The sequence below is a fragment of the Dromaius novaehollandiae genome, chromosome 9 (genome assembly GCF_036370855.1).
Source record: "Dromaius novaehollandiae isolate bDroNov1 chromosome 9, bDroNov1.hap1, whole genome shotgun sequence".
NCBI classification, from domain to species: domain Eukaryota; kingdom Metazoa; phylum Chordata; class Aves; order Casuariiformes; family Dromaiidae; genus Dromaius; species Dromaius novaehollandiae.
The window spans coordinates 32,862,897-33,002,734 of NC_088106.1; the positions used below are offsets into that span (position 1 = coordinate 32,862,897).

Below are 139,838 nucleotides of genomic sequence, written 5' to 3' on the forward strand. Positions count from 1 at the left end.
CAAAGAGTGGGATGTGACCTGTGGTTCCCCACTCCCATTATCAGCTGTACTGTGGTGTTGACAAATTGCTAGCCAGCCCAGCGAGGCCAAGACACAGGGACCAGCCCAGGATCCTTGTGCAGATCTTCAGGGCACACTTTTGTCCTGGATTTCCCTGGATTTTCCTTCGCCACAGCTCTGCAGCAGAGCCTAGTCTAGAGAGAGTTGTGGGATGCTGTGCAGGGCATGCATCCCTCTCCCAACCACAACATGAGTTGGTGGCCTGCTTACCGTTGCCAAATTGACAGTCCTCCTCAAAGGGACATCTGTATTATTTCCTCCCACCTTTGTATTTACTTGTCCAAGAGGGAATGCCTGGTCTCAACAGTAAGACCCAGAAGATGAGATTTTTAAGCATCTAAAAAGAAAAGCTGGCTTCCAGAGCTGGTTCTGGAGGTGCTCAGACCATCCTCTCCCCTGCAAGCCCTGGAGCAGTGTGTAGTAGAGCCATCTTTAGCTTGGGAAAGGATAGCAGGGCAGCCTGGCTAGCCCAGACCTCACCCTGGCTGCAAAACTCCTTTGCAGAACCAGAATTTGGAAGGCTCAACCAAGGCGCCTGCCCCAGAGCGCTGGGCTGAGCTGCAGAGGGGGAGCCCAGACCCCAGCTGAGTGCCAGCTCGGGCACCCAGGCTTGCTCAAGGACCCAGGAGGGTTTTGCAGTAGTCTATGAGCTCCCAGATGCCAGAGGTTGCTGCCCTCTCTCACCATCCTGGAGGAGTTAGAAGATGCCCGCGCTTCTGGAGAGTAAAGACCTGGATGTAGAATGGGTACCAGCCCCCAAAAAAGGAGAGCCAAAAATAATGCTGGCCTCAGCCTGCAAGCATGCAAAGTCTGGACTTAGGGAGGGCTTCCAAACACCAACAGGCAGAGAGCTAAACTCGCTCCTTGTTTCTCCCTGCTGTGGGGGTGAACCTGGAAGTGCATGGCATGCTAACAAACCAGCAACTCCTGCCACGGCTGCTAACATCTGAGAGCAAAATATTGCCTCTCCCCCCCCCCCCGCCCCGCCCCAACCCCCAAGACAAAAGGCATCGTGGACATACTCGGCATGCACTGCCTAGGGCCCAGCCCAAGGAAGGCTACCCTGACCTTCTCTCCTTGGGGTATGGGTTACTAAGGTCACAAGTGGTGCCAATGCTGCCAGTGGCGAAAGCCACCAGCCCAGCACATGGAGCCAAAGCTGAGGGCTGAGGAAAAATCAGGAATGCCCCTTGGAAGGGCTGTGCTGCGGTCACCACTGCAGAGGACCACTGTTGGGGAAGGGAAGGTGCCCTTGTGGCTCCCTCCAGCTTGCTCCCTAGTCAGGCTGTACTGGGGACTGCAGAGCGGGCGTTAGCTGTGTCCCTGTGACACTGAGGGCTCACATCAGGGTGTGAGCTCTCACCATGTGCATTTCCTTCAGGGACAGCAGTAATCCCAAGGGATCAGCAGTCCCTGACCGAGGAGGCCTTGGGGCACACCTCCCATTCATCTAGGCAACTTAGACCTGCTCAGGGCAGTTTCCATCTCTGCGCTCTTGTGCGTGGCTGTGTGCCTGGTAACCGCAGGTTGTGTACTTTGCTCTCCTGCTCTTATCTTCCTCTGCACAAACCAGTAGGTTTTATGAACAACCGTAAAGTGCAGATAGGAAGGCCTCAGCGGGAAATGGATAAAGTTGTCTAGCAACAAGGTCAGTCCAGCCCGGGGATGGGGGAGACTCAGTGGGGCTCTGCTTGGGTCGGCGCTCACTGGGCAAAGCTGTGCAGCCTCTCCTGGTCCCTTCTGCTGCCCTCCTTTCTCCTGTGCATTTCCGTAGGGCAAGAGATGAGCGCGTGCTGTTAGAAGCTCAGAGCTGGGCCATAAGGCCACGGGAGGAGGGCAGCTGGGCGCAGCAGGTATCCATGCATTCTACTCTTGCATGGAAATGGAGTGGCCTTTGGGACACCAGGTAGTTTGCTAGTGGTGCCTGCTCCTGAGAAACCAGCTTCTGACAGAAAAGGTGGGATTGAATGGGACATTTACTCGCATTTTTATCAGGAGCTTTGCTGAACGCTAAAGGTTTCATGGAAAATGCAAAGGCACTCACCCAGTCCCGCTCAGTTTGAGGTGTCCTCCTCCGTCCCACAGCCGGTGCTGGCAAACTGCGGTGCGCTCCTTGCCCTCCTTTCCGCCACCATGGTGGCTAACACGGGTTATAGAGCCAGCCAGGCCCCGGCTGGCTTCTTGCAGAGTGCGTTTCCCTTGTGTTTCATTGCCCCCTTTGTGTGACCCTCTGCAGCGGGCTCCCCCCACTGCTGGGTCACGGGGCTTTCCCACAGCAGCAATCGTCAGCGACCAGGAAAAAACCCTGAGTCAGCAGCAGTAGCTGGAGCAGCGACGCAGGGCAACAAAGGCACCATTATCAGCAAGGGCTGGAGCTGGAATCGGCAGGGCCCCAGGTGCCCGGGGCCTCCCACTTGCAGACTGGTCTTGCTCAGGCCCGCAGGGAGGTGGTGCAAGGACAGCAGCACCCATGGAGGACGCGCTGCTCCTGCCTCAGTTTCACTCCTAACTTCCCGCAAGGCACGGGAGGAGAGGCACACTTTGCAGGCTAGGAGAAATCTGGTTCAAAGGAGACTCACACTTTGCTTTTTTCTTTCTCCTCCCAGCTCCTGCTGCAGCAATCCAAAATCATGCATTTGGAAAATATCTCTTAATGCAGGACAGGACTGGAAACTGGAATATTAGAGGGATGGGAATCAAAGGGACCAGGAAGTGGGAAAAGATAAAAAAGGATAAGGGCTTTGGCCTACGTAAGTCAAGGAGAAGTTTGTGACAAGCCACCAGTATTCAGACTCTGACCGTCACAGAAACCCATTCAACTTGGGTATGTGGGGTGGGGGCAGCTGATTTGAGATACATTGAGGCAAGAGAATACCTAGGGCTTGCAACCTGCTGTGGTTATAGCAAAAGTTTGTCAGCAACCGGGCTTTTAAGGCTCACCAAAAATCTGGTGAATAGTGCTAAAAATAAAAGAGCACAACAGATAGACCTCTCTGGTCAGGCCCAAACTGCAGGTGAGTGGAGAGTGTTTGCTTGCTGTGAGACAGAGGTCTTGGCAGCCGTGGGAACCAGAAACCATCTGCAGCACAACAGCAGGTCACCCACGCCCGCTCTTCTACACACTGCTGCTGGAGACCCTCTCTGCTTGTCAATGCAAACACAGGCATGGCTACATGAGCACAGGGAGATTTATCTTGTCAGCCCCTGAGGACACTAAAGGGCTTTAATTGCTGAGACCAGCCTCTCCCCGGGACTTCCACCCATGCATCCTCTGCCCATGGCCCCAGAACCCCGCTGTAGCTCAGACTTTGCCTGAGCTTTGCTGGAGGTGTGCCTATCTCCAACCCTGTCCCCTGGCCATTGGGTGGGGGGGGGTTCCCATCCCATAACTACATCCACCTCAGCCCTGACTCTCTACCTCACCTTGTCTGATGGTTGTGCGGCTGTTACGTGGGTGCTGCCTGTATTGGTGTAACTCTCGGCTTCTGGAGCATCCTCCCCATGGAAAGCAGCCTGTGCAGCTCTCTGATATTTATCTCCCTGCTCTCAAGGACAATAATAAGTACAAAAGTCACAACAATACATCAGGCAGGAGGAAAGTAGGAGACAAATGGGAACATGGTCAACCTCATCATCGTAGGTGGAGTAAAGTTTCCATTGTCAGCATAAAATGAATTAAAATCCTTCCTGAGGGTGAAGATAAGCATACAGTTTAGATATTCAATGATGTTATGGCCACATTATATTTAATTCCCAATGTAAACCTAGGTAAAGGACTTAAAGTTCATGCAGCAACTCGTAGACTAAAAGCCGCAAGGCAAAAACCCAGCAGCCTTGGGATGTGTACATAGGCAGTCCATGTGAATGGCAGGTTGGCAGCTGCATGGGGAAGGCCCTCGAGACTACAGAATTTAAAGCACCTGTGGTAGTAGGGAATGTTACAAGGGACCTCAGATTGCCAGCTTCTTCTCTGCCCTAGCTAGTTAAAAATTTCTCTTAAGCCTGTTAAATTTTAGCTATGGTTGTTGCATTAGAAACCCATGTGGTATCATTAATCTCTACATCGTTACTGTTTTATGTTACATGGCCTTGCCACTATGCAGATCAGAGCACAGCTGGAGATCAGGTGAGCGTTGCACTGAATGAGGCCAACCCTGGTCTCAGCTGGGACTGAAAAATGGTCTCTCATGCTCCCAGTAAGCACATGCCCAGCCATCAGTGCTCCCCTTCCCTTACCTAACTGGTGCCATTCGTTATTGCTGTCCGTTGTAGGAAGGTTTGACTTTGGTAGCAACCTCAGCTGGTCTGTTTGGTCCCACTGGGGATAAAACCCACTGATGGTCATGATGTCCTGGCTCCACTGACTTTGGTGGAGGGCTTGCCTGACTGTCCGCTCGATTCAAACATAGCCAGGTAAAATCCCAGCTCTATTTTTGATCCCTCAAAATGTGTTAGTCCTGCTGCTCTCTGCAGAGTACTAGGAGTGCATTTCAGGCTGTCTAACTTGCAGCCCCCTTCAAATTCTACTGCATGACTCATTCCTTCTCATTTTCTAGGCTGAACTGCTGAAAGGCTGTTTTGCCCCAGAGGCGGCTGTGTTTCAGCTGTAAGTGAAGTGAAATCTGGTTCATTTACCAGAATCAAAGTATACGAGTAGTCCATTGGTTTGCAAATTCATGTAAGATAACTTTGAACATGTTACTAGTAAGCAGTTAGTTATGCTGTTGCTACACAAAAAATATACCAAAGAATGCAAAGCTGTGCAGTGAGCAGCTGCTGAGCACTTGGGCGAGCACAGGAGTTCCCTGGGAAAAAAGAAGCCCTCCTCCTGTCTCTCTCACCCCTGCTGCTGCTCCATCCATCACAAAGAAGGGAATATTTGTTAAACTGAAAAATACTGTACCATTCTTATGAAAAGTGCATTGAAAACTGGCGATGGGCATTTCCGCTGTGGAAAACTATGCCCAAGGCTGCTCACCACCTTGTCCAAAAAGATGCCTACTATAGGTCCAGTGGCAGTAATTAATGGCTGTGACATCAAAACGAGGTCACCAGTGGAGACAGTTTGCCAATTCATCAGTGGCATTGCTGTTCTTCTGAGGAACCTGCCCATCATCGTTGCACCAGTGGGAAGCTTATGTATGAGCAAAAATGTTCCAGGCGGGTTTAATTACCTCTTTCAATAGTGAGGATATACCTTAAATGAGCAGCGTCCCTGCCTCCATCAACCCACTCTCCTAATCAGTGTTTGAGATTTTTGCCACAGGAACAGTAAAGACCTGAAGAAGCCCCTGCTGGCCAGGGACGCTGAGCAAGAACTTGGGATCTGGGGGAAGGGGGTTGGTCTGGGAGATGAAAGGAATGAATGTGAAGCTGTGAAAGTCTCACGGTGTGGCTGAGTCTTGGTTATGGCCCATAACCCTTGGCTAGGGTCTCTGCATGCACGAGGAATGTAGTTTCCAAGGCCAGAGTTTCCAAAACAGCAATGGAGCAGGCTGTACAGAGACATGGATGAAATTAAAAGTATCTGATTTGTTATAATTAATCACAAAATTCAGTCTGCCTCACACTCTGAATCATTTTGTTCTTAAACCACTTTCATCATCCGCCAACCCTGAGGTACCTGCAAGTTGAAATATAGGGGTTACTAATTGTTCTTTATGACTGTAATAGTGCTGTTTTCTTTTTATCCTGCCAAACAGAATCAGAGGGAGAGAGATGAGGACAGTTTTTATCTTTCCAGCAAAATGATGCCAGACTTTGAAAGCCGAGAAAGACTAAACATGCCGAAGGCATGCACAGCGGGGAGCACTAAAATGTGACAACAACCATCGATGCTGGCAGCCCCGGATGGCAGCTGTGGGAGTGGAAGAGGGAAGAAAAGGAGAAGGAGGGGGAAACCAAGGGATGTGGAATATTTTATAATGATTAAATTGAGAAAACTCGCCTGTGTTGCCTTTGACCATTCACAGACGGAAGCTACACAGGATTATATGGTGTCATCAGGGTGACGATTTTCTGCGCTAACATAAGACCAAGGCAATTATGAAGTAACAGCAATGTCCAGCAGCCCGGGGGTGGGTGGACCAGGATAAGGACAGCCTGTCTTTGCCATGTGGTCCTCTCCCCACCTAGCACTGACAGTAGAGAGCCCAGGGGAGAGGCACACACAACGCCCGGGGGGACCTTCACCTCCTGAGAGCAAGGAGAAACGACAGAACTGGCCCTCCTGAGCAAAGCAGAGCACCGAACCATCCCAAACAACATGAAGGTCCCCCCCACCTCATGACACACATGGGAGGAAATAAGTAACAGGGAAGTTTCGCGTTCTCCACAGGGAACGTGCGCTCCAGGCTGCTTCTGGGCAGACTGCCCTGCTTTGGAGCAGCCCTCTTGCAGCGCTGCAAAGGTGTAACCCAGTGCAGTGGGCACATGCAGCTGGTCCCTGAGGCTACCCGCAGGCTGCTCAAAGCAAGGCAAGCTGTTCAACGTCTTGGTGTGTTGCCCAGCACTGTTATGATGAGGCCAAAGGCAGAAACTTCTGGCATCCAGCTGAAGAGTGAAACACCTTTGTCCCCCAGCGTCGTATAGCTACTGGTTAGACATTGCAGCTGAAGCGCAAAGCACTCTTCGAATACAGATGCTGGCGGACTGGAATCCTAATTTCTCTCTCACGTGATTGTCCCTTCCGGTCTGCATTCCCTCTTCATTTTCTTTTGCTCTCATTTCCTCCCACTCTCCCTCACTTTTGTCTTCCAAAAAGCAGAAAAATGACTTGTTCTAGTGAGCTGTAACAAGCCTGGAAGTAATCACTACTGTTAAATGGGGTCGAATGCAAAACAAAATGATTAATGATTAAGAGGCAGGAAACTTTAACCCATTTTGAAAAACTGCTGGTGTTCAGAAGGCCTGCTCCTCTGCTTGTGACAGCAGTGTCACGCCTGGGAAAGCGAAGGAGGAATCAAACAGGAGGCAGCCGATACAGGATCTTTGGCTCAAGTCATTTTGGGACCTGCAACACTGAACCAGCTTAGCGAAGGGGTCATGACAGTGGGCTGTACACTCAGTGTTGGAGAAGGTGAACACCTCAACTTTTTATTGTGCTCCAGAAGGGCAGAAGGAAAAAGAGGAATAGGCCACACCTACGCAGTGAAAGGGGCAGCATGTTCAAAGAAATAAAAGGATTTTTTTTTTTTTTTCACTGCACAAAAACTGAAGTGTGGACATGATTGAAGTTAAAAGTCTAAACAGGTCTAAAAGAGATGAGGCTGCACCTGAAGAGAAGTACTTTGGCAAGTGTTATTTTGGAAGGTGGGTTCATGCCTGGTTTGGAAAATCCCTAAGCCTGTGAGACCTGGAAGGACAACAGGTATCACTATACATTCTCCCTGGTCTTCGATTTTTTCCCTCGTCACCTGCTACTCTCACAGACACTGTAACGTGCTGGAGGGGCTTTCGTCTGATACAGCATGGCAGTTCCTGTGCTCCTGTCTTCTTAGTAGGTGGCATATTTGCTTCTTGGGTGGGCATGAGGAATGATGCATGCAACACTGCAGGCAGGTAAACAAGTCCAAAGAGACTTTGTCTTAGGGCAAATGAACAGAACTGGCTTCCTCGGGGTTGGAAAATTGGACAAAGCCTTGTGGTGGCAAGTAAGTAAGAGGAGACAGACCTATACAGGGATGCACAGTCAGTAACAAAGTAGTGATGATCTTGTGCTTATATCTACCAAGATTTATCAGCAGAAGTGAGAGGGTAGACATGTGGTGACTCTTCAGTGTTTGTGATATGTTTGATCTTGAATGCTTTTGCCATAAATAAATGGCACTGCTGTGAAAACCAACTGATCACTTCCTTGCTTCCATACTCCAAGAAGAGATCAAACCTGTGGGTGATAAACTAGATGATGCCAGAGGCATCAGTAAGGAACTGCAAAAGGATTTTGTCCTTTAAATCTTTGTCGTGGAGGAGAGGGGCATGTTCCCAGCTCAGGAGGATCGTTGCTGAAGGGCACACTCCTTAGCATATTGAGAAGAGGTATGGGTTTCAGATATAATTAACCCCAAACAGTGACAGTGACTGCCAAATTAGGGCTATAGAAGACTGTCTTAAATCCAAGCCTTTGCACAAAGATTCACAGATTGGACTCATAGAGGCTCAATCATTCTGTCCACACACCGCTCCTCTGTGTCCTGCTTGCCACACTCAGTGCCGCTGGGCTGCTCTGCCATTGCAGGAAGGAGATTCCCATGTGGCTAAGGAAACCCCAGAACAACCTTACCGTCACTCTCGTGTGCAAGAGTCCTGCTGGTCAGCTTAGCACTACACAAACATTGGCAACACAAACAACTGCAGACTGATGGGAAACCGCAGTGTGCTCTAGTTATGGCTTGGTGATGATTTGTTTTCTCAGAAACTGTTCCAAAACAAGGGAAAGACTAGTTACTTCCCCTTTTCATGTGGATGCTGAAGAGCATAAAAATAGGACATATAGTGAAGCTCTGGCATAACCATTTTCTGGTAGGCTGTCAGAGACCTGTTGTCTAAGTCTTGGTTGAGGTTATAACTGAGGATATTTGCAGCCTCTGACTGGAAAGGCATGAGAGCTTTGTCCTCAACACGAGTCTTCTCTACTGGCCTCTGATCTGAGAGACAGGTCTCCATGAGTTCCTTCTGTCTTGCTCGCAAGAGATTCACCTCCTTTTCCAGTTCGTCTAGTCCCATGGTCTCCTGAATTCTCTTCCAGAAGCTCTGGTTGAAGTGCAGGTAGAGTTTCCAGTCAAGTGAGCACCACACTTTAACCCTCTCCTTGCTTTAGGAGTCAAGGTCTGCACAGTGTCCTCACTTCTGGAATTGAGCTTGAAGTAAACCACATCATCTAGATCCCAGCATAAAGTGTGTTTCAAGAGGATCCTGGACTCATCAAAGTAGTCTGCTATCAAGACCAGGTGGAAGTTCTGTTCAAGCTTCTCCAAGACCGCCTGGATGTAGCTTTCATTATCTTCTGCATTGTTGTTACAGCCAAAGTCAAACCACATGTTATTCTTGGCATAAATGTTTTCTTTGTAATTACCCTTATGGTAATAGTCCATTGGCGATGCCAAATACTCATTCACATCCCTTGATGTTCTGAAGGCAGGGGCAGCATCCTTGTAATAGACATAGGAAGATTCCAGCTGGGAAACTGGGTTCCTTGGGATGGAAAAGTAGAAGGTGTTCTGTGCCATCACTTTTTTGCACCTGTTTGTAGGGGGAAAGAAGAGGAGATGTGAGTCTGGAGACACTGCTTATTCAACAAGGTTTCTCAACAGGAGAACTCGGGAGCCACAGATCTTACCTCCAAATGGTTAAACCGTAGGTGGTTGCACATGATATTGTAGTTTTGTCCTATGGTTTGAAATTCCTCTACAAATCTGGTCATGAAGGTCTCTGGATAGCCCAGGTGGACAAGCTGGTCAGCTGGGAGGGCTATGGTGAGGTTATGCTTCTCTGTGAACTGGAACAGGATGTTCAAGATGGTGCTGCTGGTAGTCTTGTGTGTCTTGAGGAACATGATATTAGTCTTAACACAACAGGGCGTGAGAGAGGTCACCAACTCTGCAGAGCTCCTCCAGAATCTGCATGAACATGACACATGGGGAAAACAATCTCAGCGGTCCTATAACCCTTCTCTTACATCTGGCAATGCTGTTTTTATCCTGGCTCAGCTAACCAAACCACCTCTTCTTTTTCTCACTGTGGTAAGGTTTCAGGAGTCAAACCCAAGCATGCTTTCCTTCTGATATTGCACTTGCAGCTGGTGCAAGCTACCAAACCAAGCAAGCTCCATCCCTTAGCTCCAGATGTCAGACAGTCTTCTGCTTCCACTGGTCCTCACTTACCAGGCAGAGGAGGAAGGGCTCAAAGGTGTCAACTTGATCTCCTTTTCCATTTCTGTATGGCAGATTTTGCTCAGAAGAGCTACACTTTGGGTAATTCAATCATTTACTTGCATGCCAAAATATGGATCTAGGACCTAATTTTGGGCTGCTGCCCTTTTAATGTTAGCCTAAATCTCATGAGAGTTAAATGAAGTGTCACAGGTCAGATTCTTGCTTCCCAGCATAGATGAAGTCATGTAACCAGTTGCACTTGCTGCTGCTGAACTTATGGCAGAATGCTTTTATTCACATGGAAGAATCCAGACAGGAAGACAAGTCTCAGGCAAATGTTGAAAAAAAGGAGATATTTGATATGCCTGGAAAGAAAGTAGATTTTCAGTGAATCTTATCTAGTAGAAGATAATCCTTTCCCCAGACAAGACACACCAAATTTTGCATGCTGTCCTCAGGGCTTTATCACCAGGATCATTGTTTCTTCTTGATACCAGCCAGCTTTGGCTCCCCCAGCTGTGTTAGTAACTCTGGTGCTTTTAATTTTGGCCTTCCCCAACAAACAAGCTATGTCAAACAGAGCCAGCTAAACACTTCAGCTAGCCTTCCACTCAGTTCCTCTGCCTCTAATTTTGCTTTGCCTTTTGGTTTCTGGGGCTTTAGAGGTTCAGCATTTCATGTTTTCAAGCTTTTCTCAGCAGCTGCCAAGAGCTAGAAAATTACCACTTAATAGGGGTTATAGGGACTTCCTTAATAAAAAATCCCAGCTCCTCCTATGGTTTAACCATTTGGAGGTAAGATCCATGGCTCCTGAGTTCTGTCGAGAAACTTCGTTGGATAGTACCTCCAGAATATGAAGATCTAAAAGAAACACTGAACTGAAATTTTTCGACATAAAAGAAACTGTCTAAAAACTCAGCAGAACTGGCAACATACTAATTACACCCTGCTTTCCAAACCAGAGGACTGCTTTCCCTCTGCGACCACATGCACACCTTTACCTCAGTGACAGCTTCTCCTCCCGTCCCAGGCACTTATGCTCAGCCTTACCCATGCCTCCCTCAAGCTTTCATCAGGTTGTGTCACCTTGGTCGGACTTTAAATTGTCTAAGCTCAGAGATGGTGGTCTGGACCAAGCACCTTATCTACTCATGGCCACTGTTTTACTTGAAGAATGAAAAAGGGTGAGAGAAACCCTTTGATCTGACCCTAGTTAGACACCCACATTATCAATTCATTCTGGCTGGCATACTTATAGGATATTTCAAAAGGTTGGTGTCATTTGCTGAGCAACTACCCACCAAAAGGAGCTTTTCACCAGCAGACTTGAGCTGACTTCTCTTACATTAAAGGTTTTTTAACTCAGTGTGAACTCCATACTTTGAGCTGTGTTTTCCAAAATGCAGTGGAACTGCCTTGGCTTTAAGTTGTTCTGAGTAGAAACATTCTCATTTGCAGAACGGGACAACCATAATCCTGTTTCCTGCTCTTCCCTGTGAACGAAGCCAGCACCTCAGCGCGCATGAGGCTCAGCTGGCATCACAGTGACTGCTGGTAGGAAGTCTGAGAGTCAGGTAATAAACTCTCATTAGTTGCAAAATTTGGATAATATGCACACATAACCGGTGGATAAAAGGCAATACTGAATATCTGCCTTCTTCCTGGAATGCTGTTCATCATAGGGAAGCCGTCCATCATGGACCCACAGCAAAAATGGGGTGTTCTCAGCCATGAAAGACCTGAAAGACCCAAGTTACGCCATAGAATATAGAGATATTTGACTGCTGGATTTTTTAATACATGTGAATTCTGTGGTTTCTGCCTTAGATTCTTCAATCAAATATGTGAGTATACATGAATGTAAAATTTGTATAAGCTGTCTTCTATTGTAGTTGAGAAATAGGAATACCTGAATGGAGAAGCTACCAGAGCTGAACAGGTCACTGTTAGGTTTCTGTGCATGTGGGATCTGGTAGCAAGTGCCAGGCTAGACTAGCCAGAGAGTAGGCTGAGAGGACTGGGAGCTGGGCCCTGGAGACACCAAAGGTCTGGGAACCAAATGCTGGAGTGACTGAGGGTCTGGGAAATGGCTACCAAAGATATGGAGGGTCTGAGAGAGGCCGACAGTCTGGGAGCTGGGTGCTGGGGAGACCACCTCAAGAAGGGGTTTCCCTTGAGCACTGAGCCTTAGAAAGCAGGTGGGCTCTTTGTGCTGTCTCTGCTTATGTAGGTGCCTGTAAAGGCACTGTCCTTCTGTCTGTGCTAGTCTGTGTGTGTGTGTGTGTGTGTGTGTGTGTGTGTGCGTGCGTGTGCGTGCAGGCGTGTGTGTGTGTGCGCGCGGGCGTGTGTGTGTGCACCTGCACATGCATACTGGGAATTTGTGCTCAGCCTCGCTGTTGGCTGGTCTTCAAGGAAGGAGCAGTCGCTCATCCTGGCAGACGCAGGAGGGGAGGAATACTCCGGGCCCTTCAGCCCCTGGACTTGGCCACCCTTCGCAGGAGCGCAGGGAGTATCACAGCCTTCAGCATACCTTCCCAGCCTGCACACGGGGTTTCACCCGCTAGTCTGCATTCACTGTCTTGGCACATTCCTGTAAAAGCCAGTATGGAACTAAAAGACCATTCCTTTTGCAATACACTTACTGCTGTCACAGGACTGCAAGTCTCTAACCAAGCCATTTCTAAAAATGAGTAAGTGTGTTGGGCCAATAAACACCATTTACAATGCTGGGCCAAAATAATTCCATCCTTTAGTCCCTTATCTAAGAGCTCATTTGCTCTCTTTCCTATTGATCATCTTGAGCACAAATGTTGCAGATGAGTAGAGCAAATATCTGGCATTACAGAAGACACACCTGATCTTGCATATGCTCACTGGCGAAACATTATGAACAGTTAAAGCCATAAGTAAGCAGAGTGATTTCACAACTGGCAGGCGTATCAGTGGGAATGTATGGAGCATGATGCACAGAATTCCTGCTGCAGTATTTTCTTCCTTCATAGCATGACAGCAAGGAAGCTTTTCAGCTGGAGTACACAAAAGCCTACCGTAACTGAGAGCAGGAGAGTACATTCAGAGCACCCTTTGCCAGTGAGCCACTAGCTACTTTATAATTTTTGTTTACTTTTATTTACTTTAGATTTTTGCTCCATTGTACAGTCTTCTTCAAAGAAGGTTCGAGAGATAAAACCAGAATATGATCTTTGAATAGATCTAACCATACACAGTGTGAACCTGCTCTGGAATTCCTTCGAGGTACCCCTTGTGAGCTGATCGGACCCTTTAAAGACAAATTCTTCCAGGAAGTCTGAAAACTGTCAGGGCTGTCAGCATGACTGTCACCAGAGGTTCAGCTCTTCTTTCTGAGCTAAACCATGACATCTTCCAGGAAGGAAGAAAATGAAAAAAACTCCGAGGCAATGTAACACTGGATGGCACTGAAAACCGCAGCTCAGGTTATAAATGTCCTTTTGATAAAATGGTAGCACTGAGGATATGCTGCTATGGCTGCTTTAAGGTTTAGGACAAGATTTTTGTTTATTTGGATTAAACTGAAAATCAACAGTCCTTGGAGGATCTGCATCAATGTAACATGGTTCTTTCAAATTAAAAGACCTGGAATACAGCAAGAAACACTCGTGGTGAAGTTAATCTCTACCCCAGAGCAAACTGTAACTAATTCCATAGGTTATTAATCACTTATACAGGTTACCTCAGCTATCTAAATTCAGCCTTTCTACAAACACATTTTTAACTCTTTATCCATAATGTTTCCCTCCCTATGCCCTTGCCTTGAAGTGCACTCAAGGTTTTTCATGTTGTCCTGCTGCTGTGAGCTAGAAAATATCTCCTTTGCAAAGCAACTCAAATGCTCCTCTCCTTTATGGGCTTCTTCGGCAGTCAGTGTGTAGGTGTGTCTACGTCCAGCATCCCGTCTCTTCTGTGAACGTCCAGGACAGGTGAGAACAAATGGAATCGCTGGGTGTTCACGGCGGGGGTGGAAGTTAGTAAGCCATGAGACGATCTGCCTTAGAAGGCAGGTTTTGCAACAGTTTTTCAGGGAAATAAGGAGGTAGCAGGACCCTTAGTGGGAAAGCCCCCTTCTCTTGAGAACACACACACAGCATAAAGCCATGGATGAGGACACACAAGCACACATGCACATAATCATGTTGTGCTCAGCTGCTGGAGGGAGGCACGGGGGGGATTGTAGCCCCACGTGGGGCAGGATGACTGCCTGGGGAGTGGAAGGAGGCATCATATGGCTCTTCTGCTTTCATCTGCATGTCACCCTGCAGAGTGCCGTACACTCTCACACCACTTGGTGCTGTGGCCAATGCCTATTGCACTGTACCTCCGATTCTTGCTTGGTGATTTAGGACTGTTAATTTTCTACTAGACATTGTGGCAGCAAAATGGGAATAAGTGTTCACCTATCAGAAGTTCCTCTTCATTTTAAGAAGTGCCACTGGCTCAGAAACTCCTAGTCACAAGGCATTTAGGCTTCAGACACTTACTTTCCCAGTGAAAACCCAATTACTGTAACTGGAGGTGAGGAGCTTAAATACTTTGCTGTATCTAGGCCTTTGAGGGGAAAACTCCCGCCCTTAAAGGAGGTGAGTGTCATTTTATGGTTTGTCTATGAAGTGACTCTCTGGTGTCATTAATGGTCCTTATAACTTACATTACACAGGAGTCTGATGTTCTACCAAGGCTCCTGTACACCAGTACTTGACAAACTGGGTCTCAGGCTATGAATCCCCCTGGGAGATCAGGACTTACCCTGCAGGTCTAGGGGGAAAAGTAATCTTCCCCCACCCTATGTTGGGCTAATATCCTTGCTGCCTCACTGGGGAAGGCAGAACCTGAAGGAGCTGGGCAGCCTCCAGCTGCTTCTGCACATCTGGGTGGGGAGCAATTCCAGGATATTTCGTGGCAGGAATGGGTCTTGTGATGCCTCGTGCTGCTGCAATTATTCTGTTCACCTGCTGCCTTATCCTGGCACCATCTCCTGGCGCAGAGGGATCTTTGCAAGATGGCAAGGAAGGGAGGGAGGAAGAAAGCGTGAACAGGGGCTGGGCCGTGCCTGGGAGCAGGCAGAAGCTTCGCAATGTCACTCATCAGCAATGAAGACTCTGCCTGACTCACATACACATACTGTGCTGCAACCTCCCAGGCCCTAAGCACAGCAGAGGAATTTACAGTCAGGGCATATAGTCAAAATGTTCCTAATTTGGGCAATACAACGCTTACCAATGTCTCACAGGCTGGCATATGGCATTAAACAGATGCTTTTGGTCTTTTATGCCTATACTGCTCCCATGCAACACTATCAGATATGGTCCCCTTCCTCACTCCCGCTGCGACCTTTCCAGTCCTTGGATGCTGGAAGCGTGCCAGCCTGTCACACTAACAGGCAATGCAGTACTGGGCATTCTGGTATCCTTCACCTAAGTTATTAAAGTGCCCAGATATACTGCATTTCTTTCCTCTTTTAATAACAGTTTCCTTGCCACAGGTTCAGTGCTTAATAAGGTTCAGCGTTGAGCAAGGTACAATGTTGCTTTCCCTAAGTTTCTTAGCAGAATGTGACACAAAGCGTCATTTTAAGAACTTCTAGGGTTACTCCTGGCATAGTGTCAGCTGCTACTGGCAGCCTGGCAGAAGGGTCATGTTCAATAGAGGTCTTGCTTCTGTTACGTTATACATGTCAGCTGTGTGATTTCTTTGTTCGGAGGCTGGTAGAGTCCATGAACACATTTTTTACACATTTAAAGTTCAGGTTTGGTTACTCAGAAAAATGTGGCGCCGTGCAGAAATACTTGGCTTATTCCTGAGCTCGCTTGCTCTGAGACTAGGAGCGGGGAAGAGCTGGCCCAGTTACCTGGGGCAGGATGCCTCCACTGCCCATGCCCACCCGGTGAGGGGGAATTCAAGTGCTTCCTCACGGTGCCGTATCAACACCACTTCAAGGTGTTGAGCATACGCAGACACTTTGTGTTATTCCGATATTTAAGTCCACACCAGAAAAAATAGAATTTTGGACAAGAAATTCCTACAACAATGATTCACTATATAAAACAAATACACACCACACTCATCCTGTCCCTCTCTCCTTCTTCAGACAAAAATGAACCAATATTTGAAAGCATCATTTAAAACCTTAAGTGGAAATGTAATACTGGTAAGTTCCGAGAAAGATATTATAATTCAATCGTATGATAACTCCTCCCTTCTGTTTCCTCCGGAAAAATTGCTGTCCTGTTCAGGTGAGACTCAGTGAACTTTACATTCAACTCACAGATCTCAGCATGCAGTGGAGATGGCTACGTTTGACTGGGCCAGAATTCCTCTTGCCACAGTATAAGGTTATCTGACAGCTCTGAGTCTCTCCCGAGCTCTTGCTCTCGCTGGTGCCAGTGTAGCCACTGGCAGGGCTCATCAGCACTATTGCTCTTCTTCTCATTAAGAGCTGGTCAGGTTCTTCTCCTCTGTCCCTGATGCTTCATTCGCACACCCTGAGTGAGAAAATGCCTCCTCTGATCAGTGTTGCTTCACCAGGAAATCCGAGCAAACTGTAATGGGAAAGAGAATGGGAATATCCACACACACTATCATGGAAACAAATAGGACACACTACATGTCTAAACCGTGTTTCCTTAGCTGAAGCTCTAAAGAAAAAAGGTGGCTCTCAGCACACTGGCCGGGGCCTTAAGAGACCCATATGCAAGATTTGTCCTGGCCTGGCCATCAGATAGGTGCCACACAGGCAAGTGTGGGACTCAGGATGGTGCAGCCCGTAGAGAAGGGGTTTGCTCTGGGATGCTCCCCAAGAGCTAAGGAACCGTGGGTGTACCACGGCCGGAGTCACCACACTGTAGAGTTGCCGTAGCCTAGCGGCACACCCTCCAACGACCTCATGATTGCTGGACAAACCAAGTCGGCAAAGGGGAAGCGATACCACAGACTCACAGCGAAAGCATCTAGGTACTGTGGAATGTACCGTGGACGACCTGTTGACAGGCATACTGTTCTCCAGTGAGCACTGGGCTACCTGTTGAGTATGCATACTGTTACCAGCTGTGCACTGCATTATCTGTTGATACACATACTGTTCTTGACTGAGGCCATACAGCTGTTGTGTAACCATGGTCTGGCATTGTTTGATTGGATAATGAACTAAGCCCAGGAAGGATAAAAGAAAGTAAGCCACACACCTCCTGTGTGGACTGGGAAGCACTGTCAACTGGCCTGTGGACCTGACAACCCACCCATCAGCAGGGACACCCGTGATGTCAACTGCCAGGGAGAACATGAATTATCCCTGCACAGCTGGAGCACGGTGAGAACAATCCAGGGAAAACTGTTACTGGAAGAGTGGCACCTTAAGGACAAGGAAAGGGCGAGAACAGTCATTATACTGTGCATCTGTGGTTTCACTGTAGGGCTTTGATATATTCCTAGTTGTGTTGTAGTTTTAGATTTGTTATATTTGTAGTTTGCAGATTGTTTGGTGTCCAATAAACTCCTATACTTGACAAACTATTTCTCTTGAGCTCAGCATGACTAATCCTGGAATTGGAAAGAATCCTGGTAGCCCCTTTAGCGGTGCATCACACCAGCATCTCTTCAAACCAGTCACTTGGATGCAGATACAAGGAAGCCTCAGAAGCCAATGTGGGATTCAAGATCAAAGCTGCAAACTCAGCTGCTGCCCAGCCCGAAGGCAACTGAAGTCCATCACTGTCTCTATTTTTGACCTGGACCATCAGGTGACCTGGATGTCTTCTTTCCACCTCTTCAGGGACCTCCACTACATCCCCTGCAAAAAGCTGATCTACTAATCATTCTGAAAGTCCATCAACCAGAGACACAAGGAAAGGACAGGTGCTGTTCACTTTTAGGATATAGTGGGAAGAGGAACTGCCATTCTATACAATGGGGCAATTGTTGGCACATAGCTCAGGAGGAGCAGATACTATCTTTACTCTTTCCTCAGCTGGGGATGGATTCAAACTCCACCTCTTGCGCCCTCAGAAGGGACCATGCTGCATAATCTGACAGAAACACTTTCCACCAGCTCTACTGAACCTGGTCCAGTGGAAAGACGGAACGTAAGATCAACAACGATGATGACCGGCTCTCACCTAGGGCTCTTGCCTGGGGCAGGGGAGAGCTGGCTTCCAGCCTTCACTCCAAGATCATCTAGTGACAAATTTGCACAGCATGCATAAACACCTCTTGAAGGAGCTGGAGACTTCCCAAGGAAAGCAGGACTTTTAGGGGGAACACAGAACAGGTAGGTATCTGAAGGGAAATCTTGAATAGCCAGATGAAGAGAGAATAGATTCCTATTTGTTACCAATCAGGCCAAATCCTAGGGGTGGGGGAGCACAAACTTGGATTGTCAGGAAACTGTGCTGTGCCTGGTCAGGATGAAAAGAGCTAAGGAAGCCAAAAGCTAGCGTAGTATGCCCAAGATCTTGGCTTCTCAATATAGGACACTAAAGGATCTGATAGCCAGGGCATTACAGGATTCCACCCACATCTCCTAGGGCAAAGGAACCTGATTTGCCAAAGGATTTCAGCAAAACTAGATTTCTGCTTATAGTCTCTAGGCCACTAGAAGAGGCACATCAGACCAGGGAGTTTCAGTTTTGATCAGTATATAATTCCTACTTACAGTCAGGACACAACAAATGAAAATCAACTGTTATATCCCACAGAAAATGAAAGCCTGGCTTTTTTTTTTTTTTGAAGTAAGTGTTGTGTGTTATTACTTTTTTTTTAAACACAGGATCAAAACCCACCTTCATTACAGCTCTAAAAATAATGTTAAGAGGCTTCAAAACGTGAAGAGATCTTTATTTGTAGAAAGGTACTTCTGAAAGACAGCATTACGTGGTCTTATAAATTAATAGTTCAAAGATATCCACAATAACATAAGCAATCAAAATCAAAACTCCTGATGCATAAAGTTTCTACTGCGCTTCTGATTCTCTGTTAGGTTTAAATATGTTTGTCTTGAAATAGAAGATTACAGCTGCATTGCACTTTAGGTTAAGCAACAGAATACATTACCATGGCCAAATATACACATGGCACAACCTGTACAGCCCTTGCCTTGCATGGCCAGTTCATATGTCATGCCACTTTTGACTTCTGCCTGTTGGTGTAATGGTGTGAACAGTACCTGTCAGGTAGCTAACAGTTCTCTTAATTACCCCTCAAGGCCCATTACTGCTATATGATATCAAGCACTATTCCTATCGCTTGCCTATTCCCACTCGTAATGCTACAATACAATCTTCATCATCAAAATTTAAGGGAAGGCTAAGACCAACATCCAGGAGCTGGAAATACCTGTCCATAAGATGAGTACATAAAAGTTAAATTGGTGGAGGATCTCAGGAACAGAATCCTGCTGTAAGGACATATGCATCTGGCTGGATAGCCCTGACCTGCTCTGCTCCCAAAACAAAACTGAAAAAATCCTCTTCAGATCTCTGTGGACTCAGATTTATAAAACTTTTTATGTTGGTGTGTGACAGTCACATTCATTAAAAAAAAAAAAAAACACTGTAGTGCACTTATAGTAATAGGGCAAGAGTACGTAGAGTGGGATCTCAAATGCTAACAGAAACAAAAGGCCTGCCTTGGCATTAGCAGGTCAGATGCTGTAAAGACGCCTCAAACACTGCACATTAGCAAGGGCACTGCTGCTGTCAGCTAGCTCTGACTCCAGTCATGTGCCATAAACCTTGATATTGCCTTGCCTACCTCTCCCAAATACACTGGTGAGCAGCAGGGTGGTAAGTAGCTCTAGGTTTAGGATCAGGGACCCTACTGCCGTAATTCTGCTGGTAATACCAGACAAAGGCAACATAAAACCCAAAAGGTCCCTTGCTCCCCAAAAGTAATGCTTGCTACTAAGCCTCTTTTGCCAGAAGAATGCCATATGCAGAGGGGAAGGGTGAAAGGATAAGAGAAAAGGAAGGAGAGTCCCCTGAATTTAATCTTCTATTTTTCAAACTCAGCTACACTCCCAAATCTAATACCCAAGTCTGCAGGCTGCAATAAACTACAGATTCCAAGCTGTGAAGTTTTATGTTGGCCCTTCTGCCTGAACACTACATAATTACATATTACATGACTATTATATAGACAACAGAGAAGGTCAAAGACATGCTATAGGCTGCTCCCATCTTCCCCTCACCTCTTGGATGCAGAACGTATGTAGCAATGAAACTGAAAAGAAAGAGAAACAATAATCACCAGAGCCTGAGAGATGTAAGGACTCTTCAAGGACTCTTCTACTGCCTGGATGGAGGCAGAAACCAACTCTAAACATCAGGTGAGAGGTAAGACTTTAAAAGAAGTCTGTACGCTTAGTTTGAGTGTTCGGATTAAACAGAAAACCCACACAGTCAAAAACATGAATGCACTCTTCTTTTGAAAGAGCAGACACCATGTTTCTTTACTTGTTTCATTACCCTAAAGAAATAAGCCAAGGAGCATTTCATGTGCTTGTTTGATCCATCGATTTGACTGTGGCTGAGCTAGAGATGCAGTCATCATGTGATGGTATCTGCTCAGCTCTCAGAACGTGTTGTTCTCAGGAATTGGAAGGCAGTGTCTTATATGGATTGAGAATCCCTTTGGGGTCTAACATGGCTTTGAAACGCTGCATTAGAAAGACTGCTTCCTTGGGTTTGCTGTACTGAATGAAGCACTTTTTCTTGAAACCCAATCCGTGCTCTGCACTGATACTGCCATTGCATCTTGCAGTCCACTCATACACAAATGGTTCAATGGCATCCAGCAGGGAATGGCTGTAGGATTCCGCTGTGACGTTCAAGTGCAAGTTTCCATCTCCTGGAAGAAAACATTGAGTTTTTCTCACGGACCTGTCTCTGCAAAGGCCCTGCAATGGAGATTCATTACTGGCTCAGCCATGCACTCAAACAACAGTGCCTTTGTTAGGCTCCAAATTGTGTGTAGAAGGACTATGAACTGTCCTTCTACAAACACCAGGCTTCTTCTGTGCACAAATAATTCAAATAGAATCTTTGTTTTTGCATTCATTCAGTACAATCTTTGAGGAAGTCCTCTAAGTTAAGCAATTTTCAAACTCTTCTTTTTGTCATTTTAAAACTCAAACAACTGTGTTGCATTAATTATTTTTTTGGCACTGAGATGGCATGCCAAGATTCCCCCAACAGTATTTCATGATGACAATTAGATTTTAACATAGCCCTGCATTACTTCGTTATGCTTGTGCAATCTTCTAAATGCACTTTGGCACTGGGTCAACAGAAACCCTTTTGCTGCTTGTGCTAAATGGTCTTTGATTAACCACACAGTTACTGGGTATTCAGAAGATAAAACACACAAAGGTAAACATAACTTATTCATTTTCACTCTGGTACCTCTTCCTGTTTCCCAGCAAACTCTCACAGTACATGGCCTAACTCAATATCAAGAGCTACATTTGAAAACCAGTAACAAAGGCAACCTTTATTATGCAATCCCCTCTGTGTCTTTCAAATCACCTCAAACAAAGAATGCTGAAGAGTGTTCTGCTTTTATTAGCAGAAAAGCTCTGCTAAACAACTAATTTACCTGTCCAATTTACCTGGAGCATGTAAAATCCAACTAGCTTCAAAGCACGCTGACAAATGTACAAGCCTTTCTTTGAATTATTTGTATCACTTTCTTTGAGGAGCTAATGGCTCAGACATAATTGATTTCAAATCTACTTACTTTAGACAGGAAAGTGTTTAACCAAATGTGTCTATGTACATTAATTAAATTTATGTACAATTAAATAACCTACAGACTTGATCAGGAAGTACAGAGCAAAAAGATACTAATGACCAATTCAATTACTGACTAGTAGTCATGCCATCTAATCACACTTGCCACACATATGTGAAATACTGTCTGAAAGCAATCAAATTCAAAACATGAAGATCCTTGTGCACTCTCCTCCTTTGATAATTCTTAGCTAACAAATGCTATTTAGTCTCTGCCTCTCAGAAATCTAAAAAAACTCTCCAAAGCTATTAGACAGTTGCACGGCAAGTACACCTGGACCACAAGGGAGAAATCAGCTCCTCTCCCAGAATCTGCACTTACCCAGATGGCCATAGCCCACCACATTTTTGGCAGACTGGCCCAGCCGAGCCCTGGTGTCAGTCACGAGATCATACAGCTTCCCCACGGGGAGTGAGATGTCGTATTTGTAAACATAACCGTCATGAGTGAGGGCCTCCGTGATCCTCTCCCGCAGGCTCCAGAGCATCTGCGGAATTGAAGATCAAAGAAATACAAATGAACCAGGTACTTCTCAGGTTCCATGCCACAAGGGGCAAAAAGTTCCTCTTTTAGGGGAAAAGAGTCTTGATTCTTGGCATGTAACATCAACTCCTGATATCCCTTTGCCTCTTGAAAGTGTGTAATAACATTTGTTCAGCAACATCTACAGTGAAGTGCTACACCAACTCTCTAAGCTTTACAGTACCCAAGAGAGAAAGAACATGAGTCATGTGTGCGGGCAGATACTCTCTCCAAACTAGTTCTGAGTTTCCCAAGAAGCAGGGATATCCCTCCTCTATTAACCTGCAAGGGTCGGTTTGGGAACCAGTGCTGGCAGAAGCACAGGCCACTGTAAAAGACCCATGTTCTTTGGGCAGACGCAAATCACTGTTCTCCTAACTGAGACACTACACATGACAACCTGAGTGCTTATAATGAATTGTCTGTCTCATTCCCTGAGATTGCAGTCTTGGCTGCAACGCACCATCACTCTGGCTTACAGAACTTTGTTGTTCATTCCTGGCCTCACTGACAACTCCTTCCTGACCTATGGTGGCTTCTGGTTTCCGTAGCTTTCAGGGGGTTTAGGTCCTGTTCCAAAAATTCCCCAGAGATATCATTCGCTATTCTCATGTTTTCAAAACAGAAAATATTCACTGAAACACCAAATACTTAGGTCTTCTGCTAAGAGTGGGCAGTGGGAAGCATTCTCCATAAACATACTTACTCAATGTGCCAAATACGCTATCATGTCACTCAGGGACATTTACACCAAATATCAAACAAATACCAAAATTCCCTTTTAAAAATACAAATCCAAGCAGAGAATCATTCCAAATAGATTTGAGTATGGGGAAATGACGACTTGCCTTGATTTTCTTTTCATCTGTTGCCACAGTTCCATCAGTGACCAAACCAGAAGTCATAACTTGTTCTAGGAAGTTGTTCAGTTTTTCTTCATCGTGGGTCGAATTGGAGCCCGAAGTTTCAATTAAAACATAAAAAGGGCTCTCTGAAAACCAGGGAGAACAAAATGAGTAGATGCTCTGTGGTAAAAGCACAGGGATTTAGTACAGGTTTGGGAGCTTCAGCCAAGCCTGGCACATTTAATGGGGGGGCTCCACTGCCCAGATTTCTGGTGCTGAAAAAGAGCTGAGCTCGAATTGAAATCTTTTATGGGTAGGTCACTTACAAATTCTGTCCTCTATCTAACCATTACTCTTTAAAAAAACTAGTATTTTTATGGGTGGTAGTAGTAGAAGTAAAGGTGGTCCTAGTAGAAGTAAAAAGTCATGTCACTGAAGACTTCTATCAGATGTGTTTGGGATAGAATACCGGGTACAAAAATTGTGAGGGATGCACACACACTCATTGACATATATATAAAATTAGGCTAAAAACCCAAAGAAATACAATGCCTCTTTCTACAGCAGAAATTACACTATCTGTGCCTTTTACCCAGACAGAGGGTACCGGTTACCTGTTACTGGACTGGAGAGCTTAAGGTGTCTCTTGACCAGTTCCATGCACTTATCATCCATGAACTCATATGCAGATAAGACCTCTCCCAGCATGGCTCTGCAGGTTGTAAATGTTTTCAGAACCTGAGTGAAACTCTGACACCCTTGAGACAGACCACAAAGAGAAATCAGGAACAAAAAAACACCCCCAGAAAAACTTTTAATAAGTTTTAAAAAAGCCTGTCAGGCTTCAAATCATCTTTCTCATCTCTAACAAATGTAAATGACAACCCTACCTGGGTTTAAATCAACAGTTCCTGTAATGGTTTAGTTTCACTTGGTTTTGAAGGTATCAGAGCAGAACAGCAGGAGCATATAGCAACTGGTCTTTGCTGTGGCAAAATCTCTAAGATTGTACCAGTTTGTACCAAAACGTCTGCCCCATCCCCAGTTCTCAGCACAGGCAAGAAGACAACCGAAGAGGAGCTTGAATGTCAGATAGTAAGAGTCTAGAATAATTCTGGTGTCCACTGCACATATCCCACAGGTTTATCAGGGCTCAGAGTACCCTCACCTCCTAGGAGTTTAGCTCTCTGCACTCAAGGCCACCTCTCTGATAAGAGCAAGGTGTTTGAGCAGCCCCAGCTAACCTGGGTACTTTTCAGGAAAAAGCTGGAAGAAGTCTCAGTGGAGGTTCCCTGCCAAGGCTTTGCTAAAAAGCCTCAGCAGGGGTTCTCTGACTTTCGCTCAGGAGCAGCTTTTAAGCAGCTGCACTGCAACCATGCCTGTGCCTGGCCATGTACCCCACTGAGCTGCTCTCTGACCTGCAGACTTGACTTCCCAGCCCTGCCCTGTCACTATGGTCTTGCCTAGTGATCACTGGACCGAGGCTGCCCCTGCTTACTGTCACTGGATGTGCCCTGCTCACCTCCGCTGGGTACTGTGGGACAGGGCCCTCACTGGTGATGGCACTGCCTTTGCCTGCCTGTTTGTCCTGCTAAGCTCCTGGCTCTCCTTCGCTGTGGAGCAGCCTGCCCTTGCAGGTATTTTATACATTTGTACCACAGACATAAAATACCTACACAAGTATTTTAACAGACAGCACAGTACTAATTCTCAGAAACAGACTCATGCTTATCATGAGACCAGTGCTTTCTTCTCTCTGTTTCTACTCCCTTCACAATCTCTGATTTCAGGTGTGAAATTATTAATAGCAGCTCATAAGGCAGCCTCTTTTCTTGCTACAGACCCCAAATCAGCTCTTGTTTTCCTGATAGTATCAACATAATTACTACTGTGTAGCAACACATGGCTGGGGAGCAAGTCTACCGAGGCGCCTACCTAGGAATGCCAGATTCACAGCCTTAGGTTTCTGAGGACAGAGTATGGAGACAGCAGTGATAATTCCCAAGGTTCCCTCAGATCCAATAAAAAGCTGCTTCAAGTCATAGCCAGTGTTATCCTTGCGCAGAGATGCCAAGCAGTCCAGAACCGAGCCATCAGCCAGCACCTGCAAGAGAACAAGGAGACTCAAGCAAAACACCTATGCAGAAAGCTGCTGTGATGAGCTTGTCTGACATACTAAGCTGATGAAAACCTGCTGCTAGCCTCCTTGTGCTGAGGAATGTTACACCAGCGACTGCCTGTTCCTACACTCTCTTCATCTCTCCCCCATCCCCAAATCTCTCCACTCCTCCTCCCCTGTCCTTCCCCAAACTTGTCTCCTTTTTGTTCAGAGGTGCTGTTTGCATACATCCTGAAAGAACAATAACAGAAAATTGAGTTTACACAACTTTTCTTACCAACCACTGCTGACAAGATCAACCATTCTTGGAAGCCCTAACTCCAGTCATTCAATGGAAACAAAGAGCACTTTTGAAACAGTGAATGTAGTTAACTGGAGTGAAGCAAGTCCTCCACCACTTGAGCCCTTAAAAATCAGGACTGAATGCCTCTAAGATATGTCATTATTTAAGGCTGCTTTTAAGCTAGAGGGACTAATGTGAGAGACAAAAATTCCCCCTTTTGAGCCTACACAGTAAAACACCAAACGTGGCTTTTGTTGCCTAGCCAACTTATTTTCTATTTGCTCTCTGCTCCCAGTCCTAGAAATCTTTTAGATTCACCAGCCCCAGTCTTTACACACAGAGGCACAGGCCTTGTAGGGCTGACCAGGCTGAAGAACACTTCACGGGCCACAAAAAGCTGTGGTAATATGGAATAATTCTAAGAGAAAGCCAACAAGCAAACAAACCCAAAGTAGGCTTGTCTGTTAAATGCTGAGTGTTTAACAAATGCATCTTGGCAGGTCTGAAATTCTGAGCGAGAAGCCACTACAAGAGGACTGTAGGATGGATTTTTCTTAGCAGAGCACTCCAGAGATCCACCACTTCACAGATGAATCAACCTCATCCAGGTAACCTGTGATCACCAAATCTCTCCCCACCTTCTTCTCATTTCTCTGGATAAGAAAACCATCTAATATCACTTGTATCAGTAAGGACAGAGCTGGAAGCTGTGGTATAACTAAAAGATGCTACATTGATGAATACACTTGTTGACACTCCTCAAAAGAGCCAACAGTTAAAAGTGGGATCCTGGAGAGGATCTTGTCTGCATAATGGATAGCTGAGGGCTAGAGCAGTGAAAATGGGATAACAGGGAGAGGTCAGACGCAAACGGGAACTGCGAGGTACTCGCCTTACCACTTCCAGTCCTAGCACTGTCCCTCGGAGAGAGCCATATCTCAAGAGCCGTAAGCCTCCGGCATTTGTGGCCACATTACCACCAATGTGACAGCTACCTTTTGCTCCCAAGTCAAGTGGCATGATAAAGCCCTTCTCCTCCAGGTACTGGTTCAGGTTCTCTAAGATGCAGCCAGCTTGGCACACAAGGATTCCTGAAACATGAACATACTGTTGTAACTTGATGCCCAAAAAGGTGACTCCTAAAGAGTCAGAATAGTACAATCATTTGCAACCACTTGCTCTTCCTCCAAAGCTTTCTGGGGCTCAACTTAAACCCAGAAGAACTCTGTGTATGCCATAGGGCTTTGTCCTGCTCTTCCTTAAGCCTATGGGAGCTTGGCCATTGACTTAACATCTGGTCATTTAGAGCCTTGGACATGTAAAACACTGACATTAAGTATATCTCTGCCCATAATTCTCCCCCTGTCAATGTTTTAAGGACCAAAATACTCAAACAAGCCTGGTTTCTCACTTTCCAAATTCAAAAAACCTATAAACTTTCCCCATCCCTCTCTTCCCTCTGCCAGAGCAAAGTTATCGTGTGCCTCCTTCACCACTGTCATTCTGTTCAACCTGTTGGTTTCTCATTTGGATTTGTAAAAGAACAGAATGCACATGGGTATTTCTCTTCTCTCTTTCTTCCTCTCTCTGCCATCAGATGGATTTTTAGACATGCTGCTGTTACCACCTAAGAGTACATCAGTAGCAGAAATCTGGATTTAACAAATCTCTGATGCCCACTACGATGCTGCCGGGCTGAACCTTGCTGATGATGCAGTTATCGACTCCCAGAAGGAAGGCTGGGTTAGAGCAAGAGCCTTCTTTCTGTGAATAACATGTCTGTGATATTTACCAGACACCTTGTCAAAGCTGATGATCTGGCTCATGAGAACCGTGGAGAGAATGATCTCGTCGAAGACAGGAACACTGCCCCCAACAAGGCCTGTGTTACCTCCTTGTGGGTTTACGGCCAAGTTCCTCTCACAGCAGTACCTGGAAGGGAATAGGTTTCCCAAAGTATTATGCTTCTCAGGACCATGCCCTAGTCTATCAGAAGAGTTTCACCCCCTTGCATATTGCCAGTTCTACCACGCAATTTCTGCCTGAAAAATCACAGCTCACTCCGTTTATAAATTAGCTATTCATGTAGCAACTTGACTTCTTCAATGGGGTCTGACAGATCTGCAGTCATTTAAGACATTATTGCCTTCCCCAGTCCCTCTTCAAGAAATTAATGCCCTACAGTAACAAAGCATGTGCATCTATGCCTTAACTGCTCCATCTGTCAGCCTGCCATATCGGTGCAAAGTGCCATCCATCAAATCCTCTCTGAACTCGCAGAAGTTCTTGTACAATTGGTTACACAAAGCTGTACTGCACCAGCAAGTTTTTCAGAAGTCCTGAGATTTACTGTACTCTGTATTTCTGTTGTAACAGAGCTCGGACCAGGTTCACGCAGCTTTTAACTCTTTAGCCAAATGGTGATCTTGTCTCCTGATGCTCAGCTAGACCTGGTCTCACACCCCTGAATTAGAGAAGTGTTATTACTGATTTAGTGGACTAAAAGATCAGCTCCTCAAACTGCCTGATGCTGGCATCAGGCCCAACATCTCTACAGCAGGATATATATATTTTTTCATTTCTCCTAATCTTCTTTCCCTTCCTCAGATGGAGCATTCCTGAATCCTTCAACACAACCGCTCCCATTGAGCACTGGTACAGTGCCTAATTTTGTCAGTTTAGTAGAGCAGAAAAGTTTTTAATGCTAAAACCACTCTCTTATCTCTCCCTCTCTCTCATGTCTTTCCCTCATTCCAAGTATCCTCGAGAACTTTTGAATCTTCTAATCAAAGCCAGCAACACAAACTTAGAAAGTCTGCTGCTGTCCCTTTAGCCTTTGCAAGGATGTCTGGCCAGGAAACAAGAATTTCGTTTGGTAAAACAAGTGAAAGTTCAGCCTTTGTTTCTGCCTGGTACTGACATGACACAATCACCTCAGAACAGCCAGTGGGCTAGGAGGAGCACTGGGCCTAGGAGATACAAGGCACAGGTTCAAGTCCCTTTCTGCATTGAAAAGTGTCAGCTCCTTCTGTGGAAACATGTCTAGTTAGGAAACCATCATTTTAGCACAGTTTCTTAAGGAAACTATGCAGTCACCCAACTTGCTTATGTATTTATCCAACAGTCTCTTATCAAACAGCTGATGAATCTACCGGCTAAAGTCAACCACCATTAAAGCACCCTAGAAGCCTCAAAAACATATGATTTCTATGATGGTTCTGCACAAAATAGATCAAAAACAGGGTACAAACAGATCCAAAGACCATGTGTTTGCTCTTCTTCTCACAGCAGTAAAGAGGCAGGGTGGTTTTTGTCCCTTCTGACAGTAAAAAGACAGTGATCGATAAGCATGTAGGTACCGCTGAGCCACCAGCAAGCGCACACTTCTGGACTAACAGCAGCACACAGCGTCTCCTGTTCAGTGAGCAGGCGGAACAAAAGGTATGCAAGGAAACAGTGAGGAATCTAAGGGACTGTGGGGGGAATATGGAATATAAAGGTCAGAATATAGAGTTAAAGTCACTGAAGTTCAACCACAGGACATACAGTAAAGAAGAGGGCAGCTTCAGTAGTTCCTGTGCTCATGGCAATCAGTTGTCTGAGTATCTGAAAGTTTCCTTCGCCTGGCTGATCCTCCCAAATTAGACCAAAGTTTGTTCACTCCAAAGCCCAGATAAAAAAGGTGCATATTACCTGAGAACCTGAGATACCTCTGCTGCTGTCTGTGGCTTCAACAACAGCTTACTACAGCCTGCAATGAAAGCAAGGGACTCTCAAGACAAGTTGTAGGCTGTATAGAAATCAGAAAGAGAAAGGTGGCAACGCATTACATCTGAAGTAACAACACTCACAGAATCACAGAACGGTTGAGGTTGAAAGGGACCTTTAGTGGTCATCTAGTCCATCCTGCCTGCTCAAGCAGACTCACCTAGGGCAGGCTGCCCAGCTCCCTATGCAGATGGCTTCTGAACAGCTCCAAGGATGGAGACTCCACAACCTCTGCAGGCAACCTGCTCCAGTGCTCTGCCACCCTCACAGGAAAAAAGTTTTTCCTCATGTTCAAATGGAGCTGCCTGTGTTTCAGTTTGTGCCTGTTGCCTCTTGTCCTGTCACCGGGCACCACTGAAAACAGTCTGGCCCCATCATCTTTATACCCTCCCTTCAGATATTTAAAAGCATTCATAAGATCCCCGCTCAGTCTTCTCTTCTTCAGGGTCAACAATCCCAGCTCTCTTCAGTCTTTCCTCATATGAGAGATGCTCCAGTCCCTTAATCGTCTTAGCAGCCCTTCGCTGCACTTGCTCCAGTAGCTCCATATCTGCCTTATACTGGGGACCCCAGAACTGGACACAGCACTATGAGCTAGAGTTACCTTAGTCTTTTCCTTTCAAACAAACAAACATTTTCAATAGTGAGCTTTCTCTTAAACCACTGTAAAAACTCTGCATGTGGACACAGACTTCATTTCCAGTGGAGGAAGTTGTTTTATGTTCTTATGAAATTTTTGACAAAAACAAGAGAAAAAACAGACACTTGTTTCTGAGGTTCAGTCAAAAATTCAGAAACTGCTAACAGAACTCCTTCGTGTCAGGCAAAACCTAATGAGGCAGCTAACTGGATTCAGATTTTCTTTGATGAAAGTCTGAAAATTTCCAGAAACTAGGAACTTCTCACAGAAGTATCTTCTATGAGGAAAAAATACTCTGAATAAATTTTGATCCACTCTAATAACTAACTGACTTAGCAGGATCTGTAAAGAGTTGCTCTGCTACAAACAGGGAGAAGATTTTTGTTGGCAGACTTTCTATTCTGGTGGGCTAATGGGGGCAGTGAAGAGGTTTTGCCAAAATTAAACAAACAAGTTCACTTACCTCGGACTGATTTAAGCCAGTCCACATTAAATGGTTTCAATTCTTCTGGATTTGTGATGACTCTCCCAGGCATTATGCGCTCAAAGAAAGCTATGTCATCATTGGAAACATGGGAGAAGGGCAGGCGCTGCACGTTGTAACGCTCACTGGTCAGCATGACCTCCTGGAGGCTGAGGGAGGCTGGATGGAGAGCCCTCCTGCTCTGAGGACTCACGCCCCATGGCATCAACACTGGTTTCTTCTGCTTAAGTGTCCGCTTAAGGGCAGGAGCTGTGCTCCACTGTACCACGGTCCTCCTATGAAAGTTCATCAGCCACCTTGGCTGAGTCCAGTGACTCCAAACAGCATGATGACAGACCACAGAGGAAAGCACCATGGTGGCCTTAAAATGCAAGCACAAGGCTAGCTCTCCTGCGAGTTCTTCTTGCTCCCCAGGCAGCAGAGCGCAGTTGCCTGCTCTTGGGGTTTCCCCTTACTTGAGTCAACCCACACGTAGTTTAGGCAGTCTCCCCAGTTGTAAGATTCCAGAAACAGGGCTTGTTAGATGCAAAAACCCCAGGAACGGCCACCTGGCCGGGCAGTACGGACCTAGGGGAAGCAACACCTGTCCTAAGCCAAGCCCAACAAGGACGCCCTTTGGAGCTTAAGCAGTGCCCTCCCGACACTCTGCTTGGAGGGCTGCCGGCCGCGGGGGCCCACAGCCCGAAGGCCGCCCCCGGGCACCCCACGCAGCCGCTGGGTGACAAACCCCCAGTGCTGGGCCTGAGGCACCTCCCGGCGCCGCGAGGGCACGGGCCGAGGGGAGCCACCGGGGAGCCCCGCTGCCAGGCGCTCGGCCGACGGGCAGCTCTCTCCCGCCGCTCCGGGCGGCGCGCTGCCCCGAAGCGGGCCGGTGACGAGCCCACGGCGAGCTCGGCCGCGACGGCCGTTACCGAGGGGGGCCCTGGCCACCGCCGGATTTAAAGACGCCGCCGCCGTGCTGCGCCGTCCGCCGCCGCCTCCTCCCCGCGGGACCCCCTCCCCCGCACGCGCGGCCCCGTAGCTGCGCGCATGCGCCCGCCGGCCGCAGGGCAGCAGCGCACCCTGGCAGCAGGAGGCCGCCGCCGCCGTCCCGGGCCCCGCCGCCCGCCGCTGCCGGGAAGCGGCGACCCCAGAGAACGTGCCCACGTACACCTTCGTTCCCAAAAATATTTTATTTATAACAATATATCCATTATCTGTGGCATGATCCAAAAATACAGATATACATTTTTACTTTTTTCTTTTTTAATAAAAAGATTTATATTCTCTTCCATTTACAAAGGGAACATAGATCTAATTCCTTTAAAAAATAAAACAATCAGGTTAAAAGTTGTTTCACGTCCAGTTTGGATGAATTGCAATAAAGCTGAACACCACAAAAATATTTAGGTGTCTTGACAATCTTTAGTGGAACATTCCTTTACATATCACAGTCTTGTTCATCCTTCTCCATAAAAATATATTTAACACTGTACATTCAAAATTCAGGAGAAAGATTTCAATGCTTTAGTGACCAAAAATGAAGGCCATTGGTATTTCCACTTAAAATAGAGCCAAAAATCTCTAAACCCAAATGTAAATGGCCAACAAACGCTCTCGAGCCTGTGACAACTGGTAGAGCCTCCGTGCTGATATGTCCTGAATAGGAGTTTATTGCTCATATCAGTTCAGATGGCCTGACATATCTGAGACGTTATGCTGCGAAGAAGAGTATGTTTTTACCTCACACTGTTTCTGATACCCAGGAAAGTATCCTTAAGGACTGCTGCTAACTTCCAGGGTGTTAGTTATTTTTGTTTTTTTTTCCTCTTTGCTGGTTAAAATGGAAAACATCTGTTCTGAGCCACAAAAAGAACTGCTGACAAAATATATTTTGCTGTCCTGACTGACCATCTTTTCTGAGTTTAGGGCAGTCGGCTTTGCACTTATTCATCCATAGCTGCCAATTTCCACAACAGTGTGTTTCCAGCAACACCTCCAAAGAGGTGCAATATAATTTTGAGATCGATTTAAATCGAACGCTTTAAATCCAATGCTTAACCACTATTATTAAAGCCCTCAAAAAAAAAAGTTGTATAGAGGATCATTGGATGGAAGGGGAAAATAAAATCTGAAACAGCATCAACACTAGTCTTCAGGACACAGTGACACTCCTACATTAATCCAGTGTAACAGGTTAATGAGGTACAGGTCTTACTCACTGGTTACTGAATTAAAAGCTGGTTCATGAGGTATCATGATTCCTTTCATACACAGGCAGAAGGAAAAAGAGGGCCGACTGTATTTCTAAGTTCAGGTTTGTGTGACTGTGCTTTTTCTTCCCCTTCTCAACAGCAATCGCCTTTAATTTGTGTGTGTGCTTTTGGTACGCTTTTACAATGATAACAATGACAAATGAACATAATCTTGTAAACATAACTATGGAAACTTCATATACAACATGTGGAGTGATGCAACATAATGAAGACATGTACAACATCACACTTTAAATGAAAGGACCCGGGAGACAATTTTTTCCTATAGCAGATACAATAGTCCAGAACATGTTCACAGAAAACCTGTATCAGTAGCAAAAGTTTTCTTTTATGACAGTTCTGATATACCTGCAGCATCTACAAAGTACGACAAACCAAAAGCAAGAAAGGAAAATTGGCAAGAGCTGTGTTCTACTTTCTTTCACATGAAGGTAGCTAACAGAAAAAAAAAAAAAACCTTTTGTTCTGGAAGCCGGTTCTGAAATCCGACTAGAAGTGTTTTTCTTCTATATTCTTTACTCGGATTGTTTTTAAAGCAGAACAAAAGCTTATCTGGAAACCTCTTAATGCCTTTCCAACAGTCTATATCAAGAGTTCCTGCACAATGGCAAGCAAACTAGTGCACAGCCTAGCACAGAGCTGCCACGAACACTTATCACGGGTCACAGACATCAAAGTTCATGAACCCTGGTCTATACTGCTGCAGACTACTTTTTTTTTCCCTGGCAGAAAACCTTTCCCCACAACATCTCCTTCTGCTGTAGGCAGCAAAGCTCCAGAATACAGGATATACAAAGGTGAGTGTCATCTTTGGTCTTCCCTCAACTCCTGCATCCACTATAACTCAAAAGAAGGAAAAAAAGAGAAAGACTTATTTTTGTATTCCTGATTTCCCTCTCTTCCTTTCACTGCCGCGAGTGACACTGTGATGATAGCAAGGATTCACATTTACAAACTGAAAAGCAGCTTAAAATAGTCAAGAACAGGCAAATGTGCCTCCACCAGAAAAGACAAGTCATTTTAAAACATTCCTGGTGAGTGACCTTCTTTTTTAATAGGAGTGGTTCATAGCAAATGCTATTTAAAAAAAAGAAAAAAAAAACAACTACCACCACATTGCCTCCCTTTCAGCCTTGCTGCACCATCAGAAGAATCTATGCATCTTCCTTTAATAGTCTTCTGTTAAAACTTGTTTCCTGATTTACTGAGGTGCAACACAGGCATACACAAGTAACAAAAACCAAAAAACCAAAAAGAAAAGAAAAAAAAACAGGCCTTCATCTTATGTTATGAATAAATCAGACCCTCTATCTCTATAACAATACTCTTGTTTTCATCTTCACAGTAACAAACTTAAAAAGACTTCCAGAGAAATAGGAAACAGACAGGACAGATCAGTCACTCTCTCCCTTTCTCTCTCTCTCCTACTGCCACTAAGAAGCACTACAGGACAATTCCTTTGATATTTTTAATGTTTTCCCACAGAAGAGAAAAGCCTTTTATGGAAGGAGGTAAAAACTCAAATGGCTTGCTCCTGTTCATTTAATGTGATTGGGCATGATCAAGTCAAGTAATGGCAGTGCAAAGTTAGATGGAAGTGACTCCCAAAAGAATTCTTTCTAGTGTGCACGCACACACACGTACACACAGAAACACATTCCCCCCATGCCTTCTCAAAACTAAACACAGTACTTGGCTTTGAGAAAATGGACACTGGAAATAGTTAACCAACTTTCTTGTTCCTTTCAATACTACCAAACTGCACAACAAATGGACTTCATGCCTGAAAAACAGCATAATTCTTGCGTGCAGGCAACAGTTACAGAAAAGTCCTCCTTCCCCATCACGCTAAGCTCCAGGCCGACACTATTTTGATGATAGTGATGGACCACACTGAAGATACAGCTGTCTCATTCCCCTGCAGTGCCTTATGTGGTTTCACAGACTCCTATAAAACTAGTAAAAGTTACAGCTACAGGCTGCCCTAGCACTTCATAGTAACACAGATTTCAGTGCTGTGCAAGTGTAACATAAATAAAATCACTGTGGCAAATTCCCTCCCTCCCAAAGTCCTTATGAAAGAACAGGAATTACAACTGGCCACTAGACAATTAAATATCAGATCAGAACAAGAAGGAGGGTAGGTTAAAGAAAATCAAGGATAATATTGCAACATGAAGGAAAGAATACGTTAAACTCTTCTTGCCTCAGAGGATGTATTCTCTGTACTCCTTACTTCTTTTTCTTTCTCTCCTGAACACAACGTGGACAAAACCTACAGAAAGAATATGGCAGTAATTAGTCCTGGAGTTAAAAACACTTAGCCCAAAAGCTCTTTTTATTATTTGGAATTGGGTAGGGGCAAGGATTAGAAGTGGCCAATTAACTAATTGCAACAGTTTTCATAACATGCAAGAAGACTGGGCAAACAGGAACTGGATTGTAGCAATCAGCAACTCAGCAGCTTTAGTTATTCAAATTGAAGTGGGTGGCATTTTAAGTGCAAGACAAAACCTTTACCCAGAACTTCTGTCCTTTAAAAAGAAAAAAAAAGAAAGAAAGAAAGTATAGAACAAGCCTATGATTCTTTCCAAGATGAACACATACAGAAGTGTAGCCTGAAGAGTTTTTGAACTTCACTGGGGGGGGGGAGAGGGGGATGGGTCTTCTCAATTTTAACCAAAGCTGCAACTACGCAGCAATACAGCAAGTAAGAGATGTCATGCATACACATCTACACAAGTATCGGCTCAAAAACTGCCTCGTTTATCATGAAATCTTGCATATGCCTGAGTCTTTGTTTTCCTCCTGTTGCAACCTATAGTATCTAAAGATTCCTGCGGGAGTACCCTTTAGGAAGGAGAAATTTCCCCTCCTACCTTTATCTTCACACAAACACAACCCCATACCCTACAGGACGCAAACCATCTGATAACAAGAGCAAAGAGGTTTTAATAGTTATTGTGATTCTTGTCAATGGAAACTTTAGCCTGGGTGGGGTGAGGGGGGAAAGCCGTAGGTCCTACTTACCATTTCCCTTTTGGTTTGGTGGTGAGGTCCACACAAGCAAAGTGGAACCATTCAATTGGGCACTGCAGAACAGGGGAGGGGGGACAAAGAAGAGATGCTTAGTGTTTTGCAAATTTTACACTCATTTTGGATAATTTAATTGAGCAAGTACCCCCCTCAGATTTCACAGCTCTGTGATGCTGCAAACATCTTTTGAAAAGATACAGAGTGCATTTTGAAAATAAAACAGTGTGAAGTACTTACATCTGGGTTGTCACAGCCAATCATTTCTCCATATGACACCTGGTGACACAAGCAGTAGGTAGGTTCATTGGGATCCACTGGCATGTCTAAGACATCTGAGGGATGCACCGACAGGATGGTATCAGCAAACTCAGATCTGCAGACAAGGATAGGTTGAGGAAAAAAACAGTTCTTCTTAACAAGATTTAAATCCCACTTAGAAAATTATTTTTAAACAGTATCCTCACTAGAACATATTTACCACATTTTAGAATTTAGGTTACTTATCACATACTATCCAAACCTACTTTATAATTTCAATTAATAATGAAACATAAAATATGATCTTTACTAGTAGAGGATGAAGAGAATGTTAGTATATAATGCTATCTACAAATCAAAGTTAACATACACATCACTTCTGTTTGTGGACAGACAAATCTGATTTTTTTTTTCCAGTTTTAACTTGTTTTTTCTTCTTATACTTTTTTTACTCAGGTATGAGTGAAGCCCGTTCCTCTGACAGAGGTGTATGAAGTTAACATGTCAGTAATGCTCAATGGTAACAATTTTTCTTTCTTTCCTCTTCATTTAGCCAACTGAAAGTATTAGTGAGGAGGGTCACCTTAATATAAAACTTGTGACAGAGAGGGGACATACTTTCTTGCTTGCTTCAGAAAACTGAATTAGATTAAGACTATTTAGGACATGCTTATTTAAAAACAACCCCCCAAATTCTCCAAGATTTCTAGGATAACAATACAATGTCAATATTTCTGGGTGGGACTCCCCCCTCATTTTTTTCCTTCCCATCAAGATGGCAGGCAACCATTAAAGCTATTTTCTCCCAGCTTGCCAACAGCATCTTGGAGACTCTGGTCTTGCCCTTCCAGACACAGGGCATTCCCAGTATGCTAAGTTTCCATGTGCCAAGCAAGGAGTTAATTAAACAAAGCTGACTTGCATTAGGAAGATACTAACAAAATGGAGTAAGACCAGAAGAGCAGTTGCCATCCATACAGGAAAGTCTTATCTAGAATAACATGAGCTTGGCTCAACATTTCATGCATTTTCCACAAAGTCATCAGAGCTGTGATTGTTCATTTCTTACCCTGCTTTGAGTTTCTTTTTCTTTGGTGTATCCTCTTCAGATATTCGTCTGCCTCGACCCCGAGAGCCTCTTTTGTCTTTCTGACTTCGTCCTTCTACAAAGGACAAAAAAAGCATCATTTCAACTTACGTGAATGCCAGAAACACTCCTAGGTGTTTTCCTCTTGATGCTTTAAAATTGCTTTAAAATTCCTCTTTCATATGTAACTGAATATGAATGTTGATTCTGAAATGTACATATATTTTATGCTATAAACATACTGAGTTAAGAAACAGTATGACGAAGTGCCAAATTATTTTGTCTGCAGTTTTGACAATTAGATCATCGCAGTACAATGTTAGCTCATATAGTCCACATAGATAACATTATATTTGAACACTGTAATAAACACTTTTCAAACCTAAGTATGTAAGTAAATCTTAGCAATAACGAGCTAAAGTAACTTTTTGTCCACAGACATCCCTGATCTCACCCCTTATTTCATAATTCAAAGACATAAAACTGCGCTGCTGTTATTCATATTTAAATTTCGCCTTAATCATGTATTCCCAGTACACATTACAGAAATTGCTACCTTCCTTTAACTTTTCATTTTTCCTGCTGTTCTCAGCTTGATTAATACTAAAATTCTGGTAAAAGAAGGAAAACTTATGTTGTTTTAATAAAGTAAATCTCCTCTCCTCTAAAAGATTTTAGAATTTATTCAAAAGTAGGTCACACTTGAAATAGAGCAGTTGAACATCAATTCGATTTTTGTCAGAATAATGCCCCCTTTGCCAGTAGCTTCCTTACAAGCAGTGATGAGTAGCACATGGGTCACATCAGGATACTCTGACAAAGGGAGACAGCAGGCTAGGTTCCAGTACTAGACATTTTTTCTCCCTCTGTTTGTTCATGTAGGGTGCCCAGTGCAACACTGTAAACCTTGTAGAGCCTTAAAAAAAAAAAAAAAGAGTACACAACACAGGCTCCAGAAATGATAGCCTACTTTATACCTTAGCCTTTCTAGTTAGATGTGCTCAGTGCTGGAAAAGGCTATCAAACAAATAAAATTTACACACTTTTCAGGCCTCGTGCTCCTGAGTTTTCAAAATCACTGACTTCCAGTTTATCTTTCAGATCTGCTTCAAACCGTGCCAAGTCTGCATCCAGCCGGCGGATATGCTTATCTACCTGTGCAGAAAAGGAAACCACAAACTGAAAGAAGAAAACCCTCCAAAACACACACACACAGACACACACACACACACAGAGGAAGGTCTAGTAACTCTTATCTGCATTAACAGGAATATAATACTTCAGGGCAATGGACAAAAGGGGTACCACACTGGAAAAGCAGAAATGGTATACACCAAGGAATTAGGCTGGAGAAAGGGGGGAGGGGGGGAAGCAGGGGAGGGAAGGGGAGAAGGCAGCGGAAAACCCAATACCAATACAGGCAGAGAGAAATGCAGGAGGAGGGGGGAGGTGGCAGAAAGGAGAATTAAAGCAACCCCAACTATTAGTTTGCAGAGCAAAACAAGAAGACAAAAGATACTAACAAAAAAATTTTGTTTTCTCCCTGAGCAACTTTCAAAGTGTATTATCAACTAATATCCATGAATATATTGAGCAGATGAGTCAATATTGTCTCTATTATTTGACTGATACACTGTTTCATGAAATTTAATAATAAATACAGCCTTCTGCTGACTACCTCCAATATCATGGCACATTCGTAAAATACATGTTAAAAAAATACCTTGTAATATTGCAGTTACACTAGTGTAACTTACAGAATACAGATGTAACCAAGGTATTTTTTTAAAGGAATAAAAGAAGAAATGCTGCTACAATACCTCAAGTTAGTGGTTATCTAGGAAGCTGTTCAATCCTGTAACATAATTTGTTTTTCTGCAGTATTCTGCCGACAGCAAAAAGTATTGCAACTGCTGCAGGTATTGCTTTTATTCACAACCCAAATCATCTCTGGTAGCTAGATAAAACATACTAAGTGTCAGTCAAAAGGATTCTACTCTCTCCTTGAATTGTGTCCATGGGATAAAATACACCAAGATAAGAACTACCTAAAGGGCATCAGAACAGACATAGGAGCAGATGTGGAAAGCTGTATCTTCAGAAACGAGAAAAATTTTTCCCACTAGGTCCATGGAGGAAAGTTTAGCATCCAATACGCAACTCGAACAGTGGAACTGACAGTTCTCCATCCTTTAGTCACCCAGAAACCAAAGTAATTGAAAAGATTTGCCACAAATCCTCCACAAGGTAGTTTTGAAGTTGACTTCAAGAGTTTTGGTCATAACACAACCAGTCCTACTTAAACTCTTGGGTGAAAGGAGAGCTGCTGGGGAAGAGGAGGTTGGGTATAGTTGCTGGCATTATTACACAGCAGATGAGTAAGCAATCTAAAAGCCACCAATCAATCTAGAAGCGCTCATTTAACCCTTCACCATAACAGAAGCATACTTGACACAAAACCTGGTAATACAAGAGGAAAACTGAAGGCTTTTTTTTTTTTTTGAGAGGGCAAGAGTAATAAAAATAAGCTTCAGAACTAATACTTTGTTTCAGTAAGATATTTAACCCAAATATAAATATGTACAGGAAAAGAAAAACATGCTGTGGAAGTGTCTTCTAAGTCTGTTAGCAGCTCTGTTCCAGAATATGTTGTCATTTTTACAAAAATGTCACTGGTCATGCAACTCTGGCACACAAGGTTTAAGTTCTCACCATCTCATAGGTCTGCATGGCCAGTTGTACTTTATCATCGCTGTACTCTTTACACTTGCTGTAAGCACTCTGAATTTTCTTCAGGTGTTCTACTCGCTCCTCAGGCAACATGTTCTTCACCGATTCGATGTATTCTGCTGCAAGACTGTCAATTTCTGCCTTCTTATCTGAAAGGCAGACACAGTATATGCACTTAAGAAATCTGTCCTCCAGAGTAAGTATTTTTTCCTTCTACTTCTCTATAGTATTTAGAAGGCCCCCTCCGACAGTATCTAGGCTTCTCCTGAACCTTTAACATATTTACTTTTTTTTTTAATGAAAATAAAGATATTCACTCTTTAACACCTGCAGTATAATTCTGTTCTCTCTAGTATTTTATAGTTCATTAAGAGGAGGTGCTCACAACTACCAGTGTCCTAAGACCAGAAACTGAACGGATGGGTTCACCAACTTCAACCTCTCTTCTCGTACATGGGACATGATGTCATTTACCTTTCTGTGTTAACAGTTCAAATTTTCAAATTGATAATCTTTAACACACATTCCTACACCCACACAAACCTAAAAAAAATGGTCTTGCAAGACAAACAACAATCTACAACTCAGTAGATATGGAAATATATGCAGGTCTTTAGCCATGAGGACATCGGAGAAGTAATCACTTGGGTATGGGGATCACATTTATGCACAGCCACTACAATAAAATAAGAAGCCAAGACGACCCTAGAATTATGAGCACAGACGTCACAAAAATAAAACAAACGCAGCATACTGCTAAAGTGAAGAAAAGGGGATGGGGCAAATCCCCACAGGGCTCTGTCATTCAGGTGAATGCTCTTTACTCAGACTTCAAGCTTACTGAAATACCTGAACACACCTTCTGTTCTCTGATCCAATTCACGCATCAGCTGGAAGTTCCTTTGCAGTTCACAAGGAAGGTTTTCAATGCCTGAAACATAAAAGACCAATTCTACAGACTGTTCTCCTCAATGTGAGTCATTGTTCCTTTGAAATGCAACATGCTTAAGCATCAGCTCAAACCACACAATACAGAAGAGCTAGAAACATCCCGGTGCCCGACTCGGCTGTTAGCTTAGTTAGCCACAGCTATGATAAACATCCACATTCATAGAGATACAGAAGCACTATGCACCCCCCCCCACCCCCGTTCTTGAATAAGAATGGTAACTGAGAATAAAGTCTTGGCAACAAAAGACCTTGGCGTTCCTACACCTGGATGTATGTTTAACTTTACACGCAGCAAACTGTCTAGTTTTATCAACAGAGCTTAGGATGCACATAAGTATGGATGCAAAACTGCACGGGACCAATGCTTAGCCCAGTAACATAGCTATTTTGCCTGACTTTCTGGTAACTTCGATACACATAGCGTGAAAGGACATTTCAAACTCAGAACTGAGATCTTCAAGAAGGACCTCATCTTTGCTGCCTTTTATGCTTCGTTTCTCATGCTGCAATGGCTGGAAGTAAATACTGAACAGCCGAAATTCCTACCATCTTCAGATGGAGACCTTGTAAGCATTCAGCGCTTTTAGAAGTCAGAATGAAGACGAACACCTTTAATGGAGCCATTAACACCGAAGGCTACACTCGGACACCCGCTTTAGCGCCCCCAAAGAACGCCTAGGACTCGTGAGGAAGTCCAGGCAAGGGCCGGCGGGGGCCGCAAGGCCCACCCGCGCCCGGCGGCGGGCCGGACAGACACATGCCCTTCCCTAGCAGCCCCTCAGCGAGGAGGACGGGGAAGCGGCCTGGCGAATCCCTCACACGGCCCCAGTGCGGGCCGCGGAGCCGGCAGCAGAGGCGGCAGCAGCCGGCCACGGCCCGCTCCAGGGCGGCGGGCGCCCTATGATGACGCACGAGAGGACCAGCGCCGATGACGCCGCGACGGCGGCAGCCCCACCCCGCCTGGCCCCAGCCCGTGGCGCAGTTGCAATTCCCGCGCCGCCGCCGCGCGCGCCGCGCCCCCGCACAGCGCCCCCTCCCTCGCAGGCGCCGGCGCCAACCGCCGCTCCGGCCGCCGGCTGCGGCCCGCGCTCTCCGCCCCGCCCCGCGGCTCGCCGCCGTCCCGCCGCCGCCGCGGCTTCCCCGCGCTGCGCGCTCACTGTCTAGGTAGTGCTCCAGGTACATGGCGGTCGCCATCTTGCGACCCGCGCCCCGCCGCCCCCGCAGCGCCGCTTCCACCCGTCTCCCGGGCCCGCATGACAAGGGCCGCGGCCCCGGCCTCGTTCCATATTCATATACCGCCTGCCGTGGATTGGCCACCGGGGACGCGCCTGCTGCATATTCATGAGGGGCGGGGCGGAGCAACGGCGGCCGCGGAGGGGGAGGGGCGGCGCGCAGGTCGCCTCAGGCGGCGGCGGCGGCGGCGGCGGCGCTGCGGGCGCTCAGGCAAATGCCTCGCCGATTCAGCAAGGACATCCCGAGTGGATCGTCCCTGCCGGGAGATTTAGGCAACTGCCTTTCGGCGGAGTTACAAGAGCACTTAATTCAAAGGGGAGAAGATGGCTGCATCCAGTGAACCGGTCACCAGCTTGTAAGCATTTGCTCGCCTGAGTCTGATTTCAGAGCCTGAGGTGGCATCTTCGCGTTTTACAGCCTGGAATGAGTTGTCCCTCTATAAATAGTCCCGCATGCTTTCCACGTTTTTGCTTCATGCTCCCCGCTGCAGCAAGAACTTCCTCAGCCTAGCTCTAGCTTTGTGAAAACTCTCCTTTGCCATTTCACACCTGCCACCTCTTTGTTTGGTACCTCTCGGTTCTTGTATGAGAAGAGGCAGCGAACTGTTACTCTGCTCCGCAGGACTCATTTTGTGGACCTCCTTGCATCTCCCGCTGGTTACGTCCTCACCAGGCTGAAGGGCTGCAGCCTGTTCAGCCATTCCCCAGGGAAGCAGCCCCGTTCCTCATCGCTGTTGTTGCCATTCCGCATGTTTCTTTCTCCAGGGCCGCTATGTTTTCCAAGCGTGGGACTGGAAGCACACCAGATCTGCTTGATTTTTTGACTGCTGCTTAGCACTGATGATGCCAATGACAACGAAATCTTGTTCCTAAGTAGTAAGTCATTTCAGGGTCTGGCATTATAAATTCTTTTTATTCCCTCCCCAGCACATATTTCTTTACATTTACCTACGATGAATGTCACTTGCTATTTCCTTACCCAGTCACCCAGTGACGCTGTGTCCACCTGCAGTTTTTGAAGACAGCACTGCTTTATTAAACTTAGTTTCACCAACAAACACCAGGCCTGTATTATTGCTTTATTTTTTCCAAATCATAAGCAAACAGTACCGCTCCTCCCGAGACCCCTTTGGTGACTTCTCTCCCATCGTGACTTCTCTCCCATCGTTTCCGTGTCCCCTTTCCTGCCTGCCTTTCACGAGTTCCTTCTCACTGTGGAAATGCTCCTCCTTTCCCCAGATGGCCACGGGTCTTTTGGCGCAGAGCACGGCCAAGAAACGTTGTTTTGGCGACCGAAGCAGAGCGCATCCCCTAGGCTAACTGCCGTCCGGGGGGGCTGAAGGCGACGCCTTCCCACGTCCCCCGGGCCGCACGACACGACACGCGCCGCGCTCGCGCCGCTGCTGCGCCACCTCTGTGTCCCCCCGCCGCCTAGAGCGGCGCCCGCCCCAGCGGCGGCGCGTGGCGCTCGCCCTGTGATTGGCCGGGCGCGGCCGGAAGGGCGGGGCGGGGAGGCTCGGTGGCGGGCGCTATGGCGGGCAGGCGCGGGGCGCTCATCGTGCTGGAAGGGATGGACCGCGCCGGCAAGAGCACGCAGGGCCGCCGGCTGGTGGAGGCGCTGCGGGCGGCCGGCCACCGCGCCGACCTCCTCTGCTTCCCGGGTACGGGGGTCCCGCCCCGCCTGGGGGCGGGTGTCCCGGGGAGGGCCCCGCGCTGCCCCGGGCCGCGGCGCCCGTGGCTGGTCCCCGCGGTCTCCTGCTGCCCTCGTCTCGGGGGGGGGGGGGCGCGGTGCGAGCCCCTCCGCCGGATCCCCCCGCCGCGGTCCGGCGCAGGCGGGCAGGCGCCCCTCTGTGAGAGGTGCTCGGAAGGGGGTGGTGGTAGCTCTTTCCCACTCTCTTCATTGCAGAGAGAACAACCGAGATTGGGCGGCTCATCAGCTCGTACCTAGAGAAGGAGAAGAACCTGGAGGATCACGCAGTTCACCTGCTTTTCTCTGCTAACCGTTGGGAACACGTGTAAAGATAATCCCTGTCAAGTTGTAAAACAAAAGTGCATGGTTTTGAATCCTGGGGTTAATTCAGTGGGTTAATGTGTGGGAGTACGATTGTATTTAGCAAGGGGGATACGGCTTGAAGCAAAGCGGCTTTTTCTCATGTCTTGAGGACTCTTAGCCCCTCTTACAGCTTTCAAACTGTTATTCTTAGATCAAATCCTGCAGTTTGTTTTCTGAAATCATTAGGTGTGGTATTTCTGTGCCTATTATACTGGGGAGTTGAGGAGCTGAGATCATATCAGCCTAGGTTGCGAATATACTGTTCTTCTCTTCATTTTCTGAAGTTTGTATAAGTGATAGAATGGTTAAGGAATTTTGGTGTGGATCCAGAAATATGCTCACACTTTCCCTCTTGCTAAATGCTGTGTTCAGCTGTAAATGGCTACTTTGGCCATATGGATGGTGGAGTCAAGTTCATTGGATATGCTCCTGGTCACAGAGCTCTCTTAAATACTGCTGATTACAGAAAATGATGCTGTTAATCATGTATCCCCAGTGTCCACCTGGGATTAGCAGCCACCTTCTAGGTGTCCAAGGGGAGAGGGCAAACTGCAGCATCAGTGAGGCTGGGTACAGACTTCAATACAATGTACTGCTATTCCAGCTTGGGAGGTGCTACTCATATGCATGAGAGCTTTAGCCAAACTAAGTTTTCACATGTGTGGTTAGTAACATTGGTGACAGCTGTTGTTTGTGGCTAGGAAGTTACATTGCAAAGTGTTTTTTTCACTTTTAAAAAAAGCTTTGCTGATCTTGCTGTAGTGGCAGTGCCAAGCAAACTGGGAACACGTAAGGCAGGTGAGTGAGTTGTAATTAGAAATTTCCCTGCGTTAGATAAAGGACACTTCTCTGACAGAAGCAGTGTGTCACAAATCTACTGTGCCACATAAAGAGGAGGACTGAACTATTCCTTTCTGAATTTAGTTTGTGATCCCACCTGTAAGTTGGGTAGCTGGATAGAGCAGTGCCCTGCATAGGTGCATCCTGAACTTGGGTGTCTTGAAAGGGTATTGACTTAACGTCTGTGAGAAGACAGAACAGAAATAGCAATTTTTCCATGATCATCAGCAGCTGCCCTTTTTGCCAGAGAAAGAGAAGTCCTATGCATTCCCTTTGGGCTAAGAGGCATATTGCACCTTTGATTTAGAGAAGGGGGCTTTAAAGGAAAAAGTAGGTGGTGGAACTTAAAGGAGAAAAGTTGTTTCAGGTGCCTGATGAATTACTGTGTAACCTGGTACAGCTAATGATCACTGCTTATGATGAAGTATGTTAAAGTGCCAACCTGATGAGCTGTCTTTTAGATGAACTCCCTTCATCTACAAAGGAGTGTAACTTTTCTTTTTCTCCTCGCTTGTGGTTTTTAGGCCATTGATGAAAGACAAATTACATCAAGGAATCACGCTTGTGGTAGACAGATATGCCTTTTCTGGAGTGGCCTTCACAAGTGCCAAGCAGGTGAGTGAGAAATACAGCAGGCACTGCCCCTCTACATTGACGGACACAGCTCCACTTTGAGGCCTCGTGTAAAAGTTGACTTGCATGGCCAGGCTCTTTCTGTGGGGAGATATGGACTGAAACTGAGAGATTGGAGGTTCAGTGTAGGTATTAACATAGCCTGTTTGCCTGTGTCCACCCCCTTCCCAAGAAAAAGTAGAGAAACTAGGTTAAACAAATTACTCTTTGCAAATCTGGATAGACTCCTGGCTGTTAAGAAGTGGCCTTATTTGGCTCTGGAGAATGATTAGGCAGAGGTAGATTTATTTGAAATTCTCGATACTTGCTCTGGCAAATAGGATGCAGTTTGAGAATTGACTGCTAGCCCATAAATTTGCAAAGAATCATAGAACCATGTATGTCAGAAGGGACTTCTAGAGGTTGTCTAGTCCAACTTCCTGCTCAGAGGAAGTCCAACATAGAACAAGCTGCTCAGAGCCATGCCCAGTCGAGGTTTGAATATCTCCAGGGATGGAGATACACAACCTCTTTGGGCCCTTCGTCCAGTGTTTGCTTACCCTCATCATAAAAAATATTTTCCTTATTTAGTCAGAATTTCTCATGTACCCATTTGTGCCCATTGCTTCTCATCCTGTTTCTGTTCACCTCTGAGACAAGTCAATAGACAGTCTTCTCTACAGCTTCGTGTTGGATCATTGTACACAGCAGTAAGATCCCCCTGAGCTTTCTCTTCTCCCTGCCGAACAAACCCAGCTTCCTCAGCCTCCCCCTGGGGTCCATCCCCTGACCATCTTGGTGTACCCCCCGCCCCCCCCGGGCTTACTCCAGTCTTTCTTGTTCTGCGGAACCCTGAACTGGACACAGTGCTCCAGCTGTGGTCTCCTAAGTGCTGAACAGAGGGGAAGGATCACTTCCCTTGTCCTGCTGGCTACACTCTTTCTTACTAATACAGCCAGAATATGGTTGGCCTTTGCTGCCAGGGCACACTACTGATTCATGGTCAACTTGTCCACCAGGACTCCCAGGTCCTTTTCTGCAAAGCTGCTTTCCAGCTGGTTGGCCCTGAGCATGTACTGGTGCATGGGGTTATTCTTCCCCAGGGGCAGGTATCTGTATTTGCCTTTGTTGAATTTCATGAGGTCACTGCCTTTCCATTTCTCCAGCTTGTCCAGGTTCCTCTAAGTAGCAGCCCTTCCTTCCAATGTATTGACCACTGTCCCCAATTTGGTATCATCCACAAACTTGCTGAGGAAATACAATATTCCATCATTCAGGTCATTAATAAAGATGTTGAGCAGTATTAGCCCCCAGTACTCATCCTTGGTGGATACTACTAGTAACAAGCTATCAGTTGGACTTTGTATTGCTGATCACCACACTTTGAGTCCAGCAGTCCTGCTAGTTTTCCCCCAGTTTTACTGTCCACTCACCTAGTTTGTATCTTACCAATTTTGCTATTGGATATCTTGCTAAAGTCAAAGTATACAGTCATTTTGCTGTAGAAGGTAATCAGATTGGTCAGTCAGAGGTTGCCCATGATAAATCCCTGCTGGCTGTTCCCAGTCGTCATCTTGTCCTTCATGTGCTTGGACATAGCTTTCAAGATTTGTTCCATAACCTTCCCAGGAGCTGATGTTAGGCTGACCAGTTTGTTGTTCCCTGGATCCTCCTCCTTAAAGATGAGTGTGGTATTTGTCTTCTGCAAAATCTTCAGAAACTTCCTTTGATCACCCCAGCCTTTCAAGGATGATAGAGAGTGCCTTGCAATGACCTCAGCCAGGTCCCTCAACATGTGTGGATGCATCCTATCTGGTCCTATAGACTTGTATACGTCCAGATGGCTTAAGTGCTTCCCTAAATGTATCTTCCTTTACTCTGAGTACTGCTTCACTCCTACCCACTCTACTACTAGGTTTGAGGATCTGGCTGGCTGCAGGGGCAAACCTTATTGGTGAAAATCTAGGCAAAACAAGCACTGAGTACTTCGGCTTTTTCCATGTCCCTTGGCACTAGGTCCCCTGCCCCACTGAACAGTGGATCCACATTTTCTCTAGCCTTTCTTTTGCTGCCAGTGTACTTACAGAAGTACACACTTTTTGTTCTTCATGTTTCTCGCTACTTCCATCTCCAGCTGAAAACTTCTTCCCTGCACACCCAATTAATGTCTCTGTATTTCTTCTGGGTAGCTCATGCCTGTTTGTACCTTCTCTGTGCTTCCTTTCTGCATTTGGGCTCAGTCAGGAGTTTGTTTTTCATCCCTGATGGCCTTCTCTCTTGCTTATTTTGCTTTCTGCACATGGAAATGGCCTGTTTGTGTGCTCTGAGGAAGCTGTCCTTGAAGATCAACCAGCTTCCAGGGCCCCTTTGCCCTCCAAGGCAGTTTCCCAGGAGATCCTGCCAAACACAGCCCTAAATAAACAGAAATCTGCTTTTCTGAAGTCCAGAGTTGCAGTTCTATTTGTCTTGTTCAGTTCTCTCCAGATTTTAAACTCTACAGTCTCATGATCACTGCAGACAAGGCTGCCCTGACCTTCATATCTTTGACCAATTCTTCCTTGTTTGTGAGTAATAAGTCCAGCAGGGCATCTCCCCTCGCTGGCTCATCAGTCACTTGCGTCAAAGATTTGCCTTCAGCATGCTCTGGAAAACTGGATTGCTTGTGCCCAGCAGATATCCACTTGTGCTGGGGCTTTAGGCCGCAGCACACTTGGTCAAGGTTGCCCATGAGTACCAGGGCCTGCAATTGTGATGCTTCTTCCAGTGGCCTACCTAAGGCTTCATTGACTTCCTCTCCTTTGATTGGGTGGTCTGTAGCAGGTCCTATCACATCGCCCACATTAGTTTGTTCTTATAACCTTAATCTCCCAATCGTGTTGCCCCCCCCCCCCCCCCCCCCCCAATTCCAAGGCAAAGCTTTCTGTCCTCCAGCCACTCCTTTGCAAACAGCACAACTCCCCTTCCTTCTCACCTTCCAGTCTGTCTTTCCTGAGCAACCTGTATCGATCCATTGTAGCTCTGCAGTCTGGCAGGCTATCCCGCCTCCTCTCTGTAACCTCAATGAGATCGCGGCTCTGCAACTGTGTGTGGACTTGTAATTCTTCCTGTTTGTTTCCTGCGCTGTGCATGTTTGTGTATTTGGGATAGGCCCCCCATTGTGCCTCTTTCCCAATAGCTTCCCCTATCTTACTATCTCCTGGACGCTTCCTCCCAGCCTCCCTCTTTCACTTCTCTTCAGATCATAACCTTTTCCTGATTATACCTAGTTTAAAGCTACCTTCACTAGCTTAATAAGCCTGTTTGCATAAGTACTCTTGCCCCACTTTGTCAGATATATCGCATCCATGCTGAGTACGCCCTAGCTCTTGAAAGAGGGTCCTGTGATCACAGAAGCCAAAGCCCTGCCTGTGACAGCAGCCACACAGCCCAGTGTTTGCCGACTGCCTGCCTGCATTCATTCCTGTCTAAGTCTATTCCCCTGGCAGGAATGATTGAGGAGATCCTGGCAGCCAGTGCCCTGTATTGCCCCCAGAGCCCTGCAGTCACTTGATGTATTTAAGATTACCCTGACAGTGTATCACTGGTGTTCATGTGGATAAGCAACACGGAGTAATACAGAGTCAGACAAGCCTGAGCAGTCAGTCTGCAACATTCTGGATCTGTGTGCCCTGGTAGAAGCCTTAATTTTTCAACAAGATCCAAAAGCTGTAAAGCTTTGTCTTTAGTATCTGGGCTGAAAATCTTGGGTAGACTTAGAAAGTGTAGGCTAGGTATTTATAAAGGAGTCTCCAAGGGCCCCAGAAGATCCATAATCCACACTAAAACTGCATGGTATTTCTGTATGGGAGCAGCTTTCTTTTGGACTGATTTGGTTGGGCTTTGTAACAGCTGCACGGAGACTTGAAAACGTTACTCAGTATTTAAGAGCTGACGGCCTCTGTAGCAGAGGTGTTAAAGTCATTAGTGCTCCTTGACTTCAGTGAATATGAGAGGTACAGAGCACCTATGAAAATCTATCCCCCCAAAATTATTAGGATTAAATTTCCAGATGAAAAAGAGATATCCCAGTTTATCACTTTGTAGGTCTATGCTGACTTAGTGATTTGGCCTGCATCTCTTCTGGTTGTTCTTCCCCTGACCTTGCATTCTAGCTACCTTGTTTCTTTCTTTCATTCTCATTTATTTCTTTAACCTCAAACTTAGTTCTCTTTGGGACAGAACTTCTGCCTGGACTGGTGCAAACAACCTGATGTTGGACTCCCAAAGCCAGATTTGATTCTGTTTCTTGAGTTAAGCCCAGAGGAAGCAGCAGTGCGAGGGAACTTCGGGAATGAACGTTATGAGAACAGCTCCTTCCAAAAGAAAGTTCTACAGTCCTTCTATCATCTGATGAAAGACAAGACATTAAACTGGAAGGTGAGGAAATAACCCCAAAGGGGTGTTTGATGGGCCCTGTTGGGGGGGAGGAGGTTCCGCGCTGCCCCCCCCCCCCCCCCCCACTCCCTCAAAAGCTTTCTGGAAATAGTTTTCTTTCTTAAAAACAAACTGACAAACCTAGAAAAAAAGCAGTGAGACACGCATCCGCTCTTCCCTGCCTTGGTTTCCTTGGAATCCTGGAGCATCTGCCATGGACTCTGGAAACTTACCAGGTTTTGAGGGCCCTCCTGCAGCTTGGGGCTCCCTTACTGCCAGTCACCTTCCTTCTCATGTGGCCAGCTTCCATCAACATTTGCTGGCTAAATATGCCAAAAGTCTCTCCAGATATGTTACGTGTTCTTCCACACTCCTGCATCACTTTTCCTTCTTGTTCATCCCTCAGAGCTATTTGCAAAGGGCTGTACAATTGGCAGAATTATCCCTGAAGAGGAAGTATTCCCCATCTATCTTGTGTGTAGATCACCTGATTGAGGCTTTTCTAGCCTGGGCATCCTCTTTACCATTTCCATTGCCTTGTCAGTACTCAGTCATGAGATATGGGCAGCATCTTCTGTTTGCTCTGTAGTTTCATGCAGACATAAAAGGGGGTACCTGCCTCAGGTTATGGCTAAGTTACTAGTCACTGAAGGCTGGAGATGGACATAGATTTGCCAAACGATCACATTGCATAAGGCAAACGTAATTCTTCACAGTCTGCTTCAGGTAAACATGGTTCTGTAATATAAAAGAGTTTTTATGTACTGTCAGAACTTGAAGAATCTAAATGTATGACAGTCATCAAGCTAGGAGATGTCATACTTCTATTCCAGTAAAAGTTATGCTGGGAAACTGCATTTCCTACATCAAAATGACTAGAAAAATAGGCTGTCAAAAAACATGTACCATAGCTCAAAAACCAGACTGATTTAATAAAAACAAACATGCTATCACATGAGAAAATATGAAATTTATGCATAGTCTGCAAAACCTTCCCCCCCACCCCGATATTCCAACAGTGGAACACATTTCTCTTATTACCTGTCATCTGTTATTTCTCTTGTTTCCTATCCATTACTTGAAAGGAATTCCCATTCATGTCTGTTTAAAAAATACCCCAAATTGAACAACTATCAGATGACCAAGAAAATGATTAAATAGGTAAAAAGTGTCCCTGAAGAGGCACTGAAATCCAGTTTCAGTACACAGTAAAGGTATAGTTAGTGTTCCTGGCTATTTCCCCTTTGATATCAGGTAAGAATAATGGCCAACAGACATTGGCAGAGAACTGTTTGGTCCAAGACATGAAACACAGTTCAGTACCATCAATTACAAAACTAAACCAAGAGATCAGCAGTCTGCTTGAGGATGTTGTGTGAGTACAAAGCAAAGCTGGGATCATTGGTTAAGCTGTAATGGAAAGGCTACCATTTAACCATGAAGTGTATTTATAGCATCTCCTCACAGCCTGCTGCTTCTTATCAGTGTCATGTGGTCCAGTACTGCATAGGTCATTGACAAATGTGCACCTGTTCAAATCTTTTCATTAAATCCTTTCTTCACCTGGGTCACTCCTAAATAATCTTAAAGCCATGGAAACAAATGTTACTCTTCGCAGTTGTTGTCAATTTGCAGTGATATATACCTGCAATTCCAGAGTGACAAGTTTTGTTGTCAAAAACAATTATTTTACCTGATATTGTGAAAACCATCACTATTTAGAATTTCTCCTGATAAATACAAGCTCATTGGAATTTAACTTTGATGGCAGGCCTCTTTGCTTGACTGCTCTTCTATTGCCTCGTGGTTTCTGTAAAGGTGAAAAGCAGCCTGTTGCCTGAGAAGGAGGGTACATAAAATGATTTGGTATATGTGACCCAAGTTCCCTCAACCATACAGTAGCAATGCTACTATTCTTAAATGTCAGGCTTAAATCACCATGTTCTGAGAGCTGTAGTCAGTGAACCAAAACAGCATAGCACTATCACCTTTACTGACTTCAGCTTGCAGGGTTTAAAAAAAGGACACCCCCCCACCCCCCCCCCCAAATCTACAGCTGGAAAAAGGTTCTTAAATTTGTGGATGAGGTTTACACTGAAGAACCATTGATGGATCAATACACTGAAGTTTCAATGGGACTACAGTGCTGGGTTAAGAATGTTTATCTGACTTTAGGTCACGTACCTCAAAAACTGTCAGAAAACTACATACAGCAGCAGCAGTTTCTTCTGTTTCCCTTCATTTGGCTCCAGATTGACTTGTTAAATGTCTGTTGTTAAATAAAATAGGTTTTCCAATTCTACAGTAGAAATAGTGCACAAGAGGTGTAATTAGCTCCTGTCATTGCTGGTGAACAGTAACAATGTTGAACAAAGCTGGGAGCAGAAGTAAGAGCAAGGTAGATTTTTCTCATTTAGTGCTGGAAATGAGGAATGTGTTTCTAATTTTTTTTTTTTTTTGTCTTGGAAACAGACAATGGATGCTTCAAAGAGCATAGAAGACTTGCACATAGAAATTAAGTCTGTTGCAGAGAAAACCATGAAGGACATTCAGAATAAACCTCTAGGAGAACTCTGGAAATGAAACTTGATACAGGCTATTATCTTCTATACCTAAGGGAAAACTCACCTTCTGCATCTTCCATGGTAGGATGACTTCCCTGCATCACCTCCCAGTAACTACAGTGCAGATCACTTATATTCTCGTGTGTCCCATATGATGCTAGAGTCCTTGTGGTTTTATCTGATTCTCCTCTCCCTTCTGCATTGTCCCTTCTGTATTTGTAAATGCGCATGTTATCTTTCCTCATGAAAACCTCCCTACCTCAGGTAGGGTCTCTTCTGTTCTCAGCAGTGCTCAGTGCTGTAGTGCAGATAAGGGTACTGAGTCCAAAGCTCTTCCTGGGACATGCATAGCAGCAACAGGTGGGGAACAACTTTCTTGTACATGACATTTCAGAAAACTACAATGTTTTTGATTATTCTGCCTCTTTAATGTAATGTATACCCTGTGCTGAAACCAGTTTATAGAGAACTTGCTAATAAATTATTTTTTTTAAATGTTTTGTACAGTAGCAAAAGTGCATTTTTGAATATGATCCTTATTCTAGAAGGATATATGGGAGGTGAAGGTGCAGTGGTTCAGGCACTAAATTCAGGGAGAGTTATGTTTGCTAAAACTGTGGAATGAGCAGAACAGAGATGAATTCATCTCCAAGTCTGTTCCCCAGATCTTCAGTGAGAAAGATAAAGAGATTGAGTTGCTGTTAGCAAGAACAAAATACTAAATAGGAGTCTGAAATAAATACATTAGCTCATGACAAGACCAATTCAAAGGGTGAGTTCTACCCAACTTACTTTAGACTGGTGAAGTTACTCATGTGGCCAAGATCAGAGAAATAGTCAGCAGTGACACCTACATAGACTAAAAGTGCAATTTAAACAGCCCAAAAGAGGCTGCCAAACAAGAGCACCTACGCAGTCTGACCTTGCCTAACTTTCTCAGGCTGTACCATTCTGATTACTACACAAAGGTGATGCTTCTAGGATAGTCTGGGTTGTTACAATAAAGCTCTGATTTATAAAATTAAAATGGTGATAAGAGTTTGGCACTTGATTATATTAATAATTCTTTTAAGTCTTCATCAATAAAAATGCAATAATTTGGAAAAAAATAAATAGAACCAATTGCAAGGCATATTGATATGGAGATGACCAACAGAGTTAATTACCTGCAGGATACTTAGCTCTCACTTTCTAGCAATATGGACTGGACTGCTCTCTAAGCTGGCCCCGACAGAAACTAAAGCCTGCTCTAACTTAGAGAGGCTGACTGAATTCTTCCACCATTGGGAGAGGAAGGTAAACGCCTAAAACAAAATTGTTAATGCAAATATCAGCTGAAATAGTGTAAGCGCCTGCCTTCACTCTGCATCTGTGCAGTAGCAGGAACACTTTTGAAGGAGAGGAACACCTTTAACACACTGAATATGGCCCTTGGTTTCAATTCCAGCAGTTCTATAAGATTCAGAGAAGTTATTTAATTCATCTTAGCTTTAGGTTCCTGACTATAAAAAGAGAGTAATACCTGTTAAAGGTATAAGAAAGTGCAAGTAAGCTAAGTTTAGCTCTATTATCAGGGTCATGTTAACACTCAGGTAAGTGCTATCTACTGAGCTGTCCTTATACTAAGGACCTCACAATGAACATATGAACATGAAATAACTATGTCCTTTCTTGGCTGAATGCTGACTGGCAGCAGCTTGTACAAATCAAGAGGGAGAGATGTGTCAAGGATGACTAGGCCTCAACAAAAAGTACCTGCTAATGGCAACAGAGGAGTTACAGCCTTCTGGTTGAAGTGCTCTATACTGGTGTCACATGGCAAAATGGGACAGGCAGGTGCTGAGCTGACTACAGATTTATTTTTGTAAAGTTGCTGCTGCAGAGCTTGTGTTTAAAAGGCTACCTAGAAATTACAGAAACAGACTCCATGAAAAGCTGTCAGTTAAATAGCTAAACAGAGGCCATACAATCTTGAGGGAAGTTTCACCAACTGAAACCCAATCTGAACTTCTCTGCCTCTGCTTGGCTTTCCCCCTGCTACCCTCATATACATGCATAGCAGAGACTCACCAAAAAAGCATGTCCTGCCTTGGAGAAACCGAAGTGCTGCTCAGAAGCAGGGAGATGCTGAGCTGCTCAATAGGCGCTGTCCTTCACTATTATTGTATTGCTCCCTGTTCATTCAGGTAACTTTTAAGTATTCAACTAGCAGAACTGCACTAGAGAAGCAGTGTTTCCTCTCTGCCAACCCAAGATTTTTTGACATCATGAGGAAGCACCGCTAAGTAAATCCTCTGAGCAAACCTCTGAGCACCGCTAAGCAAACACTCTATCCAGAGCAGGCATCCCATATATTCTTCTGCACCCCCTGTGGCAATCTTGCTGAAAACAGGCTTTGGATGCACAGAACATGTTGCCATGCCAAGGACAAGCCTGAGGGTGTTCACCTTCTTGGGTGAGGAACATCAACTTTGTTACCACCAACTGCAATCGCCAGCAACCAGCCTGGATTCTGTCAGATGCACCAAAGAGAAGATAAAGTTATTGTACGCAATTCAACTTTTGCTCCCATCTGCCTTCATTGCCCTAAAAGGATAAAAATAGCTGAGCTGCAATTGTTTTAAGAGTATTCCAAACTGCACTGCAGGGTTACCAGATACTGTCCCCCTCCCACCTTTGATTAATGTGCAAGAACATTGGGAAAGACAAAAGATTTTAGATCCATTTATTCAGATACAAATTGAAAGCGGATGAATGGAGCACAGCCCCACCTCCTCTGCTGCCTCCTCCCCTAACTACAAGAGAGGAGAGAAGCAGTCCAAGCAGCAAGTAATAATTTAGTGACAGAAGCATTGCGGTTTCAAGTTCAAACCTTTGCTTTTTGATGGCATAGGGACAATTAAGAGCATCAGTAGGTCAGTCACGGAGAAATGGGTCATTTCTAGCCAGTTGTCACTACCTTTGGTCACAAAAGCATCAACTGGCAGGTTCTGATCCTAGATGTACAAAACAAAGCTTTGTAAACAGAATGCAGCCTGCAGCATGCACTAAGGAAACTACTTCAGCAACTCTGTTCAGTTTGCATTAAGATAACTCTCCTCCACAGTTAATCTTTATCTGAATTCTGTTTATGCAGATAAGGACCACAGGCAGACCTGTTATCTTAAAGTAGCTAAAATTTCCAGTATAAGTGTGTTGGACCTTTTCATGGCATTCTGTCTTTGCTGACCTCTTTGGGATGATTACTTGAAATGAATTTCTCCAGACTAGTTCCTAGAGTACATTTGTGCACACGCTGTGAGGAGGATGAATCTCCAGAAGAGCAAACGAAAAGGTACTAACGCAGCTATGGGGCCTAATGAACCTTCAGGCCCTTTTCTCATTTGGAAAGGGAGTATCTAACAGGAAGAGCTGGAGAAACTGCTGAACATACCACAGAGGATACTTCGAGAATTTTATAGCCCACACTTTTGGTACCAGCCGGATTAATTCACTAGACTCCCATGCCAGCACACTGGGGCACAGGCACAAGCAGTCCCATGACTGGTAGATTCTTAGCTGTCCTGTTCTGCCCTCTCCCTTCTGTGGACTATTTTTTTTTCCATGGCTATAGAATCCAGTTCTCTGCTCAAAGCAGCTTCCATGAAGACAATTTCTGTAGAGATTAATCTGTCACAGAATCATAATATTTTATTAACTCACTGAGCGAGAACACACATTTTCTGTTTTCTTCCCCTTCTTCTTGCTGCTATTTAAACTGAGGTTATGATGTTCCTCCCCAGTTGGATGAATATGCTCCAAACTTTCCCAGACAGCCTTTTGCTTATTGAATTGCCAGCCATCTATCTCATAAGTTACCCCAACTGCCTTTTGATAGGATGTGAGCAGGAAAGGAGTACAGCACCTGCAAGGAAGTGCTATTATGCAAAGCATAATGAGGAATTTTACTGTAGGAAACATGGCCATCCACACTCTGAGGGCTTCATAGATGTCTGCCTGTGATGTGCGTCTACTGTTAATATACATCGTTAGGTGCAGTCCAAGTTGGCCACTGAGAAGCCACTAAAGGAATTAAATGTACATTTCACCTGCTAAATGAGGGGTGGCTATTTAAGCTTCACAGGGGAGTCCCCATGTAAGGATTTAGCTCTCTAAGGGTTTCTGCTGCTCCCCCAGAAGGCCAGCTGACCTGCTTTTGTAACAAATAGGCTTTGAACTCCTAGGCACCACTGCATCCACTTCCAGCAAGTGCTGAGAAATCCTGACTCCAGCCAGTAGGGCTCTAACACCCACTTGGTTCTTCATCCCAACGCAGACAATGCACACTCCATTGAGAGGCTGCACAGAATGCCAGGATGGACAAGAGGCAGGGATGGCAGCAAGCGCCTATGAAAACTGGTAGCCTGAGGCTCTCGAAGGAGCTTCCCTCCCCCCCTCTTCCCCGCACATAACACAAATTTGCAGAGTCAGTTTCCTGTTTGCTTTCAAAGGGATAAGATTTCGAAGTCTTCATCTTCTGAGTCAAAGAACCTTTCCAATCTGTCGGCATCGGAGGAGTCTGCAAGAGAAAAAGAGAGCACCACCTCCATGGAACATACTGGCTGCTTTGCATCGTAATAATACCAGCAGCTGGATGACAGCAGGACTGGAGTCACAGGCCTGCATGTGCAAGAGGCACCATGACACACCTGAGCGAAAGCTCTGAGGGGGGATGAGAACTGGCACGTGTCAGTAGCTAGGACAATGCAGTGGAGAGAATTACGTGGTGCACAATAGATACACCAGGTTTCACAGATCCTGGCACAACCCTAGTGCAGTGCAACTTTCTGTTGTGACTGTTCTTTGTACAGTTCTTCCTGTGCAGCAGCTCTGTATCAGAAGAATACAGTTCTGCCTGAAGAGGCTTAGATGGGAGAACTTGCTCAGGTGTGGATTAATATCCACTAAGACTCACAGCCCAATTAAGTCATATGGGAACATTTATTTTTCCATGTACTAGAATGTGTGGCTCATTTTCTGCTATAGTTGCTTTTGATCCAAAGAGAGCAAAAGTAATTGCACAACTTGCCAGAGGCTGTCACTCAGCTGAAACCAACTGTTCTATCATAGAAGACATTTGCCAGTTACCCCAAGAACTGATTATAGTATACTCATATGAGCATTGTTTTGCCTCATTGCACCCTGTTCCCTTTTCTGCTTTTCTTTGTCACTCACGTCCCCTCCCAAAAGCAATTGATACATTCCATTTTGCAAGGGAGGGGATCATATTTGCTCCCTCACTTCCATTCTTCCAACTCCATGGTGAAGAGGAGCACACACCTACAGGGGAAGCAGCTTTACCATAGGGGAAATTCAGGTGAGAGGGTAGGGGCAAGGCTGGGAAGTAAAGAAATCTCTATTAGCTCAGGCTTCAAGAAAGCATGCATTAGATTTGGTAAGAAACAGCCAGCCAAAAACTAAACTGCAATAGTTGATTGTTGGGAACAGAGGAACACAAGGCTACAAACCCCTCCATGCATTTTGTAACAAACTGTTTAATCCTGTGATGGTGTGCACGAATGCACAATCAAACAGGAGTGCTCATGGGTGCTGGCAGTGCAACTTCCAGAGATGCTTCTCAGAGGAGTTGCCCCCTTCACCTAAGTAAAATAGAGGAGTTCCCAACCAATCGGGGAAAATGAGAACAAGGGACTGGACATTCACGAGAGTGGGAACATCATTAATCCCTCTAGCGAGAGCTAGGATGGTAAGAGAAACAGAATGGCCATAATAGATGGGAGAGAGCCTACAACCTAAAGCAGGGGGAGGGAAGTAAAAGACAAGTAGCCCATTACGAAAACATTTTTAAAAGGGAAAAAAGGCAGCAATTAGGAATAATTTAATAAAGACAAGGATCAATAGACAGTTTAAGGGAATTGAATACTCCTGGAGGAAGGGGCAGAGTGAGATAAGAAAGGCTTTGAAAGATCATGCTAAGAGAGACAAGGAGATAAAGAGAAATAGCAAGGAAGGACTGAGTGCAAGACACAAGTGACAGGACACAAACAATGCCTGGTGATAGGGGAAGTTTATCCACACATACTCACTCCACTCAGCAGAAGCTGTAAATGGCTCTTTATCTCCTGCAATGTTCATGCCCATTATTAACACAATAAACTGAGCCTAACAGCAGAGATACTGCCCAGCACTTGTTCTTTTTTACATCATCAGGGCTAAGCACTGGTAGTGGCACATGCAAGAGGAAGGAATCCCTCACACTGGAACTAAATTTGACCAGCACTGTCTTTAACTGTTTCCAGTACCCAGAAGCTCAATGGTTCTCAGCCTTTTCAATGGACCCTTACAATTTTTCCAATTATTCCTTTAGAAATCATAGGTTCATATTACTGTAACGGCTTGTGAATTTGCTTTTTCCAGTCAGCATTCACAGGCTTAACCTGAAAATAATCCTGAGATACTGAGATACGTTCAAAGCCGAAAGAACTAGATCAATTGACCTAAGAACTCCAGATCAAACTCTAGGCCAAACAGGAACAAACCAGAAGTCACTGTGCAATTCCACACATTTTCAGAAAACTCACCCTTAGCTCTGCCTCCCTGCGTTGCCTTACCTGGTGTGAGATTCAGAACATCAGGGTTGGAGAAATGTGATGGCTGGCGTTCTACCAGCTCAAACATTGGCAATGCTCCTCTTACCAGGCACAGCTGTGGAGGAAGAGCAGAACTGTGAGAACAAACACCTCTGTACTCAAGGTGTTCTGAGTCTAAGAGGAGATACCAATCTGTTGGACTTCAGTGCAGCTGAAAAAACGTTTCTGAAATCTTTGATTCATATCAGCAGCAGAATTTCAGAGCTATTTTTTTTCTGGTGCTTTAAGATACTATTTCTGTACTCTTTAAAATGGGATCATGCTACAGAGAACATGCCGTCTGTGTGGAATTCTGGAAATAAGACAATAACCTGTGTTCCTTTCCCAGAGATATGCTTGAACACAAACCTTTTTGATTTGCTGGCACCAATCATTAAAGTCCTCCTCTGTGTTGCAGAAAAAGCCCTGAAAAAAAGAATTTTATATCTTTGTATGATTATAGACTGATCATTTCAGTCAGAAGGCCTTATATTAATGCCAAGCAACATGACCAGGACTGCAAGCAGTTACACCACTTCTAATTACCTTCCTTTAAACCATAGATTACACTGCCCTGCTAACCTGAAGACTCCCCATAGACTCATGTAACCAGACTACCCAAGTGCTGGAAGCATCAATGTAATAGTCTGCTCTTCAGCAGAAGGAATCTTGGATAGAAACAGTCCATTGGAAACAAAGGGCAATCATCTCAGATTCAACAGAAAGCAGAAAGCACATCGAATCCAGCAGCGCAACTGGATTCAGATCAGTCCTTCAAAAGGAAGGAAAGCCCAGACTAAAGAGACTTGAGAGGAGGAGACCCATGGAGAATGTCACTTAATTGCAACGCAAAGGGAATTTCGCTGTACCAAACTGCTTCCTACAAGAGGAGCTTTTTTACCAAAGTTACTGTTACAGAAACCCATTGGCCGCACTTGCCCAGAACACAATACACCTGTGGAGTACCCAACCTGTCACCCCTTCCTTTGCCCTGGCGAAAGGGACGGCTGTGATACTGAGGGACCACCACACTGCTACTTCAGGTGATCAAGAGCCAGCATGGAAACATGCAGCAGGAACGCACCACCGCAATGGAAGGATCAAGCTCGGCAATGCTCATTCTGCAAGGAGGGTGCTGGCAGTGGAAGCTTTCGTCAGGGAGACAGCCGCTCTCGTTGGGCTCCACTGCAGGCTGTGTAGTATGGGGATCCAGATAAATGAGCTCCTCACCTGGACAGACAGGCAAGGAGACATGAACAGGAAGAATCGTGGCAGAAGTTGCTTTTCTGAGAAGTAAATGGTGAGATACAAGGAGGAGGAAGAGTGATGACAGAGACAGCTCTAGAGTCCCTACACAGGAATCCATGTTCTAGAGACAACTTGCTTTCAGCTACTTCCCCAAAAGCTTCTCGTCTAGGCAAAGAGCCAGCTGTCAGCAGAAACACAGTGCCCACTCTGCAGGGACACTCTGGGCTCATGGTACATGCACTGTTTGAATACTGTTCCTGCACAAGTCTTGCAGGGTCCTGTGAATACTAGAGTCAGCTCCAGAAATCTGAAGCACAACCAGCTTGGGGTCTCAGACAGAGAGTGGAAGGGCAGAAAGGAGGAGAGTGGAAGGGCAACAGTTCATAGGTTTTCAGAAAGGTAACAACTAAGGACAGCTCCAACATCCTGTGAAGGGAGGTCAGCCCTGAATCTAGAAAGAGGTCACTATACAGATATCTTTGTGGACAGGATTTAGTGTTACACAGTGGAAGTTTTAAGGCTTTTACTATGGCACTTGTCCCATGCTACACCACCCAGATCCTTCAAAAGAGGTTCAGCCCACAGCAGCCTTCCACTCCTCCTGCAGGAAAGAGGAGCCCCCCAGCACGCCCCACGATCTAAGCAGGAGAGCTGTAGTGGCCCACAAGCATTTCCAGCTGAGGGCATGGGGGGCGATGCTTGGAAACTCTTTGCAGTACTCTGAGAAGATGGCTGAGCACTCACCTACGTAGCCAATGAAGTAGTGAGCACTGTTTGGCTTCCCTCCGATCACTCCCAGGGACTGGGGCATCATGAAGCAGTGCTGCAAAAGCAATACAGAAAACACACAGCTGACAGACAATGAGACAGCAAGTGGCAACAAAAGCAAACATCCAAAAATACAGTGGGAAGGAAAGACTGGGACACTGAAAATCAGCAACTCTAGCAGCAAAACCAGCCATTTCTGGAGAGAAGCTCTGCCAGAAAGGGGGAAGGCTGCAACACAGGGCCTTCAAGGGACAGGGAAGCAGCTCAGAAACACCTTTAAAATGGTGACAGGAACACACAAGTAGACCAGATGAAGAAGGTAGCACTATTCCAGCACTCAGTGTGCGCAAGGTCCTGACTGCTGCAGTCAGTGGCAACATCCCCTCTATTTCAGCAGGACTAGGACTTCCCACCAAGTTGCACGTCCTCTCCCAAGGGAATGGCCATTTAGGAAATAGCCTGTATCTAGCTTCTGTATCTTGCTGCATTATCCACTATTTACTGAATAAAGGGCAATTTTCGTAGCCTGCATTTGGAGCTGTCTTACCCATACAGTTGAGAGATAGGATGCATGTTGTCTTGCTATCAGTCTTAGGCATGGACTTTATACATCTCAAACTTGGCAACCTTCTGTTATTCCCCACTGCAATCATCAGCCAACTTATACCCACAGTCTGCAGTACATGCTCCAATGCTGGAGCCACAAGCAAGTTTGCAGTGCGACATTCATTAAGGTTCAGGTTGCTACCAAGCACAGGGCAGCAGTTGTGCTCAACAAATGGTTCAGCAGGTTGATACTATCTATACGCTGACAGGGACTGAGACTAAGCCATGAGATAAGATCCTCAAAAAAATCCCATTTTTATGACTAAACCCTGCAGGAACCCACATCTGGACCTCCAGCAAGAATTGTGTCTAAACACATTTTTCTTTTGAAAAAACAGGACAATTACTTCTGAGCATTTTTGTCCCAAAACCAGATTCCAGAAATGACTTAATTCACAGCAGGGTCTTTAAGCGTCAAAACACCAGGAATTAAGCTCCAGATCCCCTACCTTTAGTGTTTCAATATAGGCCTCATTGATTTCTGTGAGCCCAAGACGGAGAGGTATCAGCAGCACCAATGGCTTCCATAGTGAGAGCCTATCTCTAACCCCTGCTTCCTCTGGGTACCCGTTATAGAGCAGGTCTGACTCCACAGCAGGGAATGCTGCAGCTCCAGCACATGAGAAGTTGGACTGGCACAACCGCCCTACAGAAAGGGAACATGAGCAGAAAGCATCAGGAACAACCTCAGCTTCTGGACCTTGAATAATTCTATTCCACCTCTGACCAACAATTGGTATTTATCAAAAGCCTACAGCGCATTAAAAAAAAAAGTTTGAAGAGGTCCAGTGCTCTGATCCCTAAAGGGCTTCTGACAGAGCTCAGAATTTCATCTCAGCTTACATCAAGATTATGCCAAAGCATGCTGTACTCCCAGCCAACATTTGGTGGGTGATTAATATGCAAATGCTTCCAGCAGGTGAACAGCTAAGCAACCATGATCGTCAACAAGGTTAAAACAATTTGATCGGGAGGACAGGCAAAAGTCCTGAAATCAGAGAGCAAGTAGACAGAAAGAAGAAAAGAGGGGGAACCCCTCCCCCGCCAAAAAATACCCCTAGAATTGAAGTGGATGAGGATACCAGTGTTAAAATATTAGGGCTTAACACAGAAAAGTTTCACTTGTAATTTGCTCTGTAACAAGATATGAACATGGTATATGTTTACAGTAGTTTGTAAGACTTAGAGACTTTTTCTGGTTAAAAATATTGCAAAAGTCAAGCAAGTCAAACCAAAACAATCCCAGAGTGCAATCAAAGATAGAGATTCAGACATTTGAAAGATGTCATTTTCCTAAAGGGTCATTAAAACCTTTAGAGATTTAATCAGGGATCATTCAGAAGCTACTTAAGAGACCTAAAGCAGATTAATCACTAATTTCTGCAATTTTAGCATAAGCTTTGCCTGTAAGATATAAGGCAATTCAACTCCTCAGGGCATACCCATGACATAAACACTATGCATCCCCATTCTAAAGGCTTGACAAACACACCAGCAGTAAACGATACAACCAGATTAGGTAAATTCTGGTATAGAAACACCTCTAAGCCTACCTGTCTCACTGGCCAGTTCCACTATTTGCTAGGTATGTGTGCATGTGTGTGTAGATGTGATAAAAAAACAAAACAAAACAAAAGAACCCACAGCATTTTGACTGTGAAGACAAAGCCAAGTAGATAGTGTGCCAGAGACTCATCTGATTTATTCCTTGCCCGAGCTGAATGCCATGACACTCTAGCAGATAGAAAAATGTAAGCAAGCACCTTCATTACCAGCAATTTCAACAAGGTGTTTGCTGACTACTAAAGGTCTGAATCCCAGCTCATTAAGCTATACCCCGGGTTAAGAAAAAGAAAAAAAGGAAAGAAAAAAAACCACTTCAGGTTTTTAGGAGGTCACTTCAGGAGGTACACTTTAGCTGGTTGTACAGCATTGCTTTTTAACAGTGTTTTTTCTCTGCAAAGTATCTGTTACTTTCATGTCCGCTAAGCCATCTTTAAAAATGTTCTTGCTGTAACCAGTCCTCTAGCAATGAACTTTAGGACTTCTCAGCTTCTTGTCTTTAGAAAGTTACAGTGTTATTCTCACAGCTGTTTGTGGTGCAACAGATGCCCAAATCAGTATGAGAGACAACCTGCATTGAACAATTTATAACTGCTCCGTATACTTTATGAGGGAGAACATGCATGTCTATCTATATGGATCTATATATAGATATCTATATACGCATCTCTGTCTCTCTCTATATTATACACACACATGCCATAGTTGCCAGAGGTCCTGAGAAAACTGGAACAGTCATGATTTGTAGTGAATTATCTCATTAAAACAGTAAGGATCCTGGTTTCTTTGTTGTAGCTGCCTGCCTGTTCTGATGATCAGTTGGGCCCAATACAGCTGTCAATCTGGGGCTATCACCTGGGGGTGGGTGCAATGACAGCCGTAGGTTTCCTCATCAGGCAAACTATCTGGCAGTCCTGCATTGTGCTATGAACATATTCAACCCTAGCTTAAGCAGCAGGGAGCTCAGCACAGATTAAATTCATCCTGCTTCTTCGGTAGGTTTGGCAGCACTATCATCCCACAGCACAGTAGAACCTACCTAAAGCTTCCTGGATTCAAACGGTTTACCGCAAACACGTTCCGAAGAGCTGAGACTGCATCTTCCCTGCTACTGCTTCTGTCAGCTACTGGGTTTACTCTCTTGGTTTCTCCCCACTTTTCTGATGCACTGGAGCCCCCAAACCTGCACTAAAAATCACCTTTCTGATACAGTGGACTGACTCCAAAGAGATAAATACAGGGATGTTTTTTCACTGCAGTAGCAAAAAGCATTTCCTGTTCACCTTGGGAAGAACAGCTGCCCACTACAGTATTAGCAACTGAATTTAATAGATGTAGAAAACAGCATTAACTTCCGAATGCTTCACTGTCCACAGATGTTTAGGGCATGACATATATAAGCACAAACATACAGACACATAACACAGACACATTCGCACAGTCACTTTTAGGTCCTAGAAAATGGTACACTGTGATTCACATTTGAGAAAACAAACAAAAAACCCCACATTATAAACCGTATGGAACTGTTACTTGAAGTGATGTCAGTAGTCAACACAAGCCACACAGGCAAGAGACTGCAGCACACCCAAGCCTTACAGCCAGCATGCCTCAGTTTAGAAGCAGTTTTTTCAGGCTAAAGGTGAAATCAACCCAATTCCTGTCTTTATGCTGGCCCTTGTTTAAGCCAAGAACATCAGCACATGACTTCACGGGACTACTGGTACTTGAGGTTAGACATGCACTTCTGCTCAGTCAGGTCTTCCGTTTCTTGGCTTCTCAACCGAGACTAACTGGTAAGAGATGCGACTTTGAAAAATGACAACCCTGCACTGTAAGGACAAACTGTCCTTGCCTGTTTCAGCTCCATGGCAGCCTAAGCCAATCTAACAGTTATCTGCTGTGAGCTCACCATTAACTTTGCACCGGGTACAGCGCTCACTGGACTGTTTTGTGTGTCATTTCAGCACACCAACCTGGCACAAAACACTGAATGTTTTGTGCTGGGTAAGTGCACAACCTCATGGAGTTACGGTCTCACAAGCACTAGAGCAAGACAGTGGGAGGATGGCGGGACCAGGACCATGCAGGACTGCAGCAACCAGTGATTCAGCCATTTGGCTTTGACTACCTGGGCACTGAAGCCTGAGCAAGCATGCTAGGTATGAACAGGTTCCACAGCTTATTATTAGCCTCCAAAGTCATCCTATTGTCAGGAGGCACTAGAAAACAGTAACCACTCCTTAAAAGGTATCTCCAGAGATGGCTTCCTTTCTTCAAATTTTTTTTGGGGGGGTCAATTTTGTTCATTTTCAGAGATCTGTTCCAGCTTTCTTATTCTGCCTAACGGCAGAGACATTTCTACCCCATTAAAAGAGAGAGGAAGCAGCCATTTACTGCTCGCTACATGTAGCCATAAACAGTTTGACACTACCTCCCGTGTAGCTCCCAACTATTGTCTGAAGGTCAGCAGGTCCTTCTCTCCAGATCCAGAGGCCACAACGTCAAGTCAGAGGCTTTATCAGACAAAGCAAAAACAAAACAAGGGGGCTCCTTGCCCTAAAACAGCAATTCTCATTTGCTTTTAGCACACTTAGTCACAGCTTTGAGACAGAATGTTTACTTCAAGTTTATTGTGCTCTATTACTATATGCTTTCCAGTTCTTCCCTGGCTTCTGGCTGCCACAAGGCACATCACATTCTACCTCCGTGTGATACTTACTAATTTCTTCCATCACTACAGTGTTGTCCATGGCTATATGCACTGCTAGTGAACTCCACGTATCAAAAGTGGCAAGTTTTCTAGAGGAAAAGTTAAAAAAAAGACTAAGTAAGGACTCACTACAATACACAAGACAAAAATGGTGATGTATCAAAGAGGAGAAAGTGGATTAGGAGAGAGTGATTTTCATCAATTATGCTGTAAAATATATTTTCATGCATGTATCAGAGCTGTAGAATTCATTGCCACTAGTTATAAGGGCCAGAAATATAAATAGGTTGCAAATGGGATCACACCTGTGAATTTGTCAGCAGCTATTAAATAAAATAGCCCAGATAAAAGTCTTTAACTTGAAGTCCTATACCTGGTGGTTGCCAGAAAGTGAGACAGCATGGGGGGGGGGGGGGGCGGGGGGGAAGAGACTCACTCTTTCCCAAATATCCCCTAATGGCCTATAACATATTCTGGGTGAAATGGGCATACATCTGAACTGGGAGATCTGTTTTTTGGCAATCGCAGACAGTACCAGGGAGCTCCCAGCTCATCTAATGAAAGAAGCGAGGAAAGCATAGTGACAGGAGGAAAAGTGTTCCTGAAAAGACAGCAGTGGCCAAATTTGGCTGGTTTTACCATGTCCCAATTATTAAAGGCAGTCCATGCTCCAGCACAGCTCTGATCCACTGCCTGCCACCAGAGAAGCCAGGCAGCAAGTATTTATGCTTTCCTATGCTAGCGCATTATACATTTGATGGGCTGTCAGCAGCCTTCTGATGATGATGACATTGTTGTCAGGTCAGCAGAGGCAGCTCTCAGATGCTGGCACAGATCTAAATGACAATGACCATCTACTTTGACAGTTGCTTCTGGTCTGATGCAAGAAGCGTTGCATTTAGTTCCAGCAGCAAGCACGTGAGTTGTGGGGTGCAGAGAGAGATTTTTCAGGGGTTGTCCTCACCTTGAACTCAGTTTTCTCTCACATCCTGCCTGTATGTGAGTAACAAAAGGGCTCTTTCAAAGTTCCTGCCCAACCAGGTTCATAAGGTCAAGAAGGTTGCCTGCTAACACCATTCAACATTGTGCTTCAGCCAACGGGCAGAAGCCTTTAGGCCAGGAGGTATTACAAACCAAACGACTCCACTGCTTTGCTCAAAAGGAAAAACCAAGCACTTACTTGAGCACCTGTGCGACTGTGTTTGGTCCATACCATTGGCCTATGGATTTCCCCTCTCCAACTCCCATCTGGGCTGCATTACAAGCAAAAAGAAAATAATTTAGCAAATAATTTCACCTTCACTGCGCCCCTTCCCAATGTGTTAATGAGAATTTTTATTTAATAGGGACAAAATCTCATTTGGAAATGTTTTGGGGTCAGCAGAATCTACCCTTTCATGAGGTAGCTTAGTGTAGAAGTTCATGCAACTTACAAAAAACAGTCAACTAAAAAGCTACAAGACAAGGCCTTGAGCAGCATAGCTTTAAAGTTAACCCTGCTTTGAGGGGGTGGTGCTCTAGAGACCTCTAACCTAAATTATTCTATGATTCCAAGCTTCAGAAAGGATAATTGGGTTTATCTACTCTAAAAGAGATGGGAGAGAGAAATAAGTCCTCAGGGACTGTAAAGCAAACCCTTCCCTAAAAAGGCCATGATACAGAACTCCAAAAAGCAATATTACCAATAGAAGAAATTTTATTTAGAGTGTTTGATTTCCAGGAGCACCCCCATAACCACTTACTCACTGAAACTGTAGATACCTTAACATCTATAGGAAAAACTGAAGAAGGCTGGTTCTCGTTCTCTTTCTCTCTCTTTTATTTAACAGGGAAGTTTGTAATAAAAGGAGATCCTTTCTTAGTTCACTTGCTACTTGTGAGAATTTCTTCATCCAGAAATCATTTCATATTACAAGAGAGACAATTATCTTAGAGAAAACATCATCTATATCCTTTTCCCTTATCTTAGTTAACTAAGGCAAGGAAAGTGATGCTGAACACAGCCTAAAGCATTGGACAAACAAAAAGGTCTTCATGGAGTCAACCAGAAAATCTATCATAACCCACAATACAAAGTGGCAGTTCTAGATCATGTCAGAAAACAAGCAATATGATATCATATACTAGCTGACCTGCTAGTTTTTTTGGCTAAGCTGTTAAAATAAGCATGGAGTGATGTTCTACAGTCATGGGAAATCCAGATAGAATATCCAGACAAACTCTTTAGCATCTTACCTATCTGGTGAATGGAGTAGTAGCTATCTTTTTTGTCAATGAAGGCATTAAGTACACTGAAGTAATTATCCATCTGCCTCTTCCCTTTTATCCACCTCCAGTCTAAGGCAGGCAAGGGAACAGGTGAAACAAAACAGGTTATTTATTAGCAACTATAGACTGCCAGCTACAACAAGCTCTCTTCCCTGTGCATCAACCTCTGACAAGATTTTCATGTCACTATCTTACTACTAGGCATCTGAGGCATTCCCAACACTGCAGAATGAATTTTAATAGAAAAGTAAACCTTTTCACAGCCAGGGTAAAGGAATACCACCCACAGGAAAAGAAAATCAGAACATACAAATTCCACCTCTATCCCACAGACAGGAAATAGGACTAGAATTTCTCAACGACAGGCATGAACTACATATTCTGTAGAAAAACAGGTGACTTCCTTACAAAAATCATCTCCCACAAATTCAAAGACCATCAACAACTATCAAAAAACATCTGATATAGCTGTTTACAGATCACGCATGAATGAAGTTTTAGAACAGAAGTATTCAGGCAGAAGAAACTAAGCTCAGCAAATGAGGAATTCTTCACAGAGGGTTAAAAACTGAACTGTAAACAGGAGTTAATTACCAAGTTGTTTTGAGAAGGTTTTTTAAACTTTAGGTATATTAAAAAATAATAATAAAAAAAAAAAATCAAGAAAAGCTGGTACTTGCTTGGCTAACTCTTCAATGGATTTAGCTAGTATGCCACAGGGCTCTGTCTGTCTTAAGGCTTGGACAAGGCTTTGCCAAAATACGGAGGCATTCCGAAAATACTTGACACTTAGCAGCAGGTATGCCAGACTGCTGTAGCCATAGGTTGAAATTTTAAGGTGGTGTTTTCCCCTTACTGTGATGTGATTCGTATCTGAATATCTCGTATTATTGAAAGGAAACAGATAGTTCCTCAGACAGAGGAGAATTTAAGCAGAAGGGCTACAGCAAATACATTTCTTCCTTTCTCCATCCTCCCATGCAAAACTATATTTACCTATGTAGAATAGCAGATAGCAGGGAAAAAAGACTGCTAGAGGGTTTTCAGTAAACTTCTCAATAACCCTGAACCTGAGAAGACTCAGGAAAAAGTTATGGAGCCCCTAGCAATTCCCAGCTGTGCCCTTGGCAATTCCCAATTGTGCCCTTGTTATCTGCGTTCCTTACAAAGCCATATGCTCCAAGAAGTGCAATACTTGTAAGTCAATATGGAACGTGCACTGTTTTACCTCTGCCCAAATGCCTGCAGACCAAGGCCTGAGCGAAGATCATCTGGCCACACCTCAACATACAGCCCCAGCCAGTATCTGATGTGGGACCAGTTCCTCCTATAATCAGAAAAGGAAGAGAAAACAAATATATAAAGAACTGAACAACAGTACTAAGGGGGAGAGAAAATGAAAGCACTGTAAGCCTGCAAAGGTAATTGGTTCATCCAAGATATGAAGCTGGGAATTAGGGCTATGATAGCTCACATGTCCAAGGCTAAGGAATAAAAATATAGTTAGCAGTGACTAACTGAGTGACATTCCTCAAAACAAACCAAAAAACCCCCTAACATTAACTCAAAGGGGGGGAAAAGACTTCAAAAGGAAATCCAAGCAATTCAGCTAGAAAGAGCGCTGAATTCCTCACAAGAATAGCAGCCCTCAAGACTAGTTTCAGATTCCCAACCCGATTCAGAGACATTTCTAAACAGAGGTGTTTGTTATAGACCATTTCTTCTAATGCTCATCCTCAGTAGGCAGCTCACCATGAAAAATGACATCAGTTACAGGGAATTCCCACATCATAAGCAGCTGATGACGAGATGAGATTCCAAAGTGAACAACATAGAGCTAAGTCAAAAAAAAAAATCCACACCCAACAAACATAATATTAGAATGTAAGCTAGATATTAGTTCACACTGGGAAATCTGAGACAAAAGTCTTAAGGCTGAAAGCGTTTCCATGACAGAACTTCAAAAGGAAACTGCTGCTTCTCCACTGAAGCTGTGGCTATTATTAAAAGCTTCACAGATAAAAAGTTCAGATGACCACAGCTAGTGAGCTGTGATTCTATCCAACCATTCCGTATAAAGAGCACAGGGAGAGAAAATACCCCCAAAACTGTTTCACCAACTTCTATTTGATCAGCAGATATCTTCTATAGTTTTGCTAGCAATCTATAACATATACTAAAACTGCTAATGCTTTACAAAATGAATATAAGCCAATCCCCTTGCCCTCTCAAGAGCTTACAAGCTTTTTTTAGTGGGAAGATAGAGTGGAATATTTCAGTGGGATATAGAGAAATTGGCGGGGGGGGGGGGGGGGGAAGGAGTGCTGGGAGAAGAAGGACTGAAAAAGGCCAAAGTTACTGTACCATGAGCAAATCATGTCTGTACCACAACAGGTAAATAGCTCAGGGGAATTTTTCCCTTTAGTAACTTGTTTCTCATGGGCATCTGCAGTAGGCCTCCAGGAAGAACTAAAAAGAGATAGACTCCACTTGAAAAGTTCTGCTCCCACTCAAATGCAAGTCTGGGACAGAAACAGGTTCAGAAATGAGAGCGGGTTGAGAAAAGAAAACATGGATTTGGTGAAGCTGTCATCTCTAAAAATCAGGAGCAGCCCATTACACCACTGACAGTTTCTGGAGGCAAAAGACTGTTGCTTTGATGAACTGTCACTTTTATATGTGAAGTTATGATCAAGAGTTAATAGAATTCCTTAATTCTAGAGTCTAACATTCAAGGAGATAATGTATGGTCCACCCAGAGAGTCTAGCAAAGAAGGAAAAGCCTAGATGTACTATTGCATGTGAAAATTAAGATCACTTTGGTAAATATAGGACCAGTGACTTCCAATCTTTCTTGATTTGCAGAACCTTAAGAATCTAAGAACCTTCCTTTGCTGCATAAAATGTAAGAAATTCTTTTTTAATCCATGATGTGGAGAGTCCTGAAGATACTGGACAACTTCTAAGGAAAGGCATCTAAAAGAAACCCCAATCCGTGGATGCATGCTAATCCTTTTAATATTAAACACATGTGCTTAACTATGGCTCACAGACACAACTTTAAAGGCATTAAACTGCATCAAAGAGATGATTCAAACCTTGCTAGGTAAGGGTTTTCCAGGGACTGAAAGAACAGAATAAGCCAGAACAACTATCAAGAAGTCTCTTTTCCAAACCTGAGCCAGTCCGCCACTGACAGAAGGGGATGCTGACAGTGGGGACACTGAAGGCTCTTTGAACCCCATTCATGGGCTTTCAGATCTGTTCTGATATCCCTTCCATGTGGTACACGAAAGCACACTACAGGATAGATCATGCAGGATTTGGGGGGGGACCACGAAATGCTCCTCCTATTACTACAGTCCCTGTGTGTAACATCCATTTCAGGCATAAAAACTCCCCATAGTTTAGAGCAGATGTTTTAAGGCAGCAATTTCTGTACTGTATCTCTAGGTTTTATCTCTTTAAGACACATCAAGCCCAAGAAAGATCATAATTAAATAATTCTTCACTTTAGACTTATGCAGGACTTCATTAGCACTCAAAAGTACAATTTTTTTCCCCATGCTGCTCAAAGAAAAGGGGGTTCTAGCATGCTTCCCATGCTCATTCTTGTGTCCTTTCTAAAATTACTGTCATATCAGAATTCTTGTTCCCCCTGGGTATGAGGTATCAGATAAATAAAAAAAGTCTATTCTATCAAGTAAGACAAGTGTATTTCAGATTTCCAGAATGGGAAATGAATTAGTGCCATGTTTGTGGGGACTGATATGAGTTTTTATTCAGTAGAGATAACTGGATTAGTTATTGAAAGGACTTAAAAGAATTTGTTTCAGAAAGGTTTTCTGCAAAATTGATGTCAGCATCAGGTTCTCCCCTGAATCCTGGATTACCATTAAAAGCCACACTAAAGAGCTGTTCTGCAGTGGAACAGATGACCATTTTGGTAATGCCCACAGTGTTCAATGGTTTCCCCACCATCAAAAACCACAAACATTCAGGTTACTGTATCATCTCTGAACCCATTTTTGTTTTTATTACCACCCATTTCTTATCAGGCCGCATGGGATTATTCTGTAAATCATGAAATAGGCTTAGAGGGGCCGTGCTGGGCAGGTGCAACTGCCAGACTAAAGTGCTTTGAGATATCTGCATTCTACGAATACAGCTGATCTCATTCTGCTCATCCCTGTCCACCAAGCACTCTTGAGGGAGCACGGCGGGGGTGGGACCAACACAATCAACCAACCAAAACCAACCCCTCACATCCCCCTACCAAACTACAGCGGTGACATGGGGTATCTTGAACAGAACTATGAAGTGTGGTTTCATTTACAACAATATTGTTTCTACATAGAGAGGATGAGCTATGCTTTTCTGTATTTTGGTCAGCAAAAGTGTTCTTTCACAAATATCTGAGCTGTCCTGGCCTTAGCTGTACAACAAATAATGCAGAAAGAACTTTTAAAAAAAATACATCATTCTTAAAGGCAAACCATCCAGTGCTCTTTGATTTAAGGGTCATGGTCACGACATGAGGCAGTTTAAGGACAGAGTCAAATTCAAATTCTCAATAGTCATAAAAAGAGAATTCTTTTCCCCTTATTTTCCCACTGAAAGGAAAGAAAAAAAACCCAAAAAATCCCAGAACAGCACAAAAACCCACCCAGCCCAGGCAAACAAAATAAGACATTTCAGAACAGAGGGCTTTCAAAATGTACACCACAGCTAAAAACCCTAAGGGATATCACCTTATCTACTCCTGACAGAGAGAAAAGGAAAAAAAAAAAAAAAAAAAAGAAAAAAGAGTTGCCAAGGTTTTGAAGAAGATTATGAAGAAATAATTTTTGTCTCTTGCTTTCTCCTAAGATAAAAAAAAATGCATATGAAAGAGAAATTTGAAGATAGGCACTCAGAACAGCAGAATGTCGACCTACCTGTAGTATCTGTAATATCTTTCCCATTAACATCTGATCATCTCACAGTCCTTAACATATTTATCCCCAGATAATCCCAGAAAGAAAGGGAAGCCTTGTGATTTCTGTATCATGGATGGAAATAGCAGCAAAACTCTCATGTGCACAAGGCTACAGGTGCATGTCTCAAGTCTAGTACCTTCCGCAAGGCCAACATTCTCCTTTGCATTGATAAGGTAGACAGATCCTTAATTCCCAAGAGGTAAAAAAAAATGCCAATAAGAACTCAGGAACATAAGCTTTTATCTTCTGATGGAGCTTCTGTGGAAACATTACTTCACTGTTAGGAAGCGACGTAGAGCCTGGTTGTCAAAGAGGCTTTAAAATCTCCTCTTGAAATGAGCTTTCCTGAAATCAGCTGTACACCCTATGTTTCTACAGCCTGTGTTCACTTCCAATAGGAGAACACTCTCTACCTCAAACAAAGCCATTGGAAATCTCCCGGTGGGTCAGGCTATTACCAGTACGCCAGCACACATTTCCAGGACTCGTCTACAACACTTACCGATGGCAGGGAAGTTCTTTCTGTAGGTGAACCAAAGCCGAGAGGTCACATCCAGAAGGATCTCTTCTTTCTCTAAAAAATTTTCAAAAAATCAAAAGACACACGTATAAGGATAGCACCAGACGTATCTAAAACCCTCTCCTAACCACGTTCACCCCTGACAGTGGTGTTCCACTCCTCACTCAGTCTGTTTGTCCAAAGAAGCAAAATCTGGTTGAGGAACAGGAGAGCGTCAAGCACAAAAGAAACTTTCTCATTCTCCATGAGGCCACAACTAACCAAAAGATATCATGGTCATAGGCCAGTTTTGAAGCAGTAAGCCATTTCCTTGCCTTTCCTTTGAGAGTTCCCCTTTCTTCAATCATCCTGGCCTCACGCTGCAAGTCCCAATAGCTAATAAATGGTAACTTTCTGCAGGAAAGTATCCTAGAGTCCACAGAAGTGGCCAGGTAGGAAGAAGCATGGCAATTAAAGCCTGCATGCTCTGCCAGCAAACCAGCAGACTCTTCTCCGTACTTACAAGGTCTGTAGTCACCTTGCTCCTCAGAAAATGATGTTCAGTATAAACAAAGCCCTCTGGAGCAGTAGAGAATGTCACATTGCGCATTCAAAATACCTGTAAAAACACTGTATTTTCGGCCTAGTATCCAAACAGGTTCTTTGGTCTCAGGGAAGTCTTCATACTCAAACCTGAGGGTGTCATAGGTAAGAGTAGCTAGAAAGAGAATGACAAAATTATGTATCCTTCATAGTTTTTCCTTGCTGCTTAAAAATCATACTAAACACACACACAGAGAACACAGGACAATACAGGTCAGCTTATAGTCACAGTTGCAGTGATCCAGTAGCTCACATGCAGAGGATCTGGCAAGGAGCTAGCAAGAAACTGTATCACTCACAACGCAACAGTGAAGTCAGTAAGGGATAGGAAGCTGATGAATCCATGGTTCAAACCTAGTTACCCCACAGAAGGAGAGCACAGTAATTTCCAGCCTGGATCAGCTCCAAGCTCTGTCTAGTCTGGAATTGAGTGGGTCAAAGAAAACATTAAGGACTTTAGCTGGCAGCTGCATTCTGCTGTCTGCCTCCCAGCACAGGGTATCACTAAAATGGTCATCAGCATTTGGGACCTAGAGTTTAGGCCTTCTTTTCAAAGGAACCAAGTGATTGAAATCCTTCTTCCAGAAGATGTAATTTTTAGTGGTGTAATAAGAAAAGCACAGACTACATTAAGATGGAAACCAAATCTTGCTTCTAAAATCACTCTCTCCTGTGAGGCACCGAATCGAGCACAAGTCATCATCCATACTGAAAATAGTCTGCAGCTGAGAAGGAGAAGAGCTGCCCTTTACAGATGTCACACGGTAAGACCCGAGGAATACAGAGCTGTGCTGAAGTGTGTAAGTTCACGAGTGACAGGCACACCTTGTGTCCGTTTCACGGGTTCCTTTCACAGCATAGCATCAATCAGTGCCTGTGTATCTGCCTCTTCTCACAGAACAGCACAGCATTGCCCATTCCACAACAGAACAACTCAGCAGCACTGCAAGACAACCCTAAACAGGGCAGCTTAGCCCTTCATGCAAAATGCACAGACAACAGAGAGCATAGCATATCCAGCTTTTTTTCCTATTAAGTCTATATTTGTATACAAGGTGCTTTAAAGCGGTCTGGGAACCCTGGAACTGAGCCTCTGGGGAAAAAAAGACTAGTTCAAAAGCATCTTTGTAAGGGTAATAATTGCATCTAATTCTATAGGTATCATTCTAAAACAAACCACACATTAAATTTAAAACAGAACTAAGCTAAACTGCTCTCTAACTGTTAAAGTGGCTATTGAAAATATTTCTAACAGCAAATTCAGTAAAATCTGCAGTAATTTGACATGATTTTAAAACAGGGCAATGGACTACATGCCCTGAAGTTCCTCTTAGCCCCATTTTCTTTGAAAGCTGCCACCTTCCATGCTGCACACCTCACTTTCAGCTTCCCCAAAAACATACCTGCTGTTTCTCCAGTGCTGCCTATGAACCAGATCACACTATTCTCACAAGTGGAAGATGTACATAGAAGTTCAGTTTTCCTCCCCATCAGTCCCTGTTTAGCTTTCCCAAGCATTAATCCAGCGCATCAGAAAATAACTACTTGACCGATTTGCATTAAGAAAACAACAGCTCCAGAAGGTCACCATGAGATTGCACTCTTTCTCCTGCCACATATCTCAGACAGCTTGTTTGTCCAAATGTAATGTAGGTTGTGCAAGATATTTTGCCCTCCTGCAGGTCCCTCATCAATCTTCTGCCTCTGGGCTCTCTAATCTAAAATGCTAATACTAAATGTCAAAGAAAATACTAAGCAGTAGCAGCAAGACACCACCATTAAGACCAACTACTGTTAAAGGAGGAGCCCTAGCAAGACAAACAGAGTAGGTTTACAAATCTAATTTTTAATTAGACTCTGGCCTTAACCCTGGCACAAAAATTTTCAAGCATTTTCACTGTGTGAATTACTTCAGTACAGACTCTACTTCAGACACATTTAAGACTGTATGGGCCACACATTCCCATTCCCATTCCCATCCCATCACGTGACTTCTCAATAAAAAGCTAGGGAAAACAATTCTGCTTGCAAAGAGAAACACCAGCAAAGCAACACAATCTTTTCCTCTCTCTAAAACATTTTAGCAGTGAAATTATGAGTGTCTTTACTGTATACTAGCCAGACTAAGTATCCTCAATGGTCCACAGTTTGTATGTCTATTTTTACTTAACAGTTTGTCTTGTTTTGTCCCTTTCTTACTCAATGTTGGTGATGTTCTTCCAGGAGGAGGAGGACGGGGGAAGAAAAAAAAGCTATGACATCTGCAGACATTCAGGCACACGTCACTTGCTACTTTCTCCCTTAGTTTTCAGAAGTTTCCTACAAGATGAAACATTGTAGGTTGATTCTGACAGCTCAAAGGTACACTTATAGCGAGGATTTTTTTGAAATTCAGTGTGTCACCAGATAGGATCTTAACATAAAAACCGAAGTTCTCAGGTTAAGTTTTAAAGCTGAAAGAAATACTGACTGGTTTATTTCATAAGTTCTCAACCTTGCCAAGAATCAAGCTCTCAGTCTGAAGAGTCTCAAGTAGCATAAATAAACGATTGAAACAAGGATGCTATACGCAGAAACTATTAAGCTACCCATCACCCCCCTTTTCCTTTCCTAGTAACATTTGCTCACAGCCTCAAAAGTCACATCCTCTGCAACTTTATGCTTCATGGGGCACCGGGTCCCCAACAAACACATGATTCGCAACTGGCAGTTTCATGGCAAGGATCTGCTAGAAAAGAGCTGCTGGATTCTTTCCCAGGCAATCAAAGCTGCCACAGCAAGGGGTCAGCAGGCCTGATGGATTTTCAGGCTGCCTGCTGGCAGCTCCCGAGGCACATCAAATACGACAACTCAACTTCCTTCGATGCACAGTGGATTTACAGTTAAAAAGGCAAAAATTTCAACCCTGCAGATCACAGTCTCAGCAAGGCAGGCTCTCTTTCCAGGAAAGTCAAGCGTGCTGTGAATGATGCAAAACTAGGCTGGATCTTTGCCTTCCTATGTGCACACCTTGCACAGGATCTGCTGTAGTATCCCAGAACAGCTTCTCATCCCACCTCCTCCCTAAAACACCGTGATGGAAAAAACAAAGCTTTGCACGTGCCACAACAGAAAACCTCTGTATTAAGAAACTCTGATGTAGACATTCAAATAAAAGTAACTGCATTAAATACCACCACTAAGACTGAAAGCCTCAGTTCTCTTCTCCTATGCATATTTTTAAAACTTCCTAGTTATAAGATAACAAGACAGAGGCACAAAGCACATCTTGAATGAAGCACAAGGAACCAGCACTTGATGCACCTAGCATGCATCTTCAACATCAGCGACTTTTAATACGTTTGCTAAACAGAAGAACGCAAAGTGGCTCATAAGCACATGTAAGGTTACTGAAAAGCTGTGTTAGTACCATCTTGTCAGAGTGGGAGAACAAGAAGAACTGTCCTAACACACGATGAGATGGAATTAGGGTAGTGGGTGAAATCTTAACTCCTTTCTTACATTCTTAAACTGTCCAATGAAAATGCCGAGCTAAAAACATTATCCTAGTTTGTAACAAACTATTGCAAGAGCAAACATGGCCGCACTGTCAGTCGTGGTGGAGTGGACCTTTGAATTCTCTGACCTGTGATGTCAAATTGCAGATGTCAAGCTTGTGTGTTGCCTTTAGCATACAGCAAGTATCAAGTCCTTGATGGCCGTGTTAATTTTACCAAAACAAAAACTATTTGTGTTTCTATCAGCTTTAGGAAACGAACAACAACAACAAACAGTCAAAACTTTGATGACTCAAATAGAAATACAGCAAGTGATTTTCTTTGTGTTTACACAGCAAAACAGCTGACGTTTGCTCTGGCATAAATCATCCTAGCTGTAGTTTGCCTGCACAACTTAGATTTTTGTAGAAAAATTTTTTATAAAAAATACCGAAGTAAAGATTTGGAGTGCCATACTGAAGGAAAACGAAGCTCTGTAATACCCTCCCCCCCCCCGCCCCCCCCAAAAAATTGCTTCTTGGGCTTCCTCCACTCTTTGGCAAGGCTTATCTCTTCTGCACAGTAACATTTTCCAGGCAGTGCCAGAAACAGCTTAGGGACATTTTTCTCAAGTCTTTCAGCCCCAAATTAACACTGCCAAAAAAATAAAAAATGGGGCAGATGATCATCTCTCTCAGCTGACAGAGATACACCATGAAGACAGAGTACAGAGAAGGAAAGCTACCAGATATAGAATATTTCAAAAGAAAAAAAGAAGAGAAGCTGAATTTATTGCACTAATAAAGTTCATAACTTAAAAATGCCTAGAAAATAGAGAACCGTAGAAGAGCCCGGACCCTTATTTCTGGCCTTTGTAGAAGATTAAACCTTTTCTTTCTCCTAAACCCTTTCAAACAAGATAAACCTGATTATCTAGGGAACAACAAGCAGTTAAGAGACAGTCAAGGAAGAAAGTTAGTCAACTGAAGAACAGCTTTCTCTTGGAGGCCCAGAACAAACAGTTCAAAGTCTGCCACTCAGGTCCTCAGACTGTCCCAAGAGCAGTGCTGGAGGAGAAGGCTCTTGAGTTTTTGCTGCTTTACAGCCCAGAAACCAACACTGTTTTGCATACAGGAGATTCAGCTGAGTGAAGTCCTGCTGTCTACACAGCACGGTTTTCTTCCCTTGCTAAATCTTGTAAAGCTTATAAAAGGGGAAAGCAAACACATCTGCTGGCTCAGGGTATGTTATTTCACTTGCTGGAATGTGTTTTGTTCCCAGGTATGAGAGACTGGGATGAAACAACGCGCAAGGACACATTAGGCAGAAAGTCAGGATGCTATCAACTGTACTACACTGACAACAACAGCACCCGCATCAAGGACAAAAATAAAGATAGCAGTCCCGTGGCACAAGATCAACGAATTCCCTCCACATACACGCTCACGTGCCCAAAACGGAGAGGGAGCCCACACAGCACAAGAAAACATTCATCGCTATGGGATGGCACTCATCTCTGCACAGGACTGATGGGAGCTACTGCTACGTGAAGGCTAGAAGGAAACTAATATCCATCCAGGTCCTAAAAGACTTTCTTTTCCATACAACAAAGAAATCTCTATCATGAAAGCTTTTTTAGCACTCTCAGAAAAGGTGATAAACGGTCACAGAGAGCAACCATGTCATCTTACCCCTACAAGCAGTACCTTTACAAGAAGGCTGCTATCCCTTGTGAGCAGAGCATAGAGAAAGCTTATGCAGCTACCGTTTATGCCCTGTAATTTGCTCCCAGGACAACATCATCCAGGCAGCACCTTTAAACAACATGAAACAGCTCAGCACTTTTTACAAAGGATAAAAAGACATGACGGGAAGGATGAAAAGGATTTACTCAAGGTACCAAACAAATACGCTGCTGAAGAGACTCCCTTTTAACTTTTACCTTCAATTACAGAAGCAAGCAGTAAAAGAGCTCCTGGGTGTTTTTCTCGAGAGTGTTGGGACAGTAAACCGCCCAAAATAGCACGCACCCACCGGACACACCCCACGCTCTGAAGGAACGTGGGTTCTGCAGAACCAGAAATGCTGCTTCCCGGAGCACATCTGATGGGGATGACCAAGCTAATGACAAGCCACCGACAGCAGGAGCAAGGAAGCCGCCATCCCAGGTGCACGCTTGGTGCTTGCAAAACCGCCCCGCGTAGCCCGGGCTGGCAGGAGGAGAGCACTTTTTTCGGCTTAGCAGGAAGAGCTGCACGCCCATCACCAGCTCCCAAAGCCAAACTGCAAGAGTCTGCCAGAAGCAGGCACAACGCGCTAAGGACCTCTGAGCGCCGGGAACGGTCTCCCCTGCGGGCTGAACGCTACCTGACTAGCCGCTACCTCCTTCTAGAGTCAGGGACAAGACTTTCTGCATCGCTTGCTGGAAGAACCGCCCCCGGCTTTTGGGGACGCGCCTCTCGGCCCTTCCTCCCGCTGACAAAAAGCCCGTGCTCGGGGGCTGCCCCTCCTCGGCCGTGCCCCGGCGGGGCTCCGTCAGCCCGGCCTCTCTCCCCTCGCTCTAGCCGGGGGATCGCTGCCCGCGGCAGCCGCAGGCGAGGGGACGAAGCCCCCGCGGCCCGCAGGGCGGCTCCCCCGCCGCAGGCCTCCAACGGCCACCGCGCGGGAGCGGGCGGGCGGGCGGCCGGGCCGGGCCCTGCCACACGAGTTACCGCTCGCTCCTGGGGGGAAAGAAACCACCTTCCCCTCCCGCCCCGGGCCCCCGCCCGGGCAGCGGCGCCGCTGAAGGGAGGGAAGGGGCAGCTCCGCCGCCAGCCCGCCGCCGCCGCCGCCCACCTGCGTCCATCGCGGCAGCCGAGCGGCCCCGCCGAGGGCTGCGGCCCCTGCCTCCTCCACAGACACATACGCCCCGGCACAACCTAGTCCGCTGCCGCTGGGGAGCGCGGCGCCCGCCCAATGAGAGCGCCGCTGGCCTCCGGCCTCCGCTACGGTAGGCTGCCGGGAGCGCGCGTCATGTTTACCTGCGCCGCGCGGCTTCCTCTGCGCGCTGGGGGCTGCCATTTTGGCGTACGGCAAAGGCCGGTTCGGAGGTGAGAGAGGCGTTTAGCTCGGCGGCGAAGCCTAGGTCAAGAAAGGCAGCGCGAAGATCTGTAAGCACTTTGCTCTTTCCCGGATTACACCCGCGGGAGCAGCCCGTCGCACGTACGCTTGGGGAAGTTCCGAAACGTGGGCGCGACCATCGTGTTGTACGGACTCTGCTGGGTCCCGCCCCTCTCTTTTCCAGCAGGGCAACTCCCCTATTCACGCCCCTTGGAGAAACGCCTTTCATCGCACAAGCGGCAGGCACCGAACTGCTCGCAGAAAGCCCAATGGCTGGAATCGCTAAGCAGGCAAGCGTGTGGGGCCGCTAGGGACCCTCCTGCCCTGAGCGACGGTGCTGTACGGCCGAGCCTCAGCCAAAATGGCGGCGCCCTAGTGGCGGTCGCCATCTTGGTTGACGGCAGTGCCGTACAGAAACCCCTTCCCCAAGGAAGAGGGGCAGCTGAGGTGACCTGGCTCCGCCATCTTGTTGTACGGCTGGCCTCGGCCCCTGGGCTGGAAGGGGTGGGAGGGGGCTGGGGAGCGGGCCCGGCGGGGCGGCCGGAGATGGTGATCTGCTGCGCCGCCGTGAACTGCTCGAACCGGCAGGGGAAGGCGCACAGAGGCACCGTCTCCTTCCACAGGTAAGAGCAGCCGCCGGGGCCGCCCCCCGCTCCCCCGGCCCGGCCTCGCGGGCGCAGGGGCAGCGTCGGCTGCCCGCTTCCTGCCCCGCCGTGCTGGCCCGCGCCGCCCCCCTCCTGCGGGCGGGCCGGGCGCGGCCCCAGCCCCAGCCCCGCGCCGGCCTCGGCCCCAGCCCCGCGCCGGCCTCGCTGCCCGCAGGTGCCCCGCGGCCGGGGCCGCCGCCTCGGGGGCCGCCAGCGCGCCGGCCTCCGCCCGCCGCGGCCTGGCCGCCTCGGCGCGGCGCTCCCCGGCGGGCGAGGCGGCCCGCGGCGGCGCGCAGCGCGGTGCCCCGCAGCCGGGCCGGCGGTGCCGAGCGGGCTCGGCCGCGCTGGGCGCCCCGGGCCCTCGCTGCCCGGCGCCGTGTCGGAACGCACGGATGGGCCCTGCGGCGCTGCCCGGGCTGGGCGAGACCCCGGCGGCGGCCCCGGCCGGTCCTTGCCTAACCGGCCTTTTGTTTAGCCGGCTGCTTTCCCAGGGCACGAAACCGTTGCTCGAGCCTTGTGTCTTTAGCCGCTTGTGAGGTCGCGCGGACGCGCTGCTTCCCCTCGCAGCTCTTGCCGGGCGATTTGGCCCTCCTCGAGCCTTTACGCCGCGGGCCGCGGATATTCTTGCCCTCTTCTCGGTAGTTTCCAAAGAGATGTAGCGACTTGCGCGAACGTGCTGTGTCCTTACGAGATGATGAGCAGCACGGCAACCGGTGAGACGACTTTGGTCTTTTATGTGAGCCTAAAAAGTTACCAGTCTGCTCTTTGAGCTAGTGTTTTGGATTTTGATCTCACGAGATGGCTAACGTTTCCCTGCTTTAGTTACGGGTACAGGTTTTCCTCTGGGATACACCTGCTTTGCTATAAGTGGATTTAGGAGAAACCTTGTAAAGAGTAAATGATGCTAATTGTTTTCTCTATTTTTTTCCCTTCTCCTTCAAAATTTAAGAAACAGATAGTGCTGTCATTTTGCATTTAGAAACCAAAGGGCCCACTGCGCGTGACACTTGTTTATAGCGCGCTTGTTGGAGGAAGGGCGCCTGTGCCCGAAAGAGGGAACGGGATAAATTTCACTTATGTTAAATGCCGCTGCTGTATTTCTCCTATTCTGTCAGCAATTTTGTGAATCTCTTTTTGTACATCTCTTAATCTGTAAACAATAGAAAGCTGTCCTTTGTTTTTTTGCAGTGTCAATAGTAGCCTTTAGGTTTCTCCTTCAGTCTTGCAAATTTTGGAACTTATTTTGCTGTCTCTTGACAATGCAGAGTTTCCCCCATGCGTGTTGTTGCCATTTAGAAATATGCTGTGCAGCTTAGGTGCAGGTAAGAGAATATTCTGGCGTGGTCGTGTTTGCTTCGGACACCGGCAGCATGAGTGGGTGATGTGGGACTCGGACTACAATCGTGTGTTTGTTTTTTCTCCTGGCAGGTCCCTCTTTCTCTGTACTCCTTCTTTTCTCCGTTTATAAGAAGGACTTATGGCCTTGACAGTTATGGCAGCATAGGTGATTCCCAAGGTGATTTGGCCGACCGAGTTCAATTTGAAAGGGCACCGTGTTCAGCTTCCCTAGTTTTTCCTCTGTTGGAATATATCCAAAGTACAATATGGAAAGCCACTGAGCACCCCTAGAAAGTGATTGTGTTATGTCACTGCTTACGTTTCTGTTTATCGAGGGGTGGTGCCAGCAGTTCAAAACAAGTGATTGTGTCAATGCTATTAAATATGGTGCCTGGAAACACTGCTTGTTGGCACTGAAGCTTCTGTTCAGGAATTTTTACATCTTATTAGATATTTCCGTAAAGAACAGTATAAAACTCAACATGGTTTTGAAAATAGTGGGTGGTCAATGCATTGGGTAAGTTGGGATGTTTCAGTTTTCATCACTCATCTTCATCCTTCCTAGTTTACAGACAACCTACTATGTTCTTTATAGAATAAATAAACAGAAGAAGTATCAGTTGTTTGCTAATAAATAAGGGAAACAAAGCTTACTGGTTCTGCCATCTTTGCAAAATTGTGTTCTTAACAGAGGAAATGGATATTGAAAGTTTCAGCAAAATAATCTCCAAACAGGCGTAACCTTTTAAAATATGGCTTTCAAGACAATTTGCATTTGCTAAACTGACAAGTGGCACATACCTTTTTGATTCTAGAAATGCCACTTATGTTTTCTGGGTGTTTTTCTTCTGTTTGTTTTTCAGATTCCCTCTAAAGGACTCAAAACGTCTGATTCAGTGGTTAAAAGCTGTTCAGAGAGACAACTGGACTCCCACCAAGTATTCATTTCTCTGCAGTGAGCATTTCACCAAAGATAGTTTTTCTAAACGGCTGGAAGACCAGCATCGATTACTTAAGCCCACTGCTGTCCCTACCATCTTCCAGCTTGCAGAGAAAAAAGACGACAACCTGGATTATGTCAGAAGCAGAAGAAAAATAGCAAGCCAGGTACCACTGCAGGATGGAGACCAATCAAGGGAAGGAGGCTGTGAGGTAGTTCAAAGAACCTCGTCTTCTGACCAGGACTTTATGGTAATGCAAGGGACTAAAGAGATGGAGGAGGCAACTTTGCAAGCTGAAATTGGGTCAATAGCTGAGAAGGAAGAGAGTATCTACAGCCAGCTGGAAGGCCCTCGGAGAAGGACGTTAGGGGATAATTTAACTGCAAAGCCAGGTCCTCAGAAAAAGCCTGAGAGATCTTCTGTAGAAGATTGTCCTAAAACCACCCGGATAGGGAGCTGGATGGCAGACAGAAGTGGCATATCGGTTGATGACTTCACGCCTCCTGCGTCTGGTGCTTGCAAGTTCATTGGCTCCCTCCACTCTTACAGCTTTTCCTCTAAGCATACCAGAGAGAGGCCATCTTTCCCGAAAGAGCAACTAGAAAGGAAAAGGCCAAAGAGAGATGCGGAACCAAGCTGCAGCAGCAATATCATGGGACATGATAAGACCTTAGCAGAAGGCTCCCCTACTTCATCACTAACTGCAACCCCTCAGAAACCTTCCCAGAGTTTGTCAGCATCCCCAGCAGACCTAACCCCTCAGCCTGCCACTGAGGCTGTCGTTGGGCAGAAGGGTGACACAGATGCCAACCCCATGTCAATCAATGAGGTCATCATGTCGGCCTCGGGAGCTTGCAAACTCATTGACTCGCTCCACTCGTACTGTTTCTCCTCCAGGCAAAGCAAAAGTCAGGTGTGCTGCTTGCGTGAACAGGTAGAAAAGAAGAATGGAGAGTTGAAACTTTTGAGGCAGAGGATCAGTCGCTCTGATAGTCAAGTCAGGAAGCTGAAAGAGAAGCTAGATGAACTGAAGAGGATCAGTTTCCCTTACTTGAACAGTCTGCTATCACAGGACTGTGGTCAGTATCTCCAGTATCTTTATATTGAGGCAGAATTCAGCATTTTGTTAAAAGTAAGAGGCTGTTTAAGTTAGAGATAATAAAGATGTGATGGGTACGTTTTTTGAGGAAGAAGTAGTAGCTTTTATTAGACCAACAGGTGCAGGTGAAAGAACTAGGTTTTGAGGCATGCCTGCCATTTCTCATATCCCAAAAGCCTATTCATTTTTTTTCCCAGCACTATCGGCTATTATAAGATACTGCTTCTCTCTCCAGACTCTGCCTCCTCTGAGTCAAAGATAACGTGCATCAATTTCATAAGGTTTCTATAGGCAGCTCTTGATGTGGAAGTCAGGTCATGGTATTAAGGACAAGTCTTCTGATGAAATTTTACTTTTTCTTCCCTAATTATTTTAACTTGTTCATTTGTGACTTGATGGCCCCTGTTTATAATTTGTCTTTCTTTGGAGAATGTCTGTGAAATTTGCCAATGTATTAATGAGCTGTCATGAACAGAAGGTATCTGGGAAACTCATCATAATCTTCCATACTGATGTAAGAAGTACTTACGGTCTTACCTTTGCTATATTGCAATCAGTACTTGGGATACATGAAAGCTAAGGGCTATAATACGCATTGAGGATATTTTTCTTGACTGAAATACTGCATTCAGTTTGATCATTTCCTCCCTAGGAAGGTGGAAGAAGTCAGGAAATGGATAATAAAGTGAAGAGAGATGGGGTGTGACTTCTCTCTCAGTGGAAGAAATTGAGACCCTCTAAAGCAGAGGGGAACTCAGTGAGGGACAAGATAGTGTAGAAGCTATTATTATGGGGAAGTTGAATCAGGCCTTAGCCATTTCTATTACAAGAAATAGTCATTTAATATACTTGAATAACAGCTGATACAACTTTTACACAGTGACTTTAGTCACAGGATGTTATTTTGGGGAAGAGTTTAGTAGGATTCAAAATGGACTTGATGTTTGTATGGCAACTGAGAAAATCTAGGGTTATCTTATGATGGATACATGGTATAGGGATTTTGTGAAGTCTAAGTCACCTGTGGATGGTAAGGTATGTGGAGAACTCCTCGTGGTAATTCTTTTTTCAGTGTCCATTATAAGTGGGGGTTTTTTTTCTTTCTTTTTTTTTTCCTATAGCCGTGTATTATTGGCCACTGCCAGAAATGTGTTTCTGTCACAGGCAAATGTTCTCCAAACTACTATTAACACATCTACTTCCTTGCTCAAGTGCAAGAAAAGAAACCTTGATACCCAGCAACACTTTTTCCATGTGTTTTAATGTTCCTGTGTCTTTCATGTGGAAAACTTGCACTTTGATTTGGGTAGAGGGGAAAAGATTTTATTTTATTTACTTTTTTTATTCCCATGCGGAATGGACATAGTCTTTTTACATATACCTTCTGGTCTATATTTTAATACAGTTTTGGTGTCAGGAAAATAACTAAAAATGATTTTAGGTTTCCATAATTACTGTGTGTGTGTGTGTGTTTAGCTTTGTTGGAATACCGACAATGAAATACTGGCTACAAAAAGAGGGTGCTGAAGGATATTTTTCTTTATTCAAGTAGGCGTGTTGATTTTTTTTTTCTTCCTTAGAAGATATATGTTCTTATACCTACACGTATGAGAACATAAGATTTATATAGTAAGAGTATGTTCTGTAAGAACGTAAGAATTACATATTCCATTTTCTAAGGTCAAAAATTGGTTAATTTTAGTCAACATATTACCTCTTCTGCTGTCTTTTATCAACAAAACTGGAGACCAATATGTAGAAATTCATCATTTCAGTGATTATAACGTGGTGCAATGGGAAAATTCATGTGGATAAAGATCTTTTAGCCAGTGATATTTTTAAAGAGCTTGTTAGTGGCTGTTTTTTTTTTTCTTTATTTAATCTTGGTGCTCTTTTGCCTTATACTGTTATTTTGTGCTCATAATCATAGTTTGTGGCAGTCAAAATATCTGCTTAACTGCATCTGACAGCTGCTGGGCAGAGTCTGTTTCATGTGTAGACGCTAAAGTTGTGATACAAAACTGAACTGGAGAGGGCTTTTTGGCTTTCCAAAATTACATACAGACAACTATTATAATTATTAAGCTAATACACGTCACCTGTATTGGTAGTTACATTTCGGTTGTCTTAAAGCACATGATGACTAGATGATGTGATGTTATTAGTTGTGAACCTGAGATTGCGTTTGTTTCTAGAGCTAATGCCTTGGGCAAGGGGAGTGTAAGTAAAATAACTAAGTGGACTGACTTTGTGGGTTGTTACTTGTTTATATCCCAGTTCCAGTATGCTGCTGACTGGCCTGTCCTTTCTGCTGCTTGGCATTCAGCCACTTCCACAAAAACAGAAGCAGACAGATGAGCTTTAGCCCCATCTGCACTACCTGACTTCAGTATGGAGCTTTCTTACTGTATACATTGCTAGTTATTCCTATAGGGATTGCATGCTGTGCTTATCAGGCAGTTCACAGAATCCGGCCCATGGATCTGTATAGCGCGCACTGAATTTTGAAGGCTTTCTGATTTGCTGGTGTGTGCTCAGGTGACTTACACTCTCAAGCCACAGACACTCAAATATGGGATTGGACAGCCGCATCGTTTGTCTGGAAAGCACGCGAGTGGGATGCCCTTGCGTGCGGCAGAACAGTCATTCCCTGAGGGTAACCCCAGAGTCTGCCATGGGGTCCTCTGGTTTCTGTTACGTGGCTCTAAGCTGGCACCCGCTAAGTAGCTCTTCAGAAGCAATGTTTTGGTAATCTCTGTGCTAAAATCGTTCTTGGCTGAAATATTGCTCCAGTTAAGGCAAATAAATTTCTGTTGGCTGCATCCAGACTACAGCTGGTCGCTAAGAGCAGACTTCTGCAAACTGCTGTCCGGGCAGTCCCTGCCAGGCACGCTTGAGAACCGGTGACTCGGTCTGCGTGAGGTCGGCCCACAAAGTACTCGACTTGGCACTGTGCACTGAAGCTTTGTTCCCCAGCCTTTCTTAACAGAGGGATCAGCTAACTGGTTTTAGGAATATCCCTGGGCTGTTTTTTGCGCAGCTGCCGCAGTGACTTTTCCCATGCCGAACTTCCACTTTGCTTGCCTGTTTGGCTAGAAAACCGATTTCAGCTTGTTTCAAGGGCCACTTTTGACGCCCATCGACCAAAGGTGGAAAAATACTTCAGCAGAGTGTGGCTGGGCACAAAGTGCAAGGCAGGACAAGATTAAATGCATCTTCCCAAGATCAGAAGGATACCTAGGCAGAAATTATGGAGAGCGAGAGCAAGCAAAGAAATAAGGATCCAATGACCTGCAGAAGGGAAGCAGGAAAGGGGATGCTGCACGAGGGAATGGGAGGTTCTCTGAACAGCACTCTCCTGCCCTGCACAGCCACTGCCTAACTGTCTTGTTCTGCTTGGGGGTTCCTCAGCATCATATTCCCTGCCCCCCCGTGCTATAATTGAAAAGAAATGACTCTCTTTTTCCAAGATCACATCGCAGCAACACACTCAATTTTTAGTCTTTTTTAAAAAACTACGACTCCCAGCAGGCACTAGGATGACTTTCTTACCTAATCGTGAGATCACTTCCTTTATAGCCATCTTCGCAGTCAAGTGCAAAACATTTTCTGGGCAGCAAAAGCGCTTAGGGAGCTAGACTGAGCAATATAAAAATAACTTCAAACTATGGCCAGCAGTGCAGCAAATGCAGGTATGATTCAATGTGGTTAAAATACATGTATTTATCAGAGAGGTAAAGCTGTTAAAATTTGGTGGTTTGTGCCTATGTGGAGCCTTTTCCACACTCCATGTTTGCTTTAATGAAGGTCATATTAAAGGCAGTAGAGTTTGAAAAATGGATTTACTTGGAAAACTATTAGGATTTTGCTAAGGACCTATAGAAAATGTTATTCCCTTCCAATTTAGATTCGCTTTTCAATATTTGCACAAAATCTTGTAGCAGTCTGGTTGTGTTTAGTACTTTTTACAGCTGAATGAAAGCATAGTTAGGTAACTTTAGGGACTGGCAGAAGGGATCAAACATGAAATGTCTGGTTTTGTACAGGGATGGACTCCTGATGCCTCTTTGGTGATCTGTGGGATCCGAGGAAGTGTTTTTCATCAGGATGGTAATAGGCTTTTGTTTCTATTATAGAAAACAAGTAGCGCAGTTAATGTTTCTCATTGATAGTGCAAAGAGTTGTGGGATTGCATGAGGATGCAGGATGCTATCTATACTCTCCACTCTCCTCTGTCATGGTGGGACTTAAACCTTGACAGGTCCCTATCAAGTTTAGCCTCAAAACTGAAATGTTTGTGGTGGATATAGTGGTCTTCTCAGTTGCAAAGATGGGCTGTCAAAAAAAAAAAAAAGCCTCATCCCGGGCAGACAAGGTTAACTCTGCAGTTAGACCTAAAGGAGCTAGGGACACTAAGACATTCTCTTTTGCTGAAATAGCTCCCACACAGGCAATCTGTTCAGAAAATAATGGCTGTGTTTCCAAAGTGGAATAACTGTTTTGAATAAAATTGAATTCATCCTGGGATGGTGGGTGCAGACTGCAATTTTTCTGTGCCATCTACCTGGTGAAATGAACTGGAACAGCTCGGTCAAACGGCAGGTCAGTAGAACAAGTGGGCGTTACAAACAACGTGGGAGGTGATGAGGTGAGAGAAGAGTGAGATTAAAGCCTAAGTGTATGTGTACGTAGGCTACAAGTGGGGATGAATCTGTGAGAAAAGTCATTATGAGGGAGGCTAGGTGGGCCTTTATAGCACCCGTTGCATGAACACATGCTGCTGTGCAGTAAATGCACTCGTTGCTGGATCAACAGGTGTGCAGGCACTGACCTAACACACAGCCAACTCTCCTCCTGGCTTGTTGCAGGTAATTCGATTGTTTTTAGAAATCCCTGTCCTGCTGAGTGACTTTGGACATGCCACTTCACTTTTCTGTGTTTCAGTATCCCCGTCTATGTAAGTGCTGTGAGATCAAGTAATGAAAACTATTAGCTGCGTTGCTGTCTTTTCGAACATCAACAACTAAATCTCAGCAGTATTGTCCTACTTCCCCTATTTAAGCTGCCTGGGTTTTTAGATTTGCTCTTTCATGGGAGTACAGGATTTAGGATATAGGATTTGCACATGCTTTACGGTCCAGCTACTGCAGGACTGTAGCTGTCAGTTCAATCAGTTCATTCTAGGAAATCACTGTTTGGGACCTGGTAGGTAAAGGAGATGACCCTTTCACTAGCCCTTTGGAGAGCAAGGAGGTCAAAGGGGGGGGGGGGAAGACTTTGTTGCTTTTCTGTTCCTTCTGTATCTTTCAGTGGAATGATGTTCTAGTTTTTTTCTAGGATTTTTTTTTCCTCCAAATACTCTGTACAGCTTGTGTGTTACAGCGTTTAATTCTGCAGTGAGTCTCACAGCAAAAAACTGAAACACAATAGCTTGCAACTAGGAAGCAATGAAAATGCTAACTAAGGAAAACATAGTAAAAGATATATTGAGGTAAGCTTTCCTTGGGATGTTTGCTTTTCTGTAATAGTATAGAATTTTGAAAATATGTTTTCTCTGTGTTTTGTACTGCGGGATAACTCTGGAAGTGTCTACAGATACTGGAACATCTTACCACAGAAGTTAGAAAGAAAGATAAGAACATACTGGCTCTTGGTTACAAAATTAACCTTTAATATGGGAACACTTTACTATTTTGGCAGTGGGAGGGCACTGGCAAAGTGTAAAGGGTGAAACTATCAGAGAAGGGTAGCAGGATATAAAGCCACCTTCCATACTTGAAATATGGAAAAAGCTCACAGAACGAGGCAGCTCATCCTTTCCAGAATTGTGTTAATTATCAGGACCTCACTGAAAAGTGGCTGCAAGAAAATGCCTAGCTGCTAAGCTGTAGACCCTGTACTTTGAGAAGGTGCTTCTGCACACTTCAGAGCCAGGCTGGGTCCTGCTGATGGAGCAGTAGTAGAGGGCATGCAGCACGTGTACCTTGCAAAGGAATATGTTCAGCCTGCTTTCCTAAAGAAACAAGATGTAGGTGATTGGATTGCTTTTGTGTCCGTGAGTGTGTGTGGGGGGTGTTTTGTTTGTTTGTTTTTTTTTTTTCCTCCCAACCTGTCATCATAACTTTTGAACTTTTTGGCTAATTTTCGTTGGATTTTATAAAAGGGTGGAAGTCTTGAACATTCCTCCCAGCTTCAAGAAAATACATAGTCTGGTAGGGGAGAGTGACTCCATGTATGTCCTTACTGAGGAAAAGGCTATCTTGTAAGCTTGTCATTAGACAGCAGAGAAACTCTGTGCATGTGGCTACAAGAGAGACAAGATTAAAAAGACCCTGTGTGAGTTTGAAGCTTTAAGCATCAGAAAGGTAGCCAGTGTCTCTCGCCCTGCAAATCATCAGACTTGGTTCTTGTTTCTTCATATTCTCAAGTATCTACATGCTAGCGTGGCTTAAAAAGTGTTTGTAAGAGTGTTCCATGAGTTCTAAAAAGGGAAGTGCATGCTCCTTCTTTAGTGAAATTCTTCTCAACAACGACACATCTATAAACCTGTTTGTTTTAAACAATGCAGCTCAGTAGACAAAGATGGTTTTCTCTTTCCTTTGCAAACTCTACTTTATTTGCTGCTACAGCAGTGTCTTGCATTTACTCACCCCAGCCATGACTTCAGAAGCAAATTTCTTTTCAGATCACATTTCTTTTCTGACTCAGCCTCTCTCCTGCCTTCCTTCCCACTCTTTCATTTCCACCCTTTCAGTTCTACCCTCTGGTATGTAAGGCTGCCAGAGATAAAAGGACTTAGTCCACTAGTCAAAGACGAATACCAAAGATAAGAAGCAGCCCTGTGTAGGATGTGAGCAGTGCGTGTTTACTCTCCTGTACTTTACTGAGCTCTGTCTCTGGTCCTTAACGCCACCAGCAGTCCTGTTGCTCACAGCTTTTCCAAGTGACATCCAAACGAAACGTTGGTTTCCCTGCCATCCAGGTAGTTTAGAGAAGTAGTAACTGCCCATTGGCCGTGTCGTTTGCCAAGATGCTGTGGACTTCAGAATATACAGTCGTTTTGTCATTTTTCAGCTGACTACAAACCCAGCTCTTCAGAAGGGCGGTGAGCTTACCTGCTCGAGTGCCTCCTGCAAGGCTGTACCCACTGCACAGCAAAACAACGGGTCGGGCATTGGAAACGGTCAGTTGGTTTCTCTTGGCTTATAACTGACTCTCGGGTAAAGTTATTTCCTTTGTCTGTCATTTTGACACTTCTTCCTGAAATGCTGCCAAGTTGGTAAGCAAAAGAAAATCAAGTGTCCTGTTACAGACTTCTCTGGTGACAGAAAGCATCCAAGTTTGCAATAGTCTGTTTGGGGGGTGTGGGGGGGAAAGAGCCAGGCCTCAACTTTGTTGCTTTCTCTTGACCCAGGAGAGGGCGGCAGCAGCCTATGCTGCAGCTTCTGCTAGCCTTTCCGAAAGTTTGTTCTTCCCGGCTGTAGGGGACTTCTTGGCCTACAGAAAACTTGGAAGGAAAAGCAAAGTATGCAGGTAGCAAGTGAAAGACAAATACCTGTTGGACAGAATAGTGGTACTCTTCTTACTCTCCAGATTGCTCATGCTCAAAAAGAAAGTGGAAAGGAAAAGTAGTCCTTAGAAAAGCAGCCTAGAAGTACAGGGTTTCCTATAGCAATCTTTTGGGCTTTGGATATCAGTGATCACTATATAAAGGTTTTTGCAGCACCAGAAAATAATGTGCTGTTGCTCAGGTTGCTTGCAACGCAGGTGGAAGGTAAGTAGAGACAACAATAAAATATAGTCCAGTACATTGTTGGACAGATGCTAAGAGCCCCTTTTTAACCCCGTGGTAAACGGAGGTAAATGCACAGACTGGCAGGATGGCCTTTGAAAAGGGTTGCTCTGGTGCTGTAGATTTTTTCACCAGTTTCGTAGTGAGATTTCATGCTTTTCCCATGTTGCTTCACTTTGAAGAATACTTCAGGCTAATGAAAGGTAATTAGCAGCGTTTATCTGACACGCGAGCATAGTTTCTGACTTAAACTTGCTATCTGTGGGAGAGTGTACAACAAAAGTGGTAATTCTCTTTTACTGGGGAAAGCTTCAGTTTCTCTACTTTGTTGTTCCAAATATGGGCTCCCTGTTCTCCTTCCTTGCACAGTCTTTTTAGCCTGAGATTTGGGATCGAGCAGAATAGAACTCAGACTGATGAAGCAAATTTTTACCCACAGCATCACTTTTTCAGGTCGTAATATCTGCATGCAGCTGAGTCCATGCCTTCTAGACCAGCCAGACAAGTAGCTTATTCTTTTACTAGATAATATCATTAGCTGCAGAAATACAAACTTCTTTCAACCTCTTCTCCGCCCCCTGCCCTTCCCAGCCTGTAAGTGCAAGTCATTAAGCATATGATAGGGAGAAGGACATCCTTTAAGTATATTAAAGTTATACTCATCTGCATAACGTAGCCAACCTAGATTTTGCAGTGGACAGCCTCATTTCTATTTTTAGTGGTCTTCCCTGACATCGTGTGGGTGGCATATCCCCCTCCTTGCTTGCATCGTAAGGATGGATCTGCTTTACTGTTCACGTGACTTTGAATTGTCAGTCTCAGTTTCTCAGATTAATTTTTTCAGGTCACACCCTCTGAAATCACAGCAAATGCAAAATGTTGCTTATCGAAACTGTCTGATTAGCTAAAGAAGGAGCCTTTTAACTTTGCAAGGCATATCTTGATTGCTTCTTAATAAGTATAATGACTGAAGGTGATTTCTCTTCTCTTTCTCTTCTGTTTGTGCTTTAATCTGCATGTACCGTAGTCTTCTAACTAGTTTTACTTAGCCTTAGTCCAGAGCCTACACAAAGGAACTTCTGAACTGTCCCTGTCTCTTTTTGCACAAAGAGGAAGATAAGTCGTTGTTAATCTCTTCAGAAAATTACAGCCAAACTTTGATCTTGAATAATATGCAACCTGGCTTTCTTGTAAGAATGATGTGATGAGTCACTTTCTTGGTCTCCAAAACTAATAGAAACAGTGCATGCTCAGTGCTTGAGCAAAATCAGGCCACGACATTAGAGGTTTAACTATCACTTAGTGCTTAGCTCTTTACCCTGGGATTTCAGGCTTCTGCTTCCTTGCATGTAGGTGGGAGGGAGCTTTCCCTTCAAACCAGTGCTAAAGTTAAGAGTCAGAGATGGCCATCTATAAGAGTGCCCTGTGTTGGCTTTAGTAAGGCCAAGAGCAAATTTGAAAACAGAGCTACTTTCCATGCCTGTGTTTTTTACCTTGGATCTGATGCTGCTCTGGGGAAGAGCATTGCTGACGCATTGGACCGCTTCTGACGTGTTTCTTGTTCTTTACCTGCCTGTAAGCAGCTTACAGCAAGTTGGAGAGCATAGATCCATGTGTTTTCTTTCCTCATTCTTCCCTCTTTCTCCACAGAGACGCCCCAGCTGAATCCTGTGATGGAGCCCCTCTCCTGGATGCTGGGCACCTGGCTCTCAGATCCGCCGGGAGATGGGACCTTCCCTACAATGAAGCCCTTTCAGTACCTGGAAGAAGTGCACATCTCTCATGTGGGGCAGCCCATGCTGAACTTCTCGTAAGTCTAGAGCTTTGTCTGTGCTGGCAGCAGCTTTTGGTTTGGAGCAGGTATGGCTCCAGTGACGTTGGGTAGTTGCATTTTTTTTTTCCAAATTGTAAAGCAAACCCGTTTTCATCTACCAGATGTGAAGATGTAATGAGATCTGGCTGGATGGCCTGATTTTTTTTGTTTTTCTTTAAAATTGCTGCTAAGTTGCAGCACTGTTGCAACATGTCCTGAGCTGCACACCTGCAATCAGTGAAAATTCACTAGTCCGAAAGTATAGTGCACTTCCACATGCTTGAGCTTTTCAAAAATGAGTTCACATCTCTGTCATTGCAGAAGCAAAAGTGTACAGGATTAGGGCTATGACCGTAATGCACCATGTACTATTCTCTTGGCCTGCCAGTTTTGAGGATTACCTAGTCAGAAGTAATTGCAGGGGGCAAGCAAAGGACTCATTGGAAGGTGGGCAGAGGTAGTGGATTTAGATGTGGTAGCCACGTATCATAAAGCAACCCCCATGCTACCATAGTTGTGCAGATAATGGCCACACCACGTGGTTGACCACCAGCTAGTATGGAGGAGGGGATTACCTGGGTGCTAGTGTTAATGCCAAGAATGGCTCTATCCTGAATGTGGGCCTAGCTATTGTTTGAGTAGATTCAGTATCTGTCTTCAAAAGATCAGTGATTCTTCAACTTTAATGTGGTGTGCACTGTTTGCATATATTAGCTGAAAGACGTGCTGTCCTTAAGGCCAGAGAAAACACTGTTCCTGTTGCTGGTGGTAAACGTTTAATTAGAAATGATTCTTCAGGTAGTGGTGTTACCCTTGGACTATTACCATTCTGCTTTGTCAAGCTCCCTCTTACAGATGTAAATGAAGGAGCTATGATGTGGCTGCCAAGTTTGTCCATTTAAAATTTGGCCCTCAATCTTCACCATATGTCACGAAAAAAATGAGAAGAATTAAATAAAATTTTTAACAGACTGCGATAGAAAGCAGATAGATTAACTGCTTTGGCTGCATACATTAAAGTGATTGTCTTAGAGAAATAAAAAATCTGGAGGAAGAGAAGTGGCATGAGAGCTAACTGTTCAGCACTGCTCTGATACAGTGTGTAGAGGTGCCATGTATCGGACACCCTGTGCTGTTGGACTGTTAGGAAATGTTGACTTTGCAAGATTCATTGTATCTTCACACGGGTAACACTGTTCTTCGGACTTTGCAGGTCTGAGTGTTTCTGTAATAGGTAACTGTCCCAGCTTGCCACATGGCAGCATCTGGACAAGCCCTTCTGCTTGAGCCTTTCCTGGGTCTGTTTCATATTCGCTCTGTTCATGCCTTGATGGTGACTGATTATACAGCATGAACCCAGTCCCTGGGCAGATCGCTGAGACCCAGGGGCGGCGGTGTTAATTGTTTCCAGTAGACATATCGGAATTACAGAGCAGAGCCATATATAGAAACTGCTGTTGCGTTAGGGAGTCCTGGGTATGGAATTAGCAGCAGCAGCTTTGAGGTTGCCTCTTCTCTCCTCTCCTCTCCTGCAAAAGGATGTGGAGTGGGAAATTTTATGAAAAATAGTATGAAAAGAGGGATTATTCTGGAATAAATAAATTATTGATAGAATAGTCCACTAGCATGTGTAGGTATTTCGCCTGCTGTTAGTGCGTCTAAGCTGCTGTTTAATTACCAGATACCTGTGTAGAGTTAGTAATGCTGTAACACTAATGCAATGTTGAATCATGTGTAATGTATATCATCCATGCTAAGGGTGACTAAACATACAGCTGTAAGGCCTGACGAAGAATAAGTAAGCATCTGAGATGAATTTTTTTCTTCTTGAGGGGAAAGAAATGTCTGCTCTGTTACTGCCTGCAGGAAGCAATATACAGGAAAGCAAGTTGCCAGGTTTAAAAGCTGAGTAAAGATGATATTGTAATGCCAGATATTTCCTTGAGAAGGGAGTATTTTGGACAGAGCATGGCTGCAGCATTGGTGAAAGATCAGACTGCCCAGGGTAATTTCTGAGCTAGCTGTTAGAGAGACTCAGAAGCTATAGAAAATCTCAAGCCTGAACTTAAATAACTAATTCCAGCTATAAGAACTAGCTGTACATATAAGGGAACTACTTCTTTTACATGTTTACATCTTCCAGCCTTGAAGCCTATTCAGTCTTTTGCTCTTCATGTAAGTACTGTGGGCAATCATGTGGTTAAATAAAATAGCATTTTCTCTGAGATGAAACCAGGCTAAATGCTGTGTTTTCAGTGCAGCCGTACAGCAGTTTTTGTATCCTGACTTCCCCTCAGGTTCAATGCCTTCCATCCAGACACGAGGAAGCCAATGCACCGAGAATGTGGATTCATCCGCCTCAAACCTGACACTAATAAGGTGGCCTTCATCAGTGCCCAGAACACAGGTAGTAACCCAATATGCTACAGATTCTTGCAGGCTTAAACTTGGGATCTCTGGGAAAGGGCAGAGGTCCTTGTCCTGCTGTGCCATTTCATGACTTTTCCAAAAAATTACTGGACCTCTCTAACAGTTTCATTCCATTTATCTTAATTGTGGGTTCAGCATCAAAGAGTGGCATCCCCATCCTGGTATTAATGAGTTCATGTCAAGAGCACTGAGTTTTCAGGACTAGTTACATGCCTTTGCCCAGATGATTTTGCTAGCTAGCTTTTCGTGACAGGAAAGGACCAAAAATCAAAATACTGCTTTTGCAACAGTCTTGGGGGGATATCCTCTCCTAAAATGTTATGTTGGTATTTGCAGATATAGCTTTGTAAGCCAAAACCCCCACAACTTGCAACAAGAATAGCAATCTGAGGCAGGAGTCTTGATGATGGCAAATGGAAAGTGGCTGGTGACATTCTCATTGCTTTCATGGTATCCTAGTCTTTTGGGGGGAGGAACAAGCACAGATAGGATGGCTTGCTCCTAAGGCTTGCATGAGTCAACCACAGTAGATGCTGTGGTAGAAGTAGAGAGGTATATACCTTGGTTCATGAGCTCATCTGTCTAGATTTCTTCTACTATTGCTATTCTCATATTTGGCCCTTATTTGGTTCCTTCTAAGCGTGGTCAGATTTAACATCCCACTTAAAATATTATTGCTGATGTTAAAACTCAATGTATTTGATTCCATGGTGCAGCATAGAGCTTGTGGCCCTGGCAAGGTGGAACAGTGGTGGCATTAAATCTTTGCAACCTCTCTATCAAGGAGTGTTCAGTGAGATTCATGTAATCCCCTTCTTGTCTCCTTCAGGCTCTCTGTCAGAGAGTCTGCCCAGGCTGTGGCACTGCCAAGAGCCTCTGCAGCACTCGAAGTGGTGGCTTCTCTCATGCTCTGCCTTTGACAAGACTGAAGAGTAACCTGAGCATGGTGATCTTTCTTGGCTCCTCAGCTAGGAGCATCTCCCACTGTCTGGAAGTTGGGCCTTAGTATATTTGTTATATAGCTTACAGGAATTGAATGAGAGAGAATTTCATCTAAATTATTAGAAGCGAAAGACGTTCAAAACCCCGTTAATGCTAAACAAATTGGGATCTAAGATTACAGAGTAAATGCTGAAGGGAAAACTGCCAGTTTGACTGCGGTACTCATCCCGCTCTGCATGAGTAAGTCCGTCTAGGTAGATTTTCTGAAAAGCGTTATGTTTCTGAAGTTTCATGGATTTGCAGTTATATGCTAGGTCAAATTAAACTGTTGTGCAGGGAGAGTGGTGGTCAGCTCTAAAGGCCTATACTAGAATTACATAGCCTAATATTTGTGACATTGTGAATTAAGCTTTGTAGCCTAATGTTTATGACCTTGCTTCTTATTAGGTCTTGTGGAGGTGGAGGAAGGGGAGGTGAATGGACAGGAGTTGTCTATAGCTTCTCACTCCATAGCCAGGATCTCCTTTGCCAAGAAGCCCCATGTGGAGCAGGTGAGTGAGTACACACACTCGGTTAGCAATTCAGATAGTTGTGCTAGCCCCAGAAGGTGTCTAGTTGAAAAGACAGGCTAATTAACATGCTTTAATTATGGAGCACCCTCAGGTGCTCTTGGAAATATTGCACAGCATCCTTGCTTATGTTTTCTGCAACAATCTACAGAAAATATTTCATAGATTACAAGGCCAAAAGGGACTGGTCTTGTCCCTCATTTAGTCAAGAACTGCCATACTGAATCAGACCAAAGAGCCATCCAACCCAGAATCCCGTCTTCAACAGCACGTGGTAGCACGTTATTAAGAAAGAGAATTGTCTAAATACTGTTGTGTGGCAGTGGTGTTACTTTGTTAATGCTGAACTTCTGGATTAATTACAGAAACAGGGCATGCCCATAAAGTATGTACAGTATCGGGTTTCCTTGGGATATTTAGTAACGCTTGCCTGACAATCTGCCAGAAGTTCAAGGTGGGAGACCCAGACGTTCTTATTTCAGGTTTTGTTCTTTCACTTGAGCTCTAGCTCTCTCTAGGCCCTCCCATTGCTGCTGTCCAAGCAAGCTCTTTTCCCTTTATTTAACAAAAAAATGAGGCTTTTTTTGTCTTTTTGAATAAAATGTCACTGGACAAATTAAAAAAGCAGAATACCTTCCTGTAGGACATACAGGAGCTCCATAAGCTAAAGAACAAGCCCTGGTTCCTGTACTTTAAACTACTGACCTGATCTCATAGCCAGGAGAAGAGGGCCATATTTTTTTAATTAGCATATGTTTTATTTTTGCTGTTAGTGTGTGTATGTGTTTAGCATGGATTTTTTTTTTTATTTTATTATTCACTGGACTTTGAGTAAGGCTTTCAAAGACAGTCACACCAATAAATGAAGAGCAGCTACCTAAAAACAAACAAACAAATAACTCCCTGCTCCCCCCCCCCAACTTCTCTTAGTTGGTAATTCTCAAACTCTTCTTGTAGTGACCAATAGTTTAATTGAGAGAGAAGCTTGTGATTCACTCTGGTTCTTTCCTCATCCACCACACATCCCTGAGCCTTTGCAGGTCTTTGCTTGCTCACTTTCCAGGGCATTCACAAGTTGCTACTGGCTCTTAAGCTGTCAGTGGCTGATTGTCATGGCTGGCACTTGCTGTCAGCTCCAATCTTAGTTGACTGCTTCTTGGTTTTTGACTGGTTTTTTTTTTAATGTAGTGGCGATTTTTGGTTGGTGTAGCTGGATCTGCTAGAGTCAGCTGTGAGTAAGATAGCATACTGAGGCCACAGCTGGAATCCTAGTTGTCATGTATACAGTTGCGTTAGCCAAGTAGCAGACAGCAAAGCTAAATAAGCTGTCATATAGAATAGGCACTAGCATACTGCACTAGCATGCTATTGCATCTGTATTTTCTGATAATGTCTTGACTAAGTGGGGTGAAGGTAATTTTTGAAGGGTGACAAATGACATGTGGCTCTTGAAGAGAAAAGGCACTATATTGATAACAGCAGATAGAGCATTGTTTTATTCTGGACTTCAGAGCTTAAATTTGCAACCTAGTTTTTATGTCCCCTAAAACCTATAGATAATTTGAGGACCAAAGTTTGTGCGGATGCACAAGGGTCATAAGTGTGCTCCCTAACTTAATCTGCTTGCACAAAATTGTTCCCATAGTTGTTTGTACCTACAGAAACAATGTCCACAGTCTGGAAAGGCAGTCCTAATTTGGCTTCCTTTTGATGCGTGTTTTATGTTCCTGGGTTTGCATTCTCCAAGGAGCAGCTATAGTGCCTCCTTTATATACCATGAAGCAAAGCCATTAAATATTGTGGATATCACCAAGGCACCAGAACTCTTAATTAGAAACATTTTAGAATAAAATGAACCACCTCATTGTTTATAGATATACTCAAACCCTGAAATGTTAGCAGATGGATTGACAGGAGGAGAGGGAAGTGGCTGAAAGCCAATAAATGTCTTCCTTCATTGAAAGCTCTAAGGCTGGCTTTGGCCAAAGGCTGAAAGAGGGGATCTTGGCAGTTGAAGATCAGTGCTCACCTAGTACCTGAGGGCAGTTCAGGCCCACATACTGCTTGTGATCATTGGCTAGGAGGCTTTTGCTGGTAAATGAGGGTGTTAAATGAGAGGGGATGTCAAGTAATCAGGTCCCAGCACATGTTATTCTACACCAAGAACAGTGTAAATTGTCCATGGAAATGAAGAGACCACCAGTGTCATGAGAAGGGCACGGGTACTGCCATTTTACTCATTTTGAGAAAAACTCGTCACTGTTCTTTGCCCACTGAGAAGTAAATCTGGATGGCCGTAGTTCAGCCTAACACTAATTCAGGCAGGGACCACCCCTTCCTTGGGCCACCCAGTCCTTGGGCCAGGGCTGTGTTCCAGAAGTATGCTGGCATGGCAGTGCTGAGATGTGGGGAAGCTCCCCACCTGTAAAGAGGAGCTTTCACTGGGAAGTGTGTTCCTGCTAAGGCAATGCTAATAGTGCATATGGCACAATCACAGCATATTAGACTGTTCTTACTTCTCTGAGGAATGAGTAGTTCTCAGATCTTACACTGTGCACACTGATGCTGAAGATAGCCAGTGCAGGGAGTGTTGGAGCACTGTTAGGTCTGTTAAGACCTAGTCTGTTGAGGCGTTTTGCTGCAAGGTGGATACTCTCTGCATTAGATAAGGCGTAATAATGCTTTTAACTGTCCTGGCAGAATACATACTTTATGTTCATCAGTGCTGGGCCCACCCTGTAGAAACTGCATACAGGAAATAGAGTGTAGCCACTGCCTTTATAGAGATGGCCAGAGAGCCAAAAATAATGAGCTCAGCAGCCATCCCTCAGCTCAAAGGTCAGACGGTGCTAATCCCTGAAAACCTTCTGGTCTGCGCCATGCTACTCAGAATGTTTCTTTTTCTTCCATTTTTTCTGTTAGTGCTTTTCACAGAATCACTGTAGTGGTAAGGAGCCAAAGGAATTGTATTCTTAGCTCTGCTCTGTGTTCTTTGCCTGATGTACAAACCTCTTGTCAGTAGCTAGCTCAGGGGTCAGTGCTGCTTTTGCTGATACTGCAGGGAGACCAGCTACTCCAACAACTGAAGGAGAAAAGATCCTGGCAGACTTTTCACAAAGCCTTGGCAGGTCAGTAATCTCACAAGCCAGCTGCAAGCATTTTATGTCTGAGTTTTACCAAGGAGGAGGTAGGAGTAACAGTTCTGTGTCTGCTTTTTAAGTCAAATAACCCATTTTTAGCAAGCTTAACTGTTACTGAATGAGGAGAGGAAAGGTGACAGGTTTATTTCCAAAAACACTGTTTTTGATCTCCCATGAGTGTCTGGAGAACAGGCATGGTTTTGAATATTTGTACTCTTTAGGGCTGCTCTGTGTTCTTTGTGCTCTTGATGCTTCTGTAGCTGGAAAGCAGAGCCCAGAAGCCAGCACTTGTGCTATGTATGTACTCCTCTGTCACCAACTGATTGCTGGTCCAGATTTCCATTTTCCATGCAGATTTCCTGCATGTCCTGCAGGAGCTGATGTAGTGAGTTTTGACTAACTGACCTTGATATGCTGATGATAGTTACTCTCCAGGGGTGAGCACCTTGCAAAAGTGCTCTGTGTATTCTGCTTTCCATGGAGCAACCACAGCAGAACAACTCTGTGCTTAATGAAAGAATTCAAGGAGACGAACTACCAGTGATGGACGAAGATCGAGTCAGAGATGATTTGGGAGAACTTGACACATACAAGTCCATGGGACCCAAACAAGCTGCACCCAAGGGTGCTGATGAGAGACTTGGCTGATGTCCTGCAAAGGCTGCTCTCTGTCATCCTTGAAAGTTCATAGAGATTGGGGGAGGTCCCCAATCACTGCAGAATGGCAAATATTGCACGCATCTTCAGAAAAAGCCTGAATGTCAACCCAGGGAACTGCAGGCTGGTCAGCCTCACTTCAGTCGCTGGAAATTTCTGGGCACATGAAGGAGAAAGTGACTGAAAACAGTCAGCATGGATTTATCTTAGGTAACACATGCATCACTAATCAGATTGCCTTCTACAATAAAATGGCTAAATTGGTGGACAAGGAGAGAGCTGTGGACTTCATTTACCTTGAATTCAGCACACTTTCAATACTGTCTCCCACAGTACTCTTGTATCCAAGCTGAGATGTTATGGTTTGGATAGGTGGACGACTGGATGGGAAGAATAACTGATTGGATGGTCAGAATCAGAAGGCTGCGGTTAATGAGTCATGTTTTACCTGGAGACTGGTTACAAGTGGAATACCACAGAGGTTGATCCTGGCACCTGTCCTGTGTGACATCATTATCAATGACATAGAGGAGCCAACAGAGTGTACTCACATATCTGCAGATGACACCAAGTAGGGGTGAACCAGGGCACGCATACAGTCTAGGTCTAGGCTGCCATCTAGAGAGACCTCGACAGGCTGGAGAAATGGGCCATCAGGAACCTCATGAAATTCAACAAGGATGAATGCCCAGTCCTGCCCCTGGGAAGGAAGAGCCCTGGCAATGATACAGTCTGGAGACTCCCTGGCTGGGGAGCAGCTCTGCTGGAAAGGTCCTGCACATCTTGGTTGGACACAAGCTGAACGTGAGCGAGCAGTTTCCCTGGCAGCAGAGAAAGCCAACAGCATCCTGGGCTGTATGAACAGTAGCATAGCTAGGTGATCCCAGGGAAGTGATTATCCCCTTGTGTTCACCGCTTGTTAGATCTCCTGTAGTGTAGTGTGCCCAGGTTTGGACTTCCCCAATAAAAGAAAGACATTGCTAAACAGCAGGAGGCCACCAAGATGGCAGGGGGCTGCAGCACTTGCCTTGTGAAGAGGGGCTAACAAGCTGGAGTTGTTCAGCCTGGAGGAGAGAAGGCTTCAGGTACCTAATAATGGCTTGCCAGTACCTACGAAGGGTCATAAGGAGGACAGAGCCAGGCTGTTCAGTGGTGTGTGGTGGGAGGATGAGAGACAGTAACCTCTCATTTCAATTTATGCCCAGACTGGATATTAGGAAAAATTTTTCCCCACAATGACAGTCAATTAGTAGAGCAGCTTACCCAGTCTCCGTCCTTGGAGTTTTTCAAGACCTTAAGCAACCTGGTTTGACCTCAGAGCTAACCCTGCTTTGAGTAGGATTTGGATGAGGGACCTCCTGCGGTCCCTTCCAGCCTGAATAATCCTTTGAAATGGAGCTCATGAAGCACAGGTTTGTAGGGGACACAGCATCTGGGGAGTTCTCCTGTTCCTCAGACACGAGATCATGGGAAGTAGAGACTCCTTGCAGTCTGCCCTGACCCAAGGTTCCCCTGGAGAGACTGCTGCTGTTTCTGTCATTAGTAGAAACTTCTCAGTATCGCAGAATAGTTTGGGTTGGAAGGAACCTCTGAAGATCATCTGGTCCAACCCCTCTGCTGAACCAGGGTCAGCTCGAGCAGGTTGCCCAGAACCATGTCCAAATGGGTTTTGAATATCTCCAAGGAGGGAGACTCCACGACCTCTCTGGGCAACCTGTTCCGATATTCAACAACCCTCATAATGAAGAAAACTTGACAAAATAAATTCTTCTTGTTGCATATAGCCCACTGCCACCAGTGCAGTGCTCTTTTCTTGTGAAGCAGCTAACCTGTACCTCTCCCACAGCAGTAAGTACCAGAGGTGCTTCCTCTTTGCAGTGCTGTTTCGTAGGGCTTCATGTTTTCTCACTCCTGTATAAGTAGCAGCAGTCTCTACATGTCTCAGGTGTTCATGGTGCTTGCCCTTCTTGGGTACCAACAGCCACCCTTTGAATCAAGCTCACTTTTAAGAGAACCATCCCCTTTTTTTCCTTACTTGGTAGCAATAATGATATTGATTCCGTTTGTTCTTTCAGCATTCAGATTTTGGTGTCTGACCGGCAGTGTTACTTAGGCATCCACATCAAGCCAGAGTTGGCACTTGCTGCAGTCCATCTACATGTGGTTGCTGTGGCTGCAATAAATCATGTTTGGAGCAGGTTGCTGACCAGCAAGCTCAGTGCTTTGGCTGAGAGCACAGTAAACGTCCTATCAGCAGCACTGCGGAACTGGTATGGGCAATGCTTCTAGGGCAGGGACAGGCAGTTAGTGTAAATATATGAATAAAATATATGTATGAATGGTGCTGGAAAGTTGATTTGGCCTCTCTGCAGAGATACAGAAAGAATGACTGAGCCACAAAACTGGGTGACCAGGCGCAACTCTAAGGATGCAAACAGATGATTATTGAAATACGAAGGCCTAGTTAAGGTTTTGTCAAACCTTCCTTTCTTACCATTTCCTGTTCACGTGCTGTGCTCAGACATATTGCTCAGGTTATGTCAAAGCTGGAGGGATCAGTTTAGCTTTAAAAAAAAAAAAAAAGGGGGGGGGTTTGTAAGCAAACATCACCCTTATTTTTTTTTTAATTGCGTCTATTCTAGTATTCTTTTGCAAGGTGTTACGGCATACAGAATATGGCCGAGGCCAAAGATTTGGTATGACTTGGTTAGCTCAATAACAGAAGTGACCATACTCAAAGTAAAGTAATAAGTTGTCTGTCAGAGGATCATTGTTGTTCTTAGGATTAGAGAAAGTTGGCAAAGCAGACACTTTTCACTGGGGAGGAGGAAGGCAAAAGATCCAGGGTTTCAGCACAATCACAGAAGAAAAAACTTCCTATAGGGTTTAATGAAGCCATCTCCCTATATCATGTTACACGTTCTCCTGGGATCTGTGCCACTTTTGCACTGTAAATATTTGATGAAGAAGGGAAGCAGCAGCTCCCTAAAGCTTCTAAAGGAAATCTTTAGCAGCTAAAGAGATGCAAGACAGGCACCTTTGGAAGTGCTAAAAGGAAGAGTTAAAGTGCATTTACAGATGGGGCTTATTTGAGAGTCCCTCTTTTGCTGCTGTTGTATAAGATTGTTTTGAGGACAGAATCCTTGCATTTGAAGGAATATGTGTCGTGATGTTGGAGAACAGTGACCCCTCTATCCTCCTTCAAGGCTACCACTGATTCACTACAGCAATAATTTCATAGTCTTCATGACACAACATACTTGTAGATATTACCAAGTTACGTTACCTTTGTGTAAGGTCATGTAGATTTTAGACCAGGGAAAAGCAAAACTTCCAGTAACTAGGGGAAATCTGCTTCCGCAAGCATGTATGCAGTGATGTGCATTCACTGTCGCTGTGCCATGAAAGAGTTGCACTTAGCTTGCTTAGCTTCTCCTAAGGAGCAGAAGGAGATGATTGATGAAACCTGAACAGTAGAATTACAGACAATAGCAAGTTGTTGAGGGTAGTAATAGAGGGCATCTTGCACTGTGTGATTTTGAATACTGGCTCACCAGAAATGGCTAAATGCCCTGTGCTTTTGTGTGGGGCTTCTTTCTTTCTCCATAGAAATTTCCTTGAGTACTGTTGTTTTGCCAGCACCTCCAAATCCGTCTGGAGTTCTGTTAGTTAGTGCCCCGTGTTGCTAGGAAGCTTCCTGGAACGTTCCTTTGGCCATAGTACCAGTTTCCTTTTAAGTTTCTACAAAGTGTCATTCATGCATGATAGTAACTTTTCATTTTGCTTTGAGTAGCTTCACTGTGTATGTGCCTGTCCTGGTCCTTTGATCTTGGGCCCATGGTCACCCAAGGGGAGTGTGAAGCCAGACAGACCCATTCACCCTGTGCCCAAAGTTCTAATGCTGCCTCTGCATAACTCTTTCTTAAGTGTTTAGAGCTATTTTTGTATCCCCTTACATTAGACTCTAATTTGGATAAGCCAGAAGCGCCAGTGAGGCTGTAGAGCAGCTGGCCCATGCTTACAGGGAAAGCACAAGAAGTATCTCTCGTAGACATCTTGTGTGGCAGCCAGTGCAGCAGTGGTTCAGGTATGTTATGTGCCTGTGGTGCAGCCTGTTCCACAGGAGCCAGTTACTCTGGGTATTACCAGGGAGCTTGTGTATTTTGCATAAGCTGAGACTTGACAGAGCACTGAGCCCAGTGGGAAGAGCTTCCATTTGCAGAGTCAGCATTGGGCAGGATGCCACAAAACGACCCACTCTGCGGATAAAGATCCCAGCTATGTTGCCTTGTTTGATCCCATCAGTCACACGTCTTTTCCAGCTCTGACTTCCACAGTTCTGGGACATTAGATCATCCTGTCTGTTCCCTTCATGGTCATGATTTCCTCCCTTGCTGTTTCATTTTTGGTCATGAGATCAGAAAAGTTTGTGTCCACTATTCATTGCTACTAGTGGTAATAGATCAGAATGGGCCATTCAGAAACCTGAGCTGAATAATTTCAATACCAGTGCTAAAGATAAGTGTGTTTTATATTCTTTTGATTTGTCTTTTCCTTCTTGGAGTGTTTGAGCAACGCTATCATGCATTACTAGAAAAAATCAGCAAATACTGCTGAAACCATCATTTGTGTATGACTCTGTGCTTGCTGTTACGCCCACAGACCTCAGAATGGCCATGCATCCTCAGCAGCTCTGTCATAGATTCACTCTCAGTTGGCAATGAACTCCTGACAACTACTGGAAACGCAAGCTGAACTCCAGCTGTAGCCAGATTCAGGTGAATTAGCTGAGGATGGCTTGAGAAGGACAAGATGCCCCGAAATGAACAGGAGTGTGGATTGTGTGTTTGGCAGGAACCTGCTAGTGAAATGAAACAGGATGTGTTGGATTTTGGTACTGAGGGAGGATGCACTGTGTGTGTGTAGCAAGGGTAGTGGCAGTGGACAGGACACTGTTCCAGAGCATGTTGACTGGCATGGACATGCCCTTGAGTGACCTTCACTGAAAGTAATATTTTTGCAAAAGCTTCTCTTTCCTTCCTTCCGTTCACTGTTTAAGTGACTGCAAATTACTTGTACTTGGCAGGTTATCAGTTTAGGCTCCTGCTGTCCCCAAGACTTTGTTTCTATTTATCCTTGGGATTGTGTTCACAGTGGGAAGCAGCAGATGGAATCAAGCAACATAAACAGCTCTTTTGGATGATGTGCAGCAAATCTGCACTGAAATAATTTGAAGGCCAAACTGCTAAGTGTGTGGAGATGTGTTCTTACAGCAGTGGCCACTCAGGGAGGTGCTGTGGACTCATATAAATGATTATTATATGGTCATTCTCTACAGGGCCTCACAGCTGGAGCAGACACTTGTTAAGAATGTTGTTTTGAAACAAGAGCTGAGGTGTATAAATGATGGGCCTGCTTTTCTGTTTTCTCTCATGGCAAGCTAAGAGCAGATTTATAATGTGTGCTAAACCCAGGACTGAACACCATGAACTCTTTGCTGATCTCTTCTCTATCCTGGAAGCTGTTAAAACCGGGGTTCAGGCATCCACTTGCACAGGTCATAAGTTTTTTCAACTCAACAGGGCAGCCATGTGTCCTCTCTCTTGAGTTTCTTGTGCAATTTAAATAGGCTTGCAGCCTGCCCAGGTGGAGGGACAAGGAAGCTGTTGCTTGTAGACCCTGTGCCTCCAGATGGATGGCAGTGCTCTTTGCTGCTGCCACTGGGCTGAAACCCCTGCTGGTCTACAGGCACAACAGCAGAGGCTCAGCAGGCTCAAGCCCAGTCTTACCATATCGTGAAACCAAAGCCTTATTCTGGCGTAGCTTGGTGACTTGGAGAGAGCATTGGTGGTTTTGAAGGCCACCTTGAAAATCTTGTCCAGTACAGGGCATCTTCCTGAGCCTCTAGCTGGTCCTGATAGACTCATTCAGCTTAGATGTTAGCATGTCTGTACTGAGGTGACTGCAGCAATAGTACCAGGACCTTTCCTCTCCTGACACAGCCTGCATGGCACCAGGCATAAAACTTCACTAACTGATTTGCAGTCACAGCTGTTAATGTGTTTAATGCAGAGACCTGCCATTTGGCTACTCCACAAAACCTTCTCACTAAAATCACTCATCACCCCTAGAGAAAATGTCAATTCGGGAATAGAATGTCAAAATAATGCAGGGAGCTCTACTGTTTTTTGTTTTTGTTTTTTTAAGTTAAAAATGCTTAAATCTAAGTGAAGATACTGGGAGATTTTTCAGGCCTTCCCACCAATATGCTGCAGTTCCCAAACCGAGTTTCATGAATTAAATCTAGTTTGTTACCAACTCCAGTAAGTTTATTGCTTGTCATATATATTAGGACCTTGGCTTTGCTTTATGTGAATCCCTCTTACTTAGGAAGAGAGAAACTGTTACGTTAAATGTGAGAACAGTTGTAGTGGTGCTGCTTGCATAATGTCTGCTCTCCCTTTCCAGGTAGGCCATTAAAACCGAGGGTGCAGACACGCAGATAATCTTTTCCTGGCTTTGAATAATCTGTCATTAGCCACAATCCTCTGTTTCACAGCATGCATTAATAGGGTGAATCCCAACTGGAAAGAGCATTTCCTGCCAAAACCATGATGACAGCAACTTTTCAGTGGGCAGGAGATACTTTGAAAGCACAAAAAAAAATTGGTGCATGGTAGGTCTCTTGTTGTTTTGTTTCCTTTTGAATGACAGTTGTTTGCTCATTTTCCACCCTCTATGAATGCATGTAGTCTGCTCTGCTTAAGGGCAAATATGCTGCGTACTTGCATTGCTCCGTGTACAATGTTCTTGCGAGTGGGACCTAAATGTGCAGCAACAGCAGACATTTTGGAAGCGGAGGCCTTCTCTGAGGAGAGAAAACTACTTGTAGCTTACTCCTATGGCTCTAGTGACTATATTCTTTCAGCCAGGTTACACTGACAACAGATGAATACTGTAAGCATAGTGAAGGAAAGATGTAAAACATAGGTAAAGAATTAAGCTTGTGGATGCTTGCTGTGCTGAAGAAGAAAAGAGTGGCATCTCCTGGCTGAGGAATTGAAAGCAAAGTGTATTTGAGGGAGCCTCCTGATGGCTTAATTTATCTTTAAGTGCCAGACATACCAAACTAAAAGGCTGTTTGCTGGATTTTTTTTTTTTTTAATCCCCTTAGATTACCAGAAAATTCAGGCTCAATTCTGATGGGAAACTAGAACAAACTGTCTCCATGGCAACCACTACGCAGCCCATGACTCAACACCTTCACATTACCTACAAAAAGGTGACACCCTAGAGCCAAGAGGGCCGGGTTTCCCTGTCGAGGGTCGGGGCCTGCCCGTTGTGCACTGCGAACAGAAGCAGCTCAGGAACGCGAGACAGCGCGGGCGGGAGCTCGGCGCCCTGTGCTCACACCCAACATGGAGCTGCCCATGCTGTTGAGAATGTCACTCAGATGTTTCTGTAATGGTATATTAAAAAAAAATAAAATAAAAAGCTTTTATTTTTATGGCTGTGTCCTTGAACATGATTCCTGAGTGGTCTGTGAATTCCTCTGTTCTGGCAGTGATTACAGAGGGTTTTTTTCAAGCCTGTTTCTTAATAAGCTTTTGGGGTTGCAAATTCGACCTTCCGGCCCCTTGCGTATAATCTGAATAATGCCACAAAAGCTGCAGGAACAGGAGTGGATCTGTGTCACAGCAATTGATGATGAGAACTCCAGGTCTTGCCTAATGAAACTCAGGCTAAATATTAGGAGAGAGTACCTCATGTTTTGGCACAGAGAGAGCTGCTGTGGGACGTGATCCTAAAGCTGTCCTTCAGTTGACTTTAAGGGCCTTACGGTCAGGCCTGACAAGAATCCTATCCTAGCATCGGATGGGGGAGTCCTGGAGGTAAGGGCTGCACCTTATCAAGCTTAAATGCAGAATATCACAAAAGTATGGGTGAAGACCATGAGACAGTGAGCAGCAAGAGAAGCTTTAAATAGCAGAGATTGATTTCTGCATTTCTTTTTTTCTGACTTGGATTCATGATTCAACATTTGGTGAAATACATCATCACGTTTTTCTGCACTGAGGGAGACAAAAGATTTAGCACTGTTTACTGGTCTATGGGCAGAGCTGTTTTCCAGAGCTAAAGGTCTCAAATATATTTGCAAGGAAATTGAAAATGCCCTTCCCAACTTGCTCTTAAGGGTGGGGGTTCCCGTTACTCCTCTTTCTTGTGAGATGATGGGGGAAGATTCAAGCTGGATTAGCTGGTGAGTGCTACGAGAGGTCTGGGTGCCGGCCACCGGAGCCAGGCTGCGGGTCTGCGGGTTCTCGGGAGCCAGGTGTCAACAGCCACAGGAGGCTGGGGTCTGCAATTTGGCCTTCAGCTATAAAAGATACTTGAAATGCCAGGCTTTCAAACATGTCCTTACAGCTTATTTGAATCACATAATGGAAATAGCCTGATGAAAATCAGTATTTATTTATGTTTTAGAATATTGATGTTTCTTTAATAAGTTTACTGATGAAGAAATGTGATGGGTGAATTTTGTCTTTTGAGACAGCACTGAGTTTAGGCCCCATACTTTTTACGTTAGAATGATTTAAGATGGGAGCTAAATTGTGTGCTTAATTTTGCAGCCTAAGTATTTTAATAAACACTTATTATTGCAAATGTCTTTTGCTTTTGTAAATGTGTTCCTTAATGAACAAGCAAGGCAGTTCGATAGCATTCAGAGTCAAGAGGCTGAAGACTGTCTCACAACTAAATGCCACCTGTGGTGAAGAGATTGTTCCAGCTCTATTTCTTCATCAGTTAGAATAACCATAGTCTGTAATGAATGTCCTGCCTCTAGAAAAGGCTCTGGAAGTTTAAATTTCTGACCAACTTTCTGATGACAAACACTGTATGGAAATTGTGCCTGAGGATGCAACATGTCTAATTTGCACTTGTAGCTTGCTTAGTAAGTGATCCAAAACTCGCTTCTGCCAAAGGGTGCACGTTTGTGGGATTTAACATGTTCAGGGTTTCAGAAATGTTTTTTCAAGCAGCACCCAATGCTTCACTGAACTCTGCAGCAGTGTCTTTTATGTGTTTGCAGGGAGTGTAAAATAATTAGGATTGGCAATTTAAGCGTATTTTAACAAGTTCAAAGAGATGTCTGTGACTGCAGCTCAACACGAAAGGGGAAGGAAGAGGGAAAAGTGGCTGCTTAGAAAAGGGCAATAACTTGTATCCAAATCTTTCTTTTCAAGTAGCAGAACGTCCAAAGAGATGAGTATTAGAGGAGCTAAGGTTAAAGATGTGAAAATACTACGTATATTTTCTTACTAAGGGAAATAGGAATCATCATGACAACCTGTCGAAAAAGACTTGATATTTAAGAATGTTTTTATACTGGGTTAATTTAGTTCACTCCTCATTCTTAAATTAGTCAATACCCAGCAAATGAACATTAACCAAGATTTAAATTTTAGCCACTTCATTTCTGCTAAATTATGTCTTTGATTTTGGTTGGTGAATCTAGGATTGCCTGGCAAATTTCAGTCATTTATGGTTACATGCTAACACACAGCCGTAACTCTGTTGCCAAGTACAATATTCAAGGCTATTTTGCATTATGCACAGTTCATTTATCCAGATATGTAAGATGCTAGCTCCTCTCTACCTAGCTGTCAGTTAATACCAAAGCATTATTTCCAGGAAGAGTTAGAGGAGTCGAACAATTCAACAGCCACTAGGTTATATTCCAAAACTCCTGTATATGAAGATGAGAATTATAAAGATAGCACAGAAAAGTCTCATGTCTTTGGAGACAGGCAAAAGGCTTGGAGGAAGCAGAACTCTGAAAATAATATCTGATTTGTAAATAAGTGATTTTGAATGTTAATGCTCTAGGTGTTTTAACTTTAGGCACATCTATTAAATTAATTTGCAAGCCACCAAAAATGACCTCAAAGCATTTATGTATAAATAGAATAGAATAAAAATAGAATAGAAACCACCATTCCTTTGGGTTTTGAAGAATGATCACTCATATACTAACAATGAATGATATTGAAAAAAATTCTATTAAAAAGGCATAAGAGTGTCACTAAATTTTCGTTTTGGGTTGGGGGCTTTTTAAAGCAGCACAGATGATGTGTATTGCCTAATGAAGTCAGAGGGGGTCAGAGATGACCTCTGGAAATAAGCCCATCTTAATAAAGTAGACTATATAAACCACTTCATAATGTTGTTGCTTCTAAGAGAAGACAGACATAAATACTTTTTTTTTGCCAGAGATTGCAGCTGTTATATTTTCTTCTATTACTTTATGTTTGGGTAGTCTTGTTGCAGACTGCATGTTATAAATATGAGCATCAGTATTTCAAATAAATACTTTGTAAGATATGAAAATGCATGTTTTCATTTCTGGAGTAATTTAATATTTAAATTGAGACTGCTGCTTTCTAGATAACTTACACACAACTGAATATAGCATAAATATATCTCTTGGGTCATTTCTTCAAAGCTTTCCTTGGCCATTCTGTTCAACTTATTTGTTTGTCCGCAGGATTTGGTGTAAACCAGCTTACTCCTGATTGCCTAGGGAATGGTTCAATTGAAGTATCTACTGTCACATAGCAAGAGCATAGATTAACAACCAAATCACAACATTTGTCTGCAGTTGTGCATCTGTGCAGGGGAGCAAAAGAGCATGACTTCAGCCTCTGGTCCCATATGGCTTGATCTGACTTAAGATATGGTTCCCCCACAGCCTGCAGCAGAGCATGGACCTCAAACTTGGATCTGCTGCTGCTGGAACAGTAAAGTGGAACCACAGCCTTCCTCTCCCCCCTGCCCCCCAAGGGTTCCTGTACTCCAAAAGCTCTACAAGTGTGCAAACTGCGTATTTTAGCATGCTACTAATAAATACATTTACAGCAAATCATTCTATGAGCATTTAAAGCTTGGTTTCTTAATGTCTACAGACAAATAAATACCACAGTCGGATACTTACTCTCACTCTCCAAGGGTAAGAGTGTGTTGTCCATTCTTTCTGCTATGTTCATGGGAACATCTGTTTGGAGAAATAAATTCCTTTATTCTCACTCATTTTCAGAGAAGCACGGCAGTCAAAGCAAAGGGAAGGGAGAGGGGAAGAAGCCTGGGAGCTGAGGAGGTCTCCCCTTCGACTGGGCCTCCGCTCTAGAGCTAGGATGGAGGGGGCACAAGGCAAGCCAGCTGGCACTGCAGATATGAAGCTCTTGTCTTGGAGCACCTCCACAGCAAAGAGCAGCTAGGCTCACCGCTCTAGCTCACACAGAGGAAATTTGGCTGGACCCTCAATCCCTGCAGTCTCCCCTATTATTTATTCCTATTTCTACCCATCTTCCTGGTAGCTGCACTCCATCTCCTAAGCCTGTATGTGGGAACTGCTGGCAAAATTCAAGTCAGATGAGGTGGTGAGGAGGGCAGGGTGGCCTGTGGGAGGGTTTTCTCTGGGTATCGCCTCCAGGGAGCCAGGATCAGGCTGTCCGTGCTGTGTGTGTTTCCGTGGGTGCCTGTGGAGGTGCTGCCCTCCTGCCCATGCTTAGCCAGCCGCAGCAGGCTGTGGCCGTGTGGTGCCTGCATGTGTGTCTGCGCAGCCTGGCACTGAGCCTCGCTGCGGGCCGTCCTCTGGCAGCCCAAGGACCGGGGGTGGGCTCCTGGGCCTGCAGCCCCCGGGGTTTAGCTCCCTCCCACTATCCGCTTCTCTCATCACTCCTTTTTATGCTCAGCTTTAACTCCAGTATGAGCAAGGGAACCCACAGGAGCCAGGTCTGGCTCTAGTGCTCAGTCCTCAAGGCAGGAGCTATCCTGATAGGCCACCTCTGTCCCTGTCCTGTGCCCCCGTGCTGGGGAGGTATTGCACTCTGTTCTGGCCTGTGGGCAAGAGAAAGGTGACCTGGCATTGCCAAGCTTGGCTGACGTGGGACATCGACCCCTGTGCTCCCTCTTGGGGCTGCCCTGTCCCCTCCTGCTGGGAGCTGCCCGCCTGCCCTGGGGCTGCACATGGACGTCCCGCTCCACCTCCCTCCCGGAGGTAACTGCAGCAGTTTTAATTTTCTCTAGACCTGCTGCACTTTCCAAAAACCAGGAGCAGAAAATGCCCAAGATTGGAAGCTGCTGGTGGGGGGGCGGGGGGGAGGACAGCAGAGGCATTGCTGAGGAAGGGGGAAGGATGCAGCTGTCACTGGGCAGCAGCAGCCACTTGGGCTCCCTGTGCCATTGCCCTTGCTGGGCTAGCAAGGCTTTCCTTGTGCAGGGCAAAGGCTTACGAGTGCCCGGGTGAGATCAAATAACTTGCTGTGTCAGGGGTAAGGAGTCTCCTGAGGGAAGAAGCAAGGGCTGGGAGCTCAGGTAGAGCCCATTTCTGCTTGCTTGCTTGCCTCTGCATCGTCCCCCCCCCCCCCCCCCCCCCCCCCCCGCAAGGCAGGACAAGTGTGTTGCGTGCATCAGAGCCAGGAATCCTTCCTGGGCATTGTGGCCATGTTTCATAAAAACAAATAAAAAGGCCCACCTAGAAATGCTCCAGGCCAAAATGTTGCCTGGAGCCTCCCTGGCCATCTATGTCCAGCCAGGGCTGACAGCAAGGGAAAGTGCCAGGGGCAGCCTGCTTGGGGGGAGCATGGGGGAAAGAAAGCTTGTCAAGGTTTTCAGGCAATTTGAAAGTAAATGTGCTCTTACTGTTCTTTTGACAGTGGGCTGGATAAGCACAGAGGAGAGCAAATTTTTTCTGCCCACTTGCGTCACGGGGCAGAAGTGACTTCATCAGTACAACCAGGAGCCATGGGCCTGCCACTAGCCTAACAGTCACTGAGGTAGAAGTGACTTCACAAAAAAACGCCAGCAGCCATGGGTCTGCCAGTGGCCCATGAGGCCCTGAGGCAGAAGGGACCTCAGAAGTACAGCCAGCAGCCATGAGAGTGCCACTGGCTTATGAGGGACTGAGGCAGAACTGACTTCAAAGAGACAGCCAGGAGCCATGGGCGTGTCAGATGCCGATCAGGCATGGAGGCTGAAGGGACCTCACAAGCACAGCCAGCAGCCATGGCCCTGCCACTTGTGTATCAGGAACTGAGGCATAAGTTCCATCACAAGAAGACCAGCAGCCATGGTCCGGCCACTGGCCAACGAGGCACGGAGGCAGAAGTGACCTCACCAGCACAGCCAGCACCCATAGGCCTACTACCGGCCCTTCAGGCACAGAGGCAGAAGTGACCTCACCAGCACAGCCAGCAGCCATGGTCCTGTCACTGGCTTATCAGGAACTGCAGCAGAAGTGACCTCACAAGCACATCAGCAGCCATGGGCCTGCCAACGGCCAGTGAGGCACTCAGGCAGAAACATGATCAGCACAGCCAGTAGCCATGGGCCTACCAGTGGCCTATCAGGCACTGAGGGAGAAGGGACTTCACAAACACAGCCAAAAGCCATGGCACTGCCACTCACCTATGAGGCACTGAGGCATAAGTGACCTCACAAGCACAGCCAGGAGCCATGGGCGTGTCAGGGGCCGATGGGGCACAGAGGCGGAAGGGACCTCACACAAGCACAGCCAGTTCCCATAGGGCTGTGAATGGCCTATGAGGCAGGGAGGCAGAAGTGACCTCACCAGCTCAGCCAGCACCCATGGGCCTGCCACTGGCATATGAGGCATGCCGGCAGAAGTGACCTCACCAGTACAACCAGCAGCTGTGGGCCTACCACTGGCCTATCAGGCACTGAGGCAAAAGTGATCTAACAACAGGGGCCTACCACTGGCCTATCAGGCACTGAGGCAAAAGTGACCTAACAACGACAAAGAGAAGCTGTGCCCTAGCACTCCCCTATCAGGCACAGAGGCACAAGTGACCTCACAAGCACAAAGAGCAGCCATGTGACCAGCGCTGGCCTATCAGGACCTCAGGCAAAAGGGACCTCACAACCACAGCAGCTCTGTGTGTAGGACTGGCCTACAGAGGAAAAAGTGACATCACAACCACAAACATCAGCCATGCTCCTTGCACTGACTGATCAGGCACTGAGGCACAAGTGAGCTCACAAGCATAGACAGCAAAAAATCGGCCTAGTGCTGGCCTATCAGATACTTGAGGCACAAGTGACCTCACAACCACTAACAGCACCACATGACTAGAACTGGCCTGTCAGGCCCTGACGTACAAGTGACCTCACAACCATAAACAGAGCCATATGACCCGCACTGCCCTATCAGGCACTGCAGCACAAGTGACGTCACAACCACAAACACCAGCAATGGGCCTACCACTGGCCTATCAGGCACTGAGGCAAAGTGACCGCTCAACCACCAATAGCACCATGTTACCAGCACTGGCCTGTCAGGCAATGAGGCACAAGTGACCTCACAACCAGAAACAGCAGCCATGTGACCAGCCTTGGCCTACCAGGAACTGGAGCACAAGTGACCTCACAATGACAAACAGCATCCATGGGCCTAGCACTGGTGTATCAGGCAGTGAGGCACAACTGAACTCACAACCACAAAGAGCAGACATGGGCCTAGAGCTGGCCTGTGAGGCATTGAGGCACAAGGGACCTCACAACCACAAACAGCAACCAGGTGACCAGCACTGGCCTATCAGGCACTGTGGCACAAGTGACCCCATGACCATAAATAGCAGCTAAATGACCAGCCCTGGCCTATCAGGTGAGGCCCAAGTGACCTCACAATCACAAACACAAGCCATGGGCCTAGTACTGGCCTATCAGGCACTGAGGACAACTGACCACATGACCACAAAGAGCAACCATGTGACCAGCCTTAGCCTATCAGACACTGAGGCAGTAGTGACCTCACGACCACAAAAATCCCCCGTGCACCTAGTGCTGGCCTATCAGGCAATGAGGCAGAAGTGCCCTCACAAACACAGCAGCCATATGACCAGCCTTGGTGTATGAGGCCTTGAGGCACAGGTGACCTCACACAGACAAACAGAGCCATATGAGCTACGGTGGCCTATCAGGCACTGATGTACTAGTAACCTCACAACCACAAAGAGCAGCCATGGTCCTTGCACTGGCCTATCTGACACTGAGGCTGAGGTGACCTCACAACCAAAAACAGCAGCCACGTGACCAGTGCTGCCCTATCAGCCTCTGAGGCACAAGTGACCTCACAACCACAAATGCCCGCCAAGGCCCTTGCACTGGCCTATCAGGCAATGAGGAACAAGCGACCTCACAACCAGAAACAGCAACCACACTACCAGCACCGTCCTATCAGCACAAATGGCCACTCAAGCACAAATAACACCACATGACCAGCTGGGAAAAAAGGATGTTCTTCCTGTCTCATCACCCAAAACTGCTCTCTGACCTGATCCTGCTGCTCTGCATGTCAGCGAGGGGCCCCAGCGTGGCCCTGCTGCCTCCTGCCCTCACTGCTTGCCGTGGAGCAGTGCCAAAGGGCAGTGGTGGGAAGTGAGGGTTTCACTGCAGCAGCAGGGAGACCTCCTTGTGATGCGGCACATCCCACTGTGACCTCAGCTCGTGTCATCTGAGGGCTCGGTAGGTCACTGCCATGGAGATGGCAGAGCCAGAGAAAGAGCAGAGAGATTTCCCTTTGGCCCCCTTATGTTCCAATTTCTGGGGTCTTCCCATCACAGAAGGAGGTCAGGTTGGTCAGGCACAACTTGCCCTTGATGACTTCATGCTGGCTGTTCGCAGCCCCTTCATGTGGCTGGAACTAGCTTTCAGGAAGATTTGCTTCCCAGAGACTGAGGCAATGCTGACCAGCCTGTCATTCCCAGATTGTCTTTCCTGTCCTTCTTGAAGATGGATATAATGTTTGGGGGAGGGCTGGGGGCCAGGCAGTGGGGGAGTGGAGATGGCTGAGGGCACTGCCAAGGCTGAAGGGCCCTGACAGAACTGAGGTCTTTGTCCTCTTGGCTACAGCTGTTGTCTCTGCCAAGGCCTACAAGGAGACACAAGGGCCTCATTACCCCCTTGCCCACCCCGCTGGGGGACGCTGAAAGGTGTCCTATTGTTGTCCTGCACTCAGCATTGCACACCCCCACCTGCACACTGACACCAATGCATGAGGGAAAAGAGCTCCCTTCCCAGGGGCTCGCTGTCTGTGCTTGGCTTTTTTGCTTGATAAAACACATGAAGAGTTTCCACAGCACCAGAACCACCTGCACATTTCCTTTGCCTACCTGGAATCAGGGATTACAATTTTCTGCTCTAATTAGCCCCTGGTAAGTCTTTGTTGCTAATGGCCATCAGTAGGACCCAGTAATGCTCTATGAATCTTTGGGGTTTGCTTCCGACTTTGACTTCTTGAACATGCTGTTCAGTCTCCTCTCAGGAGCTGGGGTTCATGGACTCAGCACCAAATCCACCATGGGGCTCATTAAAATGCAAAAAGCTCTGATGAACCAAGTTTCTCCCTGAAGTTTTCGTCAACTCTTGTATGGCTAATTGGAGAGGTTTCTGGCATATAGCTGAAAGATGGAGACTGCAGTAATATACAAGTAGTTCTAAAGGGGTTCTTTTTCTATGATTCTTATTAGTCGGCTTTCAGAAGAAGTGAAGGCAACATTCTCCAAATGATATTGATCCAGACAGTCTCCTAATCAAGTCAGGACATGTAGGAAAAGCAGTGTCCCAGAGGTCAGACACTGGGTGGACAGTCTTCCTCCCCATCTACCCAAACCTGCCCTTTCTCTCATCAGTCACCTGGGACTTGCATCACTCCTGTTAAAAGCTAACCTTACTCCACTGAAGTCTGCAACTGCATTACAGCTCATATGCCCAATTCCCGCCTGCTATCCTGAGACAACTAGCTGCAAATAGACACAGAAAGTATCTCTTAATTGCAAAGAAGAAATAAAGCATGATATAGTTTCATAAAAAGAATTACACTTCTGAACTGTATGCTAAGTCCAAGCTGCCTCCAATGAGGTCCACTTTCCACAAGGGACAGCCTTACTAGAAATCTTTCTGAGAGACAGGAAAGGCTAGATATAAAGAGAATTAAGGAGTTGGCTAAAGGGAGAGGCTAGTGAAAGATGGAGCAAACTTTAAACTCCCTGGAGTACAAATCAGCAGCTCGGGATGGGAATGAACAAAGAGTAAGGGGAGGAGGAGTCACAATGTTGCAATGCCCAGATAGTGTGCTGTAAAGGTACTGTTAGACCTTGTCAATTTAATCAGGACATGTGGAAATAGGAGAGAGAGACCTAGAGCTCCTGCGGGTCCTGGGCTGTGCCAGAGGCTGTGCTGCTCTTGGGGATCTTGGACCAGGCTGTGTTTCTCTACAAAAGTCTGGAAAAGCTTTGATGCAAGCCCCTGGATAAGAGGGATTTTCCTGGGCACTCAGAGCGACCCATGCAGGACCCAGGGATGTTGAGGGAAACCCATCCCACCCACACCAAACCCACTAGCTCTTCCCAGAGACCCTCCTTGACCCTTGGGCTGGGAGCAGGACGGGGCATAGCCATGTTGCAGACTTGCCTCCATCAGGCTTTCAGCTCCACAGTGTGTCACAGCTTCAGGCGAGCTCTCTCAAGCAACACTTCCCATGCCCTGCTGCGTAGAGAAGACTCTGGGTAGACACACAGGGGACAAGGAGGAGAAAAGGCAGAGATGCCAGGGTGCAGAGCTGGGCTCACAGAGTCATAGATGGGGTGCCAAAGGCTGAAGAAGCAAACCAACTCCTTCTGCAGTGACTTGGAAAGCCACATCTCTGACAGCATTCAAGGGAGATGGAGGCTCCCATCTGCAAGATTTGCCCCAGGACTGTGCAGAGAGACTGTGCAGAGACTAGGAAGAGCAGGAAGGTTGCTTGTAGGGACACATTCAAGCTTCAGCAGCTGCAGAGCTAGGAACTGGTCCTCTCACAGACTTCTTAATGAATCAAAATGCAGGTTCTGAGACATTGCACCGGAGCCTGGACAGCAGCACTGCAGTATGTGGGCATGTTCTGAGAAGCCCAGAGTCATCAAATGTGGGACATTCAGGATGCCAGGGCTATACAGACTCTGGGAAGAGCCAGGGTGCCAGGGGGAATCCAGGGTGCCAGGGCTGCACAGGTCCCCAAGAGAGCCAGGGTGCCAGTGAGGGGGAGGGCAGGGGGCTGAGGAGCACCCCCAGGGGAGAAGCACAGCCCCCAGGTGACAGAGAAAAGGCCAAGGACCAAATGAGGCCCAGGGATGAGAAATGGCTTTCCCCAGGCTCAGCCAGAAGGAAAGTTGGGCAGAATTCATGGGAAATGGGAAAACTTCCCCAGATTTGCTACCTGGCCTGCCCCATGGCTTTGGAGCCTGGCGGGGACCACGGTCCTGGATAAGGGCCTCCGGACAATGTGTCTTAAGGGCATATTTGCTCTTTTCTGGCGTATCACCTCTGTCTTAAGCACCACAGACTGAGAAGCCTCGCTGAGGACTTTTAAAAACAAAGAACCTGCTTTGGTGCCTAAAGGAGGAAGGCTACATCCTGTCCCATACTGTCCTACATCCTGTAGCGACTTCTCCAGTTACTTGCCCCATTTCAGACATTTCACTGCCTTTGACACCATTTGGAGACATTCCTGAAGGATTTATCAGCGAGTTTTGGAAAATAACTGCAGTGAAGGGAGGTGATGGCTTTCCAGGTCGTGAGGGGAAATCTCTCTGCTCTCTCCCTGTCTCTGCCATCTCCATGGCAGTGACCTGCTGAGCCCCCAGATGACAAGAGCTGAGGTCACAGTGAGATGTGCTGCATCACAGGGAGGTCTCCCTGGTGTCGTTTGTGGGGGGCCCTCACTTACCTCCCCACTCACACCCTCCCCACAGCTGCTGTTCAAAGCAGCTCCATGGCAAGGAGAGGGGACAGGAGGCAGTGGGGCCCCTGGCGAACAAGCAGAGGAGCAGGGGCACATCGGAGAGGAGTTTTGAGTGACAAGACAGGAAGAGCACCCTTCCTCCTCAGCTGGAGAGGTGTGCTGAGCACAAGGGGGCAAGCGGGATGGAGGACTGCTGGACCCATAACATCAGCCCAGACCACAGTTCCTTGTTCCCACATGTCATGCCTTGCCCTAGCCATTTTTGCTCCATGCCTCTTGCTTTGCCCCAAGACCGGTGACCCTGGAAGCAGCCTGAAGGGTGTTTCCAGAACAGCTCTGTAAGTGTGAGCTGTTTGGCTTTTCAAGGGCCTTGGAAGTTGATGAACGGCCAGCCCTCTCACTTGCTGTTATTTCCATACTCCTAGGTCAGGGTGAAGAGTTGCTGAATTCTGGCTCTGCCGGTTTCACCAGCTGAGATGCCCTGGCCTGAGTCCTTTGCCATGTCTCAAACTGTCAGGGCATAAAATATGAGAATGCTTGTTGTCCGTGACATGTAGAGGATTTGCTGGGTTTGTTCAGCGCTGGGGAAGGAACTAGACTTCTGAGCTGTGGGAACACCTCTCACTGTGACTGGGACATGAAGCCCTGCTGTCCTCAGCTCCATGATTGCTGCTCCCATGCAATGCTCCTGGTAGAAAATGTTGCCAAGAAATACTTGCAGGCCTTTTTCCAAATCCTATGTTTTAGGGGCTGTGTGTAGAGACTACCTAGGCAAAAGCGAGTCTTCCTTTGGGGTAGTAACTGGTACGTAATGGGTGTTTTGCTCATTATGAGCAATGTGAAGCCACGAGGTGAATCAGGGAGGCCATTCAGGAGCTGGCTCAGCCTTGGCGGAAGGCAGGGGGAGCTGCAGGTGGCAACAGGCACATGGTCAGGGTGTGGGTAGTGAAGTCCCCACTGTCTGTGAGAGCTATGCCAGGCATTCACCAGTGTCAAATGAATTATTTGGAAGTAGCTGATAGGCCTGGAGGAGGCACATGTTGATTCTGAGGTCACTTGTGAGGGATGAACTGATTGGAGAGGAGGAGTCATGTGACTGGAAAGGTGATTGTGAGGTCATTTCTACCTGCATGATTGATAGGGCAGCAGCAGGTCCACAGCTGGGATATGTGTTTTTGAGATCATTTCTGCCTAAGTGGCTGATAAGACAGGATTTGGCTCATGGCTGAGGAACTTGTAGTGAGGTAATTTCTGTCTTAGAGGCCTCTAGGCATCATGAGTTAGTACCGCTATGTTTAATACGCGGATGATGTTCTCTGGTGAACACGAATGTTGAGTGTGAGTTTCCACTTGTTGCTAAGTAGAAGCTTGCAGCCTACTTTAGTCAGCTAGGGAGTCCAGCTAGACTTTTTAGGCTGCTCAATTAATCTAGTGCTGGTGTAAGAAGAGATGTTAGTAATCCTTGATTTCCAGGGTCTGTGTGCTGTAGAAATTCCCCCTGACAAAAGAGCAAGGAGCTTGTGAGATTGTCCTGCCAGGTCTGAATGATGTCTCTGTCTTTGAGGTGTCCACCTGCACCCACACATTTGGAACTGTAGCACATTAGCGGTCTCTGATTTTCTGTCCAGGTATGCAGTCATTGGAGAATGGGTGCAAAGGCTGTTGGAGGAGACAGAAGGAATGTCACCCCCCAAAAGGGAATGGGCCACATTTTCAGAGAGATATCTTCTTCAGAGGAGTTGAGGCAGAAGTGGGAGGCAAGAGCTGGCCTGATGAGCCCCTGTGAGAGCACTTCTTCTCTGCTTCCTGGAGGTGGGAAGTAAGCCGGCCCCAGGCTGTGCTTGGCTGTTCAGAGGCAGTGCCTGTTGCAAGGCCTTGAAGGACTAGAAGGGAATTGAGGAGATGGAGAGTTGGGCTTTCTGTGTTTTGGGGTGCTTGGGGGTGGCCTGTCTGGTGCCATGTGTGGTGCTGTGCCCTGTGAGTCACTGATACAGAGGCATGTGTTGGCTGCCACCCCTCTGTGAGGTGCAAGGGTAGTGGCGTGTTACAGTGCGGGTTGCCATGTGGTGGATCCGAGTGGTGTCCGCAGTGTTTTGCTGGCAGAGCATGGGAGGAGGTGGCTGGAGAGAGCAGTGCTCTGCTCCTAGAGCCCAGCCTGCCATCACAATGTCCTTCTGGGAGCCCTGGGTGAGGACTGTTGGTGACCGTCTTCCCTCCTTGGAGCACCCTGGTGCGAGCCAGGGATGCTTGCAGTTTGGTAGTTTCTGTCAGCTGAGGTTCAGGCTTGCATTTTCTGAAGGTCTTGCTGCTTCCGTCTTTGGGATTTTACCAATGCCCCTGGAGAATGTTCTCTTCTCACTCCTTCAAGGCTTTCTGTTGAATCTGGAGCCTCATTGCATCTTCCCATCTCAGGCCCTAATCCATTCCGATCCATCCGAGAGATGGGTAGTTAATCAGAGCAGTCAGAGGCATTTCTCCATTTTGTGCACCCCAGAGCCTTGCAGACAGGGGAGATGCCACCTCACAAGAAGTCAGGCCTCTCAGGGAGATGGGTGGCTCTGAGACACCTGTCCTTGGTCAGTGGTGGAGGTGGCATCTGCAAAGCTGCTGGTCCATTTGGAAAGAGTCTCAGAAGAGCAGATTCCTTGAGCCTGCAACGGGGGAGATATCTGGAGGCAGGGATCCAATGCCCTGCTGAAGGCGGGTCGCAGTAGATGAGGCATCTTGGGGCCTTTTCTAGTTAAGGTTTGATTATCTCCGAGGCTGGAGATCTGAGAAGCTCTCTAGATCCCTGTGTCACAGTCTGGAGTCCCTCACGGAGAGAAAGGTTTCTTCTTAACCTCTAAGAAGAATTTTCCATTGTCCACTTTGTCCCTGTTGCCTCTCCTGCTACTATTGTGCACCTTCAAGAAAATCCAGCTCCGTCTCCTCTGTGCCTTCCACAGGGTAGTTGTGCACAGCATGAAGATCCCCCTTGGCCTTCTCTTGTCTAGGCTGAACAGATCCAGTTCTGCCAGCCTCTCCTTATATGCCCCACGCTCCAGCCCCTGACCATCTTGGTGTCCCTGTGCTGGACTGCCTCCTGTGTGTTAGTGCCTCTGCAGAACTGGAGGGCCCAAACGGGATGCAGTATACAGACATGGTCTCCCCTGTGTGAGAAAGAGGGGTAGAATGTCTCGGTGGCCCTGCTGGCTGTGCTCTCACAACTACAGCTCAGCACAGAGGGGAGACATTTGCCGCTAACTGTTGTGACTCTGTAAGGCCAGGAGAACTGACAGTAACAGTCTGATTCTTTCTTTCTTTCTTTCTTGGTTGGTTGCTCCACTCAGGTAGGTTCCCAGTGCAGTCCTGGTGCCCCTGAGGATGGAGGCAGGATGCCAGGATGTGTCCCTGTACCTGTCAACATCTTGCCAACATCGTAAACCCTCTGTGAAAGCAGCTGCGAGTGAATGAGATGAGGCTATGTATGAATGCGAAGGCTTCCATAAATGGGCCAGGCTTCCATGAGTGACTTGGGGTGTGGGTTCACCTCCTGCTACCTCTGCTGTGCTGCAAATTCTGCATCCCACAAATGCTGTTACTGCCAACACTCTCAGCAAATGCTCTTGTGCCCCCTCCTTTTCCTAGAAGGTTGTGGTGCCCTGCAGGATGAGACCCTTATACTAAATGCCAGCATCTCTTGAGTGCCTTTGTGTGAGGCCCCAAAGCCTCCATAGCTGGAAGTGAAGAAGTCTCACAGCTCTTGGGCTCCTGGCTCTGTGAGGGGTGAAGATGTGCCCAGGACCAGGTTGCCTGTGGCACCCAGCCCTCCGTGCTTTGTGAACGCAGCTGTGGAGCCTGGACTGCTGCTGCAGAGCCTGCACAGCCAGGACAGCTGGCATTTCAGCAGACCTGCAGTCTGGGGCTATCTCCTTGCTTGGGCCTCCTTTCAAAGCATCTACACCCTTTTTCCCTTCACAAGGGCTCCTTGTCCAAGTAATTAGGAGAAAGGAACCAAGGTACTTTGGGCTCAGGAGGCCTTTGGAACTCTCAAAGGTTTCTACATTATGTCTGTAGCTTTTGTATTACTAAACAAAATCCCCATCCACCCATCCCTAGGTGGAGGTTCATGAGGGGATGGGGGTGGAAAGCAGCAGCCTGCTCTGCCCAGAGAAAGCAGGATCCTTCCCTCTGGAAAGAGCAACATTGCCCAAGGAGCCAGCTCTGTCCCTGCCTGATCTTGTGCTGATCATTTGCACGTGCCTTGTGAGCCTGGAGTGCCTTGGCCACCTTCTGGTGTTACCACAAGAGCTTCCCTGTGTGTCTGGGTTGAGGAGCCAAGGGAAGGCAGCGAGCAGAGCAGTGCCTGGAGAGCGTGCAAGTGGCGAGAGTCCTGCATCCGTGTCTGCTTGCTGGCACTTTGTTGTATCCAGCAGAACAGCCAGCTCTGTGGGGCAGAGGCAATGGGTTTGTAGACTGGCTGGCACAGCAGAGGTCTGGCATCAGGTTGATGGGTGGAGCAGCACGGAGTTGATCTGACGGTGTCAGGAACCCTTTCCAGTGAAGTTGCTCCCTCAGCTGATCTCTGTACCTCAGCACTAGAAATGGAAGTGTCATCCTACTGTCATTGTGTAGGTGCTCCAGTGCAAAGGCTCACAGCTCGGACTTCATGGTAATAAAGGAAAAGCAAGACCAATAGTTCCCTTTTGTGATTTGTGCCCAGGGTGCCAGAGCGGAGATGTCCCATGAGCTGGAGAGAGTCTTGCTGGGAGATGAAAGCTGTTTGCAGAAGACTGTTAGGTACAGAGTGATAAGAGCGTAATCAAGCAGGTGAACTTCTCCACTGTGAAGGTTTTCACTTTTCAAATCACTTGTGAGTTGGTACCAGATAGGCCAGCGAAGACACGTTGATGCCACTTGAGCTTGTGAGGTCAATTGTGCCTCTGAACTTGGTAGGCCAACATCATGCACATAGCTTTGGTGATGCTGGTGAGGTCACTTGTGTCTCAATGCCTCATAAACCGGGAGCAAGCCCATTGCTGCTGTTTGTGCTTTTGTGATCAGTTGTGCATGAGTATGTGATTGGCGATCAGTATGCCCATTGCTGCTGTTTGTGCTTGTTTATGTCAATCCTGCCTCAGTTCCTAATAGGCCAGGAGCAGATCTATGGCTTCATGGCTGACTGTGAGGCCACTTCAGCCTCAGCACCTGACAGTACAGCTCGATGCATATTGCTAATGTTTGTGCTGGCGAAGTCATTTGGCCTCACTATCTGCTAGGTCACCAGCAGCCACATGGTACTGTACTTTTTTGTACTTGTGAGGTGCCTTTTGCTTCAGGACCTGATTAGACAGCATCAAGCACATGGCTGCTTTTGTGCTTGTGAGGTCCTTTCTGCCTCAGTGCCAGATAGGCCAGCAGCAAGCACATGGCTTCAATGCAGACTGTGAGGTCACTTTTGTTTCAGTATCTGAGAGGCCAGTGCTGGGCACATGGCTGCTGTTTTCACTTGTGAGGTCAAAATTGCCTTCCTGTCTGATAGGCCAGCAGATGGCACGTGGCTTTGATGAAGCCGGTGAAGTCACTACCTCCTCAGAACCAATATGGGCAAGCAGCAAGCAAATTCCTCTGATATCCATTGTTAGGCTACTTGTGCATCTGTAAATGAGAGGCAGCAAGGAGAGACATTATTGGTGTTTGTGCTTGTTAGGTCGCTTGTGCCTCAGTGCCTGATAGGCCAGTGTTCGGCCCATGGCTGCTGTTTGTAGTTATGAGGTCACTTGTGCCTCAGTGCCTGATAGGCCAGTTCTAGGCCCGTGCTGATGATATGGTTGTTGTTTGTGGTTTTGCAGTCACTTGTGCCTGATGCCCTGATAGGGTAGTGCTGGTCGTGTGGCTGCCCTTTGTGGTTGTGCGGTCACTTGTGCCTCACTGCCTGATAGCACAGTGCTAGGCCCATGGCTGCTGTTTGTGGTTGTGAGGTCACTTCTGTCTCAGTGCCTGATGGGGGAGTGCTTGGCCTAGGACTGTTGGTTTTGGTTGTGAGGTCACTTGTGCCACAGTACCTGATAGGCTCGTACTGGTCACATGGCTGCCCTTTCTGCCTGTGAGGCCACTTGTGCTGGAGTACCTGATAGGCCAGTATCAGTTATGTGGCTGGTGTTTGTCCTTCTGAGGTCACTTTTTCCTGACTGCCTGATACTCCAGTGTTGTTCATGTGGCTCCTGTTTCAGGTTGTGAGGTCAACTGTCCCTCAGTGCCTGATGAGCTAGTGCTAGTTATATGGCTGCTGTTCATGATTCTGCAGTCACGTGTGCCTCATGCCCTGGTAGGTAGTCATGGTCACGTGGCTGCCGTTTGTGGTTGTGAGGTCACTTGTGCCTCAGTGCCTGATAGGCCAAGGCTGGTCACATGGCTGCAGCTCATGGCTATATGGTCACTTCTGCCTCAGTGCCTGATAGACCAGTTGTGGTCATGTGCTTGTTGTTTCTGGTTGTGAGGCTACTTGTGCCTCAGTGCCTGGTATGGAAGCGCTGATGACCTGCTTGCTGTTTGTGTTTGTAAGGTCACTTGTGCCTCAGTGCCTGATACACCAGTGCTGGTCATGTGGCTACTGTTTGTGGTTGTGAGGTGACTTGTGACTTAGTGCCTGATGGGCTAGTGCTAGGCCCGAGGTTTCTGTTTGTGGTTCTGAGGTCACTTGCCTAAAAGCCTAGTACTAGGCCCCTGCTGGTCATATGGTTGCTGTTTGTGGTTGTGAGGTCACTTGCACCTCATGCCCTGATAGAGTAGTGCTGGTGATGTGGCTGCTGTTTGTAGTTGTGTGGTCACTTGTGCCTCAGTGCCTGATAGGCCGGTGCTAGGCCCATGGCTGGTGTTTGTGGTTGTGAGGTCACTTGTAGCTCAGCACCTGATAGGCCAAGGCTCGTCACATGGCTGCTGTTTGCAGTTGCGAGGTCACTTGTAGCTCAGTGCCTGATAGCCCCGTGCTGGTCACATGGCTGCAGCTCGTGGCTATGTGGTCACTTCTGCCCCAGTGTCTGATAGGCAGGGTGTGGTCATGTGTTTGCTCTTTGTGGTTGTGAGGTCACTTTTGCCTCACTGCCGCAAAGGCCAGTGCTGTTCATGTGGTTGCTGTTTGTGGTTGTGAGGTCACTTGGGCCGCAGTGCTTGGTATGCAAGTGCTGGTCACATGGCTGCCTTTTCTGCCTGTGAGGCCACTTATGCCGGAGTAGCTGATGGGCCCGTACCGGTTATGTGGCTGGTGTTTGTCCTTCTGAGGTCACTTGTTCCTCAGTGCCTGATACACCAGTGTTGTTCATGTGGTTCCTGTTTCAGGTTGTGAGGTCAATTGTCCTTCAGTGCTTGATAGGCCAGTGCTGGTCATGTGGCTGCTGTTTATGATTCTGCGGACACGTGTGCCTCATGCCCTGATAGGGTAGTCATGGTCGTGTGGCTGCTGTTTGTGGTTGTGAGGTCACTTGTGCCTCAGTGCCTGATAGGCCAATGCTAGAAACACAGCTGCTGTTTGTGGTTGTGAGGTCACTTGTGGCACAGTTCCTGATTGCCAGTGCTGGTCATGTGGTTGCGGTTTGTGGTTGTGAGGTAACTTCTGCCTCAGTGCCTGATAGGCCCATGCTGGTCAGATGGCTGCAGATCGTGGTTGTGAGGTCACCTGTGCCACAGTGCCTGATAGGCGAATTGTGGTCATGTGGTTGCTGTTTGTGGTTCAGAGGCCACTTGTGCCTCAATGCCTGTTAGGCCAGTGCTGGCTATGTGTTTGCTGTTTGTGCTTGTGAAGTCACTTGTGCCTCATTGCCTGATATGCCAGCTCTAGGCCCATGGCTGGTTTCTATGGATGCGAGGTCACTTGTGCTGCAGTGCCTAATAGGCCAGTGCTGGTCATATGGCTGTTTGTCTATATGAGGTCACTTGTGCCTGAGTGCCTGACAGGCTAGTGCTGGTCATTTGGTGCTGTTTGTCTGTATAAGCTCACTTGTGCTTAGTGCCTGATAGGCCAGCGCCAAGCCCATGCATGGCTGGTGTTTGTGCTTGTGAGGTCACTTGTGCCTCGTTGCCTGATAGGACAGTTCTAGGCCAATGGCTATTGTTTGTCGCTGAGAGGTCACTTGTGCCTCATTTTCTTATAGGCTAGCACTGGTCATATGGCTCTGTTTGTCAATGTGTGCTCACTTGTGCCTCACAGCCTGATAGGGCAATGCTTGTCACGTGCTTACTATTTGTGGTTATGAGGTAACTTATGCCTCAGTGCCTCATACACAAGTGTTGGTCACCTGCCTGGTGTTTGTGGCTGTGCAGTCACTTGTGCCTCAGTGCCTGATAGGCCAGTGCTGGTCATATGGCTTTGTTTGTGGTTGTGAGGTCACTTGTGCCTGAGTGCCTGATAGGCCAGCGCTAGGCCCATGGCTGGTGTTTGTGGTTGTGATGTGTCTTGTGACTCAGTGCCTGATAGGCCAACGCAAGGGTCATGGCTTCTGTTTGTCGTTGTGAGGTCACTACTGCCTCATTTCCTGATAGGACAGTGCTAGGCCCAATCACCAAACAGGTGATTATAAATCCTTGTTGCAGTTGGTGACCATCCTAGAAGAGTTGCCCACCCATGATGTTCTTCGTCCCTCTTTACCCTTTCCAAGATATGGTGTATCTCTTCTGCATCATGACGAACAGTGATTAGAGTTTTCTGTCCATTGTTTCGGATGCGTTCTAGCAGTCGACACAGGTCATCATGTTGTAGTACTTTCTTCACCAGTGTAAGATTCATCCCAATGGGGGTAGGTAGTAAATTTTGAATTAATGTATAATTAGATTGTAACAATTGATAAGATCTAATAGGAGCTGAATAAAGTCACATCCCATAATTTTGGTGAAGTTACAAATACAAATATTTGAGTGATTACTTGTATCTACAACAGTTATCTATGAATATAAGACTACAAAGCGTTCTCACACATACACATCCTTTTCCAATATATACAAGTACAGTTCAACTTTAACAGCAAAATAAGAACATAGTATAACCATATATGGCCTGTCCCACTGAGGTTCTAACTTGGATTTTCATAAAAATAGTTTAACTAAAACTTCATCCCCAGGCTGTATACCGGGCACTTGTATTTCAGGTGGTGTGGATTGATATCACTGACCATATCTTTTTAAGATTTTCAAACCTTTTTTGCATACTTAGAACATACTGGGTTAGTCATTCATCTCCGTCTAATAGGCTGGTCTTAGGTGGAATATACATCCCTAGTATAGCTAAATATCTCCCAAAGAGAATTTCTGCTGGTGTTAGTCCTATGGGTTGCCGTGGGGCATTTCAAACATCCCATAGAGCTAAGTTCAATGATTCTGGCCATTTTAGGCTAGCATGTGTGCATATTCTTGCTATTTTTTCTTTTAATTTGTTCTTTCTACTTGTTCTGAAGATTGCAGGTGATAAGGGGTATGCGGGCTTCTTTTTATTCCTAATGATTTATATAACTGATTGATTATGCTTGTTGTAAAATGGGCACCCCTGTCTGAATCAATAGCTTCTGTGACTCCATACTGGACATGATTTCTTTCAGTAAGGCTTTTACTACTCCCCCTCCATAGGCCTTCCTTGTTGGGAAAGCTTCTACCCAGCCTGATAACTGATCTACTCTCACTAACAAGTGTTTGTACCCGTTGGTGGATGGCATATCTGCATAATCTATTTGTAGCCTTTGAAAAGGGAAGTAGGCCCATGGTCGTGCCCCTAACTCTGAGTTTGGTTTGCTGCTCGAGAACTTTTGGCAGGTCGGGCAGCTATTTGTTATTCTTTTAGCAGCCGCGTAAATTCCTGGAGCAGCCCATGCTTTCTGTACTTGGTTAGCTATTGCCTCGGCTCCCCCATGAGCTTTGCTGTGAAAACACCTAGCTATAGTAATTACATATTTTTTGGTAGAATTGGTTTTCCCTCAATTGCCCATATTCCATCATTTTGTTCTGCTTCCTATTGTTCCCATTGTTTTTTTCTATGGAGTAGTCCTTTTCATACATGGCTTTGGGGTCTATTAAATTTGGCCACTCACTTTGGTTCATCATTGGAACTGCCCCCATATAGTCTCTCAGATGTTGTTGGGCTGCAGCCTTCGCAGCGGCATCAGTTAAAGTATTTCTGTTACCAGTTTCTGTAATGTCTTTAGTATGGGCTGGGCAGTGTATTACAGCAATTTCTTTGGGCAGTTGGACTGCTTTCAGCAAATTACATATTTCTTCTCCATTAGCTATTTTCTTTCCTGATGAAGTAAAAAAAAAAAAAAAAACAAAAAAACCTTCTTTCCATAACATCCCTGTTTCATGACAGACTCCAAAGGCATATCGAGAGTTGGTGTAGATGTTGATGTGCTTTCCTTTGCCTAGGTGCACTGCACGTGTCAAGGCTACTAGTTCTGTTCCTTGCGCGCTCCTTCGTGTGGGAAGCAGGTCGGCCTCTATTACTCGTTTTGGCTGACTACAGCATACCCAGTTCATCGTTGTCCATGCAAGTAGTAGGCTGAGCTGTCTACAAATAGAACTAGATCCAGGTTTTGCAAAGGAACATCAATTAAATCGGTTCTCAGCTTGAGTGAACACTTGAAGTGTGCATTACTGGCTCATATTGGTGATGTTTTTCTCCATCATCAGGCAGAGTTGCTAGAGTTGTTGGATTCAAGGTATTGCCTCTTTTTAGGACTACATTATCTGCCGTTAGGAGGATCAGTTCGTATCCTTGTGCCTGTTGTGGCGATAATGCTTGGGTTGCATGTTGTTTTAGTAGTATCTCCACTTCATGGGGGACATGAACTGTTACAGGGTGCCCAGAATGAGAGGGCAGCTTCTCTCTACCATTGTCACTGCTGCTGCCACCGATTTAATGCAGGCTGGTGCCCCTGCTGCAATTAAATTTAGTTGAGCAGAATAATATGCTACTGGTCTCTGGCGGGATCCTAATTTTTGCCTTATTACTCTGCTGGCAATCCCCTCACGTTCATGTACCTACAAATCGAAGGGCTTTGTATAATGGGGGGGACTGCAAGCAGGTGCAGATGCCAAAGCTCCTTCTACAGCTCTAAAAGCTTGTTCTCTTTCAGGGCCCTATGCAATGGGTTCTCCTTTTTCATTTCTAGCTGCCTCTGTCAGGGGTTTTGTTAATTCTCCCAATCCAGGAATTCATGGTCTGTAAAATCCCACAGCTCCAAGGAATCCTCCTAACTGTTTCTGTGTTACTGGGCGGGGGAGTGTTATTATAGCATCTACTCTTGGATTTACTAGTCGTTACCCTTCTCTTGACCCTGTGAACCCTTGTGGCAGGTGTGTTCACATAATCCACTGCCTCTTCAGGGTTGTCGGGGTTCCCTTCCTCTTGTCATTGTGCGTGATTGTTTCCACAGGCTAACTCTTCACACTCCTAACCTTCCCTCCCCCCCCCCCCCCCAGCTATCCCTTGCAGCCAAAAAGGACACTCTCACTGCACATGTCCCAAGTTTCCACAGTAATAACACTCTCTCCTTTCACTTCCCCCTACTCTCCTTTCTTTCCTGGCATCTGCCCAAAACCTGGGCTTGGCCTTCCTTGTCCCCTACCCCTGTCTTTCACTTTCAAGTTTCTTGCTAAAGCCGCCACCGGTAAATTAGCTTCTTCTTCTTTTGCTCTCTTTCTTTCTTTTACTTGTTCAGCTTTCTGGTTTTTTTTCTCGACCATCATAAACAAATACTGTTACATTTAAAATCTTTTGTAAAGTCTCCCCTTGCCAGCCTGGCATATGCTCTGTAAAATACTTCCGTGTATCAGGGGCTGCTTGATCTATAAAAAACACTAATTGCAAGTGCATCATTGAAGTTTTGTGGAGTCATTTCTCCATATTTTAGCAGGACCTACCGCAAAAGTCCCCAAAAGCCACTGCAGTGTTCATCTAATCACTGTCTGCATTCTTGCACTTTAGTCCAATTTACTCCTAACTCTCTTCATTCTCTAAGTGCTTCTACTACATTTCAAAGTCCTGTTTGACACATGGCTCTATCTGTCTATTTCCTGCATTATTATAAGCTCAATTTGGATCATTTGCTAGCCAGGGGTTTCTATTTCCCCCAGCTTGCTGCACTGCTTCTGCATCTTTGTTAATTATCTTATCCCATTCATTTGGTCGAAATAATTCCCTCAAAAGAATTTGGGTATCACTCCAGTTTGGGTTGTGCCCGGTGCATGTATTAGAAAATAACTGGACACATCCTTCAGCATCTTCTCTTAATCTTGGCATTTTACTCCTCCATAAGGCGAGATCGCCAGGGTCCCAGGGTTGATTAGTAGATACCTGCAGCACAGGAGGAGAGGGACTGCCCCCCCTCCCATTCCTCCTGGCTATAAAGTGGCAGGGTTAGTCAGCACATTGGAGATCATAGGATAGAGTCTGGCAGCTGGGAGAGTAGAAGGAGGAGGAGAAGTAATGACAGAGAGATCATCAAGTGTATAAGGTGGAGCAGAAACTTGGAGTGTGGTCCAGGGTACTAGTATCTGCTAACATGAGTGTTACCTTTGGCGGGTTCCTTTCCTCCCTCTCTCCTGGCTCGAATGCTCTCACGCCCATACCCAATTATCTCAAACATACCAGTTAGCCATTTGAGTTGGAAACCTGTCTTCTAGATGATTTCACAAGAAAGTTAGTTCCTGCTGATCAGAGGTCCCTTGTGGTGGCCACCATTCCGCTGGGTTTCCCTCCTTTGTCAGGAATGGGCAATCCTCCTGACATAGTTGGATCAACCTTTTTTCCTTAAGTTCTTGGTACCATCAACCTTGCTCCAGTTTTGCAATATTTCAGCTAACAGCGTCCCCTTTTCCATGCCGGAATTATTTCCCATATTGAGTTCCTGAAAAGTGCGTCCTATACAAATTAGGCAGCACACTTCCTTACCAGTAACACCAGCCCCTGCGGCCCATGTGATCACACACTCTTTTTCTCTCACTCTCTGGGAACCGCACTCACATCCCCCCGAGTCTTTAACTGCTAGGACTGCTGTCCCTTCGCAGTGGGTGGCTTTATCAGCCGACGGGTGCCCCGATTGGTTCCCAGGTTATACGCACTCACGCACACACAGTACTGTTCACGCTCACACCGGTCACAGTGACTCTAGACTTCTGTTTTTATAGTCTTGCACTGCGCCTTCTGCTGATCAGGCTGCACACCCCTTTCCAGCCGGACTGAGCTGGGACTTAAAACCCACTCAAACCCTGGGGATGGGACTTGAACCCATCCCCCTGCCTGGTACGCCTTACGGTGGCCAGCCCGCCTACCCCCTGCCTGGTACGCCTTACGGTGATCATCCTGCATACCCTTACAGTGCACTTTGTTACCAGACCAGAATTTAGAATTTAGGCGGGAATTTAAGACTCACCTTTTTGGTGCCTCACGTTGCCAAAGATCCCAGGTGAACTCACCCGATGGTGCCAGATGATTGTTTGGAGATGAGAGGCCCCAACAATGGTCGCCTAGAGTACCATCTGAGGTGCCAAACTCTTATGGAAGGTTAGGCTTGCCAGCCACCATAACACGTCCGCCCCTCGGTTCCCTCTGAGAAGTTTGGAGCCAAATCAAAGTGAATGAAATAAATAAATTTTAATGATGTGCGTGCAGTAATTATAACTCATGCCGGGTGCCTCTGAAGAGGGACCACGAAAAAAGAAATCCCTGGGCAATTATAACTTTTCAGTCTATGCTGTGCCTCCCTGCCTGACAGGCCAGCGCTCGGCCCATGGCTGGTGTTCGTGTTTGTGAGGTCACTTCTGCCTCAGTGCCTGATAGGCCAGTGCTGTTCACGTGCCTGCTGTTTGTGGTTGTGAGGTCACTCATGCCTCAGGGCCTGATAGGACAGTGCTAGGCCCATGGCTGGTGTTTGTGTTTGTGAGGTCACTTGTGCCTCACTGCCTGACAGGGTAGTGCTGGGCCTATGGATGCTGTTGGTGGTTGTGAAGTACTTGTGCCCCAGTGCTTGATAGGCCAGTGCTAGGCAGACGGCTGCTGTTTGTGCTTGTGAGGTCTTTTGTTCCTCTGTGCCTGATCAGCCAGTGCAAGGACCATGGCTGCTGTTTGCGGTTGTGATGTCACTTATTCCTTTGTGCCTCATAGGCCATTCCTATGCACAGAGCTGCTGTGATTGTGAGGGACTTTCTACCTGAGGCCCTGATAGGCCAGTGCTGCTCACATGACTGATCTTTGTGCTTGTGCAGTCCCTTGTTCCTCAGTGCTTTATAGGCCAGGCCTAGGCACATGATTGCTGGCTGTGCTGGTGAGGTCAGTTGTGCCTCAGTGCCTGATAGGGCAATGCCAGGCCTATGTCTGCTTCTTGTGGTTTAGAGGTTACTTGTGCCTGCATACCTGATAGGGCATTGCTGCTCATGTGGCTGCTCTTTGGGTTTGTGCCATCACTTGTGCCTCAGTGCCTGACAGGGCAGTGCTAGGCACATGGCTGCTGTTTATCATTGTGATTTCACCTCTGTCTCAGTGCCTTATAGGGCAGCAGTAGTCAAATGACTGCTCTTTGTGGTTGTGAGGTCACTTTTGCCTGAGTCTCTGACAGGCCAGTGCTAGATGCATGGCTGCTGTTTGTGGTTGTGAGGTCACTTGTTCCTCCGTGCCTCTTAGGCCATTCCTATGCACAGAGCTGCTGTGGTTGTGAGGTCCCTTGTGCCTGAGGTCCTGGTAGGCCGGCGCTGGTCACATGGCTGCTCTTTGTGCTTGTGAGGTCTCTTGTGGCTCAGTGCCTGATAGGCCAGTGCTAGGCACATAGCTGCTGTTTTTGCTTTTGAGGTCACCTGTGAGGTTCCTCAGCTCCTGATAGACCAGGAGGAGGCACAAGGCTTTAAAGCTGACTTGGAAATCATTTTTTCTCAGTACCTGATAGTCCAGGAATAGCAACATTGCTGCTGTTGTCTTTCTGTGCTCACTTGTGCCTCAGTATGTTGATAACATTTTCTGTTCTCTTTTTTTTTTGTTTGTGGGCACTGGTAATGAGCAGCAGGAGTCAGATTTCAAAGTGTTTAAGCCTTGTTGCTAGCGATAAGGTTCCTCTTGGCTAAGAGCAGAAGGACCTTATTGCTAGTAATAATATTTAAACTGAGAAAGATGACTCCTGCTGCTCATTACCAGTATGCGTGAACAAACAAAACAGAACAGATCATTTTATCAGTTTTGCATCCCAGATGGGACACAGCAAGCTTCTCATCTCGTGAGTGCCGGCACTGCAGTTGATGCAGCCAGCACAGGTTGAGTTCACCTGACAGTCACTGTAGTGGTGACCCTCACCAGGGAGGTACTAAAACCGGGTCAGCACAAGCCATGGGAGGTTCAGCAGGAAAGGTAAAATGGGTTCAACAGTAGCGGACATTCTGGAAAACTGGCAGAACAAAGGTACCTCAGGTCTCAGTAAGGGTAGAGCAATTCCCCTCTCTCAGGAAGAATGGCCACTCTAGACTTGAGAAGGGGACCCCCTCCGAGCTATGGCCTCAGGATGGTTCACTTGGGAAATGAACCATCAGCAAATGAACTACTGGTATATTTGGGATAACTGGGCATTAAAGCCTCCCAGGGGCTTTGGAAATCCAAATAAGGGAAGACGTAGGGTTGTGCAACAAGTGCTGGAGGACTCGAGTAACGGCTTTGCTTCTGCTCCCCCTCACTCTGCTTCAGCACCTGAATCCACTTCTGCTCAAACTTCTAACCTATAGCCATTGCTTCCGTCAGGAAACTAATCTGCTGCTTTGCAAGCTGCTATGATTGGAGCTGTTATGGAAGGTTAGGCTCACTGGCCTGACCCTAGGTTTCCGCTGAGAAGTCTGGAGCCAATTCAAAGCAAATTAAATAAATAAATTTTAATGACGCGCATGCAGCAATTACAGCTCAAGCTGGGTGCCTCCGAAGAGGGACTCTGAACAAAGAAATCCTTGGGCAATTAGAACTTTTCAATCTAAGTTCTCCACCCCTCACGTGGTAGTTCAGACCAATAGTAATATTCTGGTCTGGAGTCTCCCGTTCCTTATTGGGTCTCATCGTTGTCCCTAGGCAAGCTGTTTCTTTCCTTATCTTTACTGTTGCGGTTTCTGCTGGCAGATGTACCTTTGTTCCTTGTTGGGTCCCGCTGCTGTCTCTCAAGGTCCTGATGAGGAGGTGGTAATTCCAGACCACAACAATTAACGTTGCCCCAGCAGTGAGTGGAGGCTTTGTTTCTCAAGGTCCTGATGACCTGCACAGGCCTTATTTCAAAGTTTTGGCATCCTGCCTTTCAGAGTGTGAGACACAGGAACACAGATTGCTTGTAACTCCTTTATCTTCTCAGCTTGAACCGGCTCTGGGGCCCTTTCTTACCGAACTAGGTGAAAGTTCCTTATGTTATCTGGGTGCGGCCTAGGGCTTCAGCAAATTTAGCTACTCATGCTAAGCAAACTTTATATAAGTTGTGCTAAGTGGCTACTTCTAGACAGTTTCAGTTCAACAACTCCCTTAACAGAGCTGTGATGCCTGACCCGGCTGTGGGGATACCAGTGGCACTAGGCCAGCAGCCCCCCCACCAATATTGCACGCCATGTTTATCAGCCTTGGGCTCTGGGAGATCTAATCAATGGGCACAGCAAATGCCTTGGGTGCGGAAAGAACTGGAGGAGGCAGCTTGGCTGTTTTCTACAATAGCAGAGGGACATCACCCTTGCTGGGGAGATGTCCAAGTATTGTTACAACAGATATTTCAGCCAGGGGATACAGAATGGATATTGGAGAAAGGATAGGGAATTGGCAGACTGAGATGGAAACCGGCAACCTTGACCACGAGTAGATAGGAACTGGGATTATGATAATACAAATGATTGGGCAGCATGTGGAATGGCATGCCAAAATCTAGTTTTAGCAATAAGAGCTGCAGGGCACATGGGCGTTAACTCGGAGAAGGTACTATCATTAGAAAAGTCTGAGGAACACCCAAGCAATTTTTGGAATTGCTTGCAGAAAACTCTAGCATGCTATTGCGGGATGTCTGTGGAAAAGGTTAACGAAAGGCTGGCAGTGAGCATATTTGTCCAGCAAGTGGCCCCAGATATCCAGAGAATTTACAAAAGACACTGTCGTAAGCAACTTGCATATACGATGGAAGGTCAGCAAAAGAAAGGAAGGAGAAGGAAAGGCAAAAGCAGGAGGAAGTGAGTATGTTGTCAGCAGCATTGGGAGGAATGCCAAAGATGAAAGGAAGGGGAACGAATGTGAGAGGATGAGGTCAAAGAGGAAGAGGGACCAGAAGAGCAGGAATGGGTATAAAACTGTACCCCCTTTCCCAGAAGGCTGAAGAAGGAATTGAGCCTGTGGTTGCTGATTTGATTAAGAACAGCAGTACAGTACAATGTAATTCCCCTTGTGATACGCGTGTATTGCCTGTCAAGAAATCAAAATTGGACGCAAGTGGGAAACTGGTATCCGGCTTTGTACAAGATTTGCAAGCAGTTAATAAAATAGTGGCTCTACCACACCCTGTGGTCCCTGATCCCACCCAAGTCCTTACGGAAATTCCCTCAGATGCAAGCTGTCTTACTGTTTTGGATGTAACGGCAGCTTTCTTTAGTATACCAGCACATAAAGACTCAGTTCCTCTTTGCCATTACTTGGAAAGGACAGCAATATGCATGGACCAGACTACCACAAGGATTCATGGGTTCCCCCATATTGTTTTTGAGAATATTGAAAAGGGATTTACAAACCATCATGCTGTCAAAAACCACTACACTGATACAATATGTGGATGACTTGTTGATTGCGAGTACTGATTGAAATGTTTGTTTGGAAGATACTAAAACATTGGTGTGTGCTCTAGCAGAAAAGGAATAGAAAGTCTCTCTTGCAAAATGCAGTTGTGCCAGCAACAAGTCAATTATTTAGTAATGATAATTTGGCCAGGAGAGAGATTGATCTCATCGAAGCAAATACAAACAATCCAGGAAATACCAGTCCTTCAGGCGAAAAGGCAGGTTAGGGCCTTTTTAGGGCCAATAGGAATTAATAGGTGTTGGATACCCAGGTTTAGTGAAAAACCAGAAGGTTTGAACAGTTAACTAAAGATAGCAAACCAGATTTAGTGGTGTGGACTCCAGAGGTGGAAAAAGCATTTAAAGAGCTAAAACAGGCAGTTACGGAAACTCCCTGTCTAGCTTTACCGGACTGTGCAAAGCCCTTTGTGTTGTATTTGCATGAACGAAAGGGAATCGCAAGCAGTGTTCTAGTTCAGAAAAGTGCCCAGCACTGGCATGCAATAGCTTATCGGTATGAGCTAGTTTTGCTCACTTAACCAAATGTGGTTTTAGAACAGTGTGATATGCTAAACCCAGCTCCTCTGTTACCAGATTTACTGCAACCTAAAGAAAAATGATTTCACGATTGCTTGGAAGCAATAGATTTGAGGCCAACTCTTCTGCCTACTGTGAAAAAAGAGCCCCTGCACAATCTGGATTTAATACTATGATGGATGGTCATACTATGAAAAGGGTTGATGGGTTGCCAGGGATAGAACTAAGGGAAATAACCTTGGTGATGCTGCAGGAAAAGCCTGGGCCCAAGCCATGGGTTGACCCCTTTTGAAATTTTGTTTGGTAGGCCGGATAGGATCGCAGAGACTTTGTCTCAGCACATACAGGCATTTTGGCATGAGATGAAGCTGCTGCCCAATATGTTATGTATCTACAGAATAGTTTTGAAAATAAGAGCTATGAAGCTGTAATGACCCAACCTCTGCCTTTAGGAGATGACCTTCATC

General features: G+C 45.7%; 7 protein-coding genes and 2 long non-coding RNA genes across 22 annotated transcripts in view; 4 read left to right on the plus strand and 5 right to left on the minus strand.

Moving 5' to 3' along the window:
• NEU4 (neuraminidase 4) overlaps positions 1-2,315 on the minus strand; it is a 7,988-nt gene extending 5,673 nt beyond the window's left edge. Inside the window, exon 1 of one of the 2 annotated variants that reach the window (XM_026110675.2) lies at positions 2,105-2,315. The gene's annotated coding sequence lies outside the window, so the exon portion shown is untranslated. The remainder of the gene's footprint in view (positions 1-2,104) is intronic. The other variant, XM_026110673.2, reaches the window with a different exon arrangement.
• Positions 2,316-4,336: 2,021 nt separating this feature from the next.
• LOC135329200 (uncharacterized) lies at positions 4,337-6,154 on the plus strand. Of its 2 annotated transcripts, none has more exons than XR_010390566.1 (3): positions 4,337-4,473; positions 4,617-4,666; positions 5,763-6,154. It is a non-coding gene; the product is annotated as an uncharacterized LOC135329200 (long non-coding RNA). The 2 variants fall into 2 exon arrangements; XR_010390567.1 differs by having other exon boundaries at positions 5,804-6,154.
• A 546-nt stretch (positions 6,155-6,700) lies between these two features.
• Positions 6,701-13,553, plus strand: LOC135329201 (uncharacterized). Of its 2 annotated transcripts, none has more exons than XR_010390568.1 (4): positions 6,701-7,558; positions 11,391-11,506; positions 11,615-11,776; positions 13,072-13,553. It is a non-coding gene; the product is annotated as an uncharacterized LOC135329201 (long non-coding RNA). The 2 variants fall into 2 exon arrangements; XR_010390569.1 differs by having other exon boundaries at positions 6,701-7,371.
• On the minus strand, positions 8,174-9,356 carry GAL3ST2 (galactose-3-O-sulfotransferase 2). The gene is given in 2 exon segments (XM_026110640.2): positions 8,174-8,876; positions 8,879-9,356. Coding segments are annotated over 2 exon segments (783 nt in total). The 5' UTR covers positions 9,288-9,356; the 3' UTR covers positions 8,174-8,502.
• Positions 13,554-18,776: 5,223 nt separating the features above from the next.
• D2HGDH (D-2-hydroxyglutarate dehydrogenase) lies at positions 18,777-31,437 on the minus strand. The gene is made up of 9 exons (XM_026110649.2): positions 30,390-31,437; positions 29,212-29,269; positions 27,311-27,450; positions 26,416-26,609; positions 25,052-25,220; positions 23,731-23,874; positions 23,120-23,262; positions 22,071-22,236; positions 18,777-20,807 (listed from the first exon to the last, which is right to left on the minus strand). The coding sequence occupies exons 1-9, from the start codon at positions 30,763-30,765 to the stop codon at positions 20,548-20,550; spliced, it is 1,650 nt and encodes a 549-aa protein (XP_025966434.2). The 5' UTR covers positions 30,766-31,437; the 3' UTR covers positions 18,777-20,547.
• A 130-nt stretch (positions 31,438-31,567) lies between these two features.
• On the minus strand, positions 31,568-42,035 carry ING5 (inhibitor of growth family member 5). 3 transcript variants are annotated; one of them, XM_026110650.2, is made up of 9 exons: positions 41,885-42,035; positions 40,636-40,707; positions 39,759-39,925; positions 38,090-38,201; positions 37,029-37,122; positions 35,939-36,074; positions 35,696-35,757; positions 34,872-34,940; positions 31,568-33,502 (listed from the first exon to the last, which is right to left on the minus strand). In XM_026110650.2, exons 1-8 carry the CDS (start codon positions 41,919-41,921, stop codon positions 34,898-34,900), a joined length of 723 nt encoding a protein of 240 aa, XP_025966435.1. In that variant the 5' UTR covers positions 41,922-42,035; the 3' UTR covers positions 31,568-33,502; positions 34,872-34,897. The 3 variants fall into 3 exon arrangements, with proteins under 3 accessions (XP_025966435.1, XP_064373236.1, XP_025966436.1); XM_064517166.1 differs by having other exon boundaries at positions 31,568-34,940; XM_026110651.2 differs by lacking the exon at positions 41,885-42,035 and adding an exon at positions 41,274-41,653 and having other exon boundaries at positions 31,568-34,940.
• A 1,407-nt stretch (positions 42,036-43,442) lies between these two features.
• Positions 43,443-52,936, plus strand: DTYMK (deoxythymidylate kinase). 2 transcript variants are annotated; one of them, XM_026110659.2, is made up of 5 exons: positions 43,443-43,620; positions 43,866-43,974; positions 45,377-45,467; positions 49,668-49,880; positions 52,350-52,936. In XM_026110659.2, the coding sequence occupies exons 1-5, from the start codon at positions 43,491-43,493 to the stop codon at positions 52,458-52,460; spliced, it is 654 nt and encodes a 217-aa protein (XP_025966444.1). In that variant the 5' UTR covers positions 43,443-43,490; the 3' UTR covers positions 52,461-52,936. The 2 variants fall into 2 exon arrangements, with proteins under 2 accessions (XP_025966444.1, XP_025966445.1); XM_026110660.2 differs by having other exon boundaries at positions 49,683-49,880.
• A 2,213-nt stretch (positions 52,937-55,149) lies between these two features.
• On the minus strand, positions 55,150-80,915 carry ATG4B (autophagy related 4B cysteine peptidase). Of its 4 annotated transcripts, none has more exons than XM_026110667.2 (13): positions 80,814-80,915; positions 74,334-74,432; positions 73,718-73,789; positions 69,465-69,563; positions 68,204-68,305; positions 67,149-67,221; positions 65,978-66,057; positions 62,142-62,338; positions 61,063-61,141; positions 60,155-60,300; positions 59,440-59,496; positions 59,053-59,146; positions 55,150-56,999 (listed from the first exon to the last, which is right to left on the minus strand). In XM_026110667.2, the coding sequence occupies exons 1-13, from the start codon at positions 80,851-80,853 to the stop codon at positions 56,926-56,928; spliced, it is 1,212 nt and encodes a 403-aa protein (XP_025966452.1). In that variant the 5' UTR covers positions 80,854-80,915; the 3' UTR covers positions 55,150-56,925. The 4 variants fall into 4 exon arrangements, with proteins under 4 accessions (XP_025966452.1, XP_025966453.1, XP_025966456.1 ...); XM_026110668.2 differs by lacking the exon at positions 80,814-80,915 and adding an exon at positions 80,629-80,766; XM_026110671.2 differs by lacking the exon at positions 80,814-80,915 and adding an exon at positions 76,517-76,607.
• A 386-nt stretch (positions 80,916-81,301) lies between these two features.
• On the plus strand, positions 81,302-113,181 carry THAP4 (THAP domain containing 4). 5 transcript variants are annotated; one of them, XR_010390570.1, is made up of 7 exons: positions 81,302-81,515; positions 83,738-84,894; positions 94,357-94,516; positions 96,817-96,926; positions 98,339-98,442; positions 108,817-108,933; positions 109,432-109,764. XR_010390570.1 is itself a non-coding variant. In XM_064517164.1 (6 exons), the coding sequence occupies exons 1-6, from the start codon at positions 81,439-81,441 to the stop codon at positions 108,735-108,737; spliced, it is 1,620 nt and encodes a 539-aa protein (XP_064373234.1). In that variant the 5' UTR covers positions 81,302-81,438; the 3' UTR covers positions 108,738-108,811. The 5 variants fall into 5 exon arrangements, 4 of the variants coding, with proteins under 4 accessions (XP_064373234.1, XP_025966447.1, XP_064373235.1 ...); XM_064517164.1 differs by lacking the exons at positions 108,817-108,933; positions 109,432-109,764 and adding an exon at positions 108,726-108,811; XM_026110662.2 differs by lacking the exons at positions 108,817-108,933; positions 109,432-109,764 and adding an exon at positions 112,804-113,181 and having other exon boundaries at positions 81,303-81,515.
• The last annotated feature ends 26,657 nt before the right edge of the window (positions 113,182-139,838 follow it).

Excerpts from the sequence above, each read along its gene's own strand:
- D2HGDH (XM_026110649.2), bottom strand. The coding sequence starts at position 30,765 with ATGGTGCTTTCCTCTGTGGTCTGTCATCATGCTGTTTGGAGTCACTGG. Across the intron at positions 27,451-29,211 it reads GAGGTATCTCAGGTTCTCAG|GTACTGCTGTGAGAGGAACT; the intron begins GTAATATGCACC and ends ATTCCCTTCCAG. Across the intron at positions 23,263-23,730 it reads GCTCTCCAGTCCAGTAACAG|AGAGCCCTTTTTATGTTTTA; the intron begins GTAACCGGTACC and ends CCTGGTTTTCAG.
- ING5 (XM_026110650.2), bottom strand. The coding sequence starts at position 41,921 with ATGGCGACCGCCATGTACCTGGAGCACTACCTAGACA. Across the intron at positions 35,758-35,938 it reads TTGGCTGTGACAACCCAGAT|TGCCCAATTGAATGGTTCCA; the intron begins GTAAGTACTTCA and ends CCTGTTCTGCAG. Across the intron at positions 34,941-35,695 it reads ACCAAACCAAAAGGGAAATG|GTTTTGTCCACGTTGTGTTC; the intron begins GTAAGTAGGACC and ends TTCTTTCTGTAG.
- DTYMK (XM_026110659.2), top strand. The coding sequence starts at position 43,491 with ATGGCGGGCAGGCGCGGGGCGCTCATCGTGCTGGAAGGGATGGACCGC. Across the intron at positions 45,468-49,667 it reads CCTTCACAAGTGCCAAGCAG|TTCTCTTTGGGACAGAACTT; the intron begins GTGAGTGAGAAA and ends CCTCAAACTTAG. Across the intron at positions 49,881-52,349 it reads ACAAGACATTAAACTGGAAG|ACAATGGATGCTTCAAAGAG; the intron begins GTGAGGAAATAA and ends TCTTGGAAACAG.
- ATG4B (XM_026110667.2), bottom strand. The coding sequence starts at position 80,853 with ATGGCAGCCCCCAGCGCGCAGAGGAAGCCGCGCGGCGCAG. Across the intron at positions 73,790-74,333 it reads AAAATACAGTGTTTTTACAG|AGAAAGAAGAGATCCTTCTG; the intron begins GTATTTTGAATG and ends AAAATTTTTTAG. Across the intron at positions 66,058-67,148 it reads ACAGTCGCACAGGTGCTCAA|AAAACTTGCCACTTTTGATA; the intron begins GTAAGTGCTTGG and ends CTTTTCCTCTAG.
- THAP4 (XM_026110661.2), top strand. The coding sequence starts at position 81,439 with ATGGTGATCTGCTGCGCCGCCGTGAACTGCTCGAACCGGCAGGGGAAG. Across the intron at positions 84,895-94,356 it reads TCTGCTATCACAGGACTGTG|AGACGCCCCAGCTGAATCCT; the intron begins GTCAGTATCTCC and ends CTTTCTCCACAG. Across the intron at positions 96,927-98,338 it reads CATCAGTGCCCAGAACACAG|GTCTTGTGGAGGTGGAGGAA; the intron begins GTAGTAACCCAA and ends GCTTCTTATTAG.